This window comes from Stegodyphus dumicola, chromosome 5 (assembly GCF_044657685.1).
Source record: "Stegodyphus dumicola isolate Sdum_Otavi_A_Nest chromosome 5, ASM4465768v1".
NCBI lineage: Eukaryota > Metazoa > Arthropoda > Arachnida > Araneae > Eresidae > Stegodyphus > Stegodyphus dumicola.
Window position 1 is genome coordinate 83944604 of NC_140772.1, and position 144179 is coordinate 84088782.

The following is a 144179-nucleotide window of genomic DNA, read 5'->3' on the forward strand; positions in this document are numbered from 1 at the left end:
CTTTAAATATTTACTGTCTCATTAGTTTGATAGGCATTTTAAAAGTCGTTTGAATTTAACTGAAGATTGTTTCGTTTATGTGTTTAAATTAAGGCATTAATATGCCTCATAGTATACCTATTTTAGGTTAATTTGCTAATGAGCAATCTTGCAAGAGGATCGAGAATAATACAGCAATAGCAAAAATTAAAAAATTATTATCCGGTAATCATTTTTACCCTATATTTCGTAATTTACTAAAAAATTTCAAAATTAGGACAATGACTGCAGTTAGTTAAGGTAAATAATTAATAATGCAGTTAATTAAGGTAATTAATTGGCTTCCTCTTATTAATATTGTTGCGACAGCTTTTCTGTGATTATTATAGCATTAAATAATGCTATAAAGAAATATGCCTGCAATCTGAAAACTTCGTACCACAGAGAGTTTAGCATTAAAGTTTCAAAAACTTAATACTATATTAAAAATGTAAATACCATGAGATTAAAAGAAACTGCAATCCAATGTTGGCATGTGAATTTCAGTTTAATACCTGATACACATTCAAGTTAAGTAGTTATTACTTTAAGAACTGGTCCCCCAGAGATAAAAGATCTAAAATATGAAATCTTATGTTTAAAATGAGCCATTCAAAAAGACAAAAACAAATGACCTAAAAAAATCGCTAGGATATGGTTTGAACGCGAACTGACATCACATAGAGACTCGCCCATTTATCTAATAAAGAAAAGTCTTAATTGTTCAAGATATAGCTGAGTATTTATTTCACAGGTCGCTTACACACGAGGTGTGAAATAATTTTTTTTCTCAAGTGACAAAATTTTCTCCTTTGCCAGAACATCAAATCGAGGACATGTAAACAAAAAGCTTATTAAAAAATTTATTTCGAATGAGAAAAAATTACATTTCTCAGAATGCAGATGAAAAGTTCTGTGTTATAAATTTTTGCTTGTCGATCCAAGAATTTTTCAGGTTAATTCTTATATCACAACGATCTCCCTCCTCCTTCTTCCCCCAACAATTTTCACACTTTTATAGATAAGAAATTCCCTTAAAACCTTCAAATATTAAATCGATAACTAAGCTTATCAAAAATTAATTATTAATTATTGTATGGTTGAAAACTGTCGATTCTAATGACATCATGACATTTGACGAGCTCATGATAAAAGATCTTAAAGTGCAACGCTTCCCAAATCGTTTAAAAACTTCTGTCTATCTAAGAAATAAACTCGGATGTGACCAGAATCATCTCAGTTTCTCTGCTAAAATACGTTTAAGACACGGCGCTTTACTTGCATTTGAGACCTCATCTCAACTTGGGTCAAAACGATTTTCAAAAACCGCTGTATTTCGACGCCGAGATTGGCAGCAGACTGAACACCCGATTGGTCCACGAGAAACAAGAGGCGTGTCTCCGTAGCTCCGCCTACAGAGAGAAAGAAAGGAAGTGTCATGGCGGATGGAATGTCGTCTTTTAGCCATTACGGATGACCGCCCAGATTGCAGTAACTGCCGAAAGAGATGAAACGCTGAAGATTTATGAGGTTTTTGTATCTTAAAGGGCGGTTGCTTTTTCCTCTTGCTTTTTTGGAAAATCAAACGGCATCGTTCAGTAGATTTATCCCGTTTACGCATGTCGTTTTTTTTTCTTTCTTTAGAAGTATTTCGCATTCGAATTCTGCTCTTCTTTTACTACCAAAGGAGATTGATAGTGGAGCGAATCAGTGTATTCCAGGCTGAAAATTTGTGTTTGGGGAGTTTTATAGCTCGGTCTTTTATTACACAGATAAAATCAATTGTTTTGTTATCGTAAAATACATAATTTTATTTTGATAGCACGTTGCGAATTAAGTCTACTGTATTTGGAATAGTAACACTAAATTTTTATTGGATCCATACGTTTAAAATAAAAGCATTTCTTTAAGATGATTCATTTCTGCCAGAAACCGATTTTCTCTATATCATAATAATTTGGTTCTCTTGTTTGTTTCTAGGAGATCGAATTTTGAGTCATTTGATGAAACTTTATATATTTATATGCCTTAGAAAATATCCTTTTATCTTTAACTTCATATTGGCAATAGAAAAGTTGATAGTGGAGTCTCTTCAAAGTTTTGGTCCTTTATATTTCATTACGTTAAACTATCATGAGCAGATCCATGGACATCACTCGCTATTTCTTGGCAAACGTTGTTATCACACGAAACACACTACTTATTTATACTCACGCCTTTTGTCCACAGGTGATATATTAAAATTATGCTTTGCCGAACGACAGGGAAGGAATTTAAAAAAAAAGAAAAGTAATATTTTAAATTTACCTTTCGGATTTAATTAACCTGTGGTTAGTATGAAATGGGTGATTAAAAAGCAATAAATGCATTTCTTAAAATATTATTACTTATTTCATTTTTCTAACTACATATTCTTATTGATTATGAAGGAAATATTCATATTCTAATTTTGATTATCAGTGTAATTTATATAAATTAAAATATTTTAAAATATGCTTCTATGTTTCTAACGCTATACCTTCCAGACCTGGTGCAGAATCGTTTGAGTTTCTTTTCTTTGAATTTCTATGGAAACTTTTTTTGTCCGTATAACTTTTCAAATTGTTGCTACCGAATGTCATCGCCCTGCATTGTTTTTAAAGAAATAAGGTTACGAATATAAAAAAGTATGGCAGCACAAATAAAAAAAGATGTTGCCATCAAATGTTATCTTGCAATCTTATATTCGAATATAAAAAAAATGTGGCAACATTTGATACTTTAATTCTAAAGATATGCTGTTTTTAAATATTTTGTGATTTTGCTGTTGAATTTTATCAGGTGTAAGTTCGGAGAAAGGGATATTTAATAAATAAAGGCAAAAAGATAAAATGTTAATAATAAAAACACCATAAAAAAGGTCTTGATGTCGTCTTATTAAGAAAACTGAGCATTTAAGACGGAATGAGAAAGACTGAAAATTTTAATTGCAACACTTTAACACGGTGTCCGGAATTCTAAAAATATACTGCTTTTAAAAAAGTTTCGATTTTATTCTTGAATTTCATCTTGTGTAAGTGCGAAGAAAACTAAGTTAATTAATTAAGCTAAAAATCCAAAAAATGTTGCGTTAGGAGTCAGCCCAAGGGCAACGTGGTAAACTGAGAGGTAAACTGAGAGCATAAAAACCCTCTGTCGCGACACGAGGCCAAATTGGGTTTCGATACTAGTAGTTCTTTTGGGGTAATAAATAAATAAATGACAGCTTATTCAAGTTCACTGTTCAGATATATTTAATTGTTCGTTACCTGTTAATTTTTATAATATCGCTTTGTATATAAATACTTAGTATATGAAATTTTGAAAATTTTCACTCAATTTTTTATGTAAAAGAAAGGTTCCCCCCCCTCTTTTTTTAATAATGATTTAAATACACGTTTTATAGTTCATAAATCAAAGTTTTGTATTTTTCTGTAGGATTCATAATTTTTTAGCCGTAAAAAAATTAGTTCATTCTTACGACTGTTCTTTTTTTTTTATAAAGCCATCATAGCAAAAAGTACTTAGATCAGCTTTTTACAACGGTGACAAAATTGAAAAAAAAAAAAAAAAAAAAAAAAAAAAAAAGAAGCTTTTAATAATTTTTTTCAAGAAAATCTATTACTTTGTAACAGCATGTTTATAACACGCTTCGTTTTTCAGGGACTGTAGCATGTCATGAAACTATGAATGAAAATTAGAGTGATTCGTATTTATAGATAACAACATTTTTTTCTAAATTTTCAAATTTAACTTTAGTTTTAATTTTAAGCAAAAAATATTATAATTTTCTGCATATATTACAAAGAATAGTAGTTGCATAAATTCAAGCAATAAACATTTACTTAATTTTTGAAATTAAAATTTTTGGGGAAAACGAAGTTTTATCACTCGTTAATAATTTATATCACTACTATAGTACATTTTCTTTCTTTCTTAAGGTCTAGGTATTTGAAGTTTGTTTTACTATTAAGTTCGTTTAAATACTTAATCAGTTTCCTCTCTTATAAACATTTTTAACACTGCTTATTACTTTTCATTCCCCAAACCTATTTGATTTGCGTACATAATATTAAAGTTATCTAACATTTCTGTATCTCAAAACGATATATCTCTTGAATTTTTAAAAATACAATTCATTAAATAAAATATTTTTTGTAAAGAAAGTTATGCCTACGAGGTACACAAGACATGTACTTTTGACAAATATGTTCCACTTGAAAGAAGACAGCATATGACTTTAGCAAGGCAAGCACTATTGTATCTTTCCCAACATGTTTAAATGTTCTACTTTTTTCTGCCCCACCATTTACCGAGTGATTAAGAATGCTGAATACTGATAGTTCGACTTGAGTTCGAACCCGTACGAACGTACACTGCATGAATGTTTTTCGTGGATTTTCTCATGCGTAACTGGAGTACGAGCCGATTTCCTAACTTTTTTTTTAGTCCAAGGGAGCAATTTGTCCAGAAGAACTATTAATTTCGTTTTGGCATTTTGCATTGATTCACTACAAGCATTGTTTCACTTTTCAAATTGTTGCCACCAAATATTATCGACCTGCATTGTATTTAAAGAATTTAAATAATGAAGCATTTGCGTAAATATTTCTCGCATTGTGATAAAACAACGATTCCTAAAGCCATCACATTTTGAATAACGTAATCCTCCTGCGAATATGGTCATCTGGAAGCCCAGATTTAAAATTTTGAATTTGTTTTATCATCGATTTCATATTTTGTAAAACGTTAACGAATTTTTGATTAACAAACTCAAGGATTTCAAAGCGAACAATGGCAACACTCTACGGGTGGGGAAAAAAAAAAAAAAAAAAAAAAAAAAACGTTTTTATCTCCAGCGCGCGGAACTGTGTATCGGAAATTCTAAAGATATGCTCATTTAAAAATTATTTTGCGACATTACTGTTAAACTGAATTTTATGGTTTAAGTGCAAAGAATATGATATTTAATAAATAAAGGTAACACACAAAACGTTAAAAAAACACCCCTTTGGACGAAATTTAAAATCTGAAACCTTTCAGATTTTCTTTTTTTAGTCCAAATGGGCTTTGTCCCTGAAGGACTATTGTTTTCGTTTTGCGATTTTGCGTTGAATCACTATAAATGTCCGCTTCACTTTTCAAACTGTTGCCACCAAATGTTAGAGTTTGCATTATGTTTGAAGAAATTAAATAATGAAAAATCTGCTTAAATGTTTGTATATTTCTCGCATTGTGATAAAACACCGGTACATAAAGCCATCGAATTTTGAATGACGTAATCCTCCTACGAATATGGGCATGTGGAAGACCAAATTTGAAATTTGGAATTTGTTTCATGATTGATTTCATATTTTGTAAAACTTTAACAAATTTTTGATTAACAAACTCAAGGATTTCAAAGCGAGCAATGACAACACTCTACGGGGAAAAAAAAAAAAAAAAAAACACTTTTTATCTCCAAGCGCACGGAACTGTGTATCGGATATTCTAAAGATATGATGAATTTAAAATTATTTTGCGACATTGCTCTTAAACTCAATTTTATGGTTTAAGTGCGAAGAACGTGATACGTGATATTTAATAAATAAAGGTAACACAGAAAACGTATAAAAAAAAAAAAAAATCTCAAATGTTTCAGATTTTAAACTACGTCCAAAGGGGCGTTTTTTAACATTTTGTGTGTTACCTTTCTTTATTAAATATCATGTTCCTCGCACTTAAACCATAAGATCCAGTGCAACAGCAATATCGCAAAATAGTTTTAAAACGAGCATATCTTTAGAATTTCCGATACAGAGACTCACGCGCTGGAGATAAAAATGTTTTTTCTGCACAACGTTGCCATTGCTCGCTTTGAAATCCTTGAGTTTGTTAATCAAAAATTCGTCAAAGTTTTAAAAAATAGGAAATCGATCATAAAACAAATTTCAAATTTCAAGTTTGGTCTTTCACATGCTCATATTCGTTGGAGGATTACGTTATTCAAAATTCGATGACTCTATGTACCGTTGTTTAATCACAATACGAGAAATATACATACATTTATGCAGATTTTTCATTATTTAATTTCTTCAAATATAATGCAGAACTCTAACATTTTGTGGCAACAGTTTGAAAAGTGAACCGACATTTATGAGTCCGACGCAAAATGCCAAAACGAAACTAATAGTCCTTCGGGATTCAAATCCCTTTTTTTTTTTTTTTTTTTTAAATTCTGCATAATTTTTAATTTTATGGTAAAAATACAAATGAAAGATCTGTAAAGGTAAATACGATACATGAAAAATGACTTAAAAAATAACAAAAATAACTATGAAATTCATACATTTTTTAAATAAAAAAAAGCTCACATTTTTGCTTGAAAAGAAGATGTATTTCTGTAATATATTCCTTCACTTTGCAGCAGAAAACGTTTGCTCTTCGCTAGGATGAATTTTTTCTTTTGACATATTATCTGAAGAAACTAGAAGAAGGGTTTCGAAAATTAGAAGAACCGGCAAGGTTTCGGATTTTAACGGTCGCGCAAAAGAGGTTTTAAGTTTTTTTTTTACGCTTTCGCTCCCGCTATCCCCCCCATTTTTTTTTTTTTTTTTAATTTTTAGATTTATTATTAAGCATTGTTTCATGATCCCTTACGCCATATACAATCACTTACGCTATATACAATTCAACAGCAAAATCAAAAAAGTTTTTAAAAACCGCATAACAGCATGTGTTTGGAATTCCCAATGCAGTGTTAAATGTTGATATATATATATATATGCACTTTTCTCAGTCTTTTCACGGATCATCGTATCATTCAGTTTTCTTAAGGAAAAGCTTGCAAAACTTCTTTTTTTCCTTTATTAGCCCAAAAGGGCTTTAGCCCAAATGGGCTATTAGCCTCGAAACGAGATTTGGCAGCGTATCACTTTAAATGCTTGAATCACTTTTCAGATTGTTGCCACGAAATATTATCGCTTTGTATGGCTTTAAAGAAATTAAATTATAAAGAAGCTGCAAGAATGCATACATGTTTCTCGCACTGTGAAAAAACGACGGTATCTTGGGCCATCAAATTTTGAATAACGTAGTCCTCCACTCGAACATGGGCACCTAGAAGTCCGAATTTTGAATTTCGAATTTTATATTCCCTATTTTATAAAACTTAATGATTTTTAACATCAACGATTTGAAAGTGAGATGTGGCAACACCTTACGGATTAAAGCACTGTTAACTCGAGCGCGTGAGACTGTATATCGGAAATTCTAAAGATATTCTTTTTTTTTTAATATTTCGTAATTTTGCTATTCAATTGAATTTTATGTAGTGTATATGCGAACAATATGGTATTTAATTAATAAATTTAACATACGAAACGTTAATAACAATAATAAAAAAAATTCCAAACCGTCTTACTAAAATACTGAACACTGATATGATGAACTGAGGGGGGGGGGAATAATGCATGCCAACGCTTAAAACTTCATCAGAAATTCTAAACACATGTTGTTTTTAAAATTTTGCCGTTAAACTGTATATGGCGTAAACTCGAAGAAAATGATGCTTAATAATAAAGCTAAAAATACAAAAATAAATGGGTTAGCAGGAGTGAGTGCAACAGCATACTGCGAGCTCAGAGAGAGCTTAGAAGACCTTAACAAACCCTTTTGGGTGACTGTTAAAATCAGATTTTTCTTTCTTTCTTTCTCCCCCCCCCCATTTTATTATTAACGTTTTACATTCTCATCTTTAAGTAAAATAAAATCACAATCCTGCAAGTATTCCCCTTCAGTGACTAGCTTTAATATCTAGTAAAGTAACAAAAAGTAATAGCTACTGAGAACTAATACTCCATTTCCACAGGAATGAATTAAAATGAAAATAAAAAAGCTCCCTTTGTCCCAACTTCTTTTGCAGTCTAAACTCAACAAAATTGCAGTTTTGTCCCATTTCTGGCTTTTCCAGATGAAGCTTTTTTGAAAATCATTCCATGTAAGACTCTCTTGAGGGTAAATAAGAGTTGTCATTTCGCCTTTCCGCTCATTTTGACATTTCCAGTCGTTTCAGTCAAAGCTAAACGTGGAAGTGTGATCGGAGTTAACGCGATTATAAAATATGTGTGATACTTTCCGCTTAAGCTCCGTGTTTAGATTAACGCATTGAAATAATATTAATGACACTGATGATATCTAATACAGTAAACAAGAAAATTTCATTTGATTAAAGAGCTTTCGAGGATTGGGCATTATATCTAATGAAAATCTAAGTGATACTCCTATCACAGTTTTTAATAAAACAAAATCATGATTTTTATTGAATAATTTTTTTAATGAGATTTTCATAATGGACGAGAACGTTGAGAATTGCATGGGAAATTGGATTTTCATATATGCGAAACAGAGGAGGTAGAGTATTCAAGTACAAAAAATGCTGAATGCCTTTTACAGCTGAAAGAGATTTTCAGCCTTTTAAAATGGACAGAGTTATCCTTCCTCTTTTGGATTTTCTTCTTTTACACGCAGTTTATTTCGAAATTTTTAAAACGCATCTCAATTTTATTTTTGAATTTCTGCTTCTAAATAAAACAGCATGAGTTTTCTTGATTATAAGCATTCGATGGGCTCTTGAATATCTCGAATCCTTTGTTTTTTTTGGGGGGGGGGGAGCAGGGAGAGGCATAAGCTCATTTTTTTTTTTTTTTTTCTTTCTTTTTGGCAAGGCAGTACACTCTTGTACTTATTGTAATGGATAGCGTTATGTCATCAAGTGCAAGGCAAGAAAGAAAATCTGAAACATTCAAAAGTTTCTTTGACCTGTCGCAAATTATCAGTGCACAAAAAATCAACATTCTGATATTTTTCATGAACACAGAAAACTGAAACACCAGAAATCAATATTTAAATCATTTGCCGGAAAGGCGAAAGATACAGAATGTAAATCTGTGGTTAAGATAACGTTATAAATTATGAAAATTTTTTTTGAATGCATTGTAAATGCATATAAATTGTACAATAACATATAACAACAGTAGTGATGAAGAGTATTTTTATTATTGAAAAAAGTAAGTAAGCTTTTCAAAACTTGAAATAAATGTAACAGGATTAAACTACATACTGCTTCATGTTGTGCACATTTTCGCATTATACTATGCTGTTTTCAGCATGCTAAATTTTCTGTTTTACTTAAATCTTTTCCTTCCTGAGCTTATTATCCTAAAAGATGTATGCAACTTCGATAGTACATGCATATTCACCTTACATTTTTATACAATAGAGTTTTAGTTAACTGCATACATATTTACCTAATCTTTAATTATAATTCAATTTTTTTTAAAAAATTATCTACATTCTGTATGAGAAAATCTCCTATGCTTCAAGCATATAATGTTTTAATTGATTAATAATGAGTTGAAATATAATATAAAGACTAACAAATACTGAACGATGAGAATAATGCTCAGTTGAAAAGAAAATTTTCAGACTTTATTGATGTTCAGTTAAGATAATTTGTAGACGCGCTATAGATTTCATATAATTTTGGAAACAGGAGAAAAGACACAGATAAAAATTAAATGCTACAACTATAACAATACTAACAAGATAAATCAAATTTTGCATTCTTCATATTAACCAGGAAATAATGTTATTCAAAACTGAGCATTTTTTTTTTTTTTTTTTTTTTTTTGAAGAATGGCAAGAGGGGAAAATACCTTTCGTTTCGGGGAAAGAAGGTGGAATATACATTTTTATTACATCAGATTTTTCTTGAGAGATTAAATAAATCTCTGAATGAAATTTATTTTCTGACAAATATCATATTCTAAACAATCTCACATGCAACGTGCATACCTTTGTAATCGACATGAATGATCTTATATCCCAATATTTTCTATGAAAATAAACAACTGACAACCTTGAAATCCAAGAAGGAATATGCAAATAAAAGCGTACCTTTCTTCGATGTAAATAGATAAAAAAATGAAATAAAAACTAATAAGCTTGGAGGTATAGAAAAACACAGTCCATTGATTAGGAACGATTTCGATCCTTATCCTTTTATTTTCTTGGCTTGCTGATAATGTGAAAAGGATAACTTTAACAGCGGCATTGTGAAAAGTTTTTCTGGCGATTGCGAGAAACCTCCATCTCGAAATCGAATCAGATAAAACTAAAATAGCAGCCAGATCATAATTTTTTGAGAAGCCTGAAGGCGAGAGCGAAATGTCCCGTAATGAACCGCTAAGTATTGAGTTAAAGGGCCCTAATGAGAACATCGGCGAGAGTTAATCGGAGCTGTTCCAAGGCTTTTCTTTTTCTAGCCACATAAAAGGCAAGAGAGGGAGAGAGAGAACGAAGAGAAGAAAGCGGAATAAGAGAATGGCGGCGAAGATATCGAATGATGGCAATTTCGGGCTCTGTCAACACATAATGGATCGAGCGGCGGGCGCTTCGATGCCATTCGGGCCGCTGTTTCCTGACACATTAACAGACGCAGAGATACGGCCGTTGGGCGGGGCGGGGCCACGGGAGAAAGGGGCGGGCTCAATCACCGCAATCCCCTTTCCTACACCCGAGCCGCCGCGGAAAAAGAGATTAAACTGCAATCGCGATGTGTGGCTCTCTCCTCTGCCCTTTCGTCGCGCCGGACCTGATCGCGGATTGATGCCGCCCATGGCCGGCGCCAAGACCGCTGAGTCGAATAAGTCCTTCTGCATCGAGGCCCTCCTGGCGCGGAGTTCGCCGGCGGGGGACTCTTGCGACAGGTGCCCGGTGGCCTCACCACGGCCCGCACCCGTTGGCCTTGCCGGGCTACCACTGGCAGCATTACCCGTTTTTTCGCCGCACCCATTGTACCAGTACCATCATCCTCACCATGCACAGATACATCCACCGGCTGCCGCGGCCGCCTTCCCTGTTATGACTAGCGCCTTCCACCAGCCTCTGGCCGAACAGGCGGCTGCCGCTGCCGGACTCAAATCTGGACATTTTGAATGGCTAGCCAGGACTGGCATGTTCTACCCTCGTGCAGGGGACGCCACCGGTAAGTTGTACTTTTCATCCTATCTTGCACTTTGAATGGAACACAAAAAGTACCTCTGTATCTATTATGTTTCATACTGCGGTGATCCTAATAAGAGAAAACAATTTTAGTCTTTAAAATACTCTTCTGGACGTTCTACTTATGTTATTTTAAATTTAAAAATGTATTACAGCAATCTGTTATTCGTGCATTAAATTTAATGTCATAAGGAAATATATTTCTCGTATTATTTAGTTTACTTCAAGATCCGGTATTTAATACCGGAATTCGACTTATATGCCAGTTTTTTTTTATTTCATTCAAAATACCATGAATTCTGTCTTTATATACTAGCCAATGCAGTATTATTATACTAACTTCTGACATACTTAATCCACGTGTTGAATTTCGTAGTTTAGGGAATAGCAAATGAGGATAAAATGCAAACAGAACTTGAGCGAAAAGGTTTCATTTAATAAAAGCATGGAACATATAATCTAATAATAGAATCATCTTTTAAAATTTCGTAGCTGAAGATGATATTAAAGTTGGCGCTTTTCTAAAATTACTTTAATACATTCTTTTCAGCTTCTATGACATAGCTCAGACTGATAAGCAGTGCTATACAAGATTGGCAAACAATGATATACAAGGTTCTATATGGTGAAGATCTTCCCCCCTATTATCTTTAATTTTTAAGCAATAGCTGAAGTAAGACTTGCATGATTTACTCATTATTTTAATGTGTTACTTGAATACCAGCTAGTTTTCTTTCGAAAATCCTCCCCGAAAGCAAACCTTGCCCTTAGACGTATTTTTCAATTTAACTGCATAAGCAACCCTAGCAAAATCATAAAACAAAGTCTTGCCTAGCAAAATCATAAAACTACTTATTGTGATCTGAGAAGTTAATGACTAGCAAGGAGAACATACAAAATGTCTAATAAATATATAAATATGTAAATAAAATGTATAAATATAATAATAAACATATAAATATGTGGTTTAGATAACTGCACGCAGAAGAATTTCTTTTCTCAATTTCTTAAGACACATAGAAAAAGAATATAATTCAGAATAAATACTAAAATACAATTTATACATGTATATGCCTTAAGGCATTAATAAGAGTTGAGAAACTGTTTAAAGAAACATTTAGATATTTAACATTCTTTTTTGCCTAAAATGCTATTCATAAATCTTTGATTCATTATCATTTCTATAAAACTGCAATTTGCATACGAATTTTATTTTACCTGAAATGTAATCAAGTAAATAATCAAACAAAGTTAAGCTATAATCAAAACTTATAAGTTTGAGTCAAGTAATAGTTTCAAAAATCTACAATTATTTTGTGAATTGTGAAAGATGAATTCAAGAAACTGATTAAGTTGTGATTTAATGGTTTAATTAGCATGCAGCTGTTTTCTTAAATATCGAATAAAACAACACCTGAAAAAGGAAGAAATAACAAAGAAATTTAAAAAGAAAATTTAAAACTCAGTTGTAATATGGTATGGGGTTTATGGTTAGTAATTTTAATAGATTTCCTTTATTTTATTGAACAAAAATTCACTCTAATGATGATAATAAATTCGTATATTCGAGATTAACTATTAAATGTTCTCTTCAGCATTTTATTTGGGGAGGTAGGCTAAAGAACACTATCAGGCTTTACACATAAATTTCATTTTAAATTTTCTTTAAATTACATGCAACTTCTCCTTTTAGGAATTCAATTCCTTTGTTCTGTACATTTCTTAAATATTGCCACAAATTTTATGTTATTCTGTTATATAGTGTATTTATAATAGTGAAAATTAATCATCAACATTTCATTTAAATTATTACTTATCATTAGGATTTTTAAAAAAATAGATTTTATATTTTTTTTATGCTATAGCAATTTTAACGTCATCAAAGAAAAAACAATATTGGATTATTTTAAATAAAAATTCGACAGTTTAATAAAAAATGCTTAAGGAAGTAATTTCAATAATCAGACATGAGACTAAAAGATCTGTGGAATGTGTGTATAGGCTCAAAACAAAACTAAATGCACGAGCATTAAATTTAACATAGGTAGGTGCATTCCCAAATTAAATCAGAGAAACCTAAATATTGTAATACCTCTTCAATTTTAATTTTCTAACAAAATTAAGACTAGTTTGTTTGTACTAGTTTTGTACTAGTTTTTCTTCTAAAGCTTTGAACGGATTGCATAGTACTATGTATAAAATTACTGAAGAGCTATTGATGTTCATTAAACTCAAATTTAAAAATTTTTAACATTGATTTGTTTACGGTTAACTTATGAAAATTTCTAAAAGGAAAAATCGCTCAGAAATAAAACGACGTATTTGAAATATTTCATAGAAGAAATCATAATTTAAAATTCCTTAAATGCAAGTTTTTTTTTTTTTTTTTTTTTTTTTTTTTTTTATGTTGTTTTAGAAATTTCTATTTCAACCGACTGAAAATTTAAATGCATGCAAGCTTTCATTCATCTAATTTTGTCAAAGAAGTTTTCCCTTCTTTAAATAATTTAAAGTAAATTTTCAAAAATATTAGAGTAAGCGTATATATAAACTACCATTAAACTAAAAATAAATAAGTAAATAATTAGTTATACGACGGTTCTCAGCATAGAAGTTTCCGTGGAAATTATTTCATATTTACGCTACGACGGGAGAAGTCTCAAAATATCCACATAGGTATCCAAAATTCACTACAGGAATGAAAATAAAACTCGTTAGCGGTATTAAGAAGTTTATATACTGGATGATTTGGTTTCGTTTATTTAGTTATGACAAAGCACTTGGGAGCTATCTGCTTGAGGGGAGGAATGCTTTCGTGGAGGACTTTCTAAAGGGAACTGTCCTTGTATACATGTTGCATATAGGGAAAACCGAGAAAACGCCCTTGCAGCGAGCCCTTTCGCTGAAATTCTTATCCAGTGGAGGAAGCATATAAAATTACTAAGTGTAACAAAATTTAAGTTGTCCAATTATTTTGTCAGTGTGAACGGGGCTATGGGAGGGACACAGACTGAAGAATTCAAAAGTCAGATGCAATGATAAAAATGAGCAATGATACAAAGGAAAAACAACATCACTAAATCCGCTAATACCAAAAATAAAATAGAAACAAAATTGAAATATGTCAGTTTTCATATGTTTACATTTCTACTACGCAAGAAAATGTTTCTGAGTGTATGTGTTATTAAAATAACTACGTTTTAATTTCAAAATTTTTGCGCTAATTTCATCAAAAATTTGATTGCGTAAACAAATAATTAAGGCCTTCATATGGCGAACATTATAAGTGTAGTTAAAATAATTAATATACAATATAATATCCCCTTTTCGAGGTAGATTTCTCTCATAATAATTATTTTATTAAATATAAGATGGTTTCTGCCTTTCTAATATAAGTCTTTTCTATATTCGATTATTCTATATACTACAGTGTATTAGTATGCAAAGCTTAAAATTTCTTATTTAAATAAATAAATAAGTATTTATGTTGACATGCCGCCAAATCTTTATTTAAAAACTCAGCAAAGTCCAATTTTAAGAGCTTGCTCTCTTTGCATTAAAAATCCAAAATCAAAGCTAGTAAGTAAACTGATAAATAAAGGTATTTCAGGTACAAGGATAAAATCTGTTCTTAATAATTCGTCAAGTAATAAAATGAATTTTGATGATCGATAAAAAGTACCTGTAAGACGTTGATGCTGATGCAAACTCAGGTAAAAAAGCGAGTATATTAAATATATCGATGATAGATAGTCAAAAGCCATTATTTTATAACATTGAAATTTTATAAAATATAATTAATGTATACTACCACGGTAGAAGATTATTGATTTTGTCCTTCATATAATTTATGAATCATTACAAAATATTTGATCGTTATACGATTAGTTACAGAAACTCATTTCAAATTTTATTCCTTAGAAAACGGTAATTATCTTCTAAACAATATTTAGTCGAAAAATATTTGCAAAAATGATTGGTTGCAGCAAAATTTGAAGATTATTGACATAAATTACTTATGTTGCATCATTTGAGTACCAGAATATCATTAAAAGTGCGAAATTCTGTCCCTAACTACCCGGAATCAGTCACTAGTGTATATTTAGCAAAGAGCTGCTCAATAAAACTCAGCTGAATGGTACTTTTGGAGGAAAGCTTCGAAATCAAAAATCTTTCTGGTATATATTATGAGTACACTTTGAGGGTTTATCTTTCTTATTTTTATTCTATAATCTTGTGCAAATTATTATGGACTGCTGAAAAACTGTTTGTTAAAGCATGTATTGCTTATGATTAAGAGTGATTTGTTTTTTATACTTAACTGCATAACAAACTAAATGATATTTTTAAGCAGAAGACTTATAATGAGTAAATTTTTTAGCAATATTAATACATTTCGGCATTTAATATGATGTCCTCTTGGCTTTTAATAATTCCTGGATTCTTTTAGGCATTCTTTCTATAAAGAATTTGCAGTGATTACTGAAAATCTTTGTCGTAATCTCATGCTCTCTGAGCTCTTTGAATTAGCTTATCCAAATCTTTATTAAAATTTTATTTTTTTTCACGAATTTTATGTCTGAAAATGTTTCATATTCCTTTAGTGGGTTTTATATCAGGTCGAAATAGCATTTAAAGCCCTTAAGTAAAATAATTTTTCAAGATCTGGATGTGTGGCAAAGGGCATTGTCTTGTTGAAAAATTTCCCCCTCTGAAGTACACCATGTAATAATAGGTATAGAAACAGATGTTGAAAATCATCTCTTTCCGTAACATGGTTTAGCTTGTATTTTTATGAATTTATACCTTTAATTATGTCGATGTATCTGATATCATAAATAGATATACAGCTCCAAATTATTAAAGACGGGAGGAGCATTAGCTAAAATGCATCTTTCTATGTTTATTTCTCCTTGTACAAATGTATTGAACCCTCTCATAAAATGTTTGGACTGAATTCTCATCGAAGGAAACAGACTCTTGGCAAAAAATTTCAGGAATAATGAAATAAATCTTTTTCAGTTAAGAGGCTTTAAAAGATTAAAAAATGTGTAAAATTAGTTTGAGTTTGGAAAATAGTTAAAGTTTGAATAAATACTTTGCTTGAATCCTGAGAAGTCCATGCAGCATAAGTTTGGGCTCAAAATCGTGTTTTGATCATAGAACTATCAGCTTAGATTAATAACATCATCTACAAGCTATTTATTAATCGAAGTTTCAGGAGCTGATTTCTTGCAGCACTGGTGTTGGCTAATACCCTATGATCTTTCCACATTCATTTTAATTATGTAGACGATAATTTGGAGTTTTTCAGACTCATTCCTATTAATTTCTTAGTCTCTTGTTCAGAAGATTTCTTTTTCCTGCTACATTTTCATAAACCTTTCAATTAGTTTTCCTCAACTTTTTTTTGAGATCGGTATTTTTTGATATAATCTCTCTTAACTTCTCGTTCAATTTTCGTTTGCTTAAACAAATTTAGTAAAATAACAGTGTAGAAATAGGCAGTCTTAAAATATATATAGATTGTCTAGGAAATAAATTATTATTAACTGCAAGTAGTAGTAACTTGTTTTCGCACTACATGAATTTAAGATCATACAACAATTATATATATATATAAAACTTAAATAACAATAAAATGAATGAATAAAATTAATTAAATCTAAGTATTAGATTTATTATGCCAGTAAAATAGAGAAATACTGCTAACTGTTAAAATAAAATCAACGTTTCTGTAAAGAAAAAAAAAGAAAAATGCATAAAATTTATTTATATGTTAGCGATTAAAAATATAATGTCATTTTGATTTGTTAAATGGGATGTATCAAATTTAATTCATCTAAAAAATGTTTTCCGGTACAAAATATAGATTAGAAAACTTTGGAAAATTATGCAGGCTGTGATAGAGGGAAAAAAATCACAATGCAAGTATTTCGCACAAAACTAAATACGAAGTGTATATATGGAGTTAAGTTTTTCTCAATGTGCTTAATGTTTTTCCCCCTTCTTAATTTGAGGATTAATTAATTATTTTTATAGTTATATCAAAATTTCCCATTTTAAGAAATGCAATGAAATAATGAGAGGAAAATAAAATTTTAATTTTCCTTCCCAAAGTAAATACAGTCAAAAGTCGTTAATTCGGACACCCAAAATCCGGAATGATCTATAATCCGGACCTCAAAGCTAAAAACTTTTTGCGCATGCGCCGAGTTGACACATGCGCATAGGCGTTTACGCGTGTGCGTAAGACCTTTACGACTGCGCATGTGTGTGCGCAAGTGCAGAATACGTTTTCGCGTACACGTTTTATGTATAACGGACGGTATAAGCTAAAATTATCTGTTTCAGTTAATGTTGATGATTGCGTTGTTCCTTAATCTTCGAATTATTTCCGGCTTAATACTTTTTGCAGACTGTAAAAGCAATTTTATAAAAGTAAACTTGAATTTTCGATTATGTCAAATAGAATTTCCGATACTGGAGCTCCCAAAGGATCTACAAAACGAAAGTATGTTCTGATGTCCATCAAACAAAAAGTGGAATTGCTGCAAAAAATGGATAAAGACATGAAGAATGTGACAGAGAGGTTAGTGAAAACGAAAAAATTTCGATTGACAAGTTAGTCGGTATTCTCGGCACAGCAATTAACGGGACTTGAACAGCGGAACTTTGTAACTGAACAAGAAATTATGTCTGTTAATAGAATTAAAGAGAAAGTATTATCACATAAAACGAAGCAACTTAAACAACTTACATTGAAAGAAATGTTTAATAAAGTAAATAAATATTAAGCTTTTTTTTTTTTTTTTTTTTTTTGTAAATTTTGATACTCTTTAGATCATAATTGTTCTTTATTTCATAAATTACGGTTTCATATTTTTAATTTTAGAATTTCTGCATGTCATCTTACGAAATTTAAACTGATGATCTATAATCCGGAAAAATCGATAATCCGGAATCGCCGAAGTCCCGACGAGTCCGGATTAACGACTTTTGACTGTATTATCTTTGTAAAATTTTGGAGGTAGAGAGAGAAGCTAAGAAATAAGAATTGTATGATTCTTTTTGCATATTTTTATTCTGTGTTTTTATTTTATAAAACTATATTTATGTACACTTTAATATAAGATCGCAGGAATGAATAAATTTATAATAAGCATTATTATAAATTATTTTGTTACTTTGGGAAACAGTACTAAATAATGAATATATATATTCTAAAAAACATGATTAACAATAATTTGGTGAATATGTTAAGCACAAATATTTCTGAATATCAGCTTTCAAAAACAAGTCACTATAAACACAAAATCATTTTCCCTCCTATTTGTGTTATATAGTGTTTACAATGTAGTATTATAACATTGGAGGAACAGGAACTTGATTCATGCAGCTGAGAATTTCTTTTTCTAAATTTAAAAATGTTCCCAATTCTTACTGATACTTATACTCAATGAATTCTGATAGCTTTAGTGACTAGGTTCTGGGAATGAAATGTTTTCATTCGCTGATTTCTTTAACTGTCTAAACTCTTTAGCTCTCTGAATACAAATAACAAGCTTCTAAAGTATAGAGTTCTCTTCTGTAAGCCAAAGTTTCATGGTGATTTGCCAAAGCGAAAGTAAGATTAGTTGTAAATGAAAACTGAAGAAAACAATTGGAAAGTCGCATGTCTTACGCATATTATAAATCCTAGGTTTTAAAAAGCATTTCAATCCGTGCACAAAAAAATTATGCACAATGAGTGGTAAATTTCTCTTCCAGAAACAATTAGGATGAAATCTATGAACTTCTTGCACCTGGCCTAAATCAGAATTCTGCCTGTATGGAGAATAACAGTGGATTCGCGTAATTTTTACAGCATAAAAAGCACATCTGTAAAAAAAAAAAAAAATGTAAATTTTTATTAATTTTTAAAGACGTAATTTTCTTGTTTTAAGGACAGTTCTTGATTTTCAGATCTTCGCATTTCTTACAAATCGCTGTATTTCATAAAGCAGTTACTTTTTAACTTGACATGTGCATCAGTTGAGACGACTGTGACCATGCTTTCGATCTGTTTAAATTATTTGAAAGAAAGGGAAACAACTATATTGTTAAAAATAATTTTCAAAGGCATAAACTGTTTCGTATTTCTTTCCATTCTTGAATATATTTCTTTACAAATTTAGCTCAAGAACCAGGAAAAACGTATTAGATATTTGAAATAAATCAATGTTCTTATTATTTGACACCTTGGTCAATTTAAAAATAGTTAGTCAAGTAAATCAATTTACGTCGAATATATTTCGTAATATTGTAATTTATTTACGTTTATCCTTTTCTTTGTGTTTACTTTTATGTAGCCATTTTTACGCTTTTTATATAGTTTATATAACTATCTTTTTGTATGCTTTTATATAGCTCAAACAAAACAATAATTTTGCCTATTTAATGGATTATGTATGTCAAGCAGACAAGATATATTGTTGTGCAATCTGTCCTTAATACTATTAATATTTCATTATGAATAATAATTCAATGACTTATAAAATAAATAAATATAACTGCAATATTTAAGAAGGTGTCCCATTGCTTAAAGTATAAGATTACCAAATTCCCGCTTATTATTTCATTTGCTAAAATCGTTACTTTCCTTGCCTTGTAGAAAAAAAGTGGAAAAAGAAAGAAAAATTTCCGTCGAAGTTAAAATACAGATCGTAAGGGTATAAAATCAAATTAAATTCTTTTAACTTATGAAAGGTAAATACGAATACTAGGTAATACGGTATTTAACTTATGAACTTATGAACTTATGAAAGGTAAATACGGTTACTTTTTTTTTTGGTATTATGGCATGAAATATAATGCTACCATACTGTATGTATACAATTAAGATTTCTGAATTTATGCTTCTTAAAGCTATACGATTGTACAGTGGGAATATTGAATTTAATCATCCGTGCGAAACAAATTTATTACACAAATGATGAACCACATTTCGATGAGTAATTGATCTGAGTGGGCGAGGGAGATTTTGCATGCCTAAGTTACATTATATGTCATTTTCAAAAAACGATTTCCTATTTCTCCATGTTCAAATTACTCATTACGATCAGTTATACGGAAAATGTTTAATGAAATTGGATGCATTAAATAAAGGTATATTACCGCAGATGCAACTGGGTTTACGGGATATTTTTTTATTTTAAGGTTGAAAATTTTAACATTTCTGTTATACTGTAGACTTTAATGCGCTGCAATACAGTAAGTAATTATAAAAGATCATTCTTATAATTAAAAACATTCAGCAGGTATATATTTTAAAATTATTATTTAAGAGCAAAAGAACGAGATCTGATTATAATTTCAGTTTAGTTCTTTTGCAATGTAAATAGTATGCAATGTAAATAGTATTTATTTTGTCATTATCTAAACATTGTGTTCTATCGAAACTTCTCGAAATATTCATCTTTAAGAGGTACACGTTCAGTAATAGTTACCTGTGTAATTAACATTGTTGCTGTTGGAATTTGCTTAGTATCATGTAACAGCTATTGTAAAACATTTTGCAGGACTGCTGTGTTCTGCGAAAATTTATCCACTAGAAACTTTCATACTATTCTGTTTTCGAAATTAAATCTCGAACTAATTGAATGTAATTTTTTGATCAAAATTTACTATTTTTTTACTTTTAACAAAGATTACAGAATAAAGACTTTACTATACTTCCTAACGTATGTGTTAAACAATTCTTACAGGATGCAATCTGAAATCGTTTCATCACATATTTAAAAACTTTATCGTCTTCTTCTTGCTTCCTTTTAATACTTTTTAATAAATATATTAAAAAAACTGCAGAAATGGTTGGATAAACAATATAAGTACACCAAGAGTTTTAGAGTCATTTCTAACCCATTACCAATGAGATTTTGAAAGGCTACATATATTTACTTTACAGTGCAATTAAACTACTGTCTATTTTCATCATTTTATTCACCTGCAATGTAAAACTTACTTAAAAGGTTTTTTCTTTCAATGGACTCCTCTCAAGTTTAAATTAAAATGATACTTTGTTTAAATGTTAACTAAAAATTAATATTAATCGAAGACTAGGTAAGGATATGAACACACTGTCGGATTTAAATTGAAATTAAAATGATTAGTTATCAGGATGAAAAATAAACATTTCACAAAAACTAATTTTTTTAAACTGAAAAATGATAAAATACGTCTATAAGCAGAAAAAAGTGAAGATTTTTCCTATCTTGAAATGAGAGATCACTTTAATGCTTGTGAATTATATGCCAATTACTTAAATATATGCTGTTGGTATCACGTGTGGTAAGTAGGAGAATTTGAGAAGCTAAATAAATAAATAAATAAACGAAAAATTAAATAAAATATAAAGTAAAAATATAAAAATCTTAAAACTCCAAATTACAATCTAACACTTAGAAGAATTACCTGTTACATTAATGTTTACAAAAAGTAAAAATTTTGAAAAAAAAAAAAAAAAAAAAAAAAAAACTAAAAGGTATAAAATTTATAGCCTTAAAAAGAAACTGCTGTCTGATTTTGGTATGAAGATTTCAGCTTGATATCTGAAGCAGTTTTGAGCTAAGTATTTAAGAAAGCCTATTAATTCAAGAATTGATTCACCTCGCATTAAAAATACAGAAGATAAAATGAAATTTTCAAAATGGCAAGAGGAAATGATAGGAAAAGATTACTCTGATATTATGTCATCTTAAATTAATGTAGGGATTTGTGGATTTATTTAATGAAAATATTTAATAATTCAAGACATAGCTATTCATTTATTTCATTGGAACTTTTACTCAATAAATACTTCCCTAAAGTTGCAAATAAATACTTCCCTAAAGTAGTAATACTTTTTTTGACAGTAAAGTAAATCTACAAACTAAAAGCAGAAAACACCCCAGAAATATCTTAAGAGAAAATTATTTTGTTCACATTTTCATTCAACTCTTTCTCTGTAAGAATTATTTTCGTATTATAATCGTTTTCCAGGTTTTCTCTGTTAGCAATCCCCCGTGTGTCGTATTAAAAAATGAAGTTTTTATTGACAAGCCACGTATCTAGCAAACATGAATATACCTCCATCTATTATTCAGAAACACGTTATATCCTCGCGACAAAGTGAAAACAATTTTCTGATAAGCACCAGTGGTACTGTTGACGAACAATGTAATAAAATTATTAAAATTTCTAATTAAAATAAAGTTGTTAAAATATTCTAAAATCACACTTAGATAAATAACCGTACTGTAACATATTAAAGTTGCTACCATAAATGAAAACAATACTATTATTTGAAATGCAATAATTATTATCTTATTAAAAATGAAGTACAGTCCCATATTAAACAATTCAACGTTCTACGGCTAATTATTTTATAATAATACGAGATACATGTGCACCTACGTACAGACGTCCCAAAAAATCCCTTTTTGAACCCATTTTGTAATCTGTTTTGGGGGAAAATGCCCTGGTCCGTACGTATAAATTTCAAGCAAAGCAATAGTCATAATGGATTCGTGAACGGTCAAAACGGATATTTTATTTGTAATCTGATAACCAAAATTTTTTCTGATTACAACATTTCCTTTACAAGGAAATAAAAAGGAAAAATAAAATTTTTTTTATAAATCAGGAACCCTTGATATATTATTTTCACTTGACCCAGTTATAAGGTCTATAATAAAAAATAAAGGAATAAAGATGGAATTAACTACGCACTTTTTACTATTAGTTACAAAACTAATCTTGACATTTTTATGGCTAACTCTGGGATTCCAGTTCAAAAATATTTTACTAAATGGAGATAAAGTAATTTTTGCTGAAATGTGTTTTAACTTTTAGTACTCAGTGATAATTCGTCAAAAATATCTGTGCAGAAATAATGCTTCGTCATTACGTAACTTCGGAATTAAAATTGCGTAAAAACGCATAATTTAAAAGAAAAGTGAGCATATTATACAAGTCCTAACACATATAAGCAAGTAAAAACACAAGTGACGATTTTGTGAAGCTTAGAGATGCACCGAGATTTAATTTCTTTTAATTACATATATAATAATTTATCATTGTTGTATATGCAAGTTGTAAGTGCCGTATATTCAAGCCACTCCAATTTACTCAATTCTTTTAAGACTTTGGGACAATATTACATTCCCGTAATTTATGGCTCTTTTTGACCTGTTAGCGACGCAAATACATTTTAGAATTCTGATATATTTGCTATCTGACATGAAAAATTATACCTTTAATTACAGATTTTAGATGTAGAAATAATTAATTTATATAGAAAATAGTCTAACAGTTACAGTAACAATATGAAATGTACAGTAAGTTTCGTTGATCTATGAGGGGTTACATCATGAATAATAAGAAAGAAATGATTAAAAAAAAGTTAAGAAAGCTAAGTCTATTTACGATTAATAAAGTATTCCTCTTAATTAGAAGCGAAACAAAAGGAAATATATTAATTGCTGTAGCCATGAAAAAAAAAGTTCTCGATAAGAATAATAAACTTCTGATGAGATGTTTCAGTAATGAAGAAAGTGAGGATGTTAAAAGACTTAAATCAAATACGGTCAAATAATAATAATAATAATAATAATAATAATAATAATAATAATAAAAAGAAAGCTACCTTTTTCGTCAGGAAAGCAGACGTTAAATGAAGCAAAAGTAAGAAGACAGGTGTGTAATTAACATTTTTGCCGAATATTTGTACAAAAATATATACCCCCCCCCAAAAATCTAATTTTAATTTAGTAACAGTCCTTTAAACCTCCTATTTAATTTAGCTTTTTCTTTTTTCTGCTCTTACAATAATAACGTGTTTATAGTAAACCTCTCTAAACTGCTCTATATGAAAAGTAATTCTTCTGATATGCGTCTTATATAACACTACTGTTGGAGATGCTTACATAACGCTTCAGCTAATAATAATAATAAAATTAGTAAACTGAAACCTTTAGGAGTAAACGGGAATTAATGAATATTCAGATTTTAATCAGCACCATATTTTCGCGCTTATTGCTCTGATAATATGTTTCCTTTTATTTTTTTAGAATACATTGTTTAAAGATATGAAAATAGACAAATATATTTTTACTCAAGAACCGGAGCGTAGATTGCGCCAGTTAAGCTGTATGTTTTATCAGCAATAAGATAAAGCTTTAACCAGCCACGATTACTGGCACATCGAAATATATATAACAGACACTTATAACAATCATCGGTTTAAGCCTGTTGATGATATCTACATCGGCTTATGTCACCCATAAACATCTACTCTCATAATTTGCAAACAGTGCCTCCGAGACAAACTTCTTGTAACCATTTTATAAACTTACTGCAAGTTTGTAAACTTCTCATAAGCTTTGTAACCTTCTCTCAACTTTTGAAACTTTGAAAACTTCTTGTAGCTTTATTGTAACATTTTTGTAAACTTGTGGATAACTTTTTTAACTTATAAATAAATTACCTGTTGGAGGCCCCTGAAGGGACCAGATGTTTAGTGTGCCGGAGCTTTTGCAACTTTGTCCATGAAGTTGCTAGCTTTCCCTGCCTAACATAATTGTACCTGACCTCAAATGACGTGTGCATAAGGGCTCCGCCATTATGCATTTACATTAACATCGAAAAAAGTAAATTTCATCGCAGATATATTTCACAAAGTTATCAGTTGATAAAAATTATCTCAAAGTACATGGGCGGTTTCCGCATTTAATCGGTCCCGCTTGAATTAATCCCCCTTTACAGGGCATTATAATTTATTCTCATTTACTAGACAGGCTTATGAAATAAAAAATACTTATATTTTTACTCATTAACATAGAGCCAAATTGAGTTCCACATTATCGTACAGTCATTTTTCACGTATGATACTTCGAGTTTTAGAGAATTTATAAGATGAGAATTTTCCACTTTTTCAACTGACTATTTTGTATTATCTCTGTTGTGAATATTACGTATAATTTATCTTTCACACGTTTAAATAAAATAGCAATATTTATGTTTATGCGCGTATATATATATATATCTGTATATATACACACATATACTCTCTTTCTCTCTCTATATATGTATGTATGTGTGTGAGAGCATGTGTATATATTTATATATAATACAAAATAAATTTTAAAATAATGCGTTTAAATTTCATTCCATATTCAATTCTGAATAAACGTATATAAAAGCCAAATAATAGCGTAATGGCACACTGCAAGAAAAAGGCACGGGAACAAGGCAAAAACTAAAAATGAAATAGAAATGTACAGCTTTCGCTGCATCGTCATAAGGGGGCTGGCGCAAATAAAGAAGCAAATAAATCAGATTAAAGACATAAATTATGTTTAAAACTTGAAGTAATCTCAGAAAAACAAAGTAATCTATGTCTTTAGCAGTGCAACCCCTACAGGTAAAAGTAAACAGTGTAAACAGTTGCAAAATTATAGCATAAAAAACAACAAAAACAAATTACAAAACATAAAAGTATTATTTTGAGCAGACCGAGTCACAAAAACAAAACCTGCAAATACAAGTAATCCAAAATATGCAAAAACATAAACATATCTAAAAGTTAAAGCCTCACAAGCCAGGTCAAACATTATTAAGTAATAATTAACATTAAAATCAAATAATACTAATAATATTCACTTCAAGCAAACCGAGTCCAAAAAACATGTAAAACAGAAATAATCCAATATGTGCGAAAAATTCATGAAACCCTGATCCAGGAAATAAACAAATAAAAATGAAATATAAAAACAGTAGTTAGTTCCTAATATATATTACATTACAGCAACAAATGTTTAGAAAGGAAAAATATATTCTATCTGTTTAGTAACTGAGTCTGTGATGTAGCCGTTCCTCAATAGACACTAATGCCGGCTAGCTTTAAAAGGATTTATTAACAGAGCACACAGGAACGGTTACAAACAAAAGAAATATACATAAAAAATGAAACATATACCAAATGGAACATCAAACATTGAGAATAACATAACATAATAAGCTATCATCATGGCGGCTGGAGGTCGACTGACGTTTTTTCATATCGCCACGAGATGGCGTTTAAATAAAATAGTTCGGTTACAGTTCTTGAGTTCATGGCGTGAATAAAATAGTTCAATTACACTTAAATAGGTCTGTTACATCCTCCCCCTCTGACTTCGTAGACGTCTCGGCAAGAAGTCAGGAACTGACATTTGTCTACTTTGTGCAGCGGGCGGAGAATCAGATGGACGGGCTCCAGTTTGACGAGGAGTAGATTTTACATCACCAGCACCTTGTGCAACAGGTGCAGATTCGGATGGTATTACACGTTTCGGGCGTCCTCTTTTCTTTAAGGGAACCACTGGAATTACACGAGCTGAGTTTTGCTTATTTCGATCTTGATATGGTTTCAAGGCTGAAACATGATACTTGCCGAGAATTTTTTCTGGTTCATGAGGATCGGCAATATCATAAGTGGTTGGAGATCTTGTAGTCACTATCACATAAGGACCATCTCTCTTGGGCATGAATTTAGCAGTTTTCTTCAGTGGACCTTTGCTGATTGGGTGGAGGGTGACCCAAACTTTATCTCCAGGAACGAATTTCGGTGTTTCTCTTCGTTTTTTGTCAGCATATCGTTTCTGCTTATCTTGATGCATTTCGACTCTTTCTCGTACCTGTTGTACATTTCTTGCAAAACGTTTCAAATATGGAGTAATTTCGGAAACAAAATTATCGTTCTCAATTACGGCTTTTATATCATGCTTTACATCATCTAAGGTTCATAACTCTCGTGCAAATTGAAGAAAAGAAGCAGAATGTCCAGTTGAATCACATTTGGCTGTATTCAAAGCAAACCTTATTAATGGCAGTTTATCCTTCCATGACTGGTGGTCGTTACCAACAAGTATTGCTAAACGTGGTTTCAGATCTCTATTCTTCCTTTCAACTGGGTTAGATTGTGGGTGATAGACAGGAGTAAGACTTTGATCAATGTTCAAGATATAGCATAGTTGTTGCATAACAGCACTAGTAAACTGGGTACCATTATCACTTATTATTTTCCTGGGTAACCCAAATCGAAGGGCGACTTCCTGCAAAAGAATAGTGGCACATTCTCTGGCCGTGGCTTCCTTTAAAGAAAATAGTTCTGTCCACTTCGTAGTACAGTCCTGCACAATAAAAATCCATTTTTCACCAGACGGTGTTTCAGGAAGGGGACCGAAAAGATCAATTGACAAGGTCTCAAAACGTTGAGCACAGACTGGAATTTGAAGTAAGCCAGATGGCTTTTGATTAGTGGTTTCTCCCCCTACTTTGAAGACAGTGTGATATTTGTTAAGCAATGCATCAGTTGCAAGCCGTTGGGCTGTAGTTAATTGTTGTCCTTCATTTTCTCGTAGTTGGCAGTTGTTTGCAACAACTGGGGTTTCTTCCAGTACTTGGGATTGATGAGGTTTCACGAAGCTATATTTTCTTCGAGGTTCATCAGAAAAGTTCCACCTATTTTCAGCAAGATTTAAAACAATTTTAGCTTTTTGAAGAAAGTCAATTCCTAACAGAGTCGAGTTATTTTTGGCATCAGGCAACACAAGGAGCGGAGTTTTGAACTCTCTGCCTTCGAGAAGAATGATTTGTTCGGTGCGAAGTACCTCTTTTTCAGATACCAAACCATCAGCGAAAGACACCTGTAGTGTTGTCTTTTCAAATACTGCATTTTGTTTTTTCAGAATATGATAGAGGGATTCACTTGCAATTGAGTGACTAGCACCAGTGTCAACGAAAGCTGTACCGGAAACACCACCAATACTAATTGGAAATACAGCAGTCCGAGTGGAAGATAAACAGGATCGGATTTGGATAGTGCCAAAATATGATGAAGTTGAAGTCTTTGGGGGGTTACAGTCTGGACATTTAGACTTGATAAAACCAGTTTTTCCGCACCCATAGCATGTTAAAGGAGGTCGCTTTTCCTCTGTTTGTTGCTGAACACGATTTGAAAAGGTTTTATGAGTTCCCTGTATGTCACTTGTTCGATTTTCTACTTTGTGTTTGGATGGATTAGTCGGTTTGTAAGAATAGTTCCGCCTGCCAGGAAGTTCAGTTTTATAGTTCGTATTTTTAACACGTACAGCTTCATAATCATCCAATTTCTGTACTAATTCAGATGAACTCTTTATTTTTCCCCAAGTATCAATAAAATGCTCCTTAACGTCACTACTGACTCTTCTTTTAAGCTGATCAGTCAGGACCAAGTCTTTGAGTGATTCAAAGTCTGTAACATCGAGACTATGGAGCCACTCTTCGAGATAATTGTTTAATTCGTAAGTAAAATCTTTCCATAAAGACCCAGGGTGTTTTTGGTGTGTAGTAAGTTTAATGCGAAATGATTCAGCATTTAATTTGAATCTTTGTAGCAGAATCTTCTTGATGTAAGAATAATCTTCTAATTTGTCTTTTGGTTCTCTTAAAATAATTTGCGAAATGTCTATAGGCAGAAGAGGTAGGAGATGAGTGATGTAATCTATTTGTTTTATATTAACTTTCTCACATTGTCTTTCAAAAATTTGCAGGTAGGTTGCAATGTCAGAACTTCCTGTAAATTTAGGGATTAGGTGTTGAATATTTGTTCCAATAGCTGCATTTGAAGCAAAGGCGGCATAGTTAAGGTTTGAGCTAGCAGCTGCCAGGTTTAATTTTAAACGTTCCAATTCTAATAAAAGTTCTTGTTCTTTTCTTTGACGTGTCTCCAGATCGTTGCTTTCACGTTGTTTTTGTTGTCTAGTTTCGATTAAAGTTTCCAGAAGATTCCTGGTAAAAGCCTCATCATAAGTGTCAGAATTGACAATAAGATCTTTAAGATCTATTACTCGCATAGTGTCGTTTACAGTGAAACCCAGTTCTGCAGCGAGAGTTTTTAAATCCTCTTTTCGTGCTTTGGCAAGGTAAGCCATAATTATATGAGAGGTCAAGGGGGAGGGAAAAATGCAGTTGAATTTGTTGTTATTTCGATTTTATTCACAAAACAGTATTTTAGAATTAATAATTATACCTTTAAGTAAAATGTATATACCTCTAATAAACAGCATGTATGAATGTAAACAATGTTACTCGTACATTTATATACCACTATTAAACAGTATTTATAAATGTAAACAATAATACTCACAAAGTTTATTATTTCGAAGTCGTAAAAATGTCATAAAATGCCCTCATAAATTCAACTTGTATCAAGAAAATAACATATAATAAATTGCTCAAAAATTGTTTACTACTTAGCAAAACATACAAAAACATAGATAAATGTCTTACCATAAGCTTTTATATTTAAGCTGAATTCTTCGAAATCTTAAATCTTAACAAAATATTAAGCTGATTAAGCAACACACATTTAGTAACTCTTTTACTTTATTTAAATAGTCATTCGATTTTATTCATAATTATTTTCTTTCGCTTCAAGAAATATTTTTTAAGACATGCATTCATTAAATTGAAAACAATTATATTTTCTTAAAGTATTACACTATAATCATTTTCTCAAAATGTTCGTCGAAAGATAAATCAACAAGTACAATATTTTATTTTATGTAGAATAAAACATTTAATAAGGAACAACAGCACTCAAAGGAAATAAAAATAATACAAGATTTGACGTAAACACATCATAAATCATCGCTAGTCTAAACATTTCCGCGGGGGGGGGGGAACATCTGCTGCTGTATGCAGAAGCGAAACTAATAAATTCTAATGAACAATGTCCATGAATATATTCAAACTTTAACATCAAAACATGTATTCAGTGAAACAATATTATCTACAAATTAATTTAATATGCGCATTAACATTTTAAAATAACAAATTACAATTCAAGAAATAACGTTTGGTTAACAGAAAGCCGTTTGCTTTCGTTTAATACTCTTATGTAGTATCAATAAATGAGATTTCAGTAAAGAATTTACATTTGCTTTAAGAAGCAGCTTATAATAAATAATCAGTTTAAAAGAACTTTAAACTCAGATTAAACGATAATGTAAACGAAACTTATCTTTTCCGTTGAAATTGTTCAGTTGATGATTCGATGTGCTAGCAGCACGGTATGAGAATTTTAATTCCAGAATTGGTTTCCAGAATATTTGACCAGTAGTCCACACCTGAAAAGAAACTGAGCCGATCTCCAGCAACTAAAAGTTAAGTTCGGGAGTAAGAGCTTGTTAAAGCCAAACAGAAATTCTAAACATTTTGTTGCGCCATTTTGGATTCAAATTTAGTTGGGCGCCAATGTGATGTAGCCGTTCCTCAATAGACACTAATGCCGGCTAGCTTTAAAAGGATTTATTAACAGAGCACACAGGAACGGTTACAAACAAAAGAAATATACATAAAAAATGAAACATATACCAAATGGAACATCAAACATTGAGAATAACATAACATAATAAGCTATCATCATGGCGGCTGGAGGTCGACTGACGTTTTTTCATATCGCCACGAGATGGCGTTTAAATAAAATAGTTCGGTTACAGTTCTTGAGTTCATGGCGTGAATAAAATAGTTCAATTACACTTAAATAGGTTTGTTACAAGTCTGAATTGTAATTTTTTCTCTGGTATTAATACGTATTTTCTAATTTTTATCTAAAATTAGCTATTGATTAGCCACTTGTAGTGCTCTCTACTATACACAATATTCAGGCCAGCCAATTTTAATAATGTTTTTATTCATGGCTCATATCAAAGTTATTGTTACGAATTTTCTTCGCTTTCTTTACGTTACGTACAAGGTTCGTGCGGATTTGGAGTGAATAACGACGATAGCACTTGGTATTGAAACACACTTTATTTAGCCAATATTAATCAGGACAGCTCCAAAATCACGTTTACAGTTGTCGAAGAACTACAATAAAAACGCTGGAGCAATCAGCGACACAGCCTCCAGGTTATCAGGGTATCACGGTGGAGACAGCTTCACTGCAAAGCACCAGAGTGCAGCTCCCGACTTTGCTTGGTAGTTCTCGAACTTCACGTACTCTCGAGACTCTCCATGCTACAACTCGCGATACACTCGACGAAACACTAAACTGCAGCTCCCGACTCTTCGTTTCAGTCGTTTCCGGAGCTTAACATACTTTCTCGACGATGCACTAATCGCGATACACTAGGAGACTCTTTCGGTGCACTCGACGGCCCACTCGGCACTCGCTGATCGACTGTCAACTCGATCAACTCGGCACGGACTGATGTAACTAGCTCCCCGCGTACCAGCAGGGTTTATATAGCTTTTGGCTTGTGTTCGAGAACATTCTGAGCTAAACCGGTAAGAATTCGTTCCAGAAAGTTCTCCATCCGTCCATGGCATATCGCCAATTTTGCCGCCCAATGTCACCAAATGGGCGATATCTCACTAAATGTGGCAACCCTGTATTCCCTTGCCATTTTATGAACTTGCTTTGTGGGGAAGCTATCTTACCGCACCTGGACATTTAGTAACAATATTAACTTGTCAATTGAAAAAATTCCAACTAATTGACTTATATTAGCAGTGCTACAGCACCCAGGTTACATGCAAATTTTGTGCAGTCCCTTTGAAAAACCTCGACCAGCGACTATACCATCTCTTGTAATACCTGTAACTTGAAATATGGAGAAATATTTTTTTTTTTTTTTTCTTAATCTCAGAATCAAAAACCAGCGATCCTTAATTAAAAAGTTAAGCTCAAATAAAATTAATAAAGAAAATGCATACTACACAGCAGAACTGGAGTATTTTAAATACCATAATTTTAGTAAATATTAAATTTGAAATCTTGAGAATTATTCCCAACAAAAAGGAAAGAATGAAGAAACTTAGTATAAGGTAAAATTCAAAATATACGTAAAACTGATGTACAGTAAAACACACTAACTTTAATAGGTTAGGTTAGATTATTTAATTACGGCGAAGCCTCGAGGGCTATCTGCCTAAGGGGAGGGATGTCTTCGTGGAGGACTTTCTAAGGGAAACTGGCTCGTATACACTTTGCATATGGGGAAAACCACGAAAACACCCATGCGGCCAGCCCGTTCGCGGGATTCGAACCTCGGGCCGAACTACCAGTGTTCAGCGACTTTACTGCTCGGCCACTGATGGGCTCCACTAACTTTAATAAATTAAAAAAATACTCAAAAAACAGAAATACTTCTTAATTAGTGACGCTAACATCAAAATCTGCTTCAAATACGACAAAAAATTAAATATTATCATTACCAACCACAACAATGAACGTGTTATTAACCCACCTTCTCCTGCCTCAAATCGAGCTTTGAGAAATACATTGACCAGTATCACTAAAATATTATTACCGGAGATATCAATATTATTAATAACCAGCCATTTAAGGAATTCAGGAATTCAGGCACAAAATTCAGAGTTAGCTACAGTCTTTAGTAAGAATATTTGTTTTAAAAAGATTAAACACAGCTTTGACCAATTTATTATTACCACAAGCTATAAATACGGCTGTCCACTCAGCTTTTTTAAGAAGGGAAACATCATGTTTAAAATAGCATTAAAATAATATTAATAAACTTAATAAGTATCAATTTTAACTATAAGGAACTTGAGAACAGTATTGAAGAGCTTAAAACTCAATTTCTTATTACCACTACTGACAAAGCTAAAAATAATTTTAGTATTATTTGTAAAAAATTCGATCCAGAAGGTATTAGCTACAAACTTAAGATTCATATCTCTAAAATCTTTTAACAGATCTCTAAAAGTCAACAAATTCATTAATAGATTCAAAGCATTTCATAAAAATCTTAAAATTATCAGTAAACCACACTATAATAAATTCTCCAGCTTGTATGCAGTTCAAAATTTTCACAGAAATCCAAATTCAGATTTATAGCTAATGGAGTAAATAATTAAAAAATGGATCGATATTATACCTAATATCTCCAGAAAAATTATTGCTAACACTATTATTCATCAAACAAAAAGAATAAAAAATATTTGCAATGACAGCAATGATTTTACGAAAGAGTATAGTTTATTAATTAAAATAATAAAAGATATCAAAATTACACTTAATTTCCATCAAAAAACTGATAGGTAAACTACAGTTGTCAATCTAACAATTATTTTCACCACCAAATTGCTGTTTTTCAGAAAGTGTATACCTAAACCACTATGGCGACATAGTTTGGATGCTTCTAATAAAGTTGAATCAGATATTCTTCTCAAAATTCTTACATTAGTTCTAATTTGGATTAGCTTGTCAAATAATTATCTATCTCTTTCACTAAGAAAATGGTTCTACTTCAGTTTCCAACTTTCAAGAAAGCCCGCTTGAAGGAGTTCTATTTTCGGTAACAGTTGACTATTTTCTTCGTTTTTATCTTTCAGGTTACATTTTTGCTTAACTCCTCTTTTGCACTCTTTAAAATTGCACGCAATTTAGTTCACAGTTTAGTAGATACTATCCTAACTTCATCACAATTATTTAACTTCTTCGAATTTATTTATTTATTTTTCCTAATTTTTCAACTTTTCCAAAAATATTTTTCACTATGTACTACATCTTTCTCGATCGCAAATTTAAGAAAATTTAATTTTTTGCTGTTAAGCAATACAATTTATTCATTTCTTTGAACTAAATTCTACAACCTTTTCCATTCTTTAAACTGAAGCGAGCTGATGCTTCACTCGAACTTTATTCTATGGTGGTTGCTTCTGGACTCCTTTCAGGTTAATTGTTTTTAAAGTAATTCAGGTAATACGGTGTTTTTTCCTTTTACAATTTTTTCATTTTTTCTAGAATATTTTATTATATTTTTATTTAATATTGCAATTGAGGGTTTTTTTCCTAATTATTTTCAATCATATTAATCATTTAAAATTGTAGTTTTAAATTTTTAGTTCATCTAAATTAGCAAATTTTAAGCTTTGCTATTAAACAGATCGAAGATATTTTTTCATTTTAAAAGTTCTGCTTGCTCTAATATGTTTACATTTCAAAACTTTTATTGCTCTAGCGTTACAGATTTTATGAGCTAACTTCTATTGATGTTTTTATTTTCATATTTATTTTATATTTTTCAAATCAATATATTTTATAAATCAATTTTATTTTATTTTTTTCATATTTTGGATTACTTCGTTTTTACATGTTCTTTGAACTCAACTCGCTTAAACTAAAAATTATTATTATTATTTGATATTTTAATGCTACTATTTTTAAAGTGTTTAACCCGGCCTCTGCGTTTTCAAGATTTACATATGTTTTTGTTTTTCCGTATGTTATATTGCTTGTACTTACAAACTATTTTTTATCGACTTGGTCTGCTAAAAATAATATTTTTTCATTTTTTGATGCTATATACATTGAAATTGTAGGCATTGCTTACGTCGGACTGTAGAGATTGGACCGATAAAGACACAAATTACTTAATTGTTTATTGGTTGTATATATATACAAAGAGAAAGAGACATAAATACTGTTAATTTACTCATACATAACACACATGCATATTATGCTATTCAACAAAATTTTGAGATTAACAGAAAACTCATCAATCATGTAGAATTCTGATAATTCTTATTTTTATACTATTCCAATGGGAACTAGACAATTAGCCTGATATCAGAATTTTTATTACAACAGGTAATTAAAAAATAATGAAAAGTTTAGTGACTGGCAAGCTTCCATCTTGGTTTCATATTAAAATCTACAAAAACTAAGTTTTATGCATTTCGAAAGGCAGAATAATAAGCAGGTTAGTTCTGTTGCTCCAGATGCTGCAAGAATTAACATACTTACTTATTGCAGAAGATACATAGTTATCTTTCATACGGTTACAGCTGAAAACATCACGGACGAAACGTTGCGAAGAAAACAACGCAAGGTGAAGAAAAGAAAGTAAAGAGAAAATACCGCAGGTTCTTAAAACATCGTGTTACAAAATATCGTGGTCGAAAATAAAGCGGTTTAAAAACTTCGTAGTTTAAAAACGTCGTCTTTGAAAATATCGTGGTAAAAAATAACGTACCTACAAATCATCGGATGACGATCATTGGCACATCGCACATATGCGTTTTTCAGGTTTTGTAAGTTTTAAGTGTATTTTCGCATAATGATTTAGGAGTGCAAGATGGAAAGAGGGTGAAAATGTTAGCGACACTTCAAGAATAAAAGGAAACAAAACAAGGTATAATGTTTTACTAAAACAAAAAAGATTAACAAGCGTGAAAGAAAATAATTTGATAATTAGCTAAGCAATTTGTAGAGATGTAACCTCTTGGAGTTTTGTCTTCCTTTTTCTAAACATTTCTAGACTGTATTTTTCATGAAAAATTATCAGTAAAACTTTATAAAAAAAGATTCATTTATTAATAATCTTTGCTAGTTAACTGCGTAAATTTAAGAATTCTATTAAGTGACACAAGTTGCAATAATTTTCTACTCATTTTCAATTTTTAAATGCTGAAGTTTCTTTCTTATATTTTCAGCAAAAATTTATTAGTTCACTGTAAAATATGAAATATAGAAGTAAAAATATCCCTCTTTCCTTCTCGCGCTTCCAAATCATTATGCGAAAATGCACTTAAACTTTTAAAACCTGAAAAACGCATATGTGCTATATTATCGTCTTGCGATGATTTGTAGGTACTTTACTTTTTTACCACGATATTTTCGAAGACGATGTTTTTAAACTGCGAAGTTTTTGAACCGCTTTATATTTGACCACGATATTTTGTAACACGATGTTTTAGAACTGCATATTTTCTCTTTGCTTTCTTTTCTCTCACGATGTTTTGTACCACGACATTTTCGCTTTGCGTTGTTTTCTCCGCCGACGTTTTCGTATGCGATATTTTTGCCGCGCGGTATTTTCAGCGGACACCATTTCATACACAGCAAACTGACTTGTGAGCAAATTGATTTCGTTACTTTTCTATTTTTACTTCCTGTTCTTGAGGAAAACGATATTTCAAGCTGTTGAATCTGTCCCTCCCCATTTAGCAATTTTTCTGATTTATTTTCATATTCAACACCATTTTATTTGTTTAGTGATTTTATTCTGAGCAAAGACCTTAGGTTACTAATTTACTTGGGTAATTTCTAAGCAATATATTTTTGGAGAGAAAAAATAATAAATAATAATAGTTCGGTAAAACCATTGAAACTAGTCCTGTGAAAATTTTGAAAATATAACGCTTATTTTTGTTGTTTGACTTCTGAATTAACATATATATAACTTACATATATATATATTACATACATATATATTATATATATGTATAACATACATTTCCAAAACCTGATTTAGAATCTATATTTGCTATGACTATTGCAAATATAATTTCCATTATAATTTTAAATTTTGAAACTTGTTTGAAGATACTGAGTGTTTGAAATCAAGAAGGTACTATTTTTTCTCTCCAAAAATATATTTCTTAGAAATTACCCAAGTAAATTAACAACCTAAGGTCTTTGCTCAGAATAAAATCACTAAACAAATAAAATGGTGTTGAATATGAAAATAAATCAGAAAAATTGCTAAATGAGGAGGAACAGTTTCAATGGCTTGAAATATTGTTTTCCTCAAGAACAGTAAGTAAAAATAGAAAAGTAACCAAATCAAATTAACAGAGGGGGAAAAAATTGTTTCATTTTCTGTCAGAGTTGCTTTTAACTGCAATTTTACTATTTTCGAGGTTCTTTAAGGAGACAAATTAGCAGAATCTGAAATTTGATTTCTTCAGAAAGTTTTGAAAAATTTTGAAAAAAAAAAAAAAAAAAAAAAAAAAGTAATGATAATTCCAGAATGCATTAAGCATAATTTAATTTTCAATAGTAAAATTATACGCATTTTTTCCTGCATTTGCTTCAACTTATTTCCTCGAATTTTATTAGAGATATATTTCTCATTCAATTAATTCAGTTCTCACTTCGCAAGAAGGCAAAAATATATAAGAAATCAAAATATCTTTATTAAAAATTGAAAGATATAGAAAAACATAAAATACTAAATAGAGTTAAAACAATTAAAAAAAATGTTTTACAATTAAAATTAAAATTTCTACTCAAAAACAAGTAATTCGGTCAACGGGCAAGAAGTCAGATTTTTTGGTGCACGAAACTGAAAGTTTACTTTTGGTCTCACTCGGCAAAAGGACACTGAAGAGGTAGAAAGTGACTTAATTTGTTGTGCAACGCTATGCTGAGTCAATATATTAGATAATTTAATAACTTAAATAATAATTCCAGAATAGATTAAACATAATTTAATTTTCAATAGTAAAAGAAGACGTTACTTTGTTGTTGCGAAGCTTAGTTTCTCTAGATTGGCAATAAATCCACTATTCTGCTAAGTTTCAAATGTAAACAAATATAGCTGCTATGGTAAAAAAATTAGGCTTATCCGCATTTAAATAACTTTTAAATTGTAGATAATTCTACATCTATAACATGCAAGTTAAATAAAGGCCTTAACCGGAAGGTAAGAACAACATACTTCAATAATTTTTAAAGCAAAAAATGCACAATTTACAAGAATATAAGAATAAAGAATCTGAGCTCACTGAGCCAAGAGTGGATATATATATATATATATATAAATGTATAATTTAGAGTAAAAATCAATTACTGTAGAGAAATCCCGTAAAACTCGAGTAATCGTCCCCGACACTTTCATTTTTATGCATTTGAGTACTATAAATATATATATATATATATATTGTCCATTGCGGTCCATTGCAACCAAAAAGGGAATCTACATGTTATAGCAATCCTGCATACAAAATTTCAACATTCTGAGGCTATCCGTTTTTGAGTTATGCGAGATACATACATACGTACCTACGTACAAACGCCACGAAAAAAATCTCTTCTGAATCCATTTTAAATCAGTTTTATAATTCGTTTGGGGGAAAAGAGTCCTTTGTTCTATCTTTACGTACAGATGTCACGCAAAAACATCGTTAAATTGCCTTTGATAGCGGTGAAAATGGATATTTTCATCGTACCCGGAATTTTTCGTGATAACAATACTTCCTTTGCATCGTACAAGGAAGTAAAAAAAGGAAACGAAATAGACTGTTATTGAAGTTAAGTCTACTTGCATTACTGACCAGAGTCGTTAATGAACTACGATGATTTCCATTTAATATTTTTAATTACTCTGGAATTTAATGTTCTTCTAGAAGTTTCATACAGAAAAAAAAAAAAAAAAAAAAACTTGTATGGTCCAAGATGTGTTTATTAGTATTTCAGTAAAAGTTACTAGAAGGAAGGGAGGGGGAAAGCGTTTATACAAATTTAACAGTATATATACAGTAAACTCTCGCTACAACGATACCCGATACAACAATAACTCCCTCTACTACAATAATGTTTTGTGGTCCCGGTGATTTTGCATGTAAACTAATGTTAATCTCCCCCCAATATTGCTATATTCTCTAGAACAATAAACCTCTGTAAAACGATTTTTTCAATCTAAATTTCAGTATTATTTTCTCCCTTTATAATAATATTTTGATTTTCAAATGCTTTTTTTTTTTTTTTTTCGTTTTCTTTTGTTATTTTTTCCGTCTATTAAGACTCATTGTGGATATTCAACTTATCCCTGAATAAATAGTTATTGTTCAGATTTCAAAACAGATGAAGACCACCCTTTTGGGAATTGGAGTGGGTGAGGGGGTGAAGTGTAAATGTATGCCTAGTCTCATTTCCCAGTAAGCTTTGGAATTCTGATAAGATTTAAGGACATCTAGACCTGTCTGGTCACCTTGTCACAGAACAAGTGCCCTTTGTTAGAGGAACAGGGGGAGATGGAGGCGGGGTGTTGTTAAGTGACGTACTGAAAAGTGAGTTCAAAGGTTGTTTTATAGTCTTTAACAATTTTGAGTTCTACGCGAAACATTTGGTTTAAACTTTTCTTTCTTTCAAGCGATATTGTTCCCTAAGATGGCAAGGCGAAAGCAACTATCTTTTCGAGATAAACTGAACGTTATCAATGATATTGATGAGGGAATGAAGCACATTGATGCGGCTAAAAACATGGATTATCGCAATCTACAGTTGCAACGTTCCTAAAGAAGAGAAAGCAAATCGAAGATGCTGTAACTTCAAATGAAATTAACCCAGAGCGAAAACGACTGAAAGTTGCGACAAATGAAAACATTGATGCTGCTGTTTTAAAATGGTTTCAAGAGATGAGAGCAACAAATGTCCCAATAAATGGACCTTTATTATGTGCAAAAGCACGGAAATTTGCAGCAATGCTAGGGAACGAAACTTTCAAAGCTAGCAATGGTTGGTTAATGCGTTTTCGAGATCGTCATGGAATAACTTTCCAAGAAGTTCACGGAGAGAAAAAGTCAGCCCTGATAAACGACGCAAATGAATGGCGGCAAAACAAGATGAAAGAAATCTTAGAAAAGTATGCTCCAGAAGACATTTATAATGCAGATGAAGCTGGGCTGTTTTTCCAACTCCTACCCGATCGAACATTGGCATTCAAGGGTGAAAAGTGTTATGGAGGGAAGAAATCAAAGCAGAGACTGACTGTTCTTCTGTGTACAAATAGCACAGGAACGCATAGAATACAACGTCTCGTCATTGGTAAATCATTGAAGCCAAGGTGCTTTAAGAACGTGAAAAGTCTTCCCGTGGAGTATAAAGCAAATAAGAAGGCTTGGATGACGTCTAAATGTTTTTCCGAATGGTTACAGAAGTTAGACAATGAAATGAAGAAGAGAAAGAAAAAAATCGTTTTGTTGATAGATAACTGCGGTGCTCACACGTCATTTCCAAAGCTACAAAACATCGAAATCGCTTTTTTTCCCTGCCAATTGCACTTCAATTTTACAGCCTCTTGATATGGGCATAATTAAGTGCTTCAAAGGATATTACAGAAAACGGTTGGTGGACTCCATACTTGTAAACTTTGAAAATAAAGTAGAAGACCCTTTCAAAGCTGTAAATGTCAAGGAAGCGTGTGACAATATTGCTGGAAGTTGGTGGGAAGTAACAGAAAAAACCATTCGGAATTGCTGGGAAAAGGCCGGTCTTTGTGTTATGGAAGATAAGAAATCTGATAATGATGAAAATTCCATAGACAATGATCTCTCAGATGATCAAGAATGTGTTTTGCACATCAAAAAATCCGTATCCCAACTTGAGGAAACAAGCGGTAAAAAGTTTGGAATTAGTATAGAAGACTATTTAACAGCAGATGATGATCTTATGGTTTTCGCAGGAGTTACTGATGAAGATATTCTCTCTGAAATTACTGATGAGATAGGAAACAATGATGAAGATGATGATGATATTGATGATGATGATAATACAGGTCTATCGCAGTCCTTATTGTCATCCCAGGAAGCTCTTCAATCTGTGAATTCTCTACGGACATTTTTTTCAAGCCTTCCGTCGACAAATGAAGAACATTTTCGTGCACTAGGCTCAATGCATACAGTATTGGTGAACTTAACAGTTAAAAAAATCAATAAACAAACAAAAATATTGGATTATTTTCAATAAAAAGTGTTTTCAGGTATGTGAATATTTCTGTGCTTATTTTCTGAATTTATCTTATTTATTTATCTTTTTAGTATTTAAACCACTATTATTAGTATTTTACAAATTAATTTCTTCTAAATATAGACTTAAAAGTAGTATGTTATGCACCTTAAACTAATAATAATAATAAAAAATCTCTTATTAAATGCTCAAAATATGTGGGCCCTCGATATAACAATATGCCTCTCTACAACAATATATTTATTTGGTCCCTAAAATATTGTTGTAACGAGGTTTCACTGTATATATATTTACAGAAAATCTGCTGAATTTTCAGCACTTTTTCTTTTTTTCTCTAAAATTAATCAGACAATAATCTAAGAATTCCTTTTGGTTTGTAATAATGTTGTACAGATTACCTACCTGCTTTTAGCATATTACATTTTCATTCCATAATTTTTATACCGCAGTAAACAGCTATGTGTATATGTTAGCATTATGAGTAACTGATTCAGTCGATACAGAGACAATTTTATTGCGTAAAGTAAATGACAATGCCAAACTTAATTCCATTTGCCTATAACCAATAACAATCTAAAAGGAAGAAGGAAAACTAACACTAGAATCGAGTGTTGTTTTTAACTTTAAAATATATCTTTAACAATTAATACAAATACTCAAGCAATTTTCCGAACATTCTAAGCAGATGTTCGTCCTTAAACATTCAAGTAAATGTTTTAAAGCTTCCAGTTAATTTACAAACACGAAAAATGTTAGAAAAGGATAATTTTTTATCTAACTGATAAGTTTTTCTTCCCTGAATATGTGGCCTTGTGAGCAGAGTTGATAGGTGGGCAGACCTTTACTTTATTTCTCATTTTTACATGTAACTTAAATAAGAATTAGTACTCTTTAGTATTGCATAAAAATTCTTCCTTGTGAAAGTAGACAGATTATAAGGGTTTATAAAAATTCATTCTCTAATTAGGAAGATCAAAACTGTAACTAATTGCGTAAGTATTTATTGTCAATTCTCTGCTTATGTAAAATACTAATAAGGTAAAGAACACATACTTTTGAAATAATATCTCATCTATAGGGTTGTTTTAGTCCTGACAGAAATTTAAAAAAAAACTACATAGATTTAACCAAGATACCCTGACGTGAATATTTCCACTTGGAAATTATAGTTCAGATAATTATCACTTATGCACCTAAAATGTAAGTTCATGAAAGTTTCAAATTTCATGAAAGTTTCATGAAAGTTCATAAATGTAAGTTCATGAAAGTTCGCTCCGTCGATGAATTTTTTAAATTCATTTGGAGAGTTCTTTATTTCTGTTGAATATTCAGCTATAAAAAATTTAAGAATATTATAATTTATAATCTCAGCCACTGAACGACATTTTAAAATGCCTAAAAACATTTTTCATGATCAATCTTTTTTTTACAATTTAACTTCCAACAGAAAGTGGTTTTCAACTGCCAGCCATGTGATCCTTAGAGAGCCTGGGACATTGCTAAGCTCCAAGGGGATGAAATGTACATTGGGAAGTCCTAAGTATATTTTAATGAGCCATGTTTTACTATAATCAATATAATCCTCTTTTGGGCATTAGAATATGGTCTGTCATACTGCATTTGCTTATTACACATATTATGTCTGCACATAATAAACTGGTTATCACCACCTAATAATTAAATACTCATACTAAAATCATCAATTAATTTTTTTTTGGGGGGGGGATTATTCCCACCATCAACGGACGCTATAAACCCGGCAACAATCCCTTTTTATCTATATAATTTTCTTTTTTATGGGATGAAAGATAGTCTTAAAGGTAAGTTGCTTTTATCTTTTTCCTCTCATCACATGCATTGTTTTTTGTACACAGAATAATTTAAATGACTTAAAAAAATTTCCAAAACATATAACTTTCTTTTTTTCCTCAATAGATGACGCCATGAGCATTTCTTCCAATACAAAAATCCTCCTGAATTGTTGCCAGTTTTTAAAAATTAAATTCCCCGAAGCCACAGGAGACGTACGACTCAAAAAACGGCCTGAAACGACTCTCCTCCCTTCGTAACATCCATTGTCTACACCCTTTGTTGTGATGTCATTGACATTGCCTCTGGCCACGACTTCAGCCTCTCAGATACAGAACTGTCATTTTACATCTACTAATATTGGCAGTGAACACCACCTTTCTAAGCTTATCACATCCACAGATCTCTAAAATCCTCTAAAACCGTAAATGGTCACGTTTAAAGAAAGCTCACTCTACTTTTAATAAAGCCCATATATTAACCTTAACAATAGATTTGTTACATTTTTATTTTCTTCTAAAGCAATAAAACCATGATTCTGTTGCTTTAGAAATACGTGCAATTAAAAAAAATTGAACACTGTATCACAAAAGCGTAACTAGATCCAGATACACATCTTTTGAACATGCCTTAAATTCATTATTCTACTCAGAGTAACTTGTCTACATGAAATATTTAATAAATATTAGAAAACAAACTCTAAGTCAGGTCAAAGTAGTAATATTATCTCCTCTAAACCCTTTTAATTGACGAAAACATGCGTTCGCTCTGTTGTAAAATGACCTCTGGAGAAGCGAACGATATGGGGAAAAGAGAATCAGTGGGGAAAGGCAGTGGACGAACAGCAATATTTCAATCTGGAAATGACGCAACAGCACTAAACCATCTAAAAAGTTTCTCAATTATTATTGCTTGTATTTTCCTCAAATCAAATCTGGAATAATAACAATAGCAATAAGAAAAGAGGAGCTTATAAGGTATTTTCTCTCTCCTTTCAGCATGCTTGGAAGACAGGAGTGCAATAATCTTAATTCTTTATTATTAAGCATGAGTTTCTTCATACCATATAGCAAACGACCAGGCGATTTGGTTGATTAAATAAATTAAATTATTGCAAACCAGGTATCCGTAAACATATAAATTGCGAAATGTGATGGTAAATTTTTTGTTGAATGAATTTTTGTTGTACAGTAAGCAAAGATTCATTTTTTATAGCAGACATTGCAAAAAGTTTATTAAATTAGTAAGCAACAAAAGGACAATATCTTACACTATTTTTTTAAACTGAATTATGATGAAATTGATATCAAAGTCGAACGTATCAACGTTCAGTAAAATATGCAGTTATGAATTTCGCAATCTAACAGTGAGTAAGGCTTAACTCGTGGAATGTTTTTATCATGACCTAAGTCAATATATAGGGTTATTTTCAGCAGAAGTTTTTTAATACAATTTGCTTTCTTCGGACTAATTTATTTCCTTCCTTTTCTTTTCTCAATTTTAATTTCAAAATTTTATTGCGAATCACGAATAATCTTGTTTGTAATTTTTGAATTAACATTTTTACTTTTTCTGGGGCGCGGAATATCTGAAAGAGAGATTTTTTCCACAATTATTGCCTAAACATTAAATCTGAAAAAAGCCATTTGAAACCGAAAAGCTCAGTATAACAGTTTAACACCTCATAAAGGGTTTTGCCATTAAAATGTTGAAATCATTAAAATAAATTTAAAAATCTTATAAACATTTATCTCCTCTAGTTAGATAAAAACAATATATACTGTTTCCAACGCCTGGATAAAACTTTATTATTGAATAAGATTAAAACTTAAATGAACATTTTTATTTTAAAAATTTTAGTGGTTGTTTCTGCGTTTCAGTTTTGAATGCTACTAACAAAAAATGCAAGCTTTCTTTATTCATAATTCAGTATAATACTTCAGCCAGTTTTAAGCAATAAAAGACATATTTAGCATATTAAATAAGTCATACTTAGAAATTCAAGATACAGAGCACAACATCATAGCTTAAAATGAGCTGTTCGCAACGGGATGAGCGGTGATAGAATAAGAATTCTAAATATGAAGAGCTTATGATATTATTCCACTATAAAATAAGTGCATCTTTTATCATCGGATACTATCGGATACTTAATATCGTAGTGCAACAAATGTTTCCCGTAAGTGAAGGGATAAAGATTTCTCTTTTGCCAAGATGCGAATTCAGATGATAAGAATAATAAAAACTGTTTTTAAGTATCATTCAAAGTTACATTGCCTTTCAGACAAAATTAAAAAAGAAATGGATATAGAAGCTTGCATTTTGTACGTCATTGGCGTAATTTCATTACAACTATTAGATTTTAATTTGAAAGCAGACAAGTGTACACAAGAAAGCAGAGTTAAACATTTGCACTTATTATAGGATTAGAAAATTGTTTTCTTATGCCACTAGTGGTAGAATTCTGTATGCAGATATCATTCCACCTGGCGCAAGATTTGTAGCTGTTGGTTTATCTTCCAAAACGTAGTAAGTAGTACATTATGGTTCGCAACAGAGGTATTCAGAACTCAACAAATTTCAAGACGAATAAATGTGTAGTTATGAGTGTGTTGAGAAAATTTAAGAATTTTTTTAACAAAATATGGAAAATTATTCAAGTACCTTTGTTCTCTTCTTAAATAAAATTAATATCTAATTCAGCAAGATCAAAAATTAATCTTAATTTTGAATAAAATTAAAACTCATTTAAAAAAGAATTTACATTTTGAACGCTCCGGCGTTTGTTTCTGCTTTTGTTTTTTGTGCGTAAAAATGGTATCAACAGAAGAATATCTAAATATTAAAAACGTATATTACCTCTTACATAAAATTTAAATAAGTAATCTGAAAAGATTCAGATTTTAACATCGCACCAGAGGATTTGTTAAAGTGTCTCTGAGCTATCACTTTACCAATCTACTTTTGAGCCGCTGATATAACTCCCGCTATTTTTTTTTTTTTTTTTTTCCATTTTAACTTTATTACTAAACACCAATATCTTCGCATAAACTGCAATAGCAAAATCACAAAGTTTTTTAAAAAAGCGTTTTTTAGAATTTCCGGAGGCATATTTCACAAGTGCACATCAGGGTAGCCACCGAGGGAGGGGTTTCGAAAATGGACCAATGAGCTCCAATTGCTCTTATGATGCTAAATCTTTGTGCATATGAACGTATGCTGTTTACGTTTTAATTTGCATTTGTTTCTCAGTTATAAATGTATGGCGTGAAAGTAGAAAATCTCATAGTGCTTTTGTTTAATGAGTTTAATTAACCGCCGACATTTTACTTTCGCGATTTTTATCACGCATTGATATTTGGATTGATGTTCACCCCATATTATCGTTCTTTACATCGACAAAATGACTCAAGCTACAATTAGCCTCGAAAATTATGCATTTAATAACACCTGTGGATTAAGAAAATTCAAGTGTATAGTTTTATTTTTATTAAGATGAAAGGGACTGAAAGCTTTGCAATGAATCTAGTGTTTCCTTCTTTCAGTGCTTGCCTTCTTTTTATTTTGAAAGTGTAAGATTCAGAATTCATATCGTGTATGATCTGATTATATCCATTGTTAAGATTAAAAGTTATATGTGAATAAATTGAAAATATTCTTTGTGAATAAGATAAATTCATTCTGTTTGATGAGTATTTCTTGTGTAGACAGTACATTTAAGAGTGAGCGGTTAGTAAATGTGAAATTTAACACACTAAATGTATACGAATGCAAATTAGTAAAGTTCACTTTCAATAATATTCTGCATTCGATATTATTATAGAACATCATTTTCATATAGACTGCAATAAAAAGTGCTGACTTCTATTTACATAGGTAATTGGCGTAAATATTTTTATTAAGTAATATTTCACATGAATATTTTTGCGGAGTATCCAAAATGTGTGTGTATTTATTTCAAATTATTTCAACCAGATAATGATATCTTCACAATTGCTTATATTTGATCTAACTTCACAATGCAAACTGAGAAATCGACGATGCTTTAATTATTTTGTACAGAAAATTGAGTGGTAAAATATATTCAAAGTTGAGTGGCTTAAATCTTTAAAGTGCGCGAAAGGTGACATGACAGAAATATTACTGGATGTCCATTGGTCCATCCTAGAAGCCACTCCCTTGGTGGCTCCACAGATGTGCACTTGTGAGATATGCTTCCCGGAGTGCTGCAATTAAATGCCTTTTCTCTGTTCATCATATTAATGTGCAGTTTTCTTAGTAAGATGACTTACACAATATTTTTGGTCTTTTTATTATTGACTTTTATCTTTTCAATTTTATTTTCTAAGCATCACTTTCTGCGCACTTATGCCATAAAAATTCAACAAAAAATTACTAAATATTTAAAAATAGCATATTTTTAGAATTATCGACACAGTGTTCAGTCTTGCCATGCTTTTTTATATTCCTTACATTATTTATTTAAAAATAATACATGGTGATAACATTTGATGACAAAATCCTTTTATTTTTGCATACTTTTTTATATTCACTATATTATTTCTTTAAATGTATTGCATGGCGATAACATTTGGTGAAAACATCCTTTTATCTAAAAATTAATACGGACAAAAAAAGTGAGGATCGAGATTAATAGCATCTCTAATGCTAGGAAAACGGTTTTATAGAGAGAGCCTTGCGACGGATATTTATCTAGAAAATTCCATGAAAAGCATTCGCTTTTATTTTAATGCAGACGATAGAGTTTAATTGGAGCAACATTAAAAATTTTACAATTTATACGGTGCTAAAAAACTATTCTGTGCATGATACTTAGGGTATGGAACAACATTTATTGAATGTTAAAAAGTTTATGTAAAATGATGTTATCTAGCCACACATATATACATATATAGTAGTAATGCATTTAGTTTATCACTTGCATTTTTTTATGTTTTTAGCAACATGTTTCAAGAAAATGATAGGATGCTTCCGATATTTAAATGGCTTTTGTTACGCTTTTAATTCTCTAGTAATTTGAATTTGTACATACACATATACATATTTTTTTAGAAAACAAATGCAAAACTCCTCTATTTCCACAAAGTATGTCTTAAATTTATGACTCTAATAAATATTGAAAAATTAGGAAAAAGAAGGAAAATTTTTTTTCCTTTTTTTCGTTTTTCTTTTCTTTTCTTTTTTTTTTTTTTTTTTTGAAAATCATTTAAAAAAACACGTGCATTATTACAGTATGCGCACAGAAGAATTTAAAAACATATTCTTCAGCCTCATTTCTATTCATCACTCGTAGAAAATTTCAGAACCATTAGAAATAATAACAACCACTTACTTTTTTATAATCGAAAACAAGACGAATTTCTTGGCAGAAGGTCTTTGTTTCGCTTTAACTCCACCTACATCTTTCCTTTTCTCTAATTTTTTATTCCATTTTTTAAAAAAAATCGAAATGAGCAACCGCGATGAAGAGTGACGACAGAAAAACCTATCGATCAGACGCAGAGACCAAATCAAAACTAAGGTTTGAACACAAATGTAACCTGTCTGCTTGTTGGCTGTTCCCCCATTGACCTGCATAGGCGATCAGTTTCGATCCGGACGCTTAAATTCTTGTTGCCAACTCCCGCTTCCTTTCTTTTAACCTTTTTTTTTATCCCTTAAATATTATTCTTTTCAAAATCGGATTTCTTCCAATAGTTTTATGTTCCTTTCATTTTTTTTTTTTTTTTTTTCCCCTTCAAGAAAAAGAAGTGGCGAGTTTTTGGTTGGAGATTTAAACTTTGAACATAAGAATAGTTTTAAATTTATTCATGGCGATCAGTCAATTAATTTCACTGCAGCATACTTTTTTAAGACAGAGCGGCAACATTTGCTGCAATAAAAGAACAACAACCGGAGTGGGGATAATTGATTAGTGAATTGTTTTTCTATTCTAATTGCTCAATGTCTTGGATAAAGACATTTTTACGTAACTGTTTTTTTTCCTTTGAGGCTTCTACTCGAAATATTGAACAAGTTCTACTTAAAAAACATATTAAAAGAAACTTTTTAAATAAGAAGACTGAAAGACTACACATTATTTTGTATTATACGCTTTAGTTCTTAACATTCTAGCTAAAGTCACAAAATTTGCATTATTGATTTATTTGTTAACCTCCTTTCACATGAATGATGTAGTTTGGCTCGTAATGTATCAGAAATACGGTTACTATATTTTATGACAAGAAAGATATAACCGGTTAATATAATAAATTAATATTAATCTAAATAATTAATTCCGCCAAATATCTGGCTTTCAGCTCCCAACAATTTCTTATCTAATATATCTGGTAGCTAACATTGATAAAATATTTTACTTTAAAGTATTATACTGCCTAGAAAGTAGGACAAAGTAGGAGTCCGAATGTAAACTGGTAGCACGAAGAATTATTCATAGCAGTCGAAAAGTTTCTTTCATAGCAGACGAAATCAAGAAATATCAGGCAGACTGTATATATAACTATTGTTATGCTTTTTGAATGAATGAGTAAGCTAAATTTTATCGTTGTCATCATTACAGAATGTGAAACGTCATTAAAAAGTAATGAAATATGTATCTAGGTAAAGTGAACTTGTAACAATATGACAGCAAGAACATACATTAGCGATAAGGGAAGACGTTAATCTAACTGTTAAATATTTTGCCAGTGAAGGCAAGGAAAGTGCTATTTCATTTGTTACAATGTACGATTAGAAAAGATAAAAATTATAATAAATAAAATATTAATTAATAGTAATTAAAATGTTAATTATAATAATAAGGTGTTAATTAAAAATTATAATAAATAAAATGACAAAAACTTATGATTATTAGAGCGCACCTTGTGGTACCTCAACGAATATCATGGTCAAGTACGGGAAAAAAAAAACATTGCGTTGTCTCAAAGCGACCTGAGAAGGTAAACAGTAGTGCTTGTTGGGCAATATACGGATTGCACATCAAAAAGAAAAAAGAAAAAAATCTGAAAGTGTTCAGATTTTAATGATCATCCACAAAGGCTTGTTCAGATTTTTTACGCTCTCGCCGAGCTCGCAATCTGCTAGTCTGCTCTTACACTCCGTCCTGTAATCTACTGTGTTGGTATATTGCAGCCCTGGATCGGAAGTGTTGCAGATGGAGACAATGATCTTCTCCCTTGGTCACCTCGTTCTTTATACCGTACACCATACGATTTCTTTCGTTGGACGTTTGTTAAAGACAACTATTATTAATATACCACTATTGACCACGTCTATTCAGAAAACCTATGATCAGATAATACATGCACTGCAGGTCATTGTAGAGGATATGATACACTAATTCGAAAAGACTTTAGCACTTGTATGAAAATCAGTAGTATGACTCAGAGACTACACTGGTGGACCCCAGTGAAAGTATGAAAAATCTGAGAATTGCCACTACTGCTTGTGTATATTCCTTCCTTTCCCCATAAGATGAGAAAAATTTCAGTTTAACTTCAGAAACTCCAGACACACTTATTAGCCCAAAGGGCGTTAGCCTAGAATGGATATTAGTCTCGAAACGGCATTTTGAGTCTAATCACTATAAACGGTAGCATCACTTAATTGTTGTTACCAAATATTAGAGCCCTGTAAAAATTAAATAATGAAGAAGCTGCATGAATGTATGTATGTTTCTCGCATTGTGAAAAAATAACGATACTCATCAGATTCTGTATAACATAGTCCTCCACCAGCAAATGGGCACCTGGAACCACGAATCTTAAATTTCGAATTTAATTTATTGTGTGTTTCATATTTTTTAAACTTAAACAAATTTTTTATTAAGAAACGGAATGATTTCAAAGTGAGCAATGGCAACACACTGTACGGAATAAAATATTTTTATCTCCTGCGCGCGAGATTCTATCGGAAATTATTCTATCGAAAATTCTAAAGATATGCTGTTTTTATAATTTTTAGCCTAATGGGGCGTTAACTCAAATGCTCTTGAAACGTGCAGGTATGTGTAAATGAAGAAAATGCCTCTTTGGTGTAATATTAATTAATTTATTGATTGTCATTAAATATCACAAAATACTACGTATTATGTAAGTTTGCATAAACAATTTCCTTCAAATTAAAAAAAGCCTCAATAAAATATTAATAAAGGAATCTATACAATGAAAATTTTTCTGAGGAATCAAACTATTATAAATTTGGAAGGAAATTTCCTCCCTCCAAAAAAGGACTCTCTTCCTCTGATGAATATCTAGTCATTAGATTTAGTGATTTTTACTATAATAACATAATAATACATGCTCTACATTAAAATTGACCTCCATCTGAACTACTAGAATGTCTATGCATTTATCTCTATAGCACTAGCGTTTTGATACAGTTGGATTTATTCCAACAAAGCTGAAATTACTTTTTCAAATTTCTTCATTCGTTTACAAGTGAACAGCGCAGAGATAGTTTTCTCAAGTATCATTATATTGGTTTTGAAGTAATAGCTTATAGAGGGCAACATATTTAATGGGTGTACTGAGATGTAGGTGCTGTACATAGGTACCTTGAGGGATGATCAGTATTGTAAAGATGTTACTTTCGCTTGATGCATTTGGCTATTGGCCAGCAATTACTTTTATAGATGATAATGCCTGGCGTCATCTAACCAGAGTGTCGAGAATCTCTTGCAGAATGAGGATATCTGTCTGTTGCTTGTTGCAAACTTAACTCCTTTGAGCACAAATAAAACATTAACTGTAGTCGTATTGCACTCAGAAATCATTGATAGAAAGCAAGCTAGCCCTAATCCAGTGTAAAAATTTATGTTTCACGACACTACGATTACCGCATTACAGTTCAAGGTGATGCATTACATTTCTAACTGCGATGCGGTAATTAATGCCATGTGATTGCAGTTATCATGATGTCGTGGCACATTTCAGTTCAACCTTTACAGTTGAGAAGTCACACTGACTTTTCATCTATACCTAATGCCTACGTCCAGTGTTTCATCTGTTACCTATGCCTAATACTTACGTGCAATTTGAACTTCAAAAAACTTCCTACCAATGCTTTGAACTGCTATTTCCAAACCTTGTTATTATTATCTTATGTTAGGTGCCGGGAAATAGATAGTTTACTGCATTTATCTTCATTCATATACATACTCTATACATGCAAAAATGCCACTGAGCTTAAGGTTTCGATATATAATGTACTACATTGATATAAAACATCTGCTCTGATAGCGCTCATCACAAATATTGAATCCGCATAAAACGTTTTCAAGCATCTGTTAAATAGTATGCAAATAGAAGAGTTCTAAGAATAAATAAAGTGATGTAAGACCCCTTGCAGGGTAATCCCATAAAGGGACTACTTACAAACTAAATTGTAAGCTTATTTATCGCTTTTGTTCGATTTCCTCTAAGGTCCACTAGCGGCCGAGCGTAACGTAATTAAATACTAGTAGCTCGACCAGAGTTCGAATCTCAGAGAACAGCCTGGCTGCATGGAAGCTTTCGTGGTGTTCTCCATGCGGAATGCAGATATGAGTCAGCTTCCTTTAAAAATTCCGCTACGAAGGCATCCCTCCTCATAGACAAGTAGCCCTTAAGTTTTCCGCCTTAATTAATTAATCTAAACTTACTTGATTTTTAGCCGTAATGATGCAAAATGATAGTCTTTAATTCTTTTCATTTATGTCATAGTCTGTGTATTTTCTTTCTCTGCTACATTTTTTTCCCAATTATGTGAATTAATTGTACACAGAAATATAAATCGCGATGTTTATATCATATCACATTCTTGTATAAAGAGATGGAATTAAAATTCTACCATTAACTGAAATTATGAGCTTGTTCCAGAAAGAAATGTACGTTTGCGATGTATCTAGTTTAGTTAAAGAATCAATTACTAAATATTTTATATCTATTTAGTGATACTGAGTAACAAAATAAGCAATGTTGCACTAGTCAAAGAGGTGAAAAAGATCGAACAATTTTCGTTCCTTTTCGATTCCAAATAAGAGAAATATTTTTAAAAAATTTCAGTTCTCAGTGTTAGTCTAACTAGATTTAAAATAATATTTCAAAATATTTCTTTCAGGTATACAAGATACTACATAATTTTACAATTATCGAAAATGCTGTTGTTATTTGCAATTCATTTACTGATTTTATTGTCCACACGCTAGTTCTCTACTTTCCTCTCACGAGTTTCAGAGCTTCACCTTAGAGTGTCTGTTGAACTCCGGGACAAAAAAATGTATATATCAGAAGAATATTTCAAAGGAAAAGCCAAGCTCAGTATCACCAGATTCGTTTACATTGCTGATGCCACAGATGTCTTGACACCCACTTTCGAATTCCTAATCTATAATAGCTGTCAGAATCAATGCCCACACGCTTTATCTGGCACTTCTTTTGGCACAATTATCTTCCCATACAACTTCTGCACAAATATGGAATATCGCGTTGCAACAGGCCCTCGAAAAACGTGTTGTTTCCTTCCCCCTTCAACGAGAAAGTAATCTATCTCCACCGGAAATGAATGAGAGGTTAAAGAAAGGAAATGGTAACACGGAAAATCGAAAACCTCTCTGTCAACAAGTTCGTTCCGATAGTGAGATATCAGAATACAAAGACATTCGTGGGAGTTCGTAAAATGGGTTTGCTTGAATAACTAATGCAATTTTTTATTGATTTATTTACACATCAAAGCACTTACTGCATCGAAATGGTGTAATAACGCTGAGAAAGGGGAGAGTATGAAAATGTACCAACTCTTTCGCATTCTAAACTGCTTATTTTCCTTTTAACATTATATGCATTTTTTCAGATAGATGTACAAAATGTTGTAAAAATGTACCATGAAGATGAAAATGAGATACCAGCCTTCCATCAAAATTAGTCTCAGTTTTAACTTAGATGCGTTAGTCATTTCCTCTCTTGTAGAAATGACCTAAAACTAAAAATAAACAAAGGGAATTGGATACATGTGTAAAGTTTATTTAAGCTAATACCTTATTTTTATGTGAATTCTTTTCTGTATTTCCTGTTTCGTTCGTCAGCCGTCACCAGAATATAAATTAGATTGACTTTAAATAAGGAGCAAATTGGTAGTTTAGATCGAGAGCTCTCACTACACACTACTAAACCTGTTTAGCATTAAACGCCCATCTATAGGCGACCTACATATTTAATAAGTGATTTTTGCATCTGCTAGTTCAGTGGGCTAACATCCACGTTTACTTGAGCCGAATTAGTTAATCGATGAAAGCCAGTCATATTTAAATATTTGAAATTACTGAAACCATGCAAGTAGCTGTGGTTAGTATTTGTTAAGTTTTGTTTGTAGTACAAGACGCAGATTTCAATAAATCTTTAAATTAAATTTTATCTTTTTTGTCTATGTTATTGAAGTTAAGACAATTTAGTTAATAAATATAGTTAGACAGCTAATTAATTTCAGCCATGCGCAATACACAAGTTCCTACCAGAATACTAAATACTTATGTATTGTGCTATCTTTCATGCGTAAGAATATTACTACTATCATATTTTGAGAAATAAGAGACTTGCCGCCCAGGCAAGAAAATAGTTAGTAACTCTGACTGCCCTACTGAAGCGCCCGGGTTCGAATCCCAAAGAAGGCATGGATGTAATTTGTCCGTCCTTTCATAGGAGGCAACGGTAGCTCACCTAAGTGCTTCCATAAAAAAAAGACCACCACTTCCAACCTGAATAGTGGCCAACGCCTATAAACGGCTAGAACTCGCTACTGGCGGGTTCGAACAATAATTGAAACAATAATAGTTTCAACTCATTCTCAATTTCTCAATTCCTGCGGAAACAACAACTCGCAACAACGAGAACTAAGAAATTAACTCAGACACTCTCGATCCGGTCTTTTGCATCTTTCAACTGGTCGCGAGATATTTCTAGCACTTTCTGTTTCTCCGAATTACTGGAAAGAAATAACAGGATAGAATTACGGTTATAACTAACATCGTGGTCAGTTACATTTATTCAAGTTAAAAAGAAATTACCGAGATATCCATTTACTCCAATTCACGTGCCCCTGTGTTCTTACATTTCCAGCATTTCTCTTAAAATTAATCTCGTGCTGCATTGCACGGGAAATACAACAATTTTAATTATAATTCTGCTAAAATTAATTATCGAAATACAAAATTCGTAACATTGCCCACTTCCCAAGGATTGCGTATCCCGGGAAGCACAATCCCTGGACAGAAAGCTGTACTTACAACTAAGGCATCAATACAATAATAAACATCACAATACAATAAGAAACAACATAAACAATAATTGCGATAAGTAATATAAACAAATCAAATACTAAATCAATAAATGAGTGCAGAAATTTACAAATTTAGAATGGAAAAGGACCATGGTTTTATGCTATTTACATTATATACACTACGTACTATGGCCGTAGGAAGGAGCTAGCCTGCCGTAATGAATGACGTTGGACTTAGGATTCGGAGACGTACGGATCCGAACAACGACGTCGTTCAGCCTCTTTAGGACTGTGTAAGGACAATTCCAAGGTGACTCTAATTTAGGATAGAGTCTTTTCCGTCGAAACGGACTCCACAACCACACCCTTGTCTCCTTCGCTAAATCGATGTTCTGTAGCTCTTGTGTCCTATAGGGACTTCATCTTCTCCGTCGCTAAGTTGATTCGCTCTCTTGAAAAGCTGTGCATCACTTCAAATTGTGCCTGAAGATCTTGGATATACTCCTCAGGCAATGAAGGCGCATCTGGAGGGCGACCAAACAAGAGATTACAAGGCAGAAGAAGGTCACGACCGAAGAGCAGAGATGAGAAATAGCCGGTAGTCTCGTGGACAGCACTCTGATAAGCCAGTAAAAATAGAGGTAACTTCTTCTCCAAGTAATGTTGGTTTCTGGAAACCACCAAAGAGAGGTTATTAAAGATGGTTCGATTAAACCTCTTAATCATGCCGTCTGACTGAGGATGTAAAGCTGTCGTCTGGGTTTTGTCAATGCAAGTAGCTTGCGGAGTTCTTTAATTACAGCCGATGCAAGATTTCTTCCTTGATCGGAATGTAATTAAGGAAACACTCCGAACCTGGAAATCCAGTGTTGCGTCATTACCTCTGCTACTGTAAGAGCCTCTTGATCAGGAATAGGATAGGCTTCAGACCACTTGGTGAAGTAATCAATGACAAGGATGATGTATTTGTTGCCATCAGCAGTTCGTGGCAGAGGTCCTAGGATGTCAAAAGCGATACCTTGAAAAGGCGCTGCTACACTGTAATGTTATAGCTTCCCTCGGCTGGATTTCTTCGGTCCTTTCGGACCCGCACAGCCGTCGTAAGATCGGCAGCACTTTTGAGCGTCATCCTTTGCGTTACTCCAGTAGACGCACTCTCGAACTCTTTGCAAGGTCTTCATTATTCCGAAGAGGCATCCTGTAGGGCGCTGCTATGTAGTTCTTTAAGGACGTCCGGGATAATTGATCTTGGAAGTATCAGCTGCCATCGAAATGTCTTTCCATCATCCCATTCGAATTTACGATACAAGACGCCATTTCGAATACTGAGTGAGTCTCAAAGAGCCCAATATTGGTTTGTCATAGGACTATAGTAGATCGAAATGTCCTGCCAGGTAGATTTTCTATTTGAAAATTAATTTTGGGTTTAATCCGTTTTCCAACTGGTCTTTCCTGTCTTCATCACTCCAAGTGTGTCGATCAGTCGATGATGATGTTTTAATTTATCTTAAGACTAGATTAATCAGCTCATGTTTCTCTTCGACCCTGGTACGATATCAGCAGCTTTCTGAGCAAGGGTCTTTCAGATAAGGAATAGGCGTTACCAGGAGGGGATCCCTTCTGATGATGGATGGTTATGTCCTCAGAGGGTGAATGCAATTCATTATTTTTAAAGTCAAAAGAGAAATTGTATTTTCTCAGAAAGTCCAATCCGAGTATAGGATCTGTAAGGATTCTGTAAAGATCTGTAATATCTACATATGCCGTGTGATAGTAGACGGCACTTCCAAATTTTATTTTGAACTTCCTATCTATGTCGATTTTATCACCAGGCGCAGTCTCGAGGTAACATTCGATCCTGTACCGATCACCATATTGCAAGATACTCCATTGATATGTCCCATGATGAAAAGGCCATTACTGCCGTCACTCATTGCAGAAATATGAAGCTCTTTAAATTGGGGCTTTTCATTATCTGGCAATCTTCGCCCCGCGAGAGGGCCACTAATGTGTTTCTTGCGTCCTTGCCACGGAAAGGTCTAATTTTCTGTTTATGTGAGGTGTTCTGCAATTCCTCCGTATATACCCTTCAGTACCACACTTCCAACACTTGAGTTTGTTCGCACTCCTATTCCGTATCAAAGCATTAACCTGTCTGGATAAATCATCTAAACGAGCTATCACTTGATCCACTGGCTCTGGACATGAGCAGTTCTGATTGGGTGACGATCCCTATGAGTTGCTTGCTGGCCTGCCTCGAATTTCAGGGCGTACAGTAGAGCGCTTTTCAAATCCTTGACATCCGCCATTGCGTAGAGCTTTATGTATTTCAGAATCCTGGATGCCGTCGATGAATTACTGCAGGGAGAGGATTTCCCTTGTTTCCGTCGGGCACTCGAAAAAGGTGATATAAGACAGCCATTCAACATTCGTGGTGAGCTCCTGGAGTGTTTCCGTGGGATTCTGTTGATGGGATTTTAATTGAAGCCTGCTGTAATCTTTTAAACATTTCTCACCAAAGCGCAGCTCTGACGTGCCGGATAGAACTTCAAAGTCTAGTCTTTGGTTTTCTGGAAGAGTTTGAGGAATATGCGCAGCGTCTGCGCTCGGAGAAGTGGCGAAGACAGGCCTTAGTTTGGGAATCCCATCTATTCTCTTCCATCTACATCTCTTCTCTTCATCTATTGTACCTTATTTAGTTGCCAAGAGGTCTTCCCATCATATGTGGATAACTTCAGAGAGGGATCAGCAGGCATGGGTAAAAATTTAATAGCATCAGAATTGCTCCCTGCCGTCGCTACGAATTTCTTTAAAGTGTGAACTTCATTGACGACTGCAGACACTCTTTCTTCGATTTGTTCTTTTACAAAAGAAACTCTGTAATCGATTTGTTGTTCCACAGCCTAAACTCTCTCTTCTATTTGTTCGTTGACAGACGAAACTTTTCTTCAATTTGTCCAACTTAATTTTCAAGCGCGTCTAATCTGCCTTCTATAGTCTCATATTTGTTTTATATTATGCAGGTAATTTCCCTTTTCATTTCTTCTTGACGTACTGAAATCTTTCTTGAACGACTTTCATCTCCTTTTTAACATTTCTTAACCAGCTTCTATCTTTTCTTGAACGGCTTTCATATCCACTTTAAAAAATCAACATTCATCTCTTTTTAGCCTGCCTTCATTTCTTCTTTAAACGCAGCAAAGGCTGTCACCAACTGCCTTAATTGTTCTTACATCGCTCTTGTCATTGGCATTCAAGTCCACTTCGGACACCAAAAAGTGTTGCGTGTATAGATTGAATGCACAAGTCCGATAATAAGGTTAATAAGATTTTATTCTTATAAAAGTTATATATAATATCAGAATTCTGGAATTTTCCTCAGAGATATTTGTACAAATTTTCACAATGTCACGTAATATAATAAGTAGTTATACTTCAAACTACTAAAAATGTTAAATACGACGCAATGCAAAGCGCATCTAAAGAGAAAGCTAATATGAATTTCTCAGTTCACGTGGAAATAACAACTCATAACAACAGTAACTAAGCAACTGAACTCAGATTGCTCCTTGGTCATCGCTTCTTTAACTGTGCATGATCGATTTGACTTTTGCCGCTTTATATTATCGTATCCCTTTGGGAACCTTAAACAGTAAAAAATTAAAACATCCATAAATGGAAATTACTGGATGGAATTACTGAAATTGCATCACTTTGGTGCTGCATCTCAAAGTGAAAAGCTTTGGTTCTTTAAGCAATTATATGCATTAGCATAGGCGTTTAGCATAATCTTTGAAGTGCTATGGCAGTAGCGTGCGTCTTCTATTGTATCTCGGCGAGGTCTGGATATCGTAATGCTGTGGGAGTAATTTTTGTATTACTCCCACAGCATTACGATATCCAGACCTCACCGAGTAAGTGCTATGGCAGTAGCGTGCGTCTTCTATTGTATCTCGGTGAGGTCTGGATATCGTAATGCTGTGGGAGTAATTTTTGTAGCGCAGGCAGATGCTGTAAAGCGATTGGTCGTCCTCAACCAACCAGAAAGTAACGTTTTAACACACGAATAAATGATGCAAAATCAAAGTCTATAACCGCTTTGATGGGAAGGAAAGTCCAAAATCTTGCTTTGCCTTGGAATAATAATAAATAAGAAGAAAATAATTGAAAATAATGAAGTAAGGAGGGCACATATATACGTTATGTACAAGACACTCGATCACCACTTTTCATAGTGGTGTATCGTAACCACAATGAAAGTTAACTTTTAAAACGTTTACTAACTAAAATGTCATAATTTCAATATTTTTCACGGGCATCAGAATTATGGTTATCACATTGTCGAAAGAAATTATGTGAGAGTTTGAGAATTTCGCTATCGAGTGGTAGAATTTTGATGTTATTAATGGATCACCGTGTTTCGTACAAACCACGGAGAGTTTGTGATGATATGTAGGAGCTTATTTTGCAGTCTTTGGGGTATTAGCCTATTTGACCTGGCCGTAGCAGCTCATACAGGTGCTGCATATAAAACAATAAGTCTGATAGCCTGTAGATATAATACTTAGATTAAGTTTAAAATTTTGTTGTAATAAAGCGTAAATGGCCATAAATGCTTTTTGTGTTTTATTCCTGATGTAGTTGAGGTGAGGTTTGAAGGTTAGCTTATCATCCAACAAAACTCCTAAGTACTTTTCAGTTTCTGTTTTATTATATTTAAAGTAGATGACTGATGATTTAGTGGTACTAACTTTTATTTTCCAAGCTTGAAACCATTTTGATAGAGTATCAGCTGCGTTTTGAACCTTTTTTTCGTACGATGAGGATTAACAGAATTGCGCAAAGTAGCTGCGCCATCCGCGTAACAAGCTAAAAGCGAGTATGAGATGGGTGGCATGTCATTAATATATAAGTTGAAAAGAACTGGCGAAATTATACTTCCTTGGGGTACACTTGTTTGAATAATTTTGTTGTTGGAGAATGTATTTTTATTTTTGACCTGGAAAGTTCTATTATCCAAATAGTTGGCTCTTAAAATAATTAATTCTGGAGGAAATTGATAAGAAATACGTTTGATAAGAAGGACATGATGCCATCCATGCCTTCTCAATATCTAAGAAGAGTGCCGCAACAGTTTATGTGAACTCAGATGCTCTCTCTTCGGCCTTAAACAGTGTTCAACCGGCCACGAGACATTTCTAGTACTTTTTGCTTCTCGAGATTTCTGGAAATCAATGAGAGGATGGAATTACGGTTACAGCTAACATAGTGGTCAATTACATTTATTCAGTTTCAATATAAATTAAGGTCAGTTTACACCTGTCAGAGCGGCTCGGAACCAGTCGTTCGTTACGATTACCTTGACAGTGTAAACGCTCACTTCGACGGAGTAGAAACGTAGGGGGGATGAGTCAGCGCTTCCGTTTCTACTTTGAACCTGTTGAAAATCTATCCGGGCATTTAATCCGAGCAGCGTTCGCAGGGACGTCATAACAGTGAGTTCTATAATGCCGAGATGTAAAGCGATATCCAAACCATGGCACTTTTTAATGCATACGCATCTTATGAAGTGTTTTAGGGAACACTTCACTGCTTCATTAAGATGTTGCATACTTCTATAATTATGTGAGCTTATATTCGTTTTTCTACAAGCATCCTACATGATGATGCAATAAATATATGATATTATAAACTATAAAAATAAAAATGGAATTATGAAAAAAAAAATAAATAGATCTGTTTTATTGTGGATATTTAAATTTCTTGCTTTGTATAAAAGCATTCTGGGCTATAATTCGTTACAATTCAGCTTGGATGTGAAACATGTTCAGCATGGATGTGTGAGTGTACTGAAGGTGTATTAAGGCTTATACAAATTATGCTAGATGAATTCTAATCTTCTTAAACTATCCGTTTTAGCATTTTAAAAGTAAAATATAATCACTATATTTAACCATTATTAATTTTGTTGATATCACTTTGTGTGTTGTCCAGAAACACAATTTAAGTAGGTTCCAAAAGTAAGAATTTGAGATAAATATCTTCCTGTTGGAACTATGTCATAATATACATATTCTTTTACCTGTGGTAATATATGTAATGCTCCTAAGGTTTTTGCTAATTATTTATTTAAGATTTTCTGAATAATTAGGTAGATATTATACATTTTACTTCTGCCGTTGCTTTGAATAAATATTTTATGTGTTAATTTTGCATTCCTCTCTAGAAATAACACAGTTCCAGTCAGAACTCTGCATAATTAATTACATGCACAGAGAGCTATTGATTCTGTGGATTCTGGATGAATAAATATATTCTCTCTATTAATAAATAATAAAACACATTATTACTTTTACATCATTCTGTAAATGATTAATTAGATGTAAATAAACAGTTGTATATAGTAGAAAAACTTCGTTAATTTGAATTTCAGTAACCACAGTTGACTAAATAACTTCTCTCAAACTGAGTTTCGTTTAAATTCTTCTATCTGATATGCAATAACGTTTTTGTAACTTTGGACATTCTCGTCCGAAATTCATTTAATAGTTCATTTGATACTCCTAATAATTCATCGCGGAAGCTACCCAGTCACGTACCCATTTCCTTTTCTTCTTCTTTTTTTTTCCCCTCGCAAGAGCAGAAATTAATTCGTTTGAAACTGCTTCCCAGACTTCAAGCACTGCAGCCAAAGAACATCTATGTATGTTCAATGCATATTCTTTCCTGCAGCCGCCATGTCGGTATCCATTTTGTAAACAAACGGAGGCGAGTTGTCAGTCCACTCTGATTGGTGTAAACAATCTATCAGAGTACAAGTCCGTTCACTCGGTTCGAAACGCACGGTCGAGCGACTCGCTACGAGCGGCTCTGACAGATGTAAACTGGCCTTTACCGAGATAACAATTTACCCAATGTTAAATGCACGTGCCCCAGTATTCTTAACTTTCCGGCATAGCTTTCTTTTAAATTTTGTCTCGCGCTGCATTGCACGGGGAAAATACAATTTTAATTATAATTCTACTAAAATTAGTTATCTAAATACAAATTTCGTAACAACAGTAATTAATAATAAAATATTAAAGCAACTGTCAAGAAAAGTAAAGTTGTGCACAAATGCACTTTATAAAAATGAAATAGTATAACAAAAAAAAAAAAAAAAAAAAAAGTTTACACAGAAACCAAACATCTGACTACTTACAAATATAAACTTAAAGCGGGGAGGAAAATATTTTAACACATCTGTTATTAACTCAAACTGAGAGATTTTAGGCTATATGATAGATAAAATATCAGACTTTTCTCAGTATCATGTTAACTAAAATAAAATACAAATCTTCCAGAATTACTGATTAGCTTCTGTTTTCGAAAATCATGAACAAGCTTAAACTTTTTTTTAAAGTAGAGCTCGAGGAAAAGGTTAAGAAGAATCGTGAGTGCCTTTTGAGAACCATTCAATTTAATTTATTTTTCAAGTTTACTGAAAAACAAATTTGAATGATATTCTGTCTTGTTCAATATATTGATATACAAAGATTTATGTCCAAAGAAATTTGATGTTATTATGATCGTATATAGTCCATCGTAAAAAAAGGATAAATTTGTGACACCATATCATATACAACTAAAAATTGGAAAGAGCATTATTACTGATTCAGGGGGGGGGAGGAATTTACATTCAGTAATGATGCAACCATGGAGGTAGGAAGTAAGATGGAGTCGCCCTAAACAAGTTTCTCCGTACCCTGCTCTGAAGCACCGGCGATCCCTACGTGGTGACCAAAACATTGGGTCATTTACCATTGAGTTCTATGGGATTTGACGCGTTCGGGTGTAAATATTTTGTAATTACGTCTCAAATATACATATAAATATATATATTTTCTTTTTATACAATACTTCAGAGTCCTAAGTATGTGAAAACAACATATTTTTAAACAACATTTCATTCTGAACGGAATTAAATGCTATACTTTTCACAGGACAGTTTTCTCAGAATGGTTTAATTTGAATGAAATATTTTCACAAGTTTTAGTTAATTACATTAGAAAAAAAAATTAAGGTAATTCGATTTTATTCGGTTAAGGTACAAAAATTAAGATCAAAGTTTATTGTATTATTAATATTAAAATTATGCATTATTTCTTTTCTATTTATAAAGCTTCTTCCTAAAATACTTTCTTAAATATGACATGATTTTTTGGCTTCTTTTAAATCGAAAAATGTAAGTCAATTTATAATTAATGCTCTATTCGGTTCATTTTAAATTAGAGAATTATTAGAAATTAGCGAAATAGTTGAAATAAGTATTTCGCTAATTCCTAATAATTAAACAGGTATTAAATAGTATTTGACTTTCTCTGAACATTTCTGAAAGGGAATAAAATAAGTTTTTTTTTTTTTTTTTTTTTAAAGTATTATTTAAAACTTGTAACTGAGTTATTATAAAATGTAAAGGGAATAATTCTTTTAATTATACTTATCAGATTTTTTTTTACCCTTCATTTCAACAATACATATTCCAAAACTCTTTATTACGTTCTTAAGTGCGCATCTCATAGCATTTGCTTTACAATACCTTTTAACAGATTGCTTTCCAATACGAACAATTCTTGCTTAAATAGTTTTATAACGTATTTGTCAACAGGATTTCAATTTATGTTTACAATTCAATATTAAGGTTATTATATATTTAGATAACATTTATAATCATTATAAATTAGATACATTTAATCATTAGATTTCTTCACAGTACTTTCACAGTTGTTTATAAGTGAATAAATTCTTCATTTCAAATACATTTATAAATAATTTAATGAATATTTAAGCATTTTGTCAAAGGCAGATACATGCTTTTTGCAAGCACATGCATAAATACCTATACATATTTCCTATTTATCATTTCCGGCATGTGCAAATCTTTAATTTCTGTGCATTCACTATATTTTTCGTGTAAAGTAATTTACACTAATTTAGCATACACCCGAAAGTTTTACATAAAAAATATATATGAATATAATTTGAATGAAAATTATAAGTAGTATTTTTAATACCCACTCAAAGGTCAGTTTTTCTTCAAAATTCCTCCACGATGGCATCTCTCTCTTTAGGCAGATCGCCCTTGCATGCGTTACTCTATTTAATAAAAACTTAATCTGACCTATGTGCATAATTACAAATATTTTAGCATACATAATTTTATATTTACATTTAGCCATCAAGTTTCAAACTTTTCAAATCTTCTAGAAAATAAATTTTGGCAGATCTCTTTTAGCAATTTTCTTAAAATCTATATTTTTGTTGTGCAACAGCTTAGAATTTTATAAAACAAATTCATAATCAAAATCGCTGTTGTTAGTTATCGAAAAATAACCAAGATGTGATTTTTGCGTAAATGTCAGTAAACTATACAAATTGCTATTATCCATTGCACTATGAATGTTTCTTTCATGCGAGAGTGTCCCTTTTTCGATTTCTATGGAACTGTCGTGTGTCGAAATACTATCAGAATCTTGTCAAGCGAGCTTCTGAATGTAAACAAAGAACACCCCGTCTGGTGACCCAAGCTTAAAGCAGTGCTTCACTTCCAGCGCGGAATGGCCCCTCCTCCCTTTCCTACCTCCATGGATGCAACGAAAGGAAACTGAATTTAACATTATTGTCAAAAGCTTGGAAATGGGAACAGTTCAGAAATTGTGTATGTAAAGGAATTTTTTTTTTTTTTTTTTTTTTTTTTGTAAACTTGGAATGTTTGAAACTACTTCATTTATACAGAATTACGTTTTTCACAGTAAATGGAAATTATGACTGATTGCGGTGCTAAAATATTTTTAAAAAATATGAAAAGGAAGTGGTCTCCTGAATAATTTATTAAGCAGTAAAAATTCGCATGTGAGTTCCAAGAAGCATTCAGATTAGCTGAAACTTCATTAGGATTAAAGGAATCAGAGTTTATAGACAATAAGTCGGAAAACACAGCATTTTCTGACAAAAGAAAACTAAACAGCATCACTTAAACAATGTCTTTTCGAAAAATACCTCCACCTACTTAGCACATCTCTCCAATCTTTGGAGAGTGTATCTCAGGCAAGTCCTCATTGGCAACCGAAATGCGCTTTCTTTCCTCACCCGTTAATGCGATTAGCTGCCTGAGATAGGAAGAAGTAAAAAAGAAAACCACCATAAAAACAGATCAACCGCAGGTTTTCAAAAGGAAAACCTGGAGCGCAGAATAACAGTTCTAGAGGATAGGCAGCCACCAATGAATTGGGACGAGTGGGCAGGCAATCAGGGAGGGGGTGCATTCCATTTAATCTAATACAGGCCCCTGAACGATAAATTCCTCGTCGGTTCCGCTAATAAGAGAGGGAGCTTTCTCTAAGTGGTCCCCAAAAAACACCACATGCCCTTTTATGAGCTTGCCAACGAAGGATTCTGTTTTTCTTGGACAGTTCTCCGCCCTAACAAAGGCTTTTATTATCCGTCCTCACACAATGAACGCCCATTCGTCGAATTCCTTTCAGTGGCTACAATTTGATTGGTATAGAGAGGTGAAGGGTTTGCTTGTGAGGCCGAGTTTTATTTCATCTCTACGCACCACCATAACAACTAGGAGAGTCGATATAAATGTGGCGATAACAGTGCTGAGAGTATGTCGTTCCGGGAGGGCAATGTTTTTTCTCAACGGCCAGATCCTTGTTGAGAAGATTAGTTTACACCCATAGGAAAGAATAACCTTTTTCTTCCTTTATTTTTTCTGACGGTCTTCTGAAGATGTGGGCTGGTGTGAACCACCTGGAGCCCCGAGGGAGTCCCCATAAAGAGTTTACTTGAATGTGAAATCCCATTAGTGGCATGGCCCAGCTGGATGGTAGGGAGTTAGTCAACACTACTTTCTTGATTGGAAACGCGATTCAGAGAACCAAGTGTTCTTTTTTCCCTTCTTATTTATTTCAATTCATTCTTATTTTTACGTTAAGTGTGGTACAGTGAAGCAATTCTGTCGCAATAAATAAACATAAAAGTCACCTTAACAAAATTTCGAAATATCTGACACATATTTCGTTTACTCCCCACTTTTCTCTAAAGTCCTGAAGTAATTTAAAAACGAACAGTAGAATATTTCAAATCGATACATTTTTTAACTTATCCATTTTCAGCAAATCATTCTGGGATTTGAGTTTACACAAACGTTTTTTCTTTCTGTCTCTTCAGAATTGCTAACAAATGGTAAAAATGTGAGAAAGAAGGTTCTATAAATTATTCGGTTATACTCAAGAGCACAAATATTTGCATTTGTACATGAAATGCGCTTTTTAAAACAGTGCTTAACAGAGAAAAGTAAACATTCAGACTAATCAGATTGATTAGCATTAACAAATCTCAGAAATTTCACTAATAAACGGAGTTTTTATTAATTAGCCACAGGAACCACAAAAAGTTTAGCATTTTAAAACAAATCTGTCATACATATGCAGAAGTATGCACATTATGTTGGAGAAATTTTAAATTCGTTTTTTTTCTAGTAATTAAGAAGATGAAAAAGGACGAAGAGAGAAACATGAGCAATTGGAAGCATCACTTGCTCTACAGACAATGTTCTGAAGAAATTGAGAGCATTAACTCTAGAGCAGTGGTGCTCAAACTGTAATAATCTTAGTTCTGTGGGTAGGATAGGTACGTCCAGGGCTATACGAGAGCAGCTTTCAAGAAAATGTTAGCAAAATAAAACAAAACGTATAGGAGAATTGGGAAGGTGACTAGGGTTATAACTTTGTTTGTTTGCGAGATAAATTTATACTACATAGTAGAAAAATTTACTTTTTTCCACAGAACACTTGCTTAGAGATGTTTTATTTATTTTATATGGATTTATTTATTTAAGAGTTTTAGTGCATGGTGGCATAAAGTAGTCAACCAGTAGCAAAATACTTAAAATGCGAAAAATCTTTTCCTATTTCTAGAAAAAGTATTTTGATTCAGCTTCTTTTCTTAGAGATTGGATAAGCTGGTTGCATGAGATTTCTTTCCTTTCTCTGTGAGTGGCATCCTATATACGCATCTATTATTCTTAAAAGTCCTTCATGAAAGTAGACCTCTCCTTATGCAGAAATTTCTAGCTTGCTGCACAGTAACTAATAATTCAATCGGGTGATTAAACGTAACAATTTACCTTTCTCCGTAACAGTGAATTAATTGTAATGTAAGTACATATTCATGTTTATTTCGGGGATTTTACTGAAAAGTTAATTGACGTTACTCTAAATAGAATTACTCAACTTTCTAACAAGCTTCTAAAGAATGCTATACTTACTAAAAAGGTGTTTTAAATATATGTCACTTATAGTGTAGCCAACCGATAACTTTTAACAGCATTTGAAGCATCATTTTTATTAAAAGAATGTATTTCTGGTGTCATATATTCCGTATGTGGTACACGATAGCTGGATTTATTAACTAAATATGCTTAAAACTACTTTAGCTAAAGAGATCATTAAAATAATATTAAATCAAAGGTGATTACCAAGGTCACAAGTAACTTACGAATTTACAGAATTTACAGTCACAACTCATAGACAACGGTGTGAAGCAATGTCCAACTTTAAGAAGAATAGGGGAAAAAAAACCGAAGGACATTATTAACCGTTAACTGTCACAGATCATCCAATGGACGTTCTGTAACCTGTGGGTTGTAAGTCATCAAACAGAGGAATGCAATTCTTTTTCATAGTGCAATTTAAACTACAACAACATAACTTGAATAAATTGAATATCCCAAATTCGATGCTTTACTTGCTGTAATCACCGCGTTGTATTTAGAATTTGTAGAGTATTTACATTTTCGGGAGGCATCTTAACTACGAGAGAGTCAGATCCCAAAGCAAAGTTTTCCATCTATTCATAAAGGAAACAATTTCTGCTTTGTTGTTTTCCTAGATATCCTCATTTTTAAATCTTTCTTTAGCTCTGAAGAGCTGCGTATATTCTATAACGGTTGGTTGGTACATAATGTAATATGGATAACATAATCTGTTATACACTTATAACGATGACAAGAATTAAATTTATTATGGTAAACAATAATTTTTCAGTAACAAAGTAGGTTTCTTCGCCAATAGTGTGTACAAAGTATTGCATTATTACGTGTATAAAGTATTGAATATTTTACATCTGCAAAATGTAATTCTTTATCAGTAAAAATATGAAATGCGTTGCTAATTAAATAATACATAGAACAGGTGTTATGGTAATTTGACTCTAATATATCAAAACAAAACATTTATTTCCAAATAAATTATAGCGTTGAAAAAGCTTTAAATATCTCCAGGATGGAGATCCTCTTCTTCGGAAGCAAAAATCGCTTATAAGTTAAGAGATTCACGTAAGAAAATTTTTTTTCTTGATTCAAAGACTTTCTACAGAGCCACATTCTATGTTGAAAATAACTAAAAACAAAGATTTAGATAGAATGATGCACAAATTTCGTTTTTGTCACGTCCCCTTTCGTTCTTTCAATCTCAGAGCTTCTGTTTTGCTAAGAAACTTTCAAAATTTTGTTTTCATATATTATACACAAAATAAATTTGGTATTTGTTTTAAAGAAACATGCTACCTTTAAATGCATTGAATTTCTTTTAATTTGAAATTAATCGTAAATAATTATTTTACTTTCTCATTTGTTAAAAAATAATCATTTTACTACTGATGAAGAGAAATTACATATGTTGCTAAAATGCATTTTAATACGTTTAAGTTTTTCTAAGTTTTTTTATGCTCAAGTTTAATCTACTTTAAATATTTTGTTGCATACAGCGGGTGTTCTGTATGTATAACAGAGCTAACGACGCTGATAGGGAAGTGGTATCTGTTCTGTCCTAGAGCTATAAAAGCAGCTTAGTAAATTTTAGAAAATTGACTAAACCAAGCTTTGGCTGTTTTGCATTTTTATGTTCCTGTACTAAACATAGCGCAACGTTGCGCCGCTAAAACTAAAGCAAAGGCCAATGTAACAATTAGCTATTATTGAATTTTGGATCATTTAGCTGCTCATAAACGTTGCAGATCCAAATTCTAGGAATTCAGTTTCACGTAGTTGACACTATTGTATCCGAAGTACACAATATCTGTAATGAGAGTCTTCACTCTTAAAAGAGATATTCTTTGAAAAGCATGGTTTCCCTGAAATGTTTATGTCTCAATCGCCCAAGATTCCAGCATGTTTGATTTTAATAGGACAAGAACTATCCAGTTATTTGCAGGATAACTGGATACAAGAGGAGTAATATTGTGTCTAATATTCTGTGGACTGCAGGGTAAATTCTTATGACCAGTTTTACGAGAACCTGTTAAGTGAAATTGCTCATAAAAACATTCATAGCATCAATGGTCGATAATTTGTGAAGCTGCAGTAAACAAAAAACAAAAACAACAACAACAACAAAAAAAAAAAAAAAAAAAAAAAAGAGTCTATAATGAGGTTAATATGATGTGTATTTACATGCACGGATTTCTGACATAGACATACTATCGAATATAAATCATTCATCAAGGATTCATCCAAAAAATGCTACATGTAAGCTCGAAAATTTTTTTATTGGAATCTGAAGATGGAAGAAAGGCATGTTAGTCTGATGAATCTTAATTTTATGTGTAAATCCAACAAGATGTTGAAGGATGTTATATATGATGGAGGTTATTAAAGAATATTCAACTGGTACAGTGTTCATTACCAGCTGGTTTCACTGGAACGGGTCATTCGATATCTCTGTAAGACCAACGTGTGGCTATTGTGGGTACCATGTGCCTCCTACACGTTTTCACTATTTCCAACGGAAATGATACGTCCCAAGATTATAAAGCAAGTTGCCATTGATAATGTGCTGCACAGCAAGGACATTTTGATACTATGAAACAAATGGAGGTGCTTCCAAAATTGCTCTAATCCGAGCCAGTGCAGTACTTACAATATTCTGCAACGTCATCTACAACATGTGGATTCAACACCGATCTGTATTCGCTACCCGCAGATCCCCTCATAAGAAACACTCCTTCTGTTTTTCAGTCCCTTGTTAAGAAGATGCAACGGTTATCAGAACAAAGTTAACTATTGGGTACGCAGTAGCAATTGATTGAACACCTATTTGAAACCCATTTTACACCCACGTTTAAATAGGCAATGAATATCAACATTATAAACATGGTCATAACCTTTAAAAATGATACAAATGTAGGATTTTTTAATTAGGCTAATTTCATATTTACAATTTTTTAAGTAATTCCTAAACATAGAAAAATTAGACACTTACTACCTTAACACACTGGCAATACTTTATAATAGATAAACTGATAATTAACAGATTCTAAGCTATCAAATAAATTCCTAGTTTTAGAAAGTAAAAGGAATTTTCGCCTTTCGCACTGCGTGCTTTTATGGTGTAACTGATAGCACGTCTGGCTAGCAGAAGGAAGGTCAGTCTTTTGAATGCCGGCAAATGGTTTCAAAAGTTCTTAGACTCTACAGTGATGCATGATTAAAATTCGTCACCGTCTGCAATTGGCCAACTGGGTCTCTTTACCCTTTCACCAGCAGCCTCTTAAGTGGAGAAAAATGTAAGGCATTTTTGCCTTCCCTACTACGTGTTTTCGGGATGTAATTTTTTTACATGCTGATAGCTGTGGGAAGTTCCCTGGTTCTAATTCCGGCGAGGGCTTAACTGATTGTGTCATGTTTTCTGTTCCAAGGAATATAAATTGCTTTTTCAAAAAGCATTTAAAATTAGGTTACAGGTCAGATAAATATAGACTGACACTAGCTGTGTTGAAACACTCCATGCAGTTTAAGAGATATGGTCACGCGCTTCCACTTTAAGGTATAAATGTATTCTATAGAATATTTTGGCATAATATTCTGGAGTAAAATAGAATACAAGATAAGTTATTCCAAGATTTGAAAATATGTAAATAAATATCAAACGTAAAAAGTAAAAATAAATAAATAAAAAACTAGTATTTCTTTGCCACCTATATAAAAATAGTATTAACAGTTGGTAGAATAATAAAAAAAAACATACCAAAACTAATTAAAGAGAAAAATACAGCTTTTCGATTTTTCGATTAATATATCACTTTTGAAAATTTGTACTACCTATTGTTGCGTAGAAAGAAATCAAAATTTAGGATATTTTATTAATTTTATTTTAATTCTAATTAAGAATTCAGTTCTATTGCAAATGATTTTCATTCTTTTTCAAGAAAGACAAATTTTTTAAAACTTTTTCAATCATCCGATGGTCTTAATTTAGATATAATTAAAACTCGTTTTCTTCAGCTGGAATTTCGCCGATTAATTTTCTTTGTTTCAATTCTTCCGTGTAATTAGATTTATTGCGATAAAAACTCCAACACTTACAAGTAATTATGCAAATTTATAAAACGCACTTCATTTCACAACTTTCCGAGTAGTATAAGAACGTTCGAATAAAATTCATCTTTTATTAGGGAAATTATTTACATAATAGAATTGGAATTGAATTACAAAGGATTCTGTGTTCTGCTGCGGAAATAAACTCTAATTTGTAAAATATTAACATGGATATTTCTGATAATTACTTATGACAATCTTTACAATTAAAACAAAACAAAACAAAAAAATAAAAGATGTTTCCGAATACATATTTTAGTGCTAAGAAGCTTTTTTAGCTTGTTTAAGAAAGTGTTGAAATGTTACTTAAAAGTGCTAAACAAATAGTATTCAGGCTCAAATTCATTTTCTAAAACAAAGATAAGTAGGTTCATATCCAATTTGAAGCTGCAACTCCATTCGTAATTCCTTAATTTTTCAAAACTGACATTATTTAATAAAGGAAGAGCATTATATAATAATTTCACTTATTTTTGAAAAATAGAAAAATCTTTTTTTTTCCTAATAATTAATTTAGAAGAGAATTTTAATTTTAAAGTCTTTTCTGGGGGAAAATATTGCCTGTTTTATCTACTGTAGTGGTCCAGAACGCATAAAATATTCAAAAAAGGAGAAAGCTTAGTGAAATATAAACAAGAATTTCTATATTTCGTTTCATATATATATTAAACTCCTCGAAGGAAACAAACCTCTTAAAGGTATTTATTGTTTTTAGTTAGCGAATTTGGCATCCTAAGAAAAAGCAAACACTGCCACTTGAAGGGAATATTTGTTTCAAGCCTTGTGTGCAGGCGTTCTAATGAAAAAATTCTCAGCTGCATATTGGATAATTAAGCTTTTTTTTTATTAAATAAATACATGGTTTTACAGGCGATAGTAACTTATGATAAAACAGTAACGCAGCCTTTTTTTCCCTTTACTAAAATTTGGCTTTCCTATTTTAAACATTTAAGTTTACTATTTTATAATCTATATCTTTGATTTCACCGGAAAGCAAAAATTAAGACGCCATTTAAGGTGTGTTCGAATGCTTATACTTTTAAAACTACAAATGTTACAGTCAATATAAATACATCGTTAGATAGATGAAAGAGCACATTAGCAAACACACATTTTTTAAAATTGGATAAAGGTATAGTAACGCGTCATAAATGAATACGTATAGTAATGCGTCAAAAATAGTGAAATTTTGGCGAATTCAAAGCTCCGTGCGCATGTGCGACCGCGTGTGAGTGCTAGGTCATCTAGTAGACAGTCGCGCGTAGATAATCAGTGTGTTCGGGTGGTGTTTGCTCTATTTTATTTTGTCAAACTGCTGGTGCTGCGATTTATAAATATTTGCCAAGTGTAGCAGACGGTATACCGATAGAATTTAAGCATTGTAAAAGAATGCAGGATTCAGAAGCAGGTGATATTTGTATGATTGGTGTAATGGTTAATGGACGGTCACAGTTTGTTCTGACATCCTTATATGTTCCTCTAACCGTAAATTCAAGAGATTTGAAGATGTTTTTGTTTAGTGCTTCGAAAAAATATTCTGAAACTACTTTATTGATTGATGAAGAATTTATTGTAGATACAAACATCCTTGTTATTTCGATGGGAGATTTCAATGCAGACGTCAAACGAAACGAAAAGGCTTTTGATTTTATGAAGCATCATTTTAATCTCAATGCGGTGCCAAGTAACTATACAAGTACACTTGGCAATTCATTTATAAACTTAACATTTACTAGGAATATATCTGTAGATATCGTTAATTATGTATCTTATTTCTCATATCATTGAACAGTTTTACATAAGGTATTTTGAATACAAAAATATAATAAATGAAAAAAAAATATACTTGTGTGTAAAATATTTTTTGTTTTTGTTTTATTTGTCCTATAACATCTCCACTCTTCCGTTAGTAATCCTACGTATTAAACACCAGCGGATCCTGAAACTAAGAGAAAGCCTATAGTAATTTTTTTTATTTAAACATTTTTTGAATATATTTTTTTAGAAATCTTCGTAATTTATAAAATGCAATCTAAATTTATGGATTAATAAATAAATAAATAACACGCATTTATTAAAGATAATAAAGCTAAATTTTATTTACATTTTTATAATAAAATAATATTGTTTTCAATTTGTCCATTATTTGATGTATTCAAACAATTTTAAGGAGAATAACACATTGTCAGAAGAGTTGAAAGGCACAACACTGCTCGGCAAGATGTTTCACATAACAGGAGATTTCACGTCGAGAGCATGTCGAACATACAATACCGATCAACTATATTTGGATGTTGCAAAAGCTGAAAAACTGTGAACACTTGATGATAATGTCTCATGTAATAATTCAATATATCACTTTAAGCAGGGAAAACAAATCTGAAAGGATTCAAAATTTAACGCTGCCCGGAGGATTTCTTAAGGTTTATTAAGGTCTCGTTGAGAATCGTAGATTACCAATCTGTTCTTGGAATCACTCCTGATAATACAATTTCTTAAAAATATTTTTTGCTTCATTTTTAAGCATCGCTTTATTCTACTTAAGCCACATGAAATTCAGGAGATATACAAATATAGATAAAGATATAAAAAGATAAATATACATATTTATCGAGAATAATGTATTTTTTTCTGCATGATGGGCCGTAGCTAATCATGGCCAGCATTTGTGTTGTTAGAGAACGTAGTAATTCAATCAATTCTAGTTCGGGATGTAGAGACATTAGGTTGTTTCGAAGGAAGACAGAGGAAAAATAAGCAATGCTCTCGCCGGGACTCGAACCACGGACCTCTCGAATAAGCATCGGGTGTGCTGACCACTACACTACGAAGGCATGAGAAATACCTTATCTACTCCCCTTTTTAAAGAGCGACTGGGGATTAGGGGACCCAATCGCTAAATCCTGGTGGTGAAGAATCATCATTCACCACCCTTTAGTTCGGGCGCCACTGTAGAGACATCGTAGAATTTTTTAAATTATGAAATTGAAGGAATGAACAATGCCTTCGCCGAGTCTCGAACCACGGACCTCTCGAATATGCGACGAGCGTGTTGACCACTACACCATGAAGGCATGCTAAGAAGGCGAGAGAAATACTTTATAAGGTAAAAAAAATAAATTCAGTTCTTTAATCACAAGAAAAATTTCCTAATATAAGTCAGTTAATTTATCCTCAGCTTAAGCCGGCGGCTGAAAAATATGAGGCAGGTTATTTATTTCCGTAAAGTACAGTAAGACCCCGCTTAACGCTGTTTCGTTTAGCGCTGTTTCGGTTTAGCGCTCTTTTATTTCAACCCGGGGATTCTCCGAAATTGTGCGCAGCGCTAGGTTTCCAAATAACATATCCGAAACAGTGTAGTTGTGTTTCTTGCTTGGTGGACGCATTTTTAATCATTTGAAATATTTGTTGACATTATTGTAAGTTTAAATTTGTATAATACTATAACGATTAATACAGTGACAAATATTATGATCTTTAGTTTTTATCATGGGTGATAATAAAAAACAAGAAAAGAAAGCAACCAGAAAAAGCATTTCACTGGAAACTCAAATGCAAGTGATTAGAAGGTTAGATTCTGGTGAACGTCAATCTCAAATTAGTGCTGCATTGATTTTGGCAACTTCAACAATAAGGACAATTCTTAAGAATAAAGAAAAATACTGTCATCGGCAACTGCAACTACGTCAAGCTCTGCAACTAGAATTACCTGTTCTAGAAATAACATTATAGAGGAAATGGGAAAACGACTGTCTATATGGATTGACGACGAAATTGAACGCAATATGCCATTAAGCCAATCTATCATAATGCCTTCTTGACAAAAAGGCAGAAAATTGGAAATCCAGAATAGACTGAATGATCTGACTGAAAATTTTATTTGTTTTTAAAAGTATATGCGTTTATATTGTTTTTATTTTTGTAAGAAATAAATGTTTGATTTTATTTTTATTAAAAAAAACGTTATTAAATTTAATGCCTAACCATTTTTTATCCGTCTTCCCCTAAGCCCATTATTTACATGTTAAGATAGCCTCGCTTAGCGCTGTTTCGCATTACGCTCTACTTCGATGGAACGTATCCCCCGCGTTAAGCGGGGTCTTACTGTATTTCATTTTGTTAGGAATAAGCTTCTTTTACGCACATTTCCTAAAGTTCACTTTGCGTAAAATACTAATGCCCCGTTTTTCTTCTTTATATGTTAAAGTAATTCATAATATACCTTTCATTTTTCAGCAGATTAATTCTCAGTTTCTAGCTTTAATTTTAATTAATTTAATGAGATATTTATGGAAGTTTTATTTCCTAATTTATAAAACTTGTCTCAGCTCGGAAATAAATACAAAATTTGAAGACAAAAATATTTGAAAAGGCTTTTATCATTTAAGTGTGATATATACGCTTTTACGTTCCTTTTGAGAGGTGCTGTATCTACTTGAGAGATACTGAGATACTAGTAACAAGAGACTGGGAGGGCGGATAAAATTTTCTTGGAATGTGTTACAACAAATATCATTAGGAAGATCACATTTATAAAACAGTAGAGTAACAAAAGGGGCTATCAGTCTCAAATAGGATTATGCGTCAAAACTATAACAGCGTCGTTTCACGTTTCATTCGAGTCTGTTGCCATTTGGCAGAATGTAAGATATTTATGTTTCAAATTGAATCTGTCTGTTGTGGATTAATAAACTAAGCTGTCTGAAAGCATAGATGCTGTTTAATAAAAATGTATTTAATTCATGAACTATCTAATTAAAAATAGTCAATATTTTCATTAAATGACGGTATATATTATTTGTTTATTCCATATTTCGTAAAACTTTAATGAATTTAGCACTGCCATACGGAATAAAACATTTTTATCTCTAGCGCGCGAGACTGTAGGAAATTCTAAAAATATGCCGGTTTCAAATATTTTGTGATTTTGCTGTTGAATTGAATTTCATGTGACTTAGTGATGTTTAATAAATAAAGTTACCACACAAAACTTTAATAAAAAAATTGTAAGCTATTTTACTAAAAAAAAAAAAAAAACTGAATACTATGCTATGAACTGAGAAAAGACTAAAAAAATGTAAAAATGTAATGCCAACACTTAACATTGCATCGGAAATTCTAAACATACGCTGCTATGCTGCTCTTAAAACTTTTATGCTTTTACTGTTGAATTTTATATAGAGTAAGTAATTCTACATGACGTAAGTGCTTATAAGCTTATAAACGATGCTTAATAATAAAGCAAAAAGGAAAAAAAATGTGAGTGAGTGCAACAGCAGACTGGTGGACTACGAGCTCAGCGAGAGCATTGGAAACCTCAGCAAAACCTTTTGAACGACTATTAAAATCTGAAATCTTTCAAATTTTTATTATTATTACCATTGTTGAGAAATAATAAGTTTGTGTTAACTAATATCACATTCACTTTACATAATATGGAATGTATTACAAATTACTGTTTAAAAGAAAATTTAATAAAACATAAAATAAAGCTAAGTTGAATAGTTATATTATTATTAGCATGCAGAGTTCCTTTTTTTTTTTTAAATATAACAAGCATATAATTATCTAACGCATGACATCTCTATTCATCAGAACTTTACCTGCTCCATTTCAGATTACGAATGCCATTAAAATGTTCATCAAAATTTGAAACGAACTCCATACTAGAAGTGACATCAATCCAATTTACCTTCTCTATTAGTAAAGTAAATTGGTTGAAATCTAATCGACAAATTCCAGACAGCTTTAATAATGAACCATGGTAAAGAGTATAATGTACTGACTAAACACTGTAAGGAACTGATGAATGAGATAGGTCAAACAATCAATCAAATTTATTTCTAGCAATCCATTTAGTTAAAAATGAACTATAGAAAGTGACAGTTTTTGAAGTAATTAAAAAAATGCTGATAAACTTTATTAGGATTCGTTTTGTTTTACTAATCAGTTATTTTATGTTAATGTGCTCTACTGTATTTCTCGTTTCTCATTTTCCGACCAAAAGTTAAATTTCTTGTTAGCATGTATTCAAATGAGGTAGAAAGGAGATAGTATCTAAAGGAAGGTTTTAGTGGTTAGAATCAGAACGTGTTCGGCTGCTGAAGGCCACGTCTTCTAACTGATTCTCTTGAGAGTAGTATTCGGTAGCGCTGCGCTATTTTTGCCATTAGACTTGCCATGCTGACTTAGGTCAGAGCCAACTTGAGCGTTGTGTCTCTGTGTAGCCTTTCGGCTAAAATTATATTTATTTAATTAAGTCGAATCCGTTATTTTTGTTTTAAGCCATAAAAGCTGGCTGTTCTGTAAGCAGGAGCAGTGCCATCTGTTGACTTTTAAGTGAAATAAAAGGGTCTTTTACATCCTTTCTTAATCACTCTTGCTTTACAAGACATAGTGAAAATTCACATAGGTCTTAGAGTTTTCTTTTATCCTACCAAAGATAACAAGACTCCTCAACTTACATATAAAGTGATTGTACCATGAGTAAAGTATCGCCATTAGACTAAAGATGATTTCCATATTCATACACCTCCTGTTAGGAAGACTAGTCAGCCTCATCAATTGTAGCTCCTGGAAATCAGTTGGGTCTTGTGAATACATGTGCTATACAAATAGAGAAAACTTAACTAATCTTTTATTAACACATATGTTATATAGATACAATAAAGACAGTAAAGACACCATCTATTTGCAAAATTGCAGATTTATACAATTAATTGTAGATTCATAATCTAAGGTATTTCATTATTTATTTATTATTTCATCTTTTATTATTTGTCTTTACCTGGAAATACATTTATTGCCTTTAAAAAAGATTTTACTTGAAATCTTTAAAAGTAAATTGGATGGGAATTCTTTTGTTTGGAAATAGGTCACCTGTAGTAATGGGCCTTCGGCAGCACTCCCGCATTTAATTTAATTGCATAAATGTCTCTTGTAATAGGATGCTAACTTTCCAGAACTGATCACCGTTTGAATGATAAAATAATCCTTTCCAATCCCGTTAAACGAAATATGTGGGAAGAACTTATGGGGCCTTTTCTATGCTGGCTTCATCTCACTTATTTTTAGGTTTTAATATTTTAATTTTTATGTTTGAGAGAAATTTCGTAAAAAGAAGAATCATAACTAATATTTGGCTACGCCATTGCATGTTTGATTCTTATAATGTTCTATATCGTCCAGAAATTCACTAGTACACAAATTCAAAGTAAATGATGATCGACTCTGACTATGTGGTACTTATTTATCTCAAAACCATGATAAGATGCTCTTTTTAAACTGTCTGACGGTTACTTTGCATATATTTTAGATTTTGAGACGGATTTATATTATTTTAGATTTTGAAAATCGTCTTGGTTTCTAGAAATCATTAATAATTCATTAATTAATTATGGCAAAGCACACGAGGGCTATCTGCCTAAAGGGAGGGATGCCTTCGTGGAGGACTTTCTAAGGGTAACTGGCTCCTATATGCGTTACACACGAGGAAAGTCATGAAAATACCCATGCAGTCAGCCCGTTCGCAAGATTTGAAACTCGGATCGAACTGCCATGTTCAGCGACTTTACGGCTATGCCGCTGGTGGACCCTTTGATTAAATGCTTCAATTTACTACACAGAAAAGCTTTTAAAAAATGAAACACTATGTTTTTTAATGATTAACGATTTGTAGATTGTCATCCTTCCTTTTTTACTCGACTTAAGATCTAGAACTTAGATGCAGTATCATCCCGCTCTATCTTTCCAACTTACATTACAGTAAGAAAACATTGCATTGGTTTTAGGAAGATCAGTCAGGTATTATTATGAGTATTTATAACACAGCAGGTTGTTATATCGCTAGTCTACAAGTTGCAAGTCGACTAAAAGGCCAGTTGATCGTATCATTAATATTGTTGTTATGAGTATTATTGTTACAATTAATTAGTATTATTAATTCTTCATCTACCGTATACTTGCAGTACACATATTTACTTTTTTTTCTGTTTCTTCATTTTAATTTTTAATTGTTTCTTTCAAAGCTGTCGGCTTACGCATGGTATTTCGCTAGTCAATCCACTGTAGTCAAGCATTGCCGCATAAGCATCTTTAGTTCTTTCTCTGCCTTCTCCAGTATTTCTTTCATCGTACACTAATTTAGTGTATAATTGGTCTCACAATGGTTTTTCTCAGTTTTTCTTCTACTGTTGAGCAACGCAACCGAAAGCTCAAGTCGGCCAGCCATCCTTCTTTTAAAATTTAAAGTTTAATATATCATGATATCCTTAATGAATGAATACAGTTTTTTTATTATGATAAAAATTCAGATACCTGAATAAAAAAGCCGTAATTACTGAAAAATATATGATTTGAAAAATAAAATATTGCCTTACTGTTTCGATTTTCCAACAATTAAGTGATTTTAGAAAATGGCAGGATTCCAGTTTAGTTTGAAGTTAAAAAATTCCACATTTGTTGACAGGAAAAATGAGATAATTTTAGAAACTGATCCAGTTCCAGAAAGATTTAGTTATCAATAACTTAAAATAGAAAGTTCATTTATTATTTTATCATTTCGAGAGAAACCACAGAGCTGCACTGTGTGATAAAAAATACTGTGGATGGTTGAATAAAAAATATTTTCTGCAGTGAAAGACATATTACCATTAAAATTCTGGTCAGATACCTTTCCTCGCTTCGAGCACAATTACTCCATCGTTCACTTGAAGAAGTTCCCGAAGCCCTTCGCTACAGTCTTCAGCTGAATTAGTCATGGCTACCTCGACGTCCTGAATCGATTCAAAACGCTAATCCGTTATGATATATTTAATTTTAAGGTAGAGTCATACGTCCCATGGGGCTAGATCCGGTAAATAAAAGAGACGTGGACACTCCTTTTATTGAATGGAAATTGCCTCTCCAAAGGTAATATATGACACAGAGTATGATCATGATAAAGAATGTAATGATTTGCTCATTTTTTAGACAGTTTTTAAACACAATATTTTTTAGGTGTTCTAATAAGTTCTTATAAAATTCATCGAACCTCTCTTATATATGAATTCGCCTTGCAAAATTTCTTCAAGATTAAAAAACACGATCTATATCAATCTGATGTTAGATCGTGACTGATGCGTATTTTTTGCACAAAAAATAACTTGAAGCACTTCTAGACCTCCGTAATGATGAGCGAGTAGGATCCCAGAATGGGGTAATTCGACCCGGTTTCGAACCAAATTGAGCGGGCTGGCTAAGTGGTAGGTTTTCGTCGTTTTCACTATGTGTACTGTGAATACACAATATAATTTCTCTTAAAAAGTTACAATTCTCAAAATTACAAAACAGAATTTCTCTTAAAACATTTTCGGCCCACCAGCGTCCGAGTGATAAAATCGTTGAACACTGGTAGTTCCGACCAGGGATCGATTCCAGATGAACGAGCTGGCTGCATGGGTGTTTTCGTTGTTTTCCACCAGCCAGTTCATCTTAAAAAGTCCTCTACGAAGGCATCCCTCCCCTTAGGCAGATAGCCCTTATGTGCTTTGCCATAATCAACTAAACCAACCTCAAAACGCTTTTCGCGATATGGCATCCCTCCCTTCAGGCAGATAGCCATTCGTGTATATTTAAATAACTTAAGTACATATAAGAAGTTTTCATCCGCATGAACATAAACTTATTTAAACTTATTACTTCTTTAATGAATTTTATCACATCTCTTACTCTTCCAATCAAAGGAGATCTAAAACATGGACTTTACTCGAGACTTCTGAAGCAAATTTCTGTGGTTTTTAAGCAAATTTTTTCTTCTTCGTGCAGATTTCTGTTGTTTCATCTCTATATCATCATAAAAGTATTATCAAAATTTTTGTTTAGCTCTTATTATTCAGTAGTCGGAGGCATTACAGTAAGAACTTCCTACACAAAGTCAAACAAAGAATTTTATGTAGACGTCTTAGCGTAAGTAGGTGATTCTTCATGAAAAAAAGTTGAAATGGTAGTAATCGTTGCTACTAGTTATCATCTGGCAAGTTCTAAAGATCGACTGAAAAACTTTAATTCTAAAATTCTTTAGTTTCTATGCAATCATCGCTAACTGCTGCACTGCAAATTCAGGGTGGTGTAAGAAATATCATACTTGAAAATAGATTTATTGTTGTTGTGACTTATCTCACGTGTCTGACAGTAACATAAGCACAAGCCCACGGAATTCGTCGTGGCAAGGAGTGCAAGATTGAGGCTGCCGTTGGCAAGAGCTTACAGCACCACAAAGGTGACAGTGCGACTTTGCTCAGTTCCACCCCCAATTTTGACGAAGAAAAATTTGTACCCGGGGGAACGGGTTCGAGCACTCCCACCCCTCTTACCCTACAACCAACCTCTCGAAAGGACTTTCGAGTCGTCGCATATTTGGAGTGCCGCATGTCGCACATACACTATACATTTACAAACATTCATGCCTTCTCTGGGTTTCGAACCCGAGACCTTCGTAACGGCAATCGGCCTTGCCAACCACTATGTCGGCTGGGTGGCAAAAATAGCTTTAAAATTATTATTATATTGAAAAAGGAATTGTAAAATTTTATGTCGGGTTATTATTATTTTATTATATATATAGGCTTCAAATATTTGAGGAGCCGCAGTTATGTATTCTGAGAGCCACAACTAGATATGGCAGCTAAATTTGGTAAAGTTTATATACGTCTTTACCATAAAGTCTTACAATGTATGTTTCTTTTCGGTTGCCCTGGTAGCTACCAGTTTTTGGAATACCACTGCCAAACAGTAAATCATTGAAACGTAAATTTAGCAGAAGGATCGCATTTAAAAAAGGTTTTGAAATTATTATACACATTTTATAAAGAGAATTAAACTGGTTAAACAGCCGCATTCGGGCCTGATGTTGAATAATAAAGTTGGTATTAAGTTCGTCATTGGACCGTGTATACTAATCTCAGTTTGCAGATGTGTATTGTATGCCCATCTATGAAGTGCCGACGCTGGGCTTTTCACTGGCTAGTGCAAAATCTGCAAATCTGCAACTTCTTCTTTAGTTTTAATCACATATTATTTCATAAATATTTAAATATTTTATATATAATAATATTTCAGGAACTCAGAGAATTTTTTTAATAACTTAAGCTTCTACGGAATCACAGGAATTCATTATGTGCATTATAACTTGTTAATCTAAAAATGTCTAATATGCTTTACTTTCAAAATTTATAAACAGAAATTTAAAAAAAAAAAAAAAAAAAAAAAGAGAAAAGTCTATTTTTAAGTATGTCAAGAATACGAATCCCATAAGTTAAATACAGGGACACCTGGTGGCAGTAAATGCAATTTATCACTGAATTTCCGTAAGAGCAGACCTAACGCAATAGTGTGAACTGTCGTTCGTCTTCAAATGCGTTTCTCCCAATGCTGCTACGCGTTCACACCCAATTTGAGATTATGCGGGGTTTAAGAATCTTTTCGCGTCTCGAAATGGTTATACAAAAACAAAGTGGATAAGTTCGATGTAACAGCTAGCCACGCAAATGCAATGAGTAACTTTAGCACAAATATTTAGACGACAATTTGTATATTAAAAATAATATAAGCCATTTTCAGCATTTCATATTTCATGCATTATCTTATTTTTGCTATGATTACCAAACGCACTTGTTAATTTTTAATTTAGGCATAAAACAAAATTAAACTAACTATTAATAAACTATTAATAAAACTAAATTATGACTTAAAAATAATAAGTGACATAAGAATGCTGAGTTGTTATTTAGTATTTGTCTAAATTTGGAATAATTACAGAGGAAAGATTATAGTAATTTTTAAATTTAGAATTTTTATGTTCTATACAGATTAAGGCTTTTTTAGGGCTTTATATACAAAATATTTTCAAGAACCTCAGAGCATATTTTTCTTCTGTTTATGACAAAAAAATATATTTATAGTGACTTTTTTTGCACCTGAAACTTTATGGCTCTAAGCTTATGTACTACCGGTAATTAAACCTTAATGCCAATCTTCAGCATAGTTTGCAAGAAGATAAATGGTAGAAGTTTCTTAATATACATTATTATTTAAAAGGAATAAAATAAAAACCTATAAGGTATTTTATCCTTCTTTCTGCATGCCTTCGTGGTGTAACGGTAGCACACTCGACGCATATTCGAGATGTTCGAGTCTAAGCGAGGGCATTGGACATATTTCACGTCTTCAGTATAAAAAAAAGTCCTAATGACTCTGCAGTAGTGTCCGAACTAAAAGGTGGTGGATGATGATTCTTCACCACCAAAATTTGGCGACTGAGTTCCCCTAATCTTCAGTCGCCCTTTAAAAGAGGGAGCATGAAAACTCATTTCTCTCTTCTTTCTGCATGCCCTTGTGGTGTGATTGGAAGCATACTCCGAGCATAATCGAGAGGTCCAGGTTCGAGTCCAGGCGAAGGCATTGCTCATTTTTCATGTCTTCTGCTTTTAAAATAATCTAATATCTCTACAGTGGCCCCCGATCTAAAAGGAGGTGGATGATGATTCTTCACCACCAGGATCAGGTGACTGGATCCCCTAATCCCCCTAATTCTATTTTAATTTGGTCTTTGAGTTTAAGACTTTGGCGGGATATGAACAAACTGAAATCAAAACACATGAAAAAAATCTTTCACCTATTAAAAGGAATAAAAACTGGGAAGGAAAAATAAAAATTATGAATCGAATTCTTTTCGATACGATTGGAAATAGCTAAAGGTTTGATTCGTTTTCATAGTTCAATCAGTCTTTCTGAATGAAATAATGAGAGAACGCAGGTGACTGTAATAAACTTTTGATATTATCTTCTGCAGTGGATCCCCAAACTAGAAAAGTCAAGTTCATAATCTCAGAGATTGATTTTAACTAATGGCGACATATCCTTCTGCTTAAAAATCGTCTTTACGAGAGATATCTGTAGGCTTGAAAATAGAGAAACTGAGTTTGTTGGTCCATATTTATAATAAATGTCAACGTATCTTCCTCTCTAAAAAGTCTTGACTTAGAGATGGTGGATTTGATTACGGAAACGTCGAAATTTACTATTTAATTAAAAAAATATACCGAATTGTGAGATTATTTGCTCCTACAACATCTCGTGATTTGTTTTTATTAACAAATGACGGATAGCGTCAGGTCTAAAATTAAGTAAACAACAAATGTAAGTCTCATAAACAGAATACTTTCCAGTCGCTAAATCTTTCAGAAACAACAATCTTTTTCACCAAACGGAACGCGAATACTTTGGAAGTCCTTTCCTCTTCTTCCCCTCAAAAAATTATAGCAGCTTTCGGGGGAAAAAATGCATTACTCAACAGTAAAAAAGAAAAAAAAGAAAAAAAGAAAAAAAAAAAAAAAACTTTCATCATCGCCACAAGAAACAGCAACAAATTTCTTCAGTGAGTGCGATATTTAATACTTCTAGTAACTTACTAAATCCCCTGGCAGTTGGCAGGGCGAACGCGTAGTCAGTGCACAGATGGGTAATTTCAGTGGCTCTCCCGATAACTTAAAAGTACAACGGCTGCTGGTACAGTATAAATAAGGTACGCCGTGGTTATATGGAGATGAGGCAATCAGAACTGGAACTTATGAAACGGAAAATCTGCGAGTTTCTCTGCAAATTGAGTAGATTATGCAAATGGCGTATGTTCTCCTTTAATTAGCAGGGCAACTCGTACCCGTCCCCTGGGTAACACTTTAGCCGCTATTTACGACGCTATACCTGGATCGATAGCTGCGCTGGTTGGCTGGGAGATGGAGAGAAGAGGCGGGGCTATTCGTTTGATTGACGCTCTGAAATGCGTGTTGGGAGAACTCGGAGGCCAAAAATGGTGTCGAGAATAGGGAGCCGGTAACTGTAACCGTGAAGAGAAACTTAAAGGGAGACAAGATACTTGAGTTAATTTTCGGATTATTAATTTTAAGTGAGGAGAAATTCCAGATAACTGGAAAACTTGACTATTTAAATTAATTTATTCCCAGCCGCGGGCGCTTCATCTTTATTTATCTGTCTGCTAGTATTCAGAGCTGCAAATTAAATTTAAATTATCATCTTTAATTAAAAAACTAAACTTGGAAAGGTATTTATCTGTAAAGCTTTAGCAGGATTATTTGATTAAACTGTAAATAATTGCAGAAATTAAGAGAAATGTTAATTGAGGTAATTTTAGAATTCTGAGGAATTGCGAAGAAAGAGGTAGTTTGAATCAGCTCTCAATACAGCCAAAGTGATGGGTCTATGTTTAATAATGCCAATTATTTAAAATATAAATTAAATTTAAATTCTAGCATAGTTAAATTTAGTATGAATTATCCAGTATGACGGTTGAGAAAATAAAAATGCATTTTACATTACTTTTTATAAATGGCTACATGGTCGAAACTACATTGGACTTTGAAATGCCATTTAATATCTGGCCTAGCAGAAGTTTTTGAAAGCTGGGAATTAAACACACCAGTTCTAATACAATATTTTGTATTATTCGTTCAAATGACTATTCGAAGCGCTTTGTATACAAGACAAGGCACTTTCACACTAGTTAGTATGCGTACAACCCTTTCTGCCCCGAAAGCAATTTTGCGTATTAACCATAGCCCTGTTCTCCAGATTTGTGATGTTGTGATTACTTTTTGTTCCAAAACTATAACAGTCTTGCAAATGAAAGTACCTGATATTGAATAATTCGAAAACAGTGTAACAGAGTAAAGTCATTAGATTTATTTTGGAGCATAAAAAATGAGCAATGCCTTCGCCGTGATTCGAACTTCGGCTTTCTCGATGCTACCCGGTCGTAGTTTCAATTACACCACAAAGGCACGTAAGGCGGGAAAAAATTCTTTACATTCTCATCCATAGTCCACTTAAAGGATATACACACTCCACTTAAAGGATGAAACTGAGGAGAAGGCCCAGTCGCTAAATCCAGGTGGAGACGAATTATCGTCCACCATATTTTGATTGGGACACCACTTACAGAATCAGTCATAAAGTTTCGGAGTAGGATGCATGAAAATGTGTAGTTCCTTCACGGGCATTCGGATTCTGAGCCTCTTGGTTGCTAGCCGGACGTACTTTCAATTACATCATGAAAGTACTTGGTAAGGAAGAAGAAAATTCCTTACAACATCCACTCTTGAAACTAAATAATTTCTAAGGACGGACAACATTTCTACTTTTAAAAATTACAAAATGAAAGGAAGCAAAATGTGGAAAATTAGAACACGTGCTAGAAGAGGTAAGAAGAAGTGCAGCGCATGCAGATTTTCATTTCCTCGCCTGTTCATCGCATAATAGCGTTGATAAAAGATTTTTAAGAATTTGACGCTTGAGGGCGCTTATTGTAAAGAGTGGAAGTTTCAAGGAAAAGATTAAGGTGATGCTCTTGAAAGTTTCGGTACATCTTTCCGACATCACTTGGTGATAATTTGCATACTGTTCCATCACTTCGAACTTAGACACGAGCTCATTCCCTCCAGAGGGTTATGCAGATTTTGAGAAGAACTTAGATTTTTAAACAGTTAACTGGAAACGGTAATCGATCAGTCGGTCTGTAGCCTGCAGTTTTCTTATGTCGGATCCTTCCTGAATCTACCTGAAGAACGGCAGTCGAGTCTGGTCATAAGCGTGGTGGTTCATAATTCATATAGACAGGGCTCAATTTCTAAAATCGAAGTGCCGGAGCCTTATGGAAGACTGTGAGGAAGGAAAGAAAAAAAAATAATAAATAAAATAGCTAAAAGTTAAAATAATTAAGTAATTAAATTTAAATTAGAAAAAAAAATGTAAAGAGATAATCCAATAAATAATTATATTAATTTTAAATAGTTATATAGAAAAAAATGTTTCGGACCATGTCTTATTAGGGTCATCGGCTGGAATTACAATTCCAATTAGATGCTAAGAAGCAGCTCAGCCGTTCTCCGTCTGATCTCCGCCCTGATTATACGTATAATATACTATTTCAAAGGATGACAGGTACCACTCTTCTTTTGCAGCACACCAAGGGAAAAAGATAAAACAATTAAAGCTCCATTAAGGAGTATAGTGAAAATTCTAGAAACAGTATGAAGATATGGAAAGAAATTGAACGGAAAAGTGTAGCTTTGAAAATAAAGAGAAAAGAGTTCAAGACTTTCTGATCGCGATGCCTTGTCGATATAATTCTAGCCGTCAAGCAGAAATTTTCCCTGAATACTTTACCTGAATAAATTTTCCTGAATACGGCGTGAGAATAAACATAAGACTTCACTGTACAAGTGGCAGCAGTGCCCCCCACCCGTTTGGTTACATCATTCAGAAAGTTTACAGGCGTTCTGCTGTAGGAAGCCTCTAGCGTGGAACGTGCACAACCAGTGTATCACTTTTAGTCTTTGAAGGAATAAAAAATTTACCTGCTTTCATAAATTCATTGCATATCCTGGAGCTTTTTTTTAGGCATACCAGCGGGCGAGCGGTAAAGTCGCTGAACACTGGTAGTTTGGTCCGAGGTTCGAATCCCGCGAACGGGCTGGCTGCATGAGTGTTTTCGTGGTTTTCCCCATGTGTAGCGTGTATACGAGCCAGTTTGTCTTAAAAAGTTATCCACGAAGGCATCCCTCCCTTTAGGCAGATAGCCCTCGAGTGCTTTGCCGTAATCTAATAAACCAAACCAACCTGGAGCTTTTGGCATACGATGGGAGGCAGGATTTTCTTTCTTTAAAAGTCTCAACCTCTGTGCAAGGCTTGAGTGCAAGGGAAAGACGGGCATGCATTAAGAAGTTAGAATTAATTTTTAAGGCATGCTTACTATTAGGATTAGGATTAGGAACGGGGAACGTGGGCACCATCCCTTTACCGTTATGGTTAATTGGTTTAGCGCCACGTCCTCCAATATCCAGAGCAAGGCCTGAATAAGGCCATACGTAAGACTCCCACCAGACGCACAGACCCAGCACCCTATTCATCCGGGTAACAGTCCAGCCGACCAAGTGCTCCCGAGGAATACTCTAAGCCAAAATGTCGGGTCCAGTGTTAATTTGTTTCCAATGCTTACTATTAAAATAAAATTTATGTGCTAAAATTGTGGTTCATTTACATGAAAAAAGTTCCGGAGCCCTTTTATTTAGGGCTCCGGTGGGCTCTGGCGCAATTTAAGCTCTGCATATAGATGGAACCTTTGGAAATAGTAGCCGTTGATTATTCATGCTAGAGTAAGTAATGATGATAAAAAGTCTATGTCCAAATCGGGAAGTTAAAGATTTTATGACTAGCTTGATAGAAAGTAGGAATGGTGGTTTCTTGTAGGATTAGCTTTGAACGTGAATTTTATTTTCGTAAAGTAGACTGTTATCTTTATATTTTTTCCCTGTAATGTTGAAGAAAATTCTCATTAAAGTTTGAATGTTGAGTGCTACTAAGTCTTGGCCTGCATGCAATTATTCCTTCCATCTCGATAACTCGGAAAAGGAAGTTAGTGGCACTTTGTAATCAGATTCCATTGAGCTAGCTGCATTTGAGAGGAGGAGCACTATACATCTGCAGACCTGTTGTGTGTGTCTTATGTTCAGGAAATAACGTACCGCCTGTTTACAATGGTGTCGCGAGCCTCGTAATTGGATTGAACAGGACGGGGCTTCCGTACTATTCTCAAATGATAGTAGGGTTAGTCTGTCATTTAATCATACGGAAAATGTCTAAGAAAGGAAGTTCGAAATCTAAGGCCCGCCGAAAATGTTTGGTATACTCTGAGAAAGCCGCTTGAAGAACACCCTCATCCGAACACTGACATAAGAGTCGGATCGATTGCCTCATTAGCTATTGGATAATGTTGTGCAAAGAATGATACGAAATGTGGAAAGTTGCATCGCACTTCCCGCTGGAAATATCTTGTACTAACACCTTTCTCAAAAGTGCCTATTTTATTCTACTTAGCTTCCTCTCCTACTTAATATTATGCTACATTGCAATTGGAGATCCGTCGTTAGCACTTGATCAGCAATCTACGAGTTTTTCCTATTGTTATTTGACAGATCCGTAGTTTGCCGTAATGCAGGATAATCATATTTTGAGTAGTAGTACTTTTTTTATTAAGTACAGTGGTGGCCAAAATTGCAGACACTTTTGGAAATTTTTATGTTTTTAACTTTGTATGCTTATAGAAAATGTTACGTTTCGCAAAATGCAAACTTGTATATATCATTTTAAAGGGAATTTATTACTGAATTCAATACAAAACACAAAATTCAATTATTTGCAATACAAAAAAGTTATATGTACTTTAATATAAATAAAAAACACAGTTATGAATTGGTTTGTAATGTCTAGCTTTCCTGGCCAATCACTGTTCTTGTTCTGAGAACCAATCAAATGTTAGTAACTGCCAGTAGAAGCTGACATCATTTTTACACTTGAAACAATTCATTAGTTTGCTTTGCTCTGTAGAAGGAGGACCTGTTTCTTATACACTGCAATTACAAGTAGTAATTTTTGTAAAAATTTTTAATATTTAGTCAAGAAGCAATGACATCAAATAAAAGAGAAGATTGGACACCTAGAAAGACATGTCAAATTATTGAGTTACGAGAAAGTGGTCTTTCCTATGCTGAAATTGCAAGACAGCTGGGTGGTTCAGTGACTACATCTGGAGTCCGAAAGTTTTGTTTACGATATCAGGAGACAAATTCAATAAAAAACAAAGAAGGAAAAGGCCGATAAAGGTGCACCACATCTATTGATGACCGAAGAATAGAAAGAGTATGCCTCCAAGATAGAAAATGTCATCAACGGCCATCAGAAGTGATCTGAATAATGCTGGTGTTTCTGTCAGTTCAAGAACAATCAGGAGAAGATTAACAGATGTTGGACTGAGAGGTAGAATTCCACGAAAAAAGCCTTAACTTAATTTTCAGCAACGAAAGAAAAAAGACTACAGTGGGCAAAGGAGCACATTAATTGGACAGATGTTCAGTGGTCACAAGTTATATGGAGTGATGAAACTAAGATATCGTTATTCGGTAGTGATGGGCGAAAATATGTAAGACGTAGAATAGGAGAAGAGCTACATCCTGATTGCATTCAAGCAACTGTGAAGAACCCAGTTAGTGTTATGATTTGGTCATGCATGTCAGCAGATGGTATTGGTCGCCTTCATGTCATCGATGGGACTCTGAATGCCAGAAAATACATTGACACTATTCTAGAACCAAAACTTCTGCCTTCCATCAGAGATCTCATTCCCAACACTGCTTCGTTTATTTTTCAGCAGGATTCTGCTCCTTGCCACATGGCCAAAATATCGAAAGAGTGGTTTTCGTACAAAGAGCATTAAATTGTTGTCATGGCCAGGAAACAGTCCTGACCTCAATCCTATCGAAAATTTGTGGCACCATTTGAAAACTCTTGTGCGAATGAGGCGCCCATCAAATAAAAGGGAACTAATTGAGGCTATAATTGTTTCCTGGCATCACGTAATAACGAAAGAAGAGCTTAAAACTCTTGTCAGCTTAATGAAACGTCGATGTGAAGCTGTAATCAAAAATAAAGGGTAACCTACTAAGTACTGATAACTCACTGCAATCATCTCTGTCTAATGTATATCGACAACTATTATCGTTTAACTTTTTTGTATTGCAAATAATTGAATTTTGTGTTTTGTATTGAATTCAGTAATAAATTCTCTTTAAAATTATATATACAAGTTTGCATTTTGTGAAACGTAACGTTTTCTATAAGCATACAAAGTTCAAAAATACAAAAATTTCCAAAAGTGTCCACAATTTTGGCCACCACTGTATATAGACTCATTATTTAACTGCCACGATGCTCATAATCTTTAATATTTTCTTTGCGTATTATTTACTTATTTTAATTTTTCCAGTATAACTTTTAAACCTCGTATTTTCATGTTATATAATTTGCAATAAAATAAATTTACATAAATACTCCTACATACATATAATATTCATTTTGAAACTTAATTGATTATTAATAATACAAGATCTCATTACAATTAGCTGTACGATGTAAAATTGACAGAATATTGAATAAATTAAAAAAATTCTGACGAATTAAATATAGCTAAAGAAGTAAAACCACTAATTTTACAACTTGTTCAGTATTACAACCTTTCGTATAACGGCTAACTTTCAAAGTATTATACTATTTATTTGGAGGCCGACCACTAGCCAAATCGTTCAGATGACTAAAATTGGATAGTTCGATTAGAGTTCGAAATCCTACAAATGGATTGGTTACATGAATATTTTCATTCTCCGTGTGTAAGTATAACGATCCAGTTTTTCTTAGAAAATCCTTCACAGAGGCCTCCTTCGCTGTAGGCAGCAAGCCCTCATACATTCTACATTGTTACACACATTTGGCAGTTTGCGGTTAAGTACATAACAGTTTCAAAATAAAGCAACACAGAAAATAGTTGAAAAGCTCAAATATTATTTATTTAAAATCATTCCCGTTGTTGATGAACTAAGGCATCACAAGAAAAAGAACTACTCCTAGCAACGTAGTGACAGGGTACCTCAAGAATTTCTCTGGTTACTCTAATTGTACAAAATTGACTATGGTAGAACGATTGGAAACTGGGAAGGAGCCCTACTTAAATCTCCTATCATACTGAAAGTATAGTTAATCATCGTAACATTGAGTCGCCACATTCATGAGGCTTACAAGTGTCCAAGTGGATAAGACCAATGAACATTGATACTTCAATCCCGGTTTACAGTCCAAAGAGCGGTTGGTTGCTTTTGTTTTCCGATGCATAATATGAATATGAGTCAGGTTTTCTAAACAGAAACTCTTTAGAAAAATAGCCTATATTTTAGTAAGATACCCCTCAAGTGCTTAGCCTCAATGAAAATAATCTAATCCAGTCCTATTTTGATGCACCAAAACTGTAAAATCGAACTAGCAGAGTATTCAGTATCATATTACTCAGGATATAGCATAGCTAAGTGGGATCTATTCTAATCACATTTTACAGAGAAGCAGTTATTGTAATACTCATAAGGTAACGCTTCTCAACTATTTTGCATAAGTGATAAAAGAAAGGACCTCAGTGACGGAGCATTTCAAAAGCAGATGGAATAGGACAAAATCAAATCAAAGAGCGGAGGAAAAACTGACCAATGACAAGGGTTACAAATTCACCATTAATTTTCTCTTTTGTTAGCTGTGTAATAAGAATCCAGAGCAAGCAAGTTTGAAAATTAAATTTGGTAAAAGAGCACAAGATCAAATTTTGGCCAAATCTTAAGTCATTGTCAAAAATCAGTCAAATACTACTGTAAGATTGATTGTTTGACTTAATCAAGGCAAGGTGCGAAAGGGCTATTTGCGAAGAAAGAGATAGCTTCATGGAGAAAAAAAAAACAAAAACAGCGAAGCAGAATTCAGTGGTCTTATTCGCTTGGTCTTTGATAGACCATTACGGGAAGAATTTACTCGAAGTCTTTAATTAGAAACCGTCTAAATCAGTTGCTGGATCTGAATAATTCAGCTGCTGACAGCAGCTTGTGCTTGGGCCAATAATTTCTGTTTTTCTCCTTCGGAGCTCAGGAGTGCCCAGTCACATAAGAGTTAACGGGCTGTTGGAGAGAAAATACCTCTTGAATAGTTACTCTTTTATGCCGTTCCAGTGTAGACAGAAATGTGAAGCTAAACGTAAAAGACATACTCCACCAGATCTTGGCCTAAATATAAAATATTTCATTTGAATCGCATTTATTAAGCAGTGTATATCCAATAAGAATCCATACATCTCACTTAGTAAAAACAAGCTGATAGAAGGAAAGATCTGGTTTCGAGGCGTATAATTGAAGGACAGGTTTTTATTGTTATTTAATTCTAATTCCATAAGGTTATATTAATTAATCATTTATAACCCATCTTTTTTATTTTAAATCTAGACATGCAAAACTCAAATAATATAAGAATCCATCCACCTCGCGGGCAAAATATGAAATAATTTTTTTAATTAAGAAAGCTTTATTTTTTAGTGATTCTTTGAAAGAAATCATATATTTAGGTTGTTTATCTTTAAAATTAATTAGATGATGGTGTAACGTGCAATGGTAAAAGAATAATTTTGGTTGAATATTTAAAATGAGAGTTAGTGACTTCTCATTTTCCTCAAATACTTAAAACTGACTTTTATGTTTTATGTCAGTTTTACCCTTGTAAAAAGCACCAAACAAACCCCAAACAAATAAGTGTGCCCTTGCTGCTATTTGAAGATGTACTGCAGTTTTTTGCATTCCGCTCACTACACACGTAGTGTCAAAAGGCCAATCTTCCCGCTAATAGTCTATGTAAAGCATTAAGCTTAGTTCTTATTTAGTTAAGTTAGTTTATTTCTTATTTTCTACTCTTTAGACCATAAGTGCTGGTTCTTATTTAGTTAAGCTTAGTTCTTATTTAGTTAAGTTAGTTTATTTCTTATTTTCTACTCTTTAGACCATAAGTGCTGGTTTCTGTATCCCGAAGTGCGGAAACGCCTGTACGCTGTGAGAAATAAATGGGACAGTTAACCCTTCTTAGTGGTGTTGTTTGTCCTGCACACACACGAGCATAGTTTGAGTAAGCTCCCTGCTCCCATTCAGGATTACTACATGTTCCCAAAGGCAATTAGAAGGAATAACAGTCCTGATAAAGTAATCGATGCACTGCGCTTTCTCAAAATTTCCCGAAACTAACTGTGACATGGTCTCAATAATGCTAAACGTATATAACAAACAGCTTCTGGCTGTTTCTAAGAACTTTTTGCTTGGCATAACAATGCTTTGACACGACCCACGCTCCTGTTGAATTAATGTTCAGGCTTTGGTCGCTAAATTTTGAAATGTGAGCTAATCTGCTGAGAAGATATGTTGAAAATGAGTCTCAAGATTCAATAGTTTAATCATACATTTCCTTTACCAAATTTCATCCTCATCTTTTTAATAAACATAACTGCATTTTTAAAAAATGCATTCTTATATTTTTACCCATTAAATAGAGATTTAACACTAAAATTATTTAAAAACTTTTGATATTAAGTAAAAGTGTCTTTTTTATTTCCTTCTGATTTTTATTTGAAAGACTCTAGAGATATGTTATGCGCAAAATTCGTAAATCTTTCAAGATTCGGATCCCGATTCGAAGAAATCCAGGATTCGACTTTAGATTTTTCCAATGCAAATTAAAAATAATACATAACTGTATTATTTTTTTGTAAAATTTGAGATACATCATCGTAATGCCAATAAAGGAAGGCTCGTAAAAGGAAATTACACAAAGTAGTAGCACCGAAACCTTTGGGATGCAATAAGAATTAAATCATCCCTTCCCCCCAGTATCAGTTTCATCATGAAAACTTCAATAAGAACAATAAAACGAAGCTTATGAGCTAGGTGTAACTGAAAGTAGAATAGGCAGGATGATCAGCTATGCAAAGGAGTAATAACACTAATATTCTTGTCAAAATTTCTTACAGAAGGTGCATTTGAGATAGATATATTAATCGAGATTTTACTAAACTTATAAAACTTACTTATGGGTATTTTCCAATATATTGTGAGAAATTTAATATAAAATATTGTACATGCTCTTGTTGTAGACTAGATGCTGATGTTACTAACATAATTCTCAAATCCCTCACTTAACTTCAAAAGTTACGGAAGAACTGTCACTAATGATCCCATAAAATTTTAGAGTGTAGGCTATATAGGAAGAAGATTGTCAAGCATAATTAAATGTCATTAATGTTAGGCATTAGTTGAAGAATGAACAACTCTGTTATTTGTGCATAATGAATATTTTTCTAGATTTCCAATTTTTCCCTCTTACGTAATTTTTTACACGCTATGGCATATCTTTCTGTATAAGTCTGGCTTTGGAGTAACTGCGTTTCAGATCTGAAGGCCCACCATAAATTTTCCAATCAATTTTGGAGACATATTTAGTGTACTTCAACATACCGTATAAAAATTATACATTAATTCCTGATAACCTTTTATGACGGGACCAGTTGTATACATTTGCAACTTACAGCTAAAGGTGTGGGAAAAAAAAGCTAGTGTTCAACTGAGGTCTCTATAGGACGGAATTTTGAAGTTATAATCTGGGTAACGATGTAGAAAATCAAACACCGTAATTCGAAATTGAAAATTTATGCAGCAAAACAGCAGTAGAATTTTATAGTGCACCGCGAGAAGTTTATAGCAGTAAGGCAATAAACTGTACTACAGCCTTCTATTGAGCTACTGAGAAAATATTGCGCTCCCCTTTTAATGAAGAATGTGTCAGGACATGCAAGGTGATCTAAGACCAGGAAGACTAAGTATGCAGCTGAAAGAAAGACGGTCGTTGAGCAACATGAGAAAAAATATGTCAAACTGCAGCGATATCACTAACATTAGTATTCCGTATTTTGAGAAAAGCTATGTGAAAAAATGCTTGAATCCTTTAGGTTCTTTATCGCTTGACGCGACTTTATTAAAACGAACATTTGATAATAAAGGTTAATGCCCTTTCTTTCTTATAATCTGATAAAAATAGTTTAATGAACTTTGATCAGAGATTAAATTTCAGCCAGTCCATTGAGGAATTCCATCTGCGTCACGACCCAAAATTTTATATTGTGCAGTCATAGAGGAAAGAAATGATGATCTCTGCCTAAGATTATCAAAGAGTCATTACGAGATATAAGAGTTTGAAAAATTATGATTATTGCGAGTGGTTACAAACATCTTGCAGAAAAAGGTACGTAAACGCACTGTCTTGCTTAGGGATGGACGCGAAATGGGTTAATAAAATACGAATAAATGTTTTACCTCATCATACATAAAGTCATCCTATGCACGAGTCCACCAGACCTTATACACAGGGTCCTTAAAGTTCCCCTTTGAAATGGTCATAAAAGGAAAACTACTGGACCAAATGTTATCAAACTTGGTAATCGTATAAAGAAAGTCATGAGAATTTATTCTCTGCGAAAAATAAGAAGTTCAAAAACTCACCACCAGGGAGGGAATGCAATATTGTTATTCAAAACAAGGGTCGGAATCTAACTTAACTTTTAGTTACACGGGTTTAACATGTTGTATACCGTTAAGAAACATTGACCTAAAGAAAACTACCGTTTAAAGGCGATAAAAGTCGAATGCGCCATCCGTGTAACGAAGAAATCCGTCCGTGAAAACCGCAAATTAGAGATAGCAAATCACTTGCAAAAGTGTGCGCACTCCGGAAATCGTTTTCGTACAAATTGCTCATATTATCTACTTAGTTCCATTACATTCTTCTAATGTCACCGTTTGGTGTGGTATGATAGCTGGTTTCGTAATTGAACCATTTTTCTTTGAAGCGTAGTCGACAGCTGGACCTGTTACATGCACTGTGACTGCAGCTCGCTTAGTGTCAATATTAAGACGTTTCGTGGTACTTGAACTGCAGTGACGTGGCATTTTAGACACCACGATTTTTATGCAGGACGCTTTATGCTATTATTCGATGTGACTAAGTGCCCTAGTATACATTGGTGTTACCTACAGATACATACATATCAAAATACATTGATATATTAATTGCGTAAACATATCCTACCTACATGTAAATAATTGCTGTTACTTACATTGTTAATAGGTAGCACTTACTATGTTTGCAGATTTAGTTACATTAATACATACAAAATATCACCACATATTTTATACATGCAACTTTGTTACAATTCACAAACACAATTCCAGATTATGTAAAAAGCTAACAATATTACAAGATTCACAGCGGCGGCCACCCTTGGCGTACGGTAGCAAAATTCCCAGGCATTTCAAGGCCATCTCCAGAACAACTGACAATCTGGCCACTAGATCTTCATCGGATCCAATATCACTTTTGATTGCGATGGTTAAAGAAGAAGTGCACTTCGTCCGATATAATGAGGACTGTAAATAGATTCTAGGTACTTTCTGAAGCTAATTCTCGAATTGTTTTCACAAATAAGCTCGAGTATTTGGTGATTCAGCAACGGTTTACTCGGGAATCGCTTGCTACAGATCCATTGAACAATTGCTTTTTTATCTGCAGCCCCATAAACAAAATACATATCGGCGAGCTCCGCTTTCGAATAGAGAGGCATACTGCTAGAGACGGAAGGCAAAATAAATGTTTAAAGATACCGTACCAACTTTCACCTACCAATCTCAACATCGCCCTCTGCTTCCTCAAAGCGACATTTGCGCATTCCATTTATTATGAAAACTGCTTATTTTTGTCTCTTGTGCTTGGCTATTTTTATATATTTAGAATCCTTCTGTACATCCAACCGCCGCCCAACCGGCAGAGTGACGTTAATTGCCATACCTGTGGGCCCAGGTTCGAATCCATGGATGTTTTTACTTTTGTAGTGTCTATGTGAAGGCATCAAAATACACGGTAAGTCGAAAGTTCTCTTCATAGGGTGAAAAGAGTGGTAGAAAAGAGGAGTGGGAGAGATTAGGACAGGCTCCCTCAAAATTGGGGCGAAAGCTAAATAGTTACCATAGCTCGGCGATACCCAATTTATACCTACGAGAATGCACAGATATCGGCAATTTTTCAACTCGTAACCTGTACTTGTACAATCAATCAAAAGCTGAAAAAAATTAAGAAAATGAAATAATGAAGAATAAATAATTATATTAAAATACATTAAACAACAAAAATGACACATTTAAAAATAATCACACCTTTCAAGAATTCGAGCGTCAGCACAGAATGAGTAGTTTTTTTTTTTTTTTTTTTTTTTTCGCAGTACCCGAAATGAATTCTTGAATCGATTTGTATTTCTAAAAAATACCGAAAAAGAAAGATTTTTCGTCTAAATATCAATCCATATTGTATAAGGTATTTTCTCCTTCCTTTCTGCATACCTTCCTGGTGTAACGGTAGCACACTCGGCGAGTATTCGAGAGGTCCAGGTTCGAGACCCGGGAAGGGCATCGCTCATTTTTCATATAGTCCTGCTTCAAAATAACCTAATGACTCTACAACTGTTCAGGCACTATTTCATGAATTAATTGCTCTATCGCCAAAATTGTATTCAAAAATAAGTTTCTGTTAAGCTTGTAAAACTTAAAAGTTGAGTGCATTTCTAAAAGTAGCAAAAATTTTTATATGCCTAGGATTTATTAGAAAGTTTGAGAAATTTCTGCATAATGTGAGCATTAACAATTATAGTAGAATTAAGAGCAGAAGAAAAGAAAATTTTGCAGTTTTAAATTTGAGAAGTTGTCATGTAAATTTGGCACTTTTTTAATGGGGCCGAGGAGGCAGGTATTATTTAACCCTTGTGCAAGTTCAATAGTGTCTTAAAAATTATATCGGAATGGAAGATATAGATTTCTAAAAAAAAGAGATTCATAGTAAGAATATGTCAGTTGAACTATCAGTTTTCAGAACAGAAAGAGATAGGAAAAAGTGGAAAGCTCAACTAAAAGAAGCTCATTATTTCCGATCCGATTTTGTGTTAAAATACCTATATTAGAACAACGCTATATATAAATCTAATACATATCCTACGTCGCGCTTTCAAGATATGAAAAAAGCAATTTAAATTTCGTCAATCGGCCCAGTAGAACGTGAGATGTAGAACTGTCCGTAAGTTATTTTTAATGTCATATACTACGTCTGTTGGCTTAGAAGCAATTATTATGTCTTTATGTCTCTGTTTTCTAGAATAGTTCGAAACTGTAATAGTTGTTTATTGATTCTGAAATTTAGGTCTATGTAAATGTTTTGAAATAACTGGTTTATAATGGCTGCAAATTCATGTCAGTGATGCAAGTATACTGTGTTAATATATATCAGGCCCCTTAACTGTGGCTCGCGAACCGCTTGAGGCTCTTTGACCCCTTAGGTGCGATTCAACTGCAACAAATAATGGTTTCAATTTGAGAAATATATTTGTAGTTCGTACCAGAAATCGTCGAATGACAAGCATCGTTATCAATTAGTAATTTAACTTTTTAATTAATTTATGTGCGTAATAATTTAATTTATTTCAAGTTGTCCATCTTGCCCCAATCGTCACAGAAGCAAATAAAATAGTAAATAATTCAAACTGTGCGAATTATATGGACCTTGTTATGTTTGGATCAGTCAGAGTCCTTCGGGACAGCTCAAAAGACAAACGCGAAAGTTAGAAAATAATGCATTGCAATATTTTTTTCTCAAATGTTATCTTATTTCCCGCAGTTCTTCCTTGCAATTACTCCTGTTTCTAAATGACAGCGATTAAGTGCTTTGCTATTTTTTGTAGGGACTACTTTTTTAAATTTTCGAATGGCCTGAGAAGTCGGCGAAGAAACGTCTTTCAGGCTGGAAATACGCATTCAACAGAGAGACTCTCCCAAATTAGACACATGTGAGTTTCTTTAAATTGTCTTCAAACATGTCAGTTTCTTTTAAAACTCGTGTAAGTTTTCTTGCAATGCAAAAAGTCTTCAAGTATTTTGCTATAATAAAATAACTTAACCTAACTTTTTAACTCTATAAATTACGAAATTTTAAGGATTTAATCCTCTTAAACATGAAATGAAGCAAACGAAGCTCATTATGAACAAAATAGAGACAAATTTTTGGCAAAATTTTTTTTCTCAAATTGCACATTTCTTTTCACCTATACTTTATCGCCCATTGGTTTTGAGAAATAAAACAATGCATTTGTTATTTGATCAGCTCAATAAATACTGTTTTCTGAAGCATTTTGCCAGATTCTTAGTTTGTGTCATATAAACTTCTCTTGCTTTGTATCCTTTTTAAGCAACTAAAAATTATACTCTGCTCAAATTATACCTTAGTGAGAAATTAATCGTGGTTTCTGAAAATCAAATAATTAGATTTAACTATTAATCCAACAAATAATCAATTCAAAATCGCAATCGGATATGACATGGTTCTTGAATCGAAGTCCACGTATTCATTTTAAGTTCTAATTTCTGTTCAATGAACGATCTAGTATCGTAAGTGACTAATGCAAACCCATTAGATACAAGAATCGTCCAAAAACTAAAAACCTTTCAGCTCGTAGCCGGTTGTATTAAAATTAATTGAAAATTAATTGCTTTCGTGACACAGTATTTTGTATTTCTTCTGAATTTTCTATTAAGATGTTTTTTTTCTACACTGCTTTATGCTTTTTTTTATGCTTCTTTTTCACTGCAGCTATGAATCTTCTCGGGAAATTTGTGTGCCGCTGCATAACCTTTGAGAACCATAGCTTTAATTGTACAAACTCCCTTGATATTGAAATGGTCGGACGCTAAGGTATTCTTGTGGTGTACAGATTAACACATCTAGTTAGAAATTAGAAGAACTGTACGGCTCTAAAATACTGAAGCATTTGCAAAGTATTAATAAAATACCCAAATAAAATCACCAACCATCAACCAAATTAACTGGAGAAATAAATATGTAGCTTTATCGCTTCATACCTTGTAGAGACATTAAGTATTTTTTTTTTTTTTTTTTTTTTTTTTTTTTTTTTTTTTTTTTTTGAAGCAGGCAAGATGAAAAATGAGCAACCGCCTTCGCCGGGAATCGAACCACGGACCTCTGGAATACCAGTCCAGCGTGCAGAACCACTACACCACGAAGGCACGCTAGGAAGGCGGGAAAAATATCTTATAACCTGACACCAACCATCAATCAAAATAACTGTCAACATTTTGCCTTATCACTTCATGCCTGAATACAAGCCAACAATACCTTCAAATGAAGGTCCTACAAACCTTCAGAATGTTATTTATACATCTTCTTGCAAACTTCCTATGAAGGCAAATGGCAATACATAAAATCATGCATATTTCAAATTCTATAATATTTAAAGAAAAATTCAAAAGAAATCCAAGATCTTTGCATGACATAAAATGTCAAATATTTGAAGCAAATAATGGTGAATTTTACTTTCCAGTATATTTTTTATTACATGAATAAGGTTTTTGACTTTAAAATGCTACACATAGTAGTTAAAAAGTAATCACTTGCAAATATGAAATTTTTCTTAATGTCTTATGGACCTATTAGCTAAATCCTAACTAAAAAGTAATTTAATTGTTATGAAAATATGGTTTAATCTCAATATTTATGCGACGAAAGGTAAGCAATATTTTAAGGGTGCAATAAGCTAATGAATATACCAAGTGCATAAATTAATTATATAATTACTACCTTTTTACATTCATAAGAAAACAGTTATATTGTAGATCAGATACCGTTAGTAACCATTAGTAGTGTAAATGACAATAAACATTATCAGCCCAAAGGGCGTTAGCCCAGAAGGGCTATTAATTTCGTTTTGGAATTATGTGGTTTTTCACTATAAACAGTCTTTAACTTTTCAAATTGTTGCCACCAAATATTATAGCCCTGAGCCATCAAATTTTGAATAACGTACCTCTCCACCCGAATCTGAAACTCAAAATTTGGAATTTGCTTTATTATCTCTTTCATAGTTAGTAAAGCATTTGCAAGTTTTTGATTAAGAAACTCAACGATTTCAAAGCGAATGAGGGCAACACTGTACGACAAAAAAATATTTTTACCGTCAGCGTGCGAGACTGTGTATCGAAAATTCTAGAGATGCGCTCCTTTAAAATTATCTTGTGATATTGCTGTTGAATTGAATTTTATGGTTTAAGTGCGAAAAACATGACATTTAATAAGGTAACACACAAAACGTTAAAAAAAAAAAAAAAAAAAAAAAAAAAAAAAAAAAAAAAAACTTCTTTGGGGCATAATGTAAAATCTGAAAGCTTTCAGAATTTTTTTTTTTTTTGCTATTTTTAATTATATACAATTTACAATACTAATGTAAATGTTTTATTGCTGGTATTTATAGAAATTAGTAAGAAATATTTCAAGTTATGGTACATTGTGCCCCTCCAAAAAAATGTGACAGTTTTGCATCTCCCGTTCTACTGGGTCAATTGATGAAATTCAAATTAAGTGTTTCATATCTCGAAAGCGCGACTTAGGATATACATTAAATTTATATATAGCATCATTCTAACATAGGTATTTTGGCACAAAATCGGACTTTTTTTAAATGGCATGACAATATTTTTCCATATTTCGATTCTACGACTCAAATTACGCCTTAATATTAAATTTTGTAAAATCTAGTGCCAAATTTACGGAGAAATTCAAACATTTATCTTTGCGTATTTTTTTCAGTTTTTGCCAAGAATAATTTACTTGGCGAACTTCTTAATTTATAGCAACCTATTTTCTTTTTATTTTTTTTTCACTGTAGATGAGCGGGAAAAAATCATATTTTGCGTACTTTCAAATATTTTAACAAAGCGCGTATTATCATTTGACACTTTTATCGCTCAGAAAAATATGCCAAATTTTAAAACGCTCCAATATGTAAGTTCATGTATATCTTAGAAAATTTTGAATAAAAAACTAATTTCTTGCAGGTGTGCCTAGAAATAAATTTACTTTAAGAAGATGTTAAACATTTTAGAGGTTATAATACAAAATGTTTTTCGAAAAAATTTATAAAAAATATTGAAAATTACGAATTAAAAAAATTAATCATAAAAAATGGGCGAATTGTATTTGGATTAAGCCTAAATTTCGAATTCTGGTAGAAGGAATCAAGTCAGCTTAATAATAAAAAAGAGATATTAATAAATATATATCAAATTCAATTAACATTGTGCAGCTAAAATTTTGATAGCTACTTTTTTAAAAACTACTCGTGCGATTCTTACAAAACTCGTCAGTTTGGCATAATTTGAGTCATAGAATCAAAAAATTGCATATCATTTCAGAAAAACTTAGATTTTGTGTCAAAATGCCTATATTAGAAAAATGCTATATATAAATCTAATACATATCCTAAGCCGAGCTTTCGAGACATGAAAAAAGCAATTCGAATTTCGTCAGTTGGTCCAGTAGAACGAGAGATACAGAACTGTCCCACTGGTGTTTTTTTATCCAAAAGGGCTTTGTTCCTGAAGGACTATTGTTTTCGTTTTGCGATTTTGCGTCGAATCACTATAAATGTCCGTTTCACTTTTCAAATTGTTGACATCAAATGTTAGAGTCCTGCATTTTATTTGAAGAAATTAAATAATGAAGAATCTGCATAAATGTATGTATGTTTCTCGCATTGTGATAAAACAACGGTACCTAGAGCCATCCAATTTTGCATGACGTAATCCTACTGCGAATGTGGGCATCTGAAAGCCCAAATTTGAAATTTGGAATTTGTTTTATTATCGATTTCATATTTTGTAAAACTTTAACAAATTTTTGATTAACAAACTCAACGATTTTAAAGCGAGCAATACCAACACTGTATTAAGGGGGGGGATATTGCTATAATTTGAAAGAAAGTTAAATTATATGAAGTGAATTATATTATGCTATTATTTGAAAGAAAGTGAATTATATAAACGATTTAAATACATCCCGGACATAACTTGCTCAAATGTTCAGCAAATTTATCACCAGATTTTTCATTAGAAATTTATTAGCAAATATGTCACTACGTATTGCTACATAATTAGAAAAGAAATTAAAAATCTTATGCCCAGAAATTGATAAAAAATGCGCAGTTTGTGAGGTTAGTGAATGAAATGCGAAGCAGTGTAAAATAACATAACAAGGAATGAAGCAAAAATTGTAAGACAAGTATTTAAAGATGTTCTTTAAAGACATAAGACAATTCCGATTTTATAGCATGAGGTAATATTTTTCGTGCATTATCAGCAACGATTCAAATACATCCCGGACACGGAATCATCGTCTTCAAAAGAAGAGAAATGGGCTACTAAGCATCATAATACCCACTTAATTGATATTCTTTCTGAAATTCGCAGGTGTCTTTTGCAGGTGTGAAAATGATATCAGCACTTGCTGTGGAGTAGTAACGGAACCCCATAAATCTCAAATTGTCACTCCATTTGACAGGTCCGAGATAGCATCAGCCGTCACTTATTTACTCGCTGCAGAAAAGTGGAAAACAGCGGTAGCCATATTGGTTTTCCGATAAGCAAATTGCTTTATAACCTCTAGAGAATTCCAACTCAATATTTAACTGGTATGTTTGGCAACAAGAGAAACCAAGAAATGGCTGCAAACGATAACTAAATTTTGTACCGTATTTACATTGCGATTAAGCCTAAGGTGTTACTGTAACTTCAAGAGAAAAATATACCACGTGCAAATTTTCACAAGATAAGTTATATTTAAGGCGGAACATTTTAAGTATTCCAGAATTTAATGTTAAAATAAATTCTTTTCCAATAAAGCTTTTATTTGTAAACATTCCAGAAAAGAATTTTCTTGCTGAATTTTCAAGTACTACTGATGGTTTAGATATGAGTTTTGCATACCTCACAATTCTAAAAAATAATTGGGAAAAAAAGCCTTTTATTATAAATGCTCTGTTTAAATTAGTTTTTTTCTTAAATGAAGAGAACAGTTTTCAAACATGAATTTTTCCATGGATGAAAGAGCAAAAACGAACTCACTTGTGTCATTAAGTGTAACTGTATCATCGTGCAAGTAAAATTCATATTTTGACAAGAAGCAACATTTTTGTACCTGTTATGGATTATCGCAGTCGATTCTGTTTAACAGAGCAATCTGTTAGCTAAAACCATAGTTGGTTAAGAAGTAAACAGTTTCATTGTTTATTCAAGTTCTTGTAATTTAAGAATATTATATGGCTTTCCTTTTAGTAGAATTAATTTTTTGTTATTAGAATTAATTCAAATTTTTCTCTTATTTTTAAAACAACGTCATAAATCTAGTGCCCTTTATAAATATTTTGAATTTTTATTCTATTTGGAATTTTGAATAGAACATTTCTGATTTAGGAAAAATCTGCACCAAACACAAAGATTTTGCTTTGCCTAATTTTACGTTGTACTTTGGCGTGTTTCTCTTCTCTTTTGATATACTTAAGCATTTTAAAAGAAGCATATTTATTCAGGGTAATAAAGGAGTGCAATTAACAGCCCATAAAAAGGCAGAGATTGATCGTAAGGAAAATTTAGTTAAAAACTCTTTCTTCTCATCGCTTTCCCGCAGAATGTGAGCACGAGAGGCTGATAAAAACTACTTTGAATAGGGCCTCAGAGTTCAGACTTCTTAAGCAGATCCTGCATTTATAGATCTCCTTTATTTCTTAATTTTTTTAGCTTGCAAATTAATTCATTCTAAAGAGAAATATCTTAGGACGAATTTAAAAGTAAATGTTTTCTGGATCATATATTCAGTGAAGTTTCAATATAATATTTTGGAGAAAAGCATTAAGAAATTCGAATTATGTCTACTACGTACTTACAGATATCATGTTTTGAATTTTAGACTAAATCTAAACAAGAATTAAATTTGAAATTTATATTTCAGAACTATGTTGCACATTTTGATTCCTTGAAATTGGATTTGGAAATTATCCAAGTTTTACCATTACGATATTCTTTTTTTTTTTTCAGGTCAAGGCCAGCCGAGTGTATTAGGTAAAACACGTCGCCCTAGGACCGCTTTTACCAGCCAGCAACTTTTGGAACTGGAGAACCAATTTCGCATGAACAAGTACCTTTCCAGGCCCAAAAGGTTCGAAGTTGCTACTAACCTCATGCTCACTGAAACCCAGGTAGCCTTAAAAGTTTATAAATATTTCTTCTAATACTACATTTCCCTCTCGCTTTAAAATTAAGCCTTCATATATTTAAAATGTTAAATTAAAGCAAATATTTAGAATGTCATATTTAATGCCTTTTATTTTTTATGCATCTCCATTTTGCATCGTAGAATATACCAATCGATCGAAAAAGAGATCCCAGCTAGATTTTCCTCTTCGCAGAAAATAATAGAAGGCATGTCATCACGTGTCATACCAGTTATTCCTACATAGAACTGTGTTTTTAATTAGTTAAACTACTATACCTAAAAATTATCTAGCTTTTGTTTACGTTCGAAAGCGCACTTAAGAGTTAACAAAATAAAGTATCAAAAATTGCTAAAAATTAAAATGCAAACGATTTAATTTTAATGACATATAATATTTTTATATAATAATACACTTATTGAAGTTAAAATAAAGAAAATGTAAATATATTGGTAAAACCCAAACTTTATTACATTTACTACGTAATGAGTAAAAAGGAGAACTCATAATTCATTGAAAATACTTAAAGCAAGTGAAATGCTTGTAGGGTTTATATTTATTTTAACTAACATTTATTTTAAGTTTAAACTATCTTTCCTGTCAAGCCTTACTTTCCCCTGGAATTGCCAATGCCAGAGTATGTAAATTTTAGTAGAACGCGCAAAGTATTCAAAATTGTCAGCGGAAGAAATCTGAGTTAAATAGAAGGGAAACGAGTTCGAAAGTGTGCTTTCTTGCTTAACGAGCGTGGAGGTGGCTAGGTAGAAATTGAAGAACCACGCTTTTCGGCCTGTGTGCTTGCCTCGGTAGATAGTTAAATCTTTCAACGTAATATTCAGAAGTTTGCTGAATTGTCAGCGGTATCTTAGAACGTGGTTAGGTTAGTTACGTTTTAGAGAGCCTCGTAGGTAGTCACTTGTTATTATTCATTTTTAGTTTCTTATTTTTATTTTACCGCCGGGTCGGCGTAGTTTGTGAGCGTCAAGAGCACGCATCTGTAATTTCTAAAGTTGAATAAAAAGGGATTTAAACCCTTCTCAAGACTTTGTGTACTTTCCAGTTCATAGCAGTCACCACTATTGTTGCGTGCAGGTTGGGAGCGCGAACATTACATACTTTAAATTCAAGTAACTCCCGCTAAGTGGCTACAGCTTTAGGAAATCCAAGATTTAAAAATAATATGAAAGATAAAAGATGATTTGTATCAATATTTCTTATAGTAATTGCTTCATTTTAAATAAAGAAAAATTAAAACGCATTTTAAGAGCACAATTCCAAAAGTGATCGTAATTCTACCATGTTTTTAATGCAATAGTCTTTTATAAATTCTATCTTAATCATTTTACAGTAATTTAAATGACATACGAGTGCCGAAGACGAAATATTAGAAATCTTATGAAAAAACTGTCACTATCTCTAACTATAAAATAATTCTAAAAGAGCAAACAAAAACAAAAAATCTAGTATTTGGTAATTTCATTTGGCGGGTGGATGAAGACTTAAATAATGATTTTTAATTCAGCTTCCAGAAGAAACCATTACGACCATAGCTATTTTATTAGCCTGTTTAAAAGTAACTGTTTTTGAGCATAATTTTTGCTATATTATTTGATTCTTCAGACAGTAAACTTAGTAATACGAAGTCTTGCTTGCATCTTGAAATAAATGCCATTTTGGAAACTTAGTAAATGCTAAACGCAGGAGTAATGTTACTCTTTATAATACATTGCTATCGACCTCATATCTTACGGAAATTCCCACTCATTGCTGTGATTTTTGTTTAAAAACTGTCGTATCGTTAGGTAAAAATCTGTTGAGTTTTAGTAAAAAAATTTAAGTAACCTGAAGCAGTTATTCTATTATAAAAAGCATTTTCTGCCTTTATTTTATAACTGCAGGAAAAACTGTTTCACAGGTTTTGCACAGTATTTTGCATTCTTACTTCATATTCTCGTTCCATTTAATTATGTGTCGCTAAAGTTTGAGCAGAATAGTGTCTCGTTCTATACAATTAAAATGCATATGAAGTATAAATAAATTGAAAACAATAGTTTTTAAAAGCCTATCATTTTAATTTAATATTTAACAGATGAAAGAGTTTTCAAATAAACATTTCACCTGTTTAAATGACTGTAATTCCGGTGTATAACGCACATCGGTACCTATAATTTCAAACTACTTTTTTATTTTTAGGTATATTTGCCGTATATCGCGCACTCTTTTCTTTACGAAGAAACCTGAAAGATGCATGTGCGATGCGTTTATCTTTTGAAGTCATTCATTCGAAGATCTTTCCCAGGCTCTCGAACAATGGTATACTGAATTGACAGGCGATAAAGGGAACAATATGTATGTGGGGAAAACGCTTGAGAAGAAAAGAATTATACAAAATTCTTTACTTTTCAAGCATTTTACCCACACACATATTTAGAAGGTGGACACATCTTTGGAAGAAAGAAGGTGGGCTGTACACAAGAATGTTATTCCAGAGTTTCAAAAATGAAGGATATAATTTGGGTGAAGAATGCACTTCCAATCCGAATGAATTAGCGGAATTATTTTTCTCTTTCTGTGGTCATTTAAAGCCGTGATTTTGAAGGAAACGTTGAAGGCTCTAGTAAAGCGCAATTGCTTTAGTTGATCTAATGGCCCCTTCAGTAGCAAACAGGATTCCCGTCAAATGAAACAAACACACTGCAGGTTTCAAACGTAAAGTTATACAGTTTGGAAAAAAAAAAAAAAAATGGAAATCGTGCTGCAGCAAGGATATTGTTGGTGAAAGCTCCATACACGAGTAGAAGAAAAATAAAATCACAGTAATTAATATGCCAAAGAATAAGTATGCTTTTAGTAAAGTAGTAACGAAACGGTTTATATCAAAAGAAAGCGTTGCGGACTGATTCCTGGAAAACCACATAATGGTTTAGTTGGAATAAGAAACAGCGTTTATGTATTTGCCTTAAAGTGGGAAAAAAAGAGTGCAAGTGAAAGTATAAACTTGAAAGCAACTTTTGTTGGTGTAGTCGATTTATGGTACCGAACAATTTAGTTCTACATTTTTAATAAGAAGAAATTATTGAAATTATATAATACAAACATGGTAGGTATACCAAGTGGATTAACGCCATTAGTTCAGCTTTTATATTCGTGTATCAATAAATCATTCAAAGAAAATTTAAGACGACAGTAGAATATGTGACTACAAGAAAAGAAACAAAAATTTCGCAAAGGCTTCCGAAAGATTTGTAAAACAAACTGAAACATTTCCAGAAGTATGTTATTGACCTATGAAGGCCAAAAAAAATTTACTGTCACATATTGGAAAGAAAGGATGGATGGCCGAAAACGGTGTGAAAATGTTGATAAGAAATGTTTGCCATAAACGTCCTGTTGCCTTAAATAGTCTATAAAATCGCTTAGTTTGGAACATGTTCAGATCCCATCTAACGGATAATAAGAAGAAATTATTGAAATTATATAATAAAACTTAGTAGGTATACCAAGCGGATTAACGCCATTAGTTCAGCTTTTAGATTTGTGTATCAATAAACCATTCAAAGAAAATTTAAGACGACATTGGAATATGTGCATGTCAAACCGTTAAAAACCATTTACAAAAGAAGGTTTCATGCTTCATGCCAGTCTAGAAATATTGCGTGAGTAGGTAATAAAACGACGGAATGAAATTAAACCCGACATAATTCAGAAGTCATTTAAAATGTTTTATAGCCTAGATACAACCAAAGATGATTATTCATTTATGAATCAGAGTAATAGTGATAGTGAGGATGAAACAGAATTCTGTGATGTGTCTGAAGATATAGCGGAAGACGAATATGACGAACTTTTCATTTTATGCAATAATGGAAATTTTTAAGTTCGTAAGGTATATCACTTCTTTTAATAAACAGAAGTTAGATATATGTAGAAATCCAATTTCTGTGTGCTCAGCTCATCTTTTCCTTATTTTTAAATCTTTCCTTTTTATATTCGACATATAATGCGCATCTGTAAATTTCGAACTTATTTTTTGAATTTAAAGTGAATTTAAAGTCGGAGAATACGGCATTTTTATATAATAAATATTTTTAAAGCAAACGTAAGAATGAAATTTATTTTTTTGTGCACCAAATGAAAAAATAAATTACTTGAAAGGTAAATTTGTAAAATTATGATGGAATCTTGTACGAAAGTATCAAATTTTACTCAGTTTTATTTACATAACCACAGTTAACTCGAACTGGAATAAAAGTGACATTTGTTTTTCTCAGCAGCAAATATACCTTTCTAACAAGAAAAAGAATTTAAAACATAATATTTAAAGAATTTAAATATTATGTCATTTTAATTCAGAAAGATACTTCATTCAACAGTTAAAAATAATTTATTATCAATTCACCGATTATACGACAGAATGATAATCTGTCTAGTATTGCAGTGCATATACTGTTTTTACAATAAAATTAAATTTTGTATTAATTAAAGTAATACAAATAAAACCCTGTAGCACCGTTTATACTACAGAATGATAATCAGAATGATAATTTAGTTTACAGAGCAATTTTTTAAATGCTATTCAACACTCATAGTTCATTTTGTATAATTTGTATTGCAAATATTGTAACCCTAGTCCTTAACAAAAGATAAAATATGTGAAAGACATTCTCTGTAATCTTACCTAAATAACTTTAGTCTGGCCACTTTTGGTTTTACTCTCAGTTATTATACCTTCCGATATTTTAAACTTTTCATACAGTTCTTATTATTTAATTTATAAGAAGATTTTGCCTTCCCTCGTGAGTGCTCTCATGATGTAACTAGTGTTACACTCGAATACACACTCTAAAGTAGCTTACGTAATATAGTTAGAGATATTACCCTCTTAGAAGCAGGGAATAGGAAAGATTTAGTTATGTCTTCGGGGAGGGGGCTTAGGTTCGAAGCAAAGATCTTCCCATCGCTAGTTGAAGGTACAAATTTTACACCACGAAAATACTAACGGAATGCAACAATCATTTATAAGCTCTTGACTATCAGAAATCTAAAATGAAATAAGTTTTAGGCAATTTGCTACTCAGATAATGATCCAACCTCTCTTCTTTCCCCCTCTCAGTGACTTCAAATATCTGAAGTTTATTTTTTAAAACGATGTCTAATAGTATTTTTGATCTGGTTCAAATGTTGAAGACTGTCCAAGTATTATCTTTCACTAAATGTGGCACATCTAACTTGTCTCGCATTGTCATCAAATGCATAGGTTTTACTATTTACTGACCTTCTTTATTTATTGGTTGTGAAAAGCAGAAAATGAATGAAGCTTCGTTACGGCAAAAGAAACTCTAATAAGTACATTCTAAGAAAATTTAAACAGTGTTCGTTTAGTAAAAATGGAATCTGAGAATCCAAGAATAAACTTCTTCTTTCACCAGTACTTTACCACTAATAAAATAAAGGGCAATATTAAAAACATTGATTTATGAAATTTTCATAATTAACTACCTGAAATTGACATTTTTGAATATTTACATTTTCGTTTTGCAAAGTCATATTCTTAAAGTCAATATTGAGTTGCATCTGGTTTGCAGAGTTGTCAAAGAGCGTTTTTTCTCAGAAAATTGTCGGAGCTATCTCACTCATGATCAGTTGCCATACCAATAACCAAAGCCAGTCGAAAATAGGAGGCACTTATGTTGGCCTACTTTTCTTAATAATATGAAGCTCTTGAAAGAGTTAATTATTTGTAATTTGTTGGGGAATTTCTCATTTGATTCTCTGCCTATAACCAGTGCAAACTGTTTACTGAAGAAGGATGGTTTTGTGCTTCGTTTTTAATCAGTCTTTGCTACTACAAGATATAGTAGCTAACAACATTAGTATTGTTAACTAACATTAGTATTGTTAACTAACAACAGTTCAGTTGAAGCAAGGCTCCCAATTATGAAATGAACTCTCCCAAATATTATGTTGATTGCCAAATTTAAGGAAAGGAAAACAGGTAGATCGTAGGGAAACCATACCAATATTTAAATAATTTATTCAAACTGGAAGAAAATCGTGAGAAAGTTATTGCACATCATGATATAAGAATAACAATTTAAGTTAATTTTACTGATTCAGGAAGACTTATGGGAAGAGAAAACTGAAAAACAATAAAAACAGGAGTATCCTGTTTTCACAGAATCCCAGGATCTTAGCACATCTATATTTTAATCGATGTTGTTCTGTTACCAATAGTTTTATCAAATGAATTAACATTTTATTAGCCTTTATATCATCTATACTGCAGTAGATATAATGCTTAGAACTTATTAGGGTTTTGCCTTTAAAGCTCATCGAAAACATCAGCTTAGCAATCTCGTTCCTACATTGTTTGTATTTCGGTATTCTAAACGATATTCTATGAAATTAAATCTATTTAATTAGTCTCAGTTTCATAGAATATTACTCAGTGTATTTATATTTAAAGAATATACGTAGTAAATAAAATTCTATGAAATTAAGTCTGAGATACAGATGAAAACATGAGACGCATGTGCACAAAATTAGATTTCAAATTAAATAGATGATATGCATTTAAACTACTCATTTTTGTAGTCGAACAAGTGAAAATACAGCATTATGCTTTAATTATTCTCAAGTAATATAGTTAGCATGTGAACTCTTTATTAAAAGTGCCGCATTATTAGTACATAATTTAATTTGAACTCCCATTTCTTCGAACCAGCATTTAAATACAAATTATAACATACTATTTCTAAACATATACCATTATTATCATAAATATTTCATATGACGGTAGCATACCATTTAATTTAATCATTTAAATTATGCAGAAATAAACCTTGAATTTCTGAACACATTAATAACACTAGCATTCCTTTTATGTTCAATATCAAGCATTTTAAAACTCCTCTTTTTTAATGATTAAAATCTCAAAGATAATTGTGCACCACTTGAAAATTTAAATACCCTTATTCAGTCTCCTGTATAGAGAATGAATGACACAAGTTCAGCCGCTGACGAATTCTTAGAAAAAAAAATGACTTGAATCATGAATCGTTCAGAAACACAAAAGCTGGAAATAAGAGAGAGAAATAAACCAAAACCAAAATATTCAACCCGAAAATCAAGTCTCTAAAAGAGAAAAACGGGGTTGGCAGATAATGGCAAAAAATCCCGCATTTATTTTCTCCATGCTCCCAAAAAGCGCCGTCAATTTTGGCTCCCAAAGTAATTTAAAAAACAAATCAAGAAAAAAAGGGCGATAAAAGTGGAAGTTTTTTTTCCTCCAACATTTCCAACGATACCGCAAAAAGGAGAAGAGTTAGCTACATTAAGGGGAAGGGCTTTCTTTCTATTTTCCATGGTCACCGTCTCAATGTCTCCGAAACGATTCTTCCAATCGGCCGATTCCTCCCCCGAGAGGACATCCCTCTCCCCAACCTCTCTCTCCAAGAAAAAGAGCTGCAAGTCAGGAGCTTCGCAATCATCCACAGGGTGAGGCAATAACAACTCTCGGACGAGGGGAATTGTAATAAATTGGACGTTTTGGGCGAATAAAATTGCGGCGGCTTTCGCTGACTTCTGATTAGGCTAACTACAAGTAAATTAGAGAGATTGATTGTCAGAGACTCCAGAGGCACTTCTTCGCACAGACAAAGGCCTCGGCAATGATAATTAGCGAGCCAACGGCGCCGCTTCATTTAATTATGCGCCATCTTTCCTTTCTCTTCTTCTTTTCCAATCGACGCCATCTTCGGAAAAGAGGGACCATCCACCAGATAATTCTTTGTATTCAGATCCTTATTCTTAATGAAGGGGTGGAATCAAGCAAAATTAGATGAAAAACTAAAATTTATAAATGTTGAAAATTTTTCGTGTGTTCATGTAGTTTCTATTTTTCACGGTTCCTATTTTTAAAAAATAATCACATTCTTAATGATAAAAGGTAATCTCTTACTGCTTTCCTTGCACATATTAAACGATCTTTCTTATTTCTAGCATCCTCTCCTACTTTTTCTGTATTATTCTAAAATTTATATTGATTCAGAATATCGAATGTTTTTGTTACCCTGTAACGTTTATTCTAAGTTTATAACAGTTATTTTTAAGTTTATGCACCTTTTCTGTCTCTTCTAATTTCAGCTTACAATTCCTTATCAGAATGAGTTTTTAGAATCGTGTTAAATGCAAATGAGAAGGAGTAGCATTTAAGTCGAAGTTCAACTGTCTTCGAGAGTTGAACTGTCTTCAAGAGTATCAGAATTTCTGAATAGCGCACGCTTGCCTTTTCGGCTATGTCTCTAAGTTGTTACTACGCTCCGCCGTATGCCCTCGATAGCTTCGCTACCTAATTTAATATTAGGGGCCAGCTAGTTAGAATTGTGTTAGTTTCGGCTAAATCTCTTTAGTTAGTCATTATTTAAGTTCTTATTTCTTATATTTTTGAGTTTAAGCCCAAGTGGAGGCTCTTTGTTGTATGTCCTGAGAAAGGGACCGTCTGTACACCTTTAGTTTGAGCAATAAAGGGTAATTAACCTTCTTCAGTTCTCGTTTCTGTTTCTGGACTTAAGCGATTTTTCACTTAGTAGTAGTTCACTAGGTTCCTCCACACTTAGTTAATAGATAAAAGAGATGAACATTGCAACCTAGAGCTACAGTTTACTGTTACTATATCCTTGTAGAAATTCAGCAACGAACTTATAAAAGGATATCTAGCCACGAAGAAGATTTAATATCTGAAATGGAATACTTGTTTAGTGATTACTGGGAAAACTCTTTTTGAGAAAAATTAATATAAAAGCCAAGTTCAGGAAAGATGGAGAAAGGAGTTAGAAAGATGAATCTGCTTTTTAAGGTGGAAAAGCTTGAGTAGTATGTAAAATAATACGTGGAGATGGATATATATTTCAGCTCAGTTTCTATTATATTAAAATTTTTCTTTTGTTACTTTTCATTGAGGAACATTCTTAAAACATTATTATTTTATGACAATGAATTTTCTGTGTTTCCTTAATAATTCTTTTGCAGATTTTTTGTTATAAAACTTCATTAAAAGTGTATCATAGACGATGACGATGATTCTCTTGTTTTATGCAAACAGGTAAATTTTAGAATATTACAGAGCAAATATTCATCTATTCTTGAAAGGCGGATAGTATTATTAAATATAATTAATTTAAAATATGAAAAAAAATGCATCTGAATTCTGAAAACCATTCCAAATTGCGATTAATGAGTTTTTAATATTGCAGGTGAAAATATGGTTCCAAAACAGGAGAATGAAGTGGAAAAGAAGCAAAAAAGCACAGCAAGAATCTAAATCTCGGACAGATTCTGATACAACAAACAAGAATTCATCTAGCCGTCCCCCAGATGGCGTTGTTGTTATGGAACACACAAAGAGGACCACTTCCGACGAAGAAGAAGAGCACGATGTTCCTTCATCGCCATTTTGCGATTCTTCGGACCGAATTTTGAATTCCGATCACCTACCCGTAGGAATCTGCCACGCGCAAATCGACATCAATGGCGAATGCAGCGACACTAGTTCTCATGGACCTTGCCCTTCACCTAAAGACACAATTTATAGGCCGTATATCGGCTAGCATTGATCGCGATAAATATATGGGGTGAATCACATGGGAAAAAACAATCTAGCAATTCAGTTCATCTGTCGGGGGCTTTTGATGTCTGAGTACAGACTCCAGCATTAACAAAAGTTTTCTAGTATGTGAAATTAAAGCAGCAAGTTGTTACTCATCGAAAAAGCTGCCAAAATGATTTAGTATTTTCATGAGAATTACGTGTCATTCTGGATTATTCAGAAGAACATCAGAAACTATGCTACTATGATCCTCATTCACAAAAATGTTTTGTATTAGAATGTCTGTAATATTTGTAAAATGATTTCCTAACATTCATCTGACAGCGGTATCATATGAGTAATTCTCGAAGTTATTAAAACGCCTTCTAACGAGCTTGTATCACAACCTCGACTTAGAAAAACTTAAATGTAATGATGTAAAATGTATATCTACTAGTTATTTAGAAATGAAATGCCAGAAGAAAGCAATAAACTAAATTAAATATTACGGTTGCAAAAGAAGACAAAAAAAAGCAAAAATGTTTTAGTCATCATATTATTCTCTTTGTTTTATTACATTAATTCTAAAAGAACGCATTTATTCAGTTGGTCATCAAGAAGTCATACGTATATTATACGCTAGTCATCATATGTATATTTATCCTTTTCTTTTACATATATTTTGAAAGATAAATTGAATTCCAGATAATTCTATGAAACTTGGGAACTTGAAATTAAAACGGAAGTTTTAATTTCATAAAAATATATTTCTGTTGTATGCTGTTATACAGGATTTACATAATCTTACATATTTTAAGGTTGTGTAATTAATTTCTATCAATCTAAACTACGGTCTATTGCAAAAGAAGCGTATATGTTAGACTTATATTTATAATTAAAATTTTACATGAAAAAATAAATGTCTATAAAATTAATTTTCAAAAACTTGTTTAGGTTAACGTAACTTCATCTTGGAATTTACTTTTCCGATTTCTTTCTGTTTAAGGAAAAAGTAATAATAATTAAGTCTTATTTCACTGGAATGAATCATGTTGACTTCCTTAAATTTTAATAACAAGACAAAAGTATTCAGTTTTGAAGAACAGTTTCAATTTTTTTTTAAAATCTTGAATCTTTAATATGCAATTCTATTAAAATATCCTAAGGAAAGCAAGAATGCATACTGCATGATATTTTTTGAAATTACATCATAAATTGTTATGCAGAACAGTGAAAGGTAATTAAGTTAAAAATTTTCTATAAAAATATTGCAGTTTCGTTATAAATAGTTTTGAGATTTCATATAATCCAAAATTTCAGTCCATTTAATTCTTAAAGTATTCGAATGAAAGATTTTATGATAAAACTAATCTCATTGGTGAGTGGCAAAATATGTTCCAAATAATTTTACAAAATAATTTTGAGTATAATTGCCATTCAAAGATCTTTACGTTTTAAGACTTGAAATATGTGTGATTAGTAGCTATAAGAAAGGTACAGAATTAAATTAAGAAATTTTATCACTGAGAGAAAAATTGAAGTTTGTAAACCATGAAAGAAAAAACTGTCCTTTTTTCCAGAATGGGGGAATTCGAGAGCTAATTTTTTAAAACTCTTCAGCCTTTGGGTTTTGACTATGTACTGGTATGTACTATGTAAGTTGAACACTCCAAATGTATTTACGGGTAAAATGCATGTGTCATTGTTAAAAATGGGTAAATAATCGCCGGAATCACCGAAAATGTACTGAAAACATATAATTATTTTAATCCGAAATAGTAATTTCAGACAACAATAAAACTTTCTTGGATATGGATTCAAAATAAGGAATGGAAGTTGACATTTAATATGTATTTGATCAGACTGTAAAAAATAGTCATCTTTTTGAAAGTATAAATACGTGTAAAGAGAGCTGCAGTACATTTTACATATTGAGAAGCGCGCAATATCAGTTATAAATTACATTGCAAGATGTTTTTGAGTAATATCTCATAAACGATCATGAAGTTCACTTGTAAATAGTGTATACATTGTGTGAAAAATATTAAATATAAAAAATTGTACTTAATATGTCTCCTTTTCTTTTATTATTTTGTCATGTTTGATGATTTCACATCTGATGATTTCACACTTGTATCAAAAAGCGAAATTCCTTATTCCATTTCACAAAGACCACACATAATCATCACATTAAAACTACTTAAAATGCACATAAATGTAGAAATTTATAATTTACTTTGCAACTGGGTGAATACAAAAAAGTCTTATTTCAAGTTTCAATCTTTATTATTCGAAAGTAAAATTTGTAATTCTACATTAACTGATAGTAGCAATCCTCACTGATTTGGGAATATACCGATGTACCTGTGACTCGATGACAAATATGATTGCCAACGAAATAAATCTTTATCTACGTCAGAAAATGTAATTCCACGTGTTTTTAAATCCTTCAGTATGAATTTCATTGTAAACTCACTGCACTGAGTAAAATATACGGACACCTCCAGTCTGCTTTATTTCTTTGTCGGAAAGCTTTTTCGAAAAAAAATTAGTTTGTATTGCTTTACAATATCTCCTTGCAAATAAAGTTTAAAATAAATAACATTCAAATGCCTGAAATGCGTATGCGAATTAGATTCAGAAAATATCCTCTACCAACCTCCATCTGTCTATCAGTTTGTGTCTTCTCGTATCTAATAGAGATTTCCTCTTCTGAAAATATTCAGAAGTACAGTTACTACTGGTCATGAGATTTTACAATTAAAAGTTCGCAAAAGAAATCCACTTTATTTTCGGAATGGCTCATTTTGTTTTTAACTAATGACAGTCACATGAAGCTTTCTGTTGAAAGTCCAAATGCGACAGAAATTTTTTATGTCAAACTCAGCCAAGGAGGCCAATTTAACAACAGAAGCATTCTAATTTTCCAAAATCAGATGCTCTTAAAACTGAAATTTAGAATAACAAATAATACAGGACTCGAAATACAGTTTCAGCATTTGACAAATGCCTACTCACTAATGAAGCGAGCATTCTGAAAAGAATCGCAAGACACAACTCAGGCAATGTTGTTTCTGTTGTTTCAAATGGCCGGTCGCTTGAGACTTATTTCACTCGGCAAGAACAGTCAGTACTCTTTTGTCATTTAGCCGTCTCATCAGCGAGAACTTTGCCCACGGTGACTCATACAAAAGCAGAATATTTGGATATTTGAATATTGGATATATTGAATTATACAAAAGCACATTAGGACTATCTGCTTAAAGGATGAAACGCCTTTGTGGAGTAACGTTTCAAGAACTGGTTCATATCTACGTTATACATTAGGAAAATCCCGAGAATCTCATGTAGCCAGCTCGTTGGGTCTGTCGAAATACCAGTGTTCAGCGACTTCAGCTCTGGCACTGGTGCCAGTTCAGCAGGGAAATTGCGGTAGATGTCTTCCTGTTTCCGCGGTTGTCAAAATCATTCCTGTTTCCACGAAATCATCAATCTTCATTACCCCCTTCCCAAAGGGGTTACATAGTGGGGGGCCGAGGGGACCTTGTCCTCTTCCCAAAAGTAGGAAAGCAAAATTTTTTTTTTTTTAATTTAAAAAGAAGAATTTTTAAAAGAAATAATCGAAAAATATTTACGATCTCAGATCTTTGCATGAATGAAGATAATACTGTATTTAAAAGGAGACAGAGAGATGTTCAAACTCTGCGATAAATTTTGACAGTGAACCAATTGATCCCTATAGTAAAAAATCTGATGTGTTCACCATATGACTTCCTTGTACGGAATATTAAATTATACGCATTTTTTCTTGCATTTCATTTAAACTTATTGGATTGAATTAAATCTACTTCGCCGACAGCGCATAAACCACAATAGAATAAATGCATTCTTTAAAATTCACTCTAGTATTTGTTTACCATAGCGACACTCTGGCGCTAGATTCACTTAACAGTATTACATTTCGTTCATATTATAACTCATAATGCACAAAATTTATATCATTTAAAGAATAGAATTATCTAATCGTTGCCACATGTTCTATTCAAATACTATAATAAAGCTAGAATGATGTATAAAAGAAATTAAGCAAACAAAACAAAAAAGAAACAGTTTTTCACAGACGATTGAGTATTTCTCATTCAATTAATTCAGTTCTCACTTCGTGAGAAGGCAAAAATACATAAAAACTCAAAATATCTATATTAAAAATTACTTAAATTAAATTAAATCTTAAACACTTATTTCCTCGAAAAAATTCTACAAAGGATTAAGCATGATTTAATTGGCAATAATAAATGAAGGCGTTATATTTGTTGTTGCGAAGCTAAGTTTCTCTAGATTGGCAACAAATCCACTAGTCTGCTGTTTCAAATGTAAACAATCAATGGCCGCCATAAAAAAAAAAATGCTTAGCGGCACTTAAACAACTTTAAAATTGTTGATAATTCTAAGAATATTGCATACAGATTTACTAAAGGCATAAGAGCCTTAACCAGAAGAGAAAAACCATATAATTCAATCATTTTTAAAGCAAAAAAATGTACAATTTACAAATATATAAGAGTAAAGAAACTGAGATCACTGAGTCGGGTAACAGAGTGGGCATATATATAAATATATTTATATACGTTTGGTGATTGCAACCAAATACGAGGTGCACATCTACATGTTATAGCAGTCCTATATACAAAATTTCAACGTTCTGAGGCTAATCGTTTTTGAGTTATGCGAGATACGTACATACGTTCGTACAGACGCCACGAAATATTCTCTTCAGAATTAATTTTAAAACAGTTTTATAATTTTTCTGGTGGAAACAAGTCTTTTATTCTGTCCTTACGTATAGATATCACGCAAAAACATCGTTAAATTGCATTCCATAGCGACCAAAATGGGATATATTCGTTGAAATATGCTGCCTGAAACTTTTCGCGATTACAATACTTCCTTTTTATTTCGTACAAGGAAGTAAAAACAATATTCTTCCAAAATTCTGCATACAGGCGAGTTATAATAAAATCTTTCAGAGTAAATATTCATTCTGAAACGACGTTCTTTCTTCTAAACCGACGACTTCTTTGGTCTTAATTGCGCTTTTGTAGCTTTTAATTCTGTCATTTATGCAAGTCCAATAAACTACATTTTCCTTATTTTTATTCTGAATTCGATACAGATAACCTTTATAAAGAGCTAAAGGTTTTTTTTCCTTTTAATTTCAATAATGTCTAAAATATTCATATTGATTAATATAAGATGTGAAAATAACAGCTAATATTGTAGCAGAATTACAAATGGAATGAAACTTAAGTTTTCAATAGGAACCTAAACTAAGGCACGTCTTCAATCTAACGAAGACAAGGGATAAATATAATATTCTTCTAAGTCCTCACGAAGACTAATTTATTCACAAAGAAACTGTCCAGCTCTTCTTAATGACTCATCAGGACATCTTCTGAGGAGCTGTGGGAGGGGTACTGTACTTTCCGATTTCGCGAGAACAGGAAGAATTTTGAAAAAGGCGAAAAGAGGAATCTCGAAAACAGAGCTAATTCTCGCGGTAAACTCTCTCAGAAACACTGGTATCTCCCTAAGACGACCAGTGTTTATGATAACAGAAGTAATCATACGTTTTATTCCTTATCTAAGATGATCCACGCAAGGTTAAAATGCGATAGAATCTTGAGTGGTCGCTTTAAAGAGGATTTGCCGGTTGTTATTTTAAACGCTCGTAAAAGAATCAATCATATATTTCTGATTCCAAAAACGTTTTCGAAACTGTGGATGTTAGATATATCATCGGTTATTCTTTAAGGGGCTGTGTACATTTCTAAATTTAATTTTGTATAAATTTACATTTTTGCTAAATATTAATATATAGGTAACATTGTGAACAGAGATAAAGAAAGACAGTTATGAGGGCGTTTGTCAAAGAATCAGAAGCAACGGGGAATCAATGAAATAGATTTCAAAAAGTGGGATTGGTCAAAAGCACAATACTTTCAATCGTCAAACCGATTTAATTTTATTTGTATAGCTTTTTCGTATTTCCTTCACTTCTTCGTATTTATATACTTATTTCATTATTTATACAAAATTAAGTTTCATTTCTTAAATGCATCAAATCGAAAAGCAATTTTGTATAATTTTCGTGTATAAAGACTGCACATTATATTTTTAAAGTTATTTTGGCAGATTGAAACATGTTTCTGTAAAACCTGCCTTAATGGTCCAAAATAGTATTTAGAAAATAAACGCACATAGCATAATTTGTTAAATAGATCGAAATTTATATAATCAAATAATTACTTAATTTTGGAAAATCATGTTCGTCAGATTCAACTTACTTTTCATTCTCAGGGACAAAATTTGAATTTAAGATGTTTTTATAGTACATATAATAGATGAGATGCGCCTTCTTGATCGAATACAGTGGCTTTCTCATCACTCGAATTATGACTTAATTTATACGCTGCTCGACATTGAAAATGCAACACCAAGAAGGAGTGGTCAGGAATTTATGCAAAATTTAGAATAGACGCACGTCACTAAATTATGCGAATGATGTGAAATGCGCAGCTCTCCGACGAACTTGAAGTACGATATAAGGGACGGAACGTGCAGAATGGACAATATTCGTGTTATTATTTCTGCCAGACGAATTATCGAAGAAAGCTGCTTTTTGTCCCGGAGGATACGTGTAATAGGAGAGAATGCCAGGCGGCCGTCAACGAAGGCATTTCCAGCCAGATAGACGATTTTACGAGGGGTATGGTGATTGGACTGAGAAGGGCAGCTGATACCCACATGGATGCAAGCACAGTGCATCAGCTATGGCGAACATGGTTGGAACAAGGAAATGTGGGAAGAAGGAGGGGTGCAGGTGCAGCCAGAGTGGCGTTAGCACGCTTGGATCGACGCATCAGCCGACAAGCTGTGACGGTCCCGCAAGTCACTTGTACCGCGATTCTGCAGCATCTGCAAAATACCCTTTAAAAGGCCCGTTCCCACTGGGGTTTATCTGAGCTAACGAACACAACTAACGTAGTCGACCCATCCCCAAAACCAGTTTTTCCCCATAGAGCAGCAAGTTGAAAAATCTGAACTGCAGGCACAGCGGAGCTAGTCGACACAGGGAACTGACTCCGTTAGCTCAGATAAACCCCAGTGGGAACGGCGCTTTAGTTTCCTGTGTCGGTCGGAACCATTTCCCGTCGATTGGTTGAACGTGGCCTGCACTCACGGCGTCCGTTAAAAAGACTGCCATTGACCCCACAGCATAGACGCCAACGTTTAGAATGGTGCCGGACTGGAGTGATGTGGATGACAGAATGGCGAAACGTCGTGTTCTCGGATGAGTCACGCTTCTGTTTATCCAGTGACAGTCGCTAAATACGTGTGTGACGTCGACGTGGAGACACATCTAATCCGCCAATAACTGTGGAACGCCCCACCGCGCGACAACGTGGCATGATGGTTTGGGGCGCTACTGCCTACGATTCCAGGTCACCTCTAGTTCTTATTCAAGGCACTATGACGGCACAACGATACTTGGATAATTTACTGCGGCAGTAATAATTAAAACTGCGGTTGTAATAATCAAAAAATTAAATGTTTACTAAAGGGCATAAATAGATTTAATGTGAAAGCTAAGTTCAGTTAACCCTCTCTAAGGCGACCATTTACGATTTGAAGTGATTTTTCTCTTGTATGAAGCTGGTCATCTTAGAAAGATGAGATTAAATGCCAAAGTTTCAAAACTGTCCTGGTCATTTATAAAGGTGTTTATCTTAAAATAATGATTCTACGTATGTTATAAAAGTTCAGTCAATAACTAAAAATATTTCAAATACAGTATATCCTCAAAATTAAATAACAATTTTAAAGTGCTTAGAAGAAATGTCTAAAAGTTTAAAGAATCCTCTTTAAAGAGACCACTCAAGATACCTCACGTTTCCAATCTTGCGTGGACGTGGTCATCTTGCATAATTATTAAAACCTGTATTTATTTCTGTTCTCAGAAGCACTAGTCGTCTTAAGGAGATATCAGTGCTTCTGAGAGGGTTCACTGCCATTATATATTATTTCAAAAAAAAAAAAAAAAAAAATCTGCGTTAAAATTTTCTGGGTATAATTTTTAATTTGAATCTTCCAATAACTGGTGTAAAAAAACTAGTTTGCGTCAATATTCTCTCGCTGAACTGGCACCAGTGCCCGAGCGGTAGAGTTGCTGAACACTGGTACTTCGACACGGTGAACGAGCTGGCTGCATGAGATTCTCAGGATTTTTCTAATGTATGACGTAGATATGAACCAGTTACCGAAAAGTTGCTCCATAAAGACGTCTCTTCTTTTAAGCAGATAGTCCTAATGTACTTTTGTATAATTCAATAAATCCAAATATCCTACTGAAATATTATGTTGCCGACTTTAACAAATTGACATCCAAATAATTGACTGCAAGCTGTAGATGGAAATGTTTAACGGCGCTTAAACGGAACCATTTTGACTAAAATAATATCAGATTAACAAACGTGAAAGAAAATAATTTGACAACTAATTAAGCAATTTGTATAGAGGTAATCTCATGCAGTTACAAATATTCCTTTTTCTAAATTTTTAGTCCAAAGGGGCTTTGTCCCTGAAGGACTATTGTTTTCGTTTTGCGATTTTGCGTCGGACTCATAAACGTCGGTTCACTTTTCAAACTGTTGCCACAAAATGTTAGAGTCCTGCATTATATTTGAAGAAATTAAATAATGAAAAATCTGCATAAATGATTGTCTATTTCTCGCATTGTGATAAAACAATGGTACATAGAGCCATCGAATTTTGAATGACGAAATCCTACTGCGAATATGGGCATCTGAAATCCCAAATTTGGAATTTGTTTTTATTGATTTATATTTTTGTATTTATAGATTTTATATTTTGTAAAACTTTAACGAATTTTTGATTTACAAACTCAATGCTTTAAAAGCGAGAAATGGCAACGTTATATAGAAAAAAAAAATACTTTTATCTCCAGCTCGCGAGACTGTGTATATCGAAAATTCTAAAGATATGCTTAATTTAACATTATTTTGCGATATTGCTCTTGAACTTTTTATGGTTTAAGTGCAAAGAACATGATATTTAATAAATAAAGGTAACACTCAAAACGTTAAAAAAACGCCCCTTTGGACGTAATTTAAAATCTGAAATATTTCAGATTTTAATTTTTTTTTTAGAGTATAATTTTCATGAAACATTATCAGTAAAGCTTTAAAACAAGAGATTAATTTATTTATGACACTATTAGTTTACTACGTAAGATTAAAACTTCTATTAAGTGCTATAAGTTACATTAATGTTCTACTCATTTTCAGTTTTTAAATGCTCAGGTTTCCTTCTCCATTTTTGAGCAAAAATGTATTAAATAATTGAAAATTAAGAATTCTTAAAGTAAACATATTCCACTTTCCTTTTTGGGCTCACAAATCATTGTACGCATATGCATTTAGAACTTGTAAAGCCTGAAAAACGCATGTCTGCTATGTTATCGTCATGCGATGATGCATGGCCATCTGGAATAAGATTTTGCACTTTTGAAGTTAGAACAGACACAGTAGAGTTAGATAGAGCACAGTAGAGATTAAGAGAAATCTGATTATAAAATTAAAATGAACATTACAAATTAAGTAAAAGAAAATGTATTAAAAGGAATATAAAGATTAATTAAACTTTATCTAAGTAAATTTAGTATTAGACTAGACAAAAGAATTCTGCATTATATTTCAATTTATTATTCAATGATATCAACTTAAAATGTTTCATAGAAGGAAAGAAAACTTCAAACTGCAACTGAGTAAAGGATACTATTTATAGACAAAATATTGTTTATGGGCTATTAACAAATGCTGATGAACGTAACCTTTCAACACAATTATGATTGAAAATCAGTCAGTATTGGTTGGCTATTTTTTAGCACAAAACACTCTAACATCATTTGCTTAGGAATGAGGAATGCCCTTTTTAAAGATTTTCTGAAGGAGCTAAGTGATTGAGCTTCGCATGAGAGACACCGTGAAAATTCTATGTAGCCAACCCATTCATCCATAGACCAAGATTTAATTTAAAGACTGACTCTTGAAGTGTTTTAACTTATGAAAATCAGGAATTAAAATTCTTCTCTACATAAGGAGTGAAATAATTGCATATGTGGAATTATAATAGCATAAGAAAACATCATGCTAAATGTACATACATACCTGTTGATAGGAGGCAAAATGAATGGCACTTGATATCGAAAGGAAATTTTGGATACCTGTATAAAGTTTTTCAGAAATGGTTTATTTTTATTGATTGTCAGTACAAACTGGAGAATCGAGAAATGATGATACAAGGATTGCTCAGAAGCAAAGACATCCAAGAAGCTAGCCAAATCTTTGAATTTAAACGCAATAGAATGTTAACACACTGGAAAGTATTATTGCGTATTTATTGTCAGCAAGCCCCAAGCAGTCTTAAAGAGTGAAGGCCTAGAACTCACCGATTCGAACGTTAATTAGTACGTCAATTTCTAGTATAATTATATAAGCCATGCATGTCTAAGTGCATGCCGTATTAAGGCAAAACCACGAATGGCTCATTAAATCAGTTACGATTCTTTGGATTGTACCTTACTACTTGGATAACTGTGGCAATTCTAGAGCCAATACATGCAGTAGAGCTCCGATCCACTTTCACACGTAATACTTGCGAGCAATTCGTAAAGCAGGGACACTCACTTCTTTACAAAAAAGATTCATTACTGAATGGTTAATAGTTAGTAGTACTCCTGCGCAAACCACATCTTTTTGATTATTTTTCGGTAACTTGGAACAGCGACTTGGATTATTAATTAGTACGTTAGTATTTATTTATAAAACTTAAGTTACCGGCGTACAAAATTTTAAGTTTTAATAAAATTTTTATGTTATGTATGTGTGAATATTTAAAGAATGATAGATATCTTAAAGAGTCAGGTAATTTTAAAATGTTAAAATATCCTCAAAGTATGGAACATTTTAAAATTACATGACTAATTAAAATTTAAACTTATGCAACTAACACGTGTTATATAACTAACAGATTTATGAGCTTGAAATTTTATGTACTTATTTCGGTATCCTTGATAATGTATTTGCTACTTTTATGTTATATTACAAATATTAAAACATTTTAAATAAAATACCGTAAATACTGATTTTGTCGTCCATATAATATCGTAATATGTACTGCGCGCATCATTATATACAAACAAATCATTATTGTTATTTGATTGTTTTTCAAACTAGAAAAATTGTATACAATTAAAATTACCTATGTTAAATATATTATATTTTCTTAAAAATAACTTTTTTTTTTTCAGTCTTTCAAAAATGGATTTTTTTAAACACAGTCAAAGATTATTTCTAAAACTTTTAGACAAGAGACATACTGTAGCTCATTTAAAATTCATTCAAAGCTCATACATTTTTTTTTAAAATTCTAATCAATGGTATCGAAGAAATCGCCCACGCAAGCAGGAAAATTATAATTATGAAAAAAGTATTACCTTAAATGTATAATAATTTCAAATCCTGTGAATGCGTATTAGTTTCTTAATACAAATACATAAAAGGCATACCTTGCAGACGAACACACATACAAAAAAGGGGGGGTAGTTCTGCATCTTCTGTTCTACTGAGCCGATTGACCAAATATAACTTGCATTTTTCACGTTTCGAAAGCGGGACTTAGGGTATATATAATATTTATGTATAGCATTTTTCTAACATAGATATTTTTACATAAAATCGGACTTTTTCTGATAAGATATATCTATCTTTTTCCATATTTTCATTCTACGACTCAAATTATGGCAAATCGCTAAGTTTTGTAAAAATCACACGAGTAGATTTTTAAAAAAATTAGCTCTAACAATTTTAGCTCCTCAGTCTTAATTGAATATGTATATTTATTAATCTCTCTATTTATTAAATTTACTGGATTAACTCTTTTACCATTCTAAATAAAATCCAAATAAAAATTCAATCCAAATAAAAGTCGCAGCTATTTTCTGATTTGTTTTTAAAATTTATATTTTTTAGTAATTTTTATAAAATTTTCGAAACAAACTTTGGTGTGTGTATTTAATTATGGCAAAGCACACGAGGGCTATCTGCCTAAGGGGAGGGATGCCTTCGTGGAGGACTTTCTAAGGAAAACTGGCTCGTATACACGTTACACATGTCGAAAACCACGCCAGCCCGTTCGCGGGATTTGAACCTCGGACCGAACTATTAATGTTCAGCGAATTTACCACTCGGCCGCTGGTGGGCCAACAAGCTTTGGATTATAAGTTATAAATTTATTGTCATCATCTTAACGTAGGTGTATTTCTAGGCATACTTGCAATAATTAGCAATTTTTATTCAAAATTTCCGAGGATAAACATGAATTTATATATTGGCTAGTTTTGAAATTTGACATACTTTTATAAGCGATAACAATAAATATGAAGCACTTTATTAAAATTATTTGAAAAAATGAACGATGCACCTTTTACTCCGCTGAAAGGGAAAGTAAAATTGGTTACCATATATTAAGAATTTCTCTAAATGAATTATTCTTGGCGCAAACTGAAAAAAGTGCGCCAAAACTAATTTTAAAATTTCTCGGTAAGTCTCCCACCAAATTTTACAAAATTTAATATTTAAGCATAATTTAAGGCGTAGAATCAAAAAATGAAAAAAAAAATAGCTTTGTCATTTCAGAAAAGTCCGATTTTTTTTTTTCAAATACGTATGTTAGAAGAGTGCTTTCTATATAAATCTAATATACAACCTAAGTGGCGCTTTCGAGACATGAAAAACGCAAGTTAATTTTAATGACTCGGCCATGTAGAACAGGATATTTGGAACTTCCTATCACACTTTGTCTACGCTTCGAAATTTGGGAGGAAAATACTGGCATCTTTAAAAATTATCATGATATTTTTTTCGTCGTTATTGAAGGGCTGATTTCCACAGGGGTAAACAAAACTTTTATTACATCGCTTTTAATACATCTCTACATTGTAAATTAATAAAAATTTGTCGATACTGGTAGTGGGTGTAGATTTCGCATATTTAGATATTTCATTAAGAATGAAATTCATTTTACGTAAATGCTCTATAAAGAACACGAAAAAAATTATAATACTCGAAAAATGCTCTGAATCAGCATCAAAATGAAAATGGAAATTATTTAAGAAAAATCATTCATGTCAATAATGATAGGCTGTCTAATTGTGTTTGGCAGACGGTGCGGAAGGGTTACTTGTTGTTCATATGCCAACATGCACATGTTTCTTTCAGGTAATACATGTTATGTTAAAAAATAAGAAAATTTCCTGTTTCCTCATGTGATGCCACTTGCGTGGAAAACTGCCATGCGTGGAAATGCGTTTTTACACAACCTATCGAATTCAAAAATTTTAATTTACTAACAAGCTATTTTTTTCCTCTTAAAACTTTTCTCTTATTTCTCTTTACTTTTATATTTAAGTTTCTAATTCATTTAAAGCTAATCCCGATTTTGCCATTATATATCTAAGAATTATTTACTATCTATTCGAACATTATGCAATATTATTTACAATATTTTTTCAGAACTGCTCTCTTTTGCGAGTGCAAATTTGACACTGTAACATACTAATATATCTGTTCTCTTCAAATCTGAGTTTTATAAACTTTCTTGCAGCAAATGCTTCTCAGAATGGAATATTACGATTTGTCTCTAACATCTGTTTAAGAGATTAGCCTACCAGCTGGATTAACGCTAAGGCATCCAAGCAAGACTTTTAAAAAGGAAAGCTAAAGATTTTTTTTTTTTTTTTCAAATACAGAGAAGTAAATTACAAAAACGAAAATACTAATAAATGGAAATATTTCAAAGCGAAAATTATACAAAAATTGCAGCCACATTTTTATCATTACTTATGCAAATCTAAATACTATTACTGCGCCTATACATGCCGTTGGACAAATTACGTCCATACTGTCGAACAACGTGGCCGTGTTATTGTATTTAAATTAATATAATAACACGGCCATGTAATATTAATTTAAATAAATGAAAAGCCAAATAAAGTACTGAAAGGTTTTAGATTTTGAACGGTCGCTCAAAAGCGTTCGTTAAGGTTTTTTACTCTCTCGCTGGGCTCACTGTTCATCACTTTGCAATTGCACTTACTCCTGCTAACTCATTCTTTTTCTTTTTAGATTTATTAGCACCGTTTTCTTCAAACTTATGCCATATAAAACTAAACAAATAACGAAAGACGAGGACACCAGTACTTTACCGGCATATGGACAGTTAAATAGGTGTAGTCTCATGCCCTCCGCTATGCTAGAATCCACTTTACGCTTATACATTTCAAGAATAACCCCCTCCAGCAAATTTTATAAGCAGCTTATGTTTAGAATTTCCGACGCAGTGTTAAGTGTTGACATACAGTTTTCTCGGTTTTTCGTATCAATGTTTAATTTTCTTAATAAGAAAACTTATGATTTTTTTCTTTTTTTTGTTATAAAAGTTTTCGTTTTAACTTTATGTATTAAATGCCGCTCTTTTCACACTTACGCCTCATAAAATTTCATTCACCTGAAAAAATTACAAAATAATTAAAAATACCTTAGCTTCAGAAGTTTCGATCGAGTTTCGCAATTTTGAAGTTAAAATGTTTTATTCCAGGCAGAGTTGCAACTGCTCGCTTTGAAATCGGTGAGTTTGCTAATCAGAAATTCATTAAAGTTTTTCAAAATATAAAATAATTAATAAATAAAACATATAACGTCATTCTATGAAAATACTGAATATTTTTAATCAGATAGAACATGAATTAAATGTATTTTTATTATTTAAACCAACCCGATTCATAAGTAAAAAAGAACAGTCTTAAGAACTGCATCTATTGCTTTCAAATAATTTTGTTAACCACAACAGACAGATTCAGTTTGAAAAATAAATATCTTACATTTTGGCGACTGGAAACAGACTCGAATGAAAAGTAAAACAACGCATTTATAATGATTCGACGTAAAATCCCAATTCCAGACTAATTTCCCTTTTGGGATTAAAAAACAACAACCCAGAAGCTCTTAAATATATATGTTAAATAAAGTACTCATACAAACATTATACGTTGTCTAGTACTGCAGATATTGATCTGTTTGTTACCTTATAAATTAACAGAAACTTGTCAGTTTTTTAACTAAAAGAAAACACAAGTATCTAAAATGATTAATTGCAGTTCTGATACAAGTGAGAAAATAATATTTGTTTAGTTTTGCTGTTTATAGCTTTGTAATCGTTATTTTCCCATTAATTTTAATTAGACCCAGCTTTAAAACTGAAATAAAATTTCGATGGGCAGCATTTTAGCTGAAATTTGGATTCGTGATCAAAATTTAATTTGTCGCGTAATGAAACTTCAGAGGTTTCCATTACTTAGACATTTTTAGTGATTTGCTATTTTTCTGATCTGAATATGTTTGCAAATATTGTGATATCTATTTTATTTATTAATCAATCTCAGTCACAATGTGCAAGCTAACAAGATATCAAGTACCACTTGTGAGAAATTTACTTAACTAATTCAATATTAGTAAGTTTTACTGTCTTAGTATATTATTAATGGCATGACATTTTAGAAACAAAATTTAACAAGCCAAATTAAATAAGAATTAAATTGTATTCTTTGAAGCCCTGCTTAAACACCTATAAAATATATTTTCTAAATTTAACTCCTTCCAAGAGAATTTTGGTGTCTGTATGATGTGATTAAAGGTAACTATGGAATAGCTTTAAAATTTTAACTTACCGTTACTAAAATGACATTTCAGGTTTAGGAAGCATTATTCTAGACTTTCACCGAAATATTTCAAAGCGAAAATTATACAAAAAGAGCAGCCAAATTTTTATCATTATTCTGCAAATCTAAATACTGTTCTTGCGAGTCAAATACTTGTTCTACAGGTTCGTGGATGTGGAGTGTCTGATGACAACACTTGATGAAAACTCAAAACACAATTTATTCGCCAGTATTAAATAGGAGAGATCCAAAGAATGTTTTACAATCTTCGAAAAACTACGGCAAACACGCTGAAACAATCAGGCTGTAACACTACAATGGGGAAGACAGCTTCACGGCAAAACACTAAACTACAGCTCCCGACTCGGCTCGGTCGCTCTCAGGCTACCCTCTGAACTCAAGGCGCTACTACGGAACTCAAGATACTCTCCTACACCGTGCACAGGCAGGATGTATGTAGCTTTTGACCTGCATTCAAGAACATTCTCGAGCAGATCGCTAAGAATGCGTTCTAGAATCTTCTCGCTCCATCTATGGCATATTACCAATTCTGTTTCCAAATGGGCGATTTCGTTCCAAATCTGGCAATCCTGCGTTTCCCTGCCAATTTCTGGCAACCCTAACTCAGCTTTGCGGGGAAGCTATCTTACCGCAGCTGGGCTTTTCGTAACCATATACATACCATTGGACTAATTACGTCTGTACCAACAATCAACATAGCCGTGTTATTGTATTTAAATTTCTACAGTGATATCAGCTACATAATTTCATATTTGTAAATTCAAGATCAGTAATCGTCGAATGGCTGAGACAATGTCTCAACTGGCAAGCATTGTGTGAAAATGAGAAAGAAGAAAATGAGCATCCACGCTATTTGCAAATTCAATGCATGAAATATTTTCTCAGTGAAGTAATTGGATTTCTAGTTTGTCTTTTCTTTCATTATGCACAGTAGTAACTACTTTAGCGCTGTAATAAATTTGACTTTAAATACTTTTATACATTTCACAATGATATACATATTTTGCATGAGTTTCAGAATAGCAGTTGACGCTTTACGATAAGGTTTTGATAGCCCTTTGTAAAACTTCTTCATTTAGTCCAATTTTAAAAAGTTTTCAGTTATATCGTATTTTTGAAGTTAAATAAAATACATGATTGAATTCACAAGTAAGCATTGGCAAGTATTTATAAGCAAAAAACTGAATTCGCAAGTCATTACCGTTTACAGAAAAGATATGTTGTCAATTGATTTCTTATAGTTTAAATACTGCGCTGATTGAGTATTCCATCTTTGCCAAATTTCTTTCTCAAAAAGATTTTTTTTTTCTCTTTATTTCTGAAAAGTATTTTTTTCGCCTTTGAAAAATAGCTGAAAGCTTCTCTTCTGCCTCCAGTTTTCCTCTCTGCCAATCTTGCGGAGACATTATTTTTCAGGTCTTTTCTTTGTAATTTCTTGACATACGATACAATAATTAGTTGACTTGAGATGATTAAAGGTCAATAAAAAAAGCTGTTAAACAAAATTAGCCAATTAAAACACTCACGCATCAGGATAGCTAACATTTTCTTTTCATTTATATACGAGGGCTATCCAGAAAGTAGATTACGTTTTGGAATAAAAAAATAAACAAAGTATAGGAAACAAATTTTATTATATACAGATGAAAGCCACACTCAAATACTACTTTTCTACATAGTCACCATACAAATTAAGGCATTTATCGTAGCGATGTACGAGCTTGGAAATTCCTTCGTCGAAAAATTCGGCCGCCTGCGCCTTCAACCACTTCGTTACCTCTTCTTGCAGCTGTGCGTCGTCATCAAAACGCTGCATAGCCAGCCACTTCTTCATTGCTGGGAATAGGTGGAAGTCGCTCGGTGCCAGGTCGGGACTGTACGGCGGATGAGGAAACAACTCCCACTTAAAAGATTCAAGAACTTTACGAGTGACATTTGCCGTGTGGGGCCGGGCGTTGTCGTGAATCAACAAGATCTTAGAGCTCAACATTCCTCTGCGCTTGTTTTGAATTGCTCTTCTGAGTTTTTGGAGAGTTTGGCAATACCTTTGAGAGTTTATTGTAGTGCCTCTTTCCAGGAAGTCCACCAAAATTACACCTTTTCTGTCCCAAAAAACAGTCGCCATCATCTTCCTTGCCGACATTGTTTGCATGCATTTCTTGGGTTTTTGGGGAGAACTTGTGTGCCCCCACTGCATTGATTGCAATTTCGTTTCACAGTTCACATGTTTCACCCATGTTTCGTCACCAGTAACGATGCGATCGAGTAAAGAGTCACCATCCTTATGGTAAGCGTCCAAAAAGTTCAACGCTGCAGCCATTCGCTGATTTTTGTGGTCCTCTGTCAAGATTTTTGGAATCCATCTTGCACAAAACTTGTGGTAACCAAGCTTTTCGCTGATGATTTCGTGCAACAAACTTCGCGAAATTTGTGGAAAACTCAAAGAAAGTTCCATTATTGTGAAATTTCGATTTTCACGGACTTTAGCATCGACTTTTTCGAGAAGTTCGGCGGTCACTATGCTGGGTCTCCCACTTCGATCTTCGTCGTGAACATTGGTTCGGCCATTTTGAAATCTTATGACCCACTGACGCACTCCACCTTCAGTGATAATGTTGTCCCCATACACTTCACGAAGCTGCCGATAGATTTCTATCGGTTTACAGTTTTTTGCAGTCAGAAACCTTATTACTGAGCGCACCTCGCAGCTCGCGGGATTTTCAATTAACGCAGACATTTCAAACCGTCACAGTATCTGAACGGAGCACAGCACGAACCTCTCACTAGCACGGCTAGATGCAGACTGAGCTGCGCAACGCTCTGACCCCAAGATGGCCGCGCTAGCCCCGCCCCTAGCGGACACAGACGGAAACGTAATCTACTTCCTGGATGGCCCTCGTACAAGAGATAGTTTTCAACTACCATTAAAGTCTCATATATCGTGAATTTGAATATTTAAAGCAGAATAATAATAGGTATTTTGCATAATATTGCATCAGACTTTTATTTCAATTTCTCTAACTGCAATAATATGTTTCTGTTAGTCAGTATTATATGCTCTAGTAAAGTATCGAAACATTTTTTAAAACTTTAAACATTATCGCAAGTACGTATTTGTATTTTAATTACTTTCTGTGCAAGAAACAATTCAGCACGAAAAACGACATTTATTAGTTGTACTAACGGTATTATGATCGTTTATAAAATAATAAAGTTTCATGAAACCATCTGGTGGTTTTCTAAACCAAACCAGATTTACTTATTTTAAACGCTAAAAATGCATGCATTATTTCACCTAAAAAGGCCCATCACCAAGAATTTAGCAATCTACTAAAATGTTACACGATACTTCAATATAAATATCTTATTACTGAAATTACAAAAATGTGAATGGCAATGGAACAAAAAAGCATTTTTGGTATGAACAAATTGTCATTTGTTAAAACAATAATGATATCCAATTGCATTAAAATTGCTTTTATTTTCTTTATGAAAGTATAAATTATTTATTATTTTGTAAGACTGCATCCAAACATTTTTTCTTATGCATCAAAATAAGCAATATACGACATTTCACCACGATTTTATTATTTACGAACGCCCTTAATTTTGCGCCCTGCCTCGAAAGAATTATCTGAAAATTGAAACTTAGTACGTTTTAAGTATACAAAATTAAAAGTCTCATAAAAATGAACAAAAGAGTAAAAAGTATTTCTTAGCCTAAAATAATAAGTGAGTTATGCTTGACTAATTAGTAATTTTCATTCATTGCAATTTTTATTTATCTACGACTGGAGAAAAATCTTTTACATACGCCAAGATAAAGTTTAGCGAAATCATGTTTAAATGTTAAGCATGTAAATTAATTTGTACTCAAACTCATGTGATACGTGCTTCCATGGTTTAGCTAATGTCGCTAATTTAGAATTTTTCGTGTGCACACGAAAAATTCTAAAAGCACAGTATTTCTACTGCAAATCGAAATTAAGGGGGAGAATGCTCAGAAAGCTCTATTTTAATTCATTTTACTCCTTAAAAAGATTCAGACAATTGCTGACCATCTGATTAACCCAGAAAATCACTACTCCATTTGCTGACGGGACAGCAAAGATAAAATGACTTCATGCTAGTAAAAAGGAAGAGAAACACACCAATGTAAAACAAAAAAGCAACCTTATTTCGGCGCAAGTTTTTAAAAACTCTATCAACTTCGAGTGCAATTATTATTTGCATCGATTTTTATTGGCATCGAAACTTGGAACGAACAAGCACTTTCAGTTAAAAGCATTATGGTCACTTTCCTGTAAACTCCTTTACTTCCGCAAAGTTACATTGCCCCATTCAAAAGCAGGGGATTTTCCTAAATGCCTTGTTTACTTTATACAAGGTCGAAGTTTTATCTATTCCTCAACTGGATAAAGTAATACATAAAAGGAGATGGTTATTTAATAGTAGAGTTATAAGGTATTTTCTCTCTCCTTGTAGGTTAGTATAGCTGTAAGGTATTTATTATTAGGTAGTTATTAGAGCTACAAGGTATTTTCTCTCTCCTGCTTCCAAAAAAATTATGATTAACCTAACAAGTATTTTTTATTGTTAAAAGTGAAGTTAAAATTTCGATGGTATTGTAAATCTTAAAACCGTATGATTTTTAATGAGACCTCAGACTAGTGAGATCTTATGAATCTAAGTGACTTTTTTTCAGCTTGTTGAAACCAAATCTTTAGCACTGGCAGCTACTTGTAAGATTATAACATTTTCTTTAGAAGTGGCTTTTTAGACTCTCCATGAGCATTACGAACCGACTTTTGAAAATCAAATGAAAGAAAAATACGAGTTATTACGAGATATCCACGAAGAAACACTCCGACTTTTACCGCGATGTACATAACAGTTATCTGTTAATCAGTTTTCCCAGTTTTGTATGAGGAAAGAAACAATGTAAGAGCAGTTAGTCAAAGAAGTTGATATTGAAAAGGAAGAGACTCAGGCTTCGTTAATATAGCAAAGTTAGTTGTACACTGAGAGGTTTTAAGTTCGATTTCCAGTTAAAGGGAATTCTTCACTACCAAAAACGAAAGTGTAATTCCGTGCCATCCGTGGCCTAGATTGAAAATTTAATACACACTACTTTTTTATTGCTGCTTGCGATGTAAAATTTTATAATTATATAAATAGCTTAAACAAATGACATACTTTATCTGAATGAAAAGAGAATAAATACTTTTGAATACAAAGAATTTTTTCTAGTGAGAATGCGCCCATGCAGATTTTCATTGAAATACATTGAGTTTCTTTTTGGTAAAAGCAATACCAAATAAAATTCATTTCGGCCAATTACTGAATTTGTTTGTTTATGTGTACCTCTTCATTCGGTACCTATAGCTCTTATCTCAGTCATTTGCACATATATAATTAACAGCTTTCTGTTTAATCTTAAGCAATATCTCAATTTCGCACTGCCTTGATTATTTATACCGGATACTTCAACTACTAGCTCCCGACTTTTTATTTTACGAACCATCGATCAAGGAAACTAATTTTCTCCTCCGTTTTATATTGTTGCAAATTATTACATCAAAAATTAAATCTTCGTAGAGTTATTACATATATTAACTAGTTATTAGGATTTCGGTCCTTACTATTCCTTTCCGTATTACTCACCAGAGTGCAAAGGAGTTAGCCACTGTTTAGACTGAGTTTTGGATTTTAAGGCAGAGCGTGTGCATGCTATGCTATGCGACTTCGCGCGCATGCTATGTGTTATTTTTCTGCTAGCGTTGATAATTGTAATTATTCGACTTTGCGTTCTATCGTTGCCGACACTTTGATTTTGACGCCGTGGTAGAGTTATTAAACCAGCTTCTAATAAATATTTAATTGTTTAGTCTTTGACTACTGTTTACGTTCAGCTTAAATTTGTTTGTTCTGTTTAGTTACATCACCACGAGCTGTGGCTGATATTATTTCACAGGGGAATGTGTTTATGTTCTAAATTCTGTTTAAATAAAAAGGTTATTTAAGCCTTCTCACACTCTTTGTCATTCTTCAGACATAGCGGTAGTTCACGTCTGTTACGGTTTTTGGATTAAATAATATTAACAAATCAAGTAAAACCCTACAAGTTATTTGTATTATATTCTAAATTATATTTAATAGTAATTAAATTATATAATTAAATACTAAATTATATACTTATTTTTCCATTTTATCGATGAGAAAGAATTGGGGATTTTATTCTTAGTAATATATCAATTCCAATAATCTGTATTTGATATCAAACAAAATAAAAAATAATTTCAGTGCAGTGCCCTGTCAGAAGGGCCCGCAATTTTATGTATTCTGTGTATTGTTTGCGGAGCTAAAACTCTTCCCAAAGCTGCTCGCCATTTATTTTGGATTACATTTTTAAAGGTAATTTTCGTCATTAATGGCTGACTTGCATAAAATGTCAACACTTTCATGACAGGCTTCGTTGGGAAGGCATGCAAATATACAAGTGTAAATTTTCAAATTTACTCTTCTTTTGATATTAAAGTAAGAAGATTCCATATAATTCTTAGTAAGATGCTACCGATCTATTTCCAAATAGCAATACTGCAAATCTTATCTCAATGATTCTGCAAATTTTCCTATTTTTTTTAACCTTTGACTGTTTTCAAAGTTCCATAAATGTACCATATAATACTCTCATAAAAAATCTCACATTTTAAGAATGGTAATCTCTTACAAGGACGGAATTCTTTTCATGCAAATATAGTATGCAGGTCCATCAGAATTAGCGCACCCCGTGGGAATAGCGAAACATCCATCTGGTAATTTTGATCAAATTTCACGATTACGATATAAAACTCAAAGGTGGTATCTCACCCTGAAATAGTTGCCATTTGGTACAACTTCATCTGCACTAATCGTTACTGTAGACCCCCATTCCCCCTTCAGTGTCCCCAAAGTAATTTCTTAAGTGCTTTCTTTTTTTCCCCTTGCCAAAGACGACTTTACAAAGAAGGGTAAAAAATTGTGAGGAGGGGAAGTATATATTTTGTTTTTATCTTAAAAAAAATCCCCGCTTGGAGACGCGATCGCAAGTCTTAGAAGGTCCCCCCTTAATTACAATAAATTGGGCAGGAAACGAGCGTTAAATTAATGTGATGGCGCATTTCCCCGTGACTTATTAGCACAAGCAAAGCACCTGCTGAAAGCGCATTACCATAGAACGATGAACACACTTTAATCATGGCAATCGCTCCCTGGGGCCTGCTCCCTCCTACACTTACTGATGAGTTTTCTGATTACATTACCTCCTCCCATTCAATTATTCGGTTGCGCATGCGCTCGTAGACCTAATTTATCGCCCACTATAAAACGGCCCTTTTACAACGCTTTAGCGCCTCCAATTCTCTCGTGATTTGATGGCGGCGCATTAAAGTTTTCCTGATCAAAAGAGTAGCACACGTGAAGATAAATTCTTCGCGCCTTCTAATGGATGAGTTTTAAAAGCGGTTTTCAGGGGTTGTTTAGAAGGTTTCCATGCACTGTGAAGAGAGAAAAAGCAGCGAGGAGGCTTAGGGCGCATTCAGAACAAACTTTGTTTATGTTTCTTTTCTTTGCTTTATTTTACCGTATTGGTGGCAACATTTTTGCAGCTCGGAGCCAAGAAAAGTTGTTACAGATGCGCAATAAATTAGCGGTAACTACTCAGGAAAGGAAGGAAAGAAATCACGTTAATTTCATTTAATACAATACCTCCTTGTTGATTGATAGGGTTCTGTTACACGCAAGATCTTTAAATTAGTTACAAAAAATATTTTACAAAAATTATAAGCTATTATGCATGATTAAATTTTCAGTATTTATTAAAAAAAAGATCGAATTTAACAAGAAACCCAATGCTTTTGTATCATACGTAATACACGGCGCTAGGAATACTTTTAAAATTAAAATAATGTTACAAAATTATCAGTTAAAATACTTTCAATGCAATTGTTTAAAATTACGTTAGTCAAGCAAATTATTACAGTAAATTAAATCTAAGGCAACTGACAAAGCTGTTGTTTATCCATAACCTAAGGTTTTACAATTACGGGTGGGGAGCGAAGTAGTAATTCTGAATAGAATACTGAAATAAGTAACTTGCAATTGAAACTAGTAATTTTCGAGTGCACTGTTGTCCAGCAACAATTGGCTGGCGGCCTGTTGTAGTAGAGCAGTGTAAATTATTAAGAAGTGCATTAATTGTTTTTTAATTAATGCTATTAATTAAGCAAATGTAGACTTTAAAAAATAAAGTAAAACTAATAAATCAATACAAAAATAAATTAATAAATTCTGTCAAATTATAACTCTCTGAGAAGTGGCTATTCGCGAAACCGAGTGGAATATAAATTAGAGATATCAATGTTTCGAGTAATCTCATCATTTTCAATCACGCGGGTAATAAATGCATGGTAATGTACCATAACAATAAAAAAGTTTTGGAAGCACAACCTCTACGGATTTTTCTAACGTCAAAGTAAAGCTAAAGAACTGATAACTTTCATGCCAGCGACGTTCGCCCACGGGTCATTAAGAGTTGATGGGCATTAAGAGTCATTAAAGGTTGGCGAGCGTCTGAGCTAACCCACGTGCGAGGTATGTGTCACTCGTTGATCACCCATGACCTACACGCGACCCATTAACTGTTGCTGGTAAGTTAGTGGTCCTTCCGCACACAACGTTTCATGCGCGGAAATACCACGTGTTGAAGTGTCACATGATCTCACCTGTAACCTATGATCTGATAATCACCTGCGTAAGTGTTTCATGCAGTGATGATAAAGCTTTTCATCTTGCGTATCAATGCTAAATACATATACACAGCAAACGATGGTGGCACATGTCGTTAATTTTGGAAAGATCCCGCTATGATTGTTTCAAACTTCAAAAGCGATCGGCTGTTTTTCGAAAACACTACTTTCTCTTTCTGGTGGTAGGTGTTTTTCTTGGTGCGGAAGATAAAGGACATTTCTCTTCATAAATTCTTCCTCTAAGAAATCTGCAAGTTGATGCCTCTAGTGTGCGTTGCCCTAATTAAATAATTCAAAGATGTTAATTCAGCTATTATTGTTAAGCACGCAAGAATTACTTTATCTAGAAAAGAAACCCTTCGAATTTTTTTTTTTAATAAACAAGTTCATGTTTATATTATACAGATTGTCAAGAACATGAAATTTACAAGCCCATTTTCACCACTAGAAATAGAAATTGAACACAACAACCACTTTCTTGCGGTGTAGTCACTCAACTATTGGTGGACCTTGTCTTTTAACAGAGCTTCTTAACAGAGCATTTCTATCTACTTTCCTGTAAAATAATTATTTTTTACAGAAAAAAAAGCATTAGTACAATTGATATGAGTATTTCTCATGTGAGTTCATTTCGACGAAAAATATATTTTCAAGTAAAAATTACTATATTCCTCCACTCGAAACATAATCTAATGTGAATGAATCTCTAATGAATCTAATGATTATTTCATATTGTCAGCTCCAAACCGAACGTCAATGGTTTTTTTTTTTTTTTTTTTTTTTTTTTTTTTTCTAAATCCACTACCTTTGCGTTGTTTTCCGATATGGCATATGTAGAAGAGAATAAGTGCGTAAAATAAATAGATTTTGGATGCCGTAACTTGATTTTTAACAATTAGCAAATCTTTGAACGATTTTTTCTCAAAATGATAGTTGGTACATTAATGGTGCTAAGGGAGTGGTGCCGAGCATGCTTCTTTAGTGAAATTAATTATTGAAAATTACTGCAGTCCTAAAATTCAGGAAACCTAAAAGTTCGTAATTCAAAAGCAGTTATATTCGTTTAAAATAATACAAAAATAGTTCTTATTTACAGAAAACAAACAGCTATTTTTTTTTCCTATACGTAATCATTACTTTTGATTGGTTTCAACTGCGTTTAAAAAACAAATTAGAGGGCACGAAAGGTGGGCTACTGTAGAATAGCTGAGGAAAAAAAATCAATTGAATTTTCCATTTTAATACTCCTGGCTTTGAAAGATTTTATCTTGATACCTTCGTACTTTTAAAGATAAATTTGAGACTTTAACTAAGAAATAAAAAATACATTTATATAGAATAGTAATTAAATAAATAAGATCATTATTTAATATAGAAATGCATATATTGTTAAATGTGAAGTATAAAACTCATTGATCTAAGTCTTTAAAACAAACCTTAGATTCTTCTTTGTAGGCTTCTTTTTATTTTAAATTTTAAATTTGAATAACAGAAAAGAACTGAAACACTGACACTGTAAAGAAAGAAATATAGGAAATAATTTTAAAAAGTATGCACATGTAACACATTATTTGCTCATAGACAGATTGAAAAACTGATGTATGAGAAGATATATAGTTATCAATAGTTTCCAATTGAACGTTAAATCCACACAAATGGATAGTTACAGACACAGAAGAGGAAAAGCGTGGATTTATATCTACGTATTTATAGACTAAAGATTCCCAAATTTTGTTATTTGGCTCTTTCAAGTGTAATCTAGAATCTTAGCCTTTCCATTATTTGGACTAATTAAATTACGTAACACACTTCTAAGTGTTTGTAAAGGTATATTAAATGGTGATATATGGCAATAAATTAAATAGGCTAATCTCTTCATCATTCGTTTTACATGCTTCATAGGATAACATGCACGCTATAAGAGATAATCTCTGATCAGATTACTGATTTTTGAGTTGTAGATTTATCTTTTTTGGTCGCAACTCATAATAATTCATCTATCAATTTACTTACTCCTTATTTCATCTGTTTTTCAGTTGTGTTCCCAGAAGCACTTATTCTCCTAACCATGTAAATGTAATCATAACAACATAAAATTTTAAAAAGGACGAACCACTTTTGTTGTTTTGTAATTGAATGTCTTAATATTTATACAATACAAATATTAAGACTTCCTTTCTTTAAATGGATTTATAGCCTGTTTTGTTGTTATTATAATTTTCTGAAACGCAAATGTCTCTAAATAAGACGTGTTATGATGCAGTTTTGATACATATCTGCATTAATAACTTCCACTTGCATTAAGAATTTCTTCTTGGTCACACTATTAATCATGTTGGGTGATTTGGGAGTCATAAGAATTTCCTTGCCGATCTCATATGGACCCTTGCTATAGAAATAATTACATTACCCCCTAAATGTAATAAATAAATAAATTTTAGACTATAAATATTAAGGCAATAAGATAAAAGTATAATATTTAGAATAGGTGTAGATAATAAAATAATTTATTGCATTTCATAGTAATTGTTTACTTTGCTCTCTTGGAATCATAAAGTGTTATCTTGAAAAAATCACATGAGCATAGAAAAGATAACGGAACAGTTTAGGGATAATAAATAAACTCTTCATTATGGTATAAACCCGCTCATGGTTTGAAGATGAACATCATATTTCTTCCCCATGTTATCGATAAAATTATTAGTACTTTTTTATTATTAGTCCGAAAGCAAAGTCCATGCATGTCGTAATTCTAGTTACAATCTGTTCATTAAGAATAGATGAGAGGTAGAACAGCTACTTATCTTTCAAGAGGATCACATAAATGTTACGTTTAGACTTAGATCTGAGGATGTTATAGTTAGCCCGCTACTCTGATCTTCCAAGATGCCAAATGTATGAGACTGTAACAGCTGCTCTATGTAACCAGACATTATATTTATCAAAAGAAGAGCACACTTTTGTTAGCAGTAAGTATTCTCTCAACCTGATCGAGACCTACAGACCATTCAGAGGACAACCAACAAAGAAACAAATGTTAGTATGGGATTTTAAAGAGATTCCTGTCCAAAACAGGATACTGCTTTTCAAGAGTCATTTTTGAGAATGTTAGAGGCAAAAACTCTGGAAAGTGAAGGAAACCAATTGTACCATATTCCTTCCACTTTCTAGATTATTATATGACATGTGCACGTTTTTAGAGTACTCGGATTCCCTTATAAACTCTATTGACTGTTTTGTATGGGAGAAACAATAGCCAAAGTAATTAAGCTGCCCTTGTTGTTGATGTTAATTAATGTAAAACGCATGAATGCTATGGGCAAATGCATGAACGTTATTTGCTAGGGGACAGCTTTCTTCGTGGATTATTTTCTAAAGAAAATATCTCTTATTTATATTACGCATAGATGAAACTAAGAAAATGTCTACATAAACAGCTTGATCATCAGGATTCGAAGTCAGATCAAACTACCAATGTTCGGTGGCCTTACATACTCGGCCACTGGTGGGCATATTAAGCTGGCCTATGTAATCGAGTCATAGGGATAATGTAATACATATGCATGAAAGATCTTCCGGAAAGCAACCCGTTTCATATTAAGCCTTCTCTCAGCTTAAGGCAGTTATTCATCCTCCTTTGAAAAGCATTAAAAAATAGTGTATATGTAAGTCTGGCCTTAGAGATACGCTAATTTATTAGTCCTAGTAATAAAGCGATGAAAACTTTATTTAGCTCTTTATTGAGAAAGTTTCGAACCAACTCTCTGGAAAACTGAAATTATAGTCCACCCGGTTGGATGGAATGCACAAAAAATTCATATATTTGGATAGTCTTTTTGTTTAGGCTCTCTTTTTTTAAGGAATTAAGCAATGTACACAAAAAGATTAAATATGCAGCTTAAAGACTATTAAGCCTGCATAGAGTCGACGATTGATTTTCTAATGCTTTTTATAAGTTAGACATTTGCCATATGGTATGCAATGGCATGCTTTTGAAAACCTTCATATTTTTTTGTAAAATGGTGTATCATTTATAAAAGTAAATCAGATGAAAGTATGTAATGTTTTTATTGGTTTACACTAAATTATTTTTGCAGTATAATTATGACATATACATTCATTCAAATTAATTTAATAGCATATCGAGTAA

At 32.5% G+C, this 144179-nt stretch overlaps 1 protein-coding gene and 1 non-coding gene across 2 annotated transcripts; one reads left to right on the plus strand and one right to left on the minus strand.

Annotated features, from left to right (window-relative positions):
* Positions 1 to 10409: 10409 nt before the first annotated feature.
* LOC146997154 (uncharacterized) lies at positions 10410 to 117434 on the plus strand. The gene is made up of 3 exons (XM_085816831.1): positions 10410 to 11062; positions 105605 to 105765; positions 115035 to 117434. The coding sequence occupies exons 1-3, from the start codon at positions 10450 to 10452 to the stop codon at positions 115386 to 115388; spliced, it is 1128 nt and encodes a 375-aa protein (XP_085672957.1). The 5' UTR covers positions 10410 to 10449; the 3' UTR covers positions 115389 to 117434.
* Positions 100674 to 100747, minus strand: TRNAT-GGU (transfer RNA threonine (anticodon GGU)). The gene has a single exon. It is a non-coding gene; the product is annotated as a tRNA-Thr (tRNA).
* Positions 117435 to 144179: the final 26745 nt, after the last annotated feature.

What these genes read in the sequence shown, in the direction of transcription:
- LOC146997154 (XM_085816831.1), top strand. Translation starts at nt 10,450, where the DNA reads ATGGATCGAGCGGCGGGCGCTTCGATGCCATTCGGGCCGCTGTTTCCT. An exon ending in TCGTGCAGGGGACGCCACCG is followed by an intron (nt 11,063 to 105,604) that starts GTAAGTTGTACT and finishes TTTTTTTTTCAG; the next exon opens with GTCAAGGCCAGCCGAGTGTA. An exon ending in TCATGCTCACTGAAACCCAG is followed by an intron (nt 105,766 to 115,034) that starts GTAGCCTTAAAA and finishes TTAATATTGCAG; the next exon opens with GTGAAAATATGGTTCCAAAA.